At 40.1% G+C, this 144179-nt stretch overlaps 3 protein-coding genes across 10 annotated transcripts in view; 1 reads left to right on the top strand and 2 right to left on the bottom strand.

The window, feature by feature from the left end:
• Window positions 1-19738, top strand: part of TTC7A (tetratricopeptide repeat domain 7A) — a 169749-nt gene extending 150011 nt beyond the window's left edge. For 3 of the 6 annotated variants that reach the window (XM_031950434.1, XM_031950438.1, XM_031950437.1), the window contains one exon: window positions 19351-19738. In XM_031950434.1, the coding sequence (XP_031806294.1) occupies window positions 19351-19572 (222 nt within the window). In that variant the 3' untranslated portion in view covers window positions 19573-19738. Of the gene's footprint in view, window positions 2452-19350 lie in introns of those variants that run through there. The other 3 variants (XM_031950439.1, XM_031950440.1, XM_031950435.1) reach the window with 2 other exon arrangements.
• A 24613-nt stretch (window positions 19739-44351) lies between these two features.
• STPG4 (sperm-tail PG-rich repeat containing 4) lies at window positions 44352-90395 on the bottom strand. 3 transcript variants are annotated; one of them, XM_012540924.3, is made up of 8 exons: window positions 90308-90395; window positions 88663-88822; window positions 79603-79662; window positions 77491-77751; window positions 72191-72255; window positions 71898-71952; window positions 48498-48602; window positions 44352-44709 (listed from the first exon to the last, which is right to left on the bottom strand). In XM_012540924.3, the coding sequence occupies exons 2-8, from the start codon at window positions 88675-88677 to the stop codon at window positions 44593-44595; spliced, it is 678 nt and encodes a 225-aa protein (XP_012396378.1). In that variant the 5' UTR covers window positions 88678-88822; window positions 90308-90395; the 3' UTR covers window positions 44352-44592. The 3 variants fall into 3 exon arrangements, with proteins under 3 accessions (XP_012396378.1, XP_003759204.1, XP_031806302.1); XM_003759156.4 differs by lacking the exon at window positions 90308-90395 and adding an exon at window positions 90010-90209; XM_031950442.1 differs by lacking the exons at window positions 44352-44709; window positions 90308-90395 and adding exons at window positions 46546-46922; window positions 90010-90216.
• A 1567-nt stretch (window positions 90396-91962) lies between these two features.
• Window positions 91963-108925, bottom strand: CALM2 (calmodulin 2). Its single transcript, XM_031950443.1, has 6 exons — window positions 108753-108925; window positions 102620-102650; window positions 96943-97086; window positions 96734-96840; window positions 96408-96543; window positions 91963-94400 (listed from the first exon to the last, which is right to left on the bottom strand). The coding sequence occupies exons 1-6, from the start codon at window positions 108753-108755 to the stop codon at window positions 94372-94374; spliced, it is 450 nt and encodes a 149-aa protein (XP_031806303.1). The 5' UTR covers window positions 108756-108925; the 3' UTR covers window positions 91963-94371.
• Between the last annotated feature and the right edge of the window lie 35254 nt (window positions 108926-144179).

Genomic DNA, 144179 nt, shown 5'->3' on the forward strand with positions numbered 1-144179 from the left:
CCGGTCCAGTTGCTGACACCATCGATTCCGTCGTTTACCTTGAGATTGAATTCCTCGTTAGCTTAAGCCAAGTCTTGGTATTTCCTGGGGTCAGCAGACTTGGTAAACCCCTTTCCTAAATCTGAAACAAACTTCTTGCTTATGAAAAAACAGTCTGTGTCCTCTGCATAAGTAGATTCTTTATTCCCTCCTCTGACAACACTCCTTCCAGCTCCAGAGCTCGGAGGGAACAACAGGACCCCTCCTTTTCTCTGGGATCCCCATTGGTTAGCACAGCGCTGAGGCTGGGTCCGTAGTGCATTGGGTGATAGGTGGCTTGCATCATTAGAGTCTGTCAGAGACCCAAGATGAAGAGCAGCTGAGGGGACCCTGGAAGTTGGGAGTGGGGGCTGAGAGGCCAAGTGGTCCTTCCCCCAGGCCCCCCCATACCTGCAGAAACCTCGTCCCAGGGGCAGTGTGACTGCTACAGGCCCACAGAGGGACTTTGACCTGTGGAGCAGGGCCGCTTTACTTTTTCCACTTGTGACCCCTCTTTGCCTGAGACATTTTTACACGGCCTCGTGTCCAGAGGTGGGGGACGCCCACCCCGCTTTGCAGGGCTGGTGTGGAGAAGCTAACAGCTGAAAGCAGCACGCAGAGATGACTGCTTAGGAACCTGCAGTCTGGCGTGTTCAGAATTCTCCTCCCTTCCTTCCAGTCCCTGCCCAGATTGCCATGGAAACCTGACCAGGGAATGGAAACGAGAATTGGAGCCCCCCGCTTCTAGTCCCACGCTCTGCGAAGGCGTTACACGCTTTGTCTGGAGTCAGCCGGCGTGGCTGGTCGGAGGCCGTCAGGGGGCTCCTCGGGGCCCATGTGTGTCCTCCTTCTCCGTGGCGGCTCGGCTCCCTCCTCCCCACTTTCAGCTGGTAGCCTGTCTGAAAAATGCTTCTAGGGAGATTACCTAATTAGAGAAAGATGTAAGGCAGGTTCTGCCGCGCGGGGGCGGGGCAAGGACAGTGAGGAGCCTGTCACCTCGTCACCTCAGTTCTGGGGGGAAGAGCCCAGAGATATCCAACCATAAGGGCACCATTTCCCATCTACCCTTATTACTGTTTGTCGCTATTTTCAAGGAATTGAAGTTATTTTCAGGGACAAGTCTCCATGGTAACAGAACAGGCACCCGTCGCAGCTCCCTGCAGACAGCTTCTGGAGGGGCTCTCTCTGTGTCCGTGGGCACCGCGCTTATTTAATGGCACAGGCTCGGCCCTCCCAGCCCTGAGGGCAGCCCCCAGCAGCCACGCTCTCCCCTGCTACAACGCCCCTTCCCTTTCGCCCCTCACCAGCATCTCGGCAGGTGGAGCGGCAGGAGGCCCAAAGCGTGGCCTGGATCCAAGAAGGGCCTCGATGACCCTGTCCTGAGTGCTTCCTCCTCTGGGGCCGCTGGACAGCAAACTTGCGACCTTGCTGGGAGAGCTTTTCCCTGGGTGTGCCTCGGTCTGTAAAGTGGGAGGCAGTCCTGATCCTGCCTACCTTGAAAAGTGTAGTGTTCTGCAGAGCCATAGGAGCCGGGTCAGTCAGCGCGCACGTGTCAGGCGCCTGGCTGTACTGCAGCCGAGGAGCCCCTTCTGCCCTCAGATCTGGGGCACAGGCCCCAAGTAGCTCCTGGAAGGTCACCGTGTGCCAGGACCAGGGCGCAGAGGCGAGGCGGGAGAGCAGCCGAGAGGCCCGGGGATGAGGCGCCATGTCCCGCCGGTGAAAGGCTCACAGAGGGAAGCCGGGAAGAGGCCGGGCTCCTGACACTCCTGGGAGCATTTGGGGACTTTTGAGTGGGAGAGTGCTGTGGTCAGATCTCTCAGGACTGAAGAGTGGACGGGACTCGGAATTGGAGTTGCTGTGAGGCCCAAAGAGCCAGTGGGAGGAGGCTCTGGGGGTGGGCTGGAGGAGCAGGGATGGGGGTCTGGCTGGGCTGATGGCTTCCTGCATGGTGTGGAAGAAACGTGGCGAGAAGGCAAAAATAGACCAACTGCAGAAGGTGTGGGGCACCTGAGAGGGAGCCTGGCAGCCTGGGGAACCGGGCCCGGGGGGATGCCCCCACAAAGGAAGCAGGACCCCTAGAGGGACCCAACCATGGGTTCCCAGGGGCATCTCACTCACCTGCTGGCGGGGGGGCCGTACTTAGTCTGTATGTCTGGACCGTTGTGGCCTCCTGAGGGAGTGTATCTTGCCAAGGGCAGCCCGCTCGCGTGGCTTTGTACCCTCACGCCTTGATGCAGGGACTGGCCCAGGCTGGGCACTTCTCGAGTGTTGGCTGGCTGACCATTTGCTGGGAAAGGGGCCATCGAAACACAGCATTCAGAAAGCCTATCACGGAGCAGATGTCCCCTCCACAATGTACAGGCCTCACGAAGCCCATGGCCAGCGAGGGGTGCGGGGCCTGGAGCCAGGAGGACTCCTCTTCCAGCCTCAGACACTTCCTAGCCAGTCACCTCATCCTGTTTGCCTTGGTTTCCTCATCTGTAGAAGGGAATGGCAAACTGCTCCAGGACCTCTGCCAAGACAATCCCAAATGGAGTCAGGAAGGACTGCTTACGGACTTCTGGGAAGAAGGGTTTGTCTCTGTCTCTCTTTCCTTCCCTCTGCCCCCCAGCAGCCCATTGATTTAGGAGAGGATGTTTTCTCGATCCTCCCATCTCTTTGCCCTTGGAGGCCAAGCAGAAGAAGCCTTCTCTTTCCATGGGAGAGTGCTGCAGGTACCAACGTGTCCTTTCACCTAATTGCTTGCTCATCCTAAGAAAGAGAGATCACCTGGTCAAATCAGGTGCCCTGGGAGGGCCTGCTAGGTTTTTTAAGAGCCCCGAGTCCCTCCAGACTGGTAGCCCATAGATCCTATAGCTTGACGGGGTAAAAGGCACCATTTTTGACTTCCCTTTAATGGCAAAGGACGTATCTCCAGGACATCCCCAGGTTACTTTAGTAGGTGTTTAAGTGGCCTCCTCTGCTACTGGAGAGTGCTGGAGTCTTCTACGCATTTAGCTGTGGGACCCTGGACAAGTCATCTAACTTCTCTCCTCCATAGCTTAGTCAGTCTCTAAAATGGAAATAATTACAGCTTCCTCATTCTGAACTGTTGTGAAGATCAAAAGGGACTCTGTAGAGTGCTCTGCAAACCCCTAAGCATTGACTGAAAGCTCAGGAGCAATAGTAACAGCAACCACCCATTTTGAGTCTGACATCTAGGAATTAATCCCATACCCTTGTGAACTTAGGTACATCCTCAGTGTGTGCCCTCTTAGGAATTAATGCTGCAGGGCTATCCTCTGTTCTGTGAGGTAGGGGCCTCTTAAATGTAACCCTTGGAGAGGTCAGGCCTTCCCTTGCCTCACTTAACACCTTAGTGAAAAAGGCCTCTGCTCCTCTTCTCCATCTCCTTGAGGCTTATATATGTCTTTTCCCTTGTGGTCCCAGCACAGGCCCTCCCTCCACCCCCCTCCCATGGTCCCGGCACGGGCCCTCCCTCCGCCCCTCTTGTGCCCCGTGGCCGGCCTTGGTGAGACCCTCAGTGGCTAGGCCACGCTCCCTTTGTACAGTGAGTTTGTGGCCCTAAGAGCTCCTGCCGCCTGCCCTGGGGACATACTCAGCATGGGCTGCCTAGGACAAGGTCCGCTTCTGTCCGTGTTGTCTGCCGGAGCAGAAAGCTGTGTGATCCAGAGCAGGGTAAAGAGGCCGCTTTGTTATCCCCATGCTGGTGACAGACAGGCGGGAGAATAGCATTCCCCGTATTTGTGTTCTAGTCTGTGAGTCTCTGGGAAAGATGAACATGACCAGACGTAGCCTGAAGTGAGACATTTATGAAGGCCGCTGGCTTAGCTCCACAGTCTTCCTCCACCTTGGTCTGGCAGTTGGTGAACACTTGGAGAGGAAGTCATTCTTGGAGTCTTTGTCAGGCCGAGAGCTGCCTAGTGTGGGGGCAAGTGAGCTGGGGTCTTGGGGGCAAGGGCCATGGTGGCTTCCCAGAGAGAGCCGTATGATGTCGTTTAGAAAAGAATAAAAGCTCAGGATCAGCTTCCATCCCTTCCCAGCCTTGCTTGGGCCGGCGTCAGCCAGCCACCGGAGCCCAAATGCTTTTTTCTTTGCCCTCTAAGGGCTCTGCGGGAGTCCCTGTTTCGGCACCTGGATGCTTCTAATTCAGTTCTTTGGAGGAGTCCATGCTATGGAGAGGGAGAGGCTTTTTATGTTCAAGTGAAAATCATCAAGTTCAAATCAACTAATGGGACCTAGACTTGACATTCTCTGGTCACTGGGGTTCAGCCCTTTCATCTGGTCAGCCAGAAAAACCCACTGGCCCATCCAGCATCACTTGGAAATTAATTTCTCTAGCATGATGGAGGAGAAGGAGGCCATGAGCCAGTCGGCCCAGTATGAGCCCTACTCCTTAATATGTGTGTGCATGCACACGCACACACACACATACTCATACATACACAATTATTATTGTCAGATACAACTAGTTGGACTGAGGAACCTCACCTGAGCTTCATTGCCCAGGAAGGTAGGGTTCTCTTGAAACCCCAAAAGGATAACCACAAGCTGCAGCAGTAACAGAAGGGACCTATTACTAAGAGGAGGGAAGACTTGGATTCTGTGTGTCTGAGTTTGAAATATCACTTTGCCATTCACTACCAGTTAATGAAATTATGTCATGTTTGGACCTGTTTTCTTTTTTTTCTTTTTTTCTGTTCTTTTGGTTTTGTTTTATTGTTTCTTGATTTTCATAGAGTTATTACCTTCCATTTGTTCAATTCTAATTTTCAACAATTTTTTTTCCTCAGTGAACTTTTATATCTTTTTCCTATTTGACCAATTTTGCTTTTTATGGCATTCATATTAGCTTTTTGTGTTTCCTTTTGTACCACACTTAATTCTCTTCTCAATTTTTCCTCTATCTCTGTTAATTGGTTTTTAAAATCCCTTTTGAGCTTTTCCATGACCTGAGAACAATTCTTATATTTGTTGGAGACTTTGAATATAGAAGCTTTGACTTTGTTATCTTCTCCTGAGTGTGTATTTTGATTTCCTTATCACCATAGTAACTTTCTGTAGTCAGCATCTTTTTCTGTTGTTTGCTCATTTCCCCAGTCTGTTACTCAGCTTTTAAGTCAGACTCGTCTCCAGGGTGGAGGATGCACTGTCCCATGGTTCAGGGGATTTGTACCGCGGTTTTCAGAGATCCTTCTAGGGATCTGACCACAAGGGCTCTTTTGTGTGAGCTATAGGTCCTGGTACGCTAGTCCTTTCTCAGTGCTAATGAAGAGAAATCCTGTGGCGGAGACCTCCAGAAGCCGCCATGCCACTCACTGCTAGGGGCTCGGTCTTCTCATCTGTCCAGTGGCCTTGCCCCCAGCTCTGGCCCTCGTTTTTCCAGGACTCAGAATAGCCATGAAGGCTCCCAAGCCAGAAAGAATGAACCTTCCTTTCCCCAGAATTCCCTGGAGGCCACACTGCCCCCCAGGACCACTGCCACAAAGCTTGTCTCTTTCCAGAAAAGGCTTTTGGAGAGTCATCGCTAGAGAGGCTGCCATCTTGCCTGACACAGAAAACTTAGGCAGAAAGGGAAGGGGAGAGAGAGTTGGGCTCTGGAAGATTCTAGACGCAAGGAGGGGGCCTGCTGAGCCTTGTTTCCTGTTTCTGGAGAAAATTTAACAGACTTTAGAGACCTTCCTGAAAATGTTTCTTCTGTGCCCATTTATAAATCTCAGCCATCTCTAACAAACTGAGGTTTAGCGATGGCTGGGAAAGATTATAGAGAAAACTTAGTACCTCTTAATACTATATATTGATTATGGGTGATGATAGTGATAATAATTATATCTGTATAAATAGATACATCAATACACATATAACGTTTATGTGGGACTGGAGCTATGCTCATTGGTCTAAGGAACTCTGAGTGAAGAAGCCCCTCCTGGTGCAGGCTGGTGCCTGCTTTTAAGGTATTGCCCAAGGGCAGTGAAGGACTTAGCTCAATATATGGCTGAGGCAGGAGGAAAGCCAGGTTTTTCTGTCACCGGTGCCAGGAACCAGTAGGCTACATGGCCTCAGGTTTGCAAAGTACTTAACATCATCAAAACTTCAGTGCAAGCTTGGAAGGACTATTCCAGACATGATCATTTCCGTTTTGCAAATGGGGAGACTGACCTGCCTGAGTTAGTGATTTGCTCTTGGTCACACGGGCCTGTTCAATCCCCACGTCCTCCTCCCCATACCAGGAGCTGCTTCAAGAGTGTGGCTCTCACCCTCATGAGTATGATGGCTAGCTCTTCTCAGTTTCATGACCAAAAAGTGGCCATACAGCTGACCCCTGACTGTTGTGAGCCATCCCATGTCTGCGCACCTTCAGCCAGAATGGAAAATGGGTGACTTAGAGCGTCTCATCTCAAGTGCCGGGGACAAGGGCACTCGATGTGCTTTGTCAGGGTGGGAACTCCACACCCGCAGGGGAAGTATTGTGACCATGGTTTTCTTTTTGCTCTCATTCCCAGTAGGAAAAGCAATAGACCGTTCTTGAATCTATCCCATCTTCTTTTCCTGTCTTTCTCTTCTTCTCCCACCCTCTCTGCCTCCCATGGCCTTCAGGATAACCATTCCCTCCCAGTCAACCATGAAGATTGCCTTTTTAGATGAGAGATGTCCAGGCTTCCAATCCCCTTCTCCAGAACTGATCTTCCCCCTCACTCCCCCTCAACCCCCCCGAACAAAAACAGACAGACAAGATTATCCCGGGGAGATGCAAGTCTTTGAATTACTCAGGTTGTAATTTCCAGAGCGTTCCCAGCTCCCTTTTCTCTCCAGATCCCCTAGGGAGATTGGAAGGCTGCATCCTCCTCTGTTGAGGATTTGCTGATGAATTATTCCCACTCGTTTGCTCTGCCTCAGTTCCCAGCACGGAGCAGCCCATCCCTGCAGCAGGCTTGGTGGAGGATCACCATGGCCTCTGAGCCACTGGACTTTATAAGGGATTTGGGTGGACCTTGCACACTCAGCACAAACCTGCAGCTCCTGCTGCCCATCCCTGTGCAGTGAGCCCTGCAGCAGATCTGAGCACAGCCAGTTGGGCCGTGATGACTGGGACCAGCTCTAGCAGGAGAAAAGGAGCTGTGTCTCAGATGCGGGGGGGACATCCAGCTGAGTGACCAACAGCGTCCCCTCTCCGGGGCACACAGTGAGCCTGGGGCTGTTTGCATCAGCCTACTCAAGACCACCCTAAGAGGCTGATATGGCAAGGATCACCTCAAGGAGCCGCTGTCACTTTGTCAATGTGGGAAGTGCTCCTCCAGGGAGCTCTTGTGATCTCGCAAACAGCTGCAAAGGACTTCCTGACTCGAAGAACAAGGACCTCGCTCTTCCCACCATACCTGTGGGTGCCTGAGAGCCAAATCCAGTCAGGAAGTCCTGCTGCTCCCCCCGCTGGCCACCTCCCCCCCCCCCTGCTGACCACCCTCCCCACTGGCTACTCCTCCCCCCCCCTGCTGACCACCTTCCCCACTGGCCACTCCTCCCCCCTGCTGGCCACTCCCCTCCACTGACCATTTCCCTCCCTCCTACTGGCTGCCACCCCAATGACCCCTTCCCTCCCCTCTGCTGACCATCCTCCCCTGCTGGCCATTTCCCCCCCAACTGACCACCCCCCACCCCCTGCTGGCCACTCTTGATATCTAGATCAGTAGAGGTTTCCTCACTTGGGACCTCCTGTCCCAGGAAAGTCATGTGTCTGGGCCCCCTGTCCCCCAGTGCAGATGAGGAAGGTAAGACTCAGAAAAGCAGTTTGTCAGCAAATAGTAATTAAAGTAATTGGTAGAGCAGTGGATGTAGGGCTGGATCCAAATCTTGGATTTAGGTATTAAGTAGCTATGTGATCCTGGACAGGTCACTTGACCTTTGCCTCGGTTTCCCTGTTTATAAAATGGGGGTCACAATCGCATTTGCCTCCCAAATTTATGACAAAGTGAAATATCTGCAAGGCATTTTGCAAACCTCAAAATGCTCTATGAATGCACGCTGTACTTGGAGCGCCTGATATAATTCTGGCGCCATCTCTGTGACCATGAGCCCTTTGCTTCGCCTGCGAATCTCAGTTTCTTGATCTCCAAAATGGGCATCATGCCATCAGCCTGTTAGCCCTGGGCCTGGCATTGTAGACAGGTGCTTGGTGTTCAGTGATGTCGGTGTGCCTTGGAGAGTCCCAGGATATACAGAATATTTAGTAAATTCAGAAGATTGGCAGGGGAAGGCCCTGTGGAGCCAGGCTGGGACAGAAGCGAGGTCCCCTGGGAGCACAGTGAGGAAGGATCCGGCCTGGGGCTCAGACTCTGCTGCCCTGGGGGAGGGCCGGGCCCATGATGGGGAGGGGTCCAGGGAAGAGCGGCTATCCCTGCTCTCCCCACTGCTCCCCACCACAAGCAGCAGCCACCCTGGATAAAGAGCAGGGGCAGAGGAACCGAGCTGTGGCGTCGGCTCCCCCTCCCACAGAGGCCTCTGGGGCGGCAGGTGACCGAGATGCGGCGAGGAGAGCAGGAGATGGTTCTGGTTTCATTCAGCAAGCCTTGGTCAATGATGATGATGATGACGGCTCCTGTTTGTGAAGGCCTTGAGCCTTTGCAGAACCTTCCCCCACCACGACTTATGCCATTGTACAGATGAGAGACCACAGAAAGGGGCGCCGGCTCCTTGTGCCCAGGTGAGAGCTGTCCTGGAGGACAGGACGGGCCCAGAGACCCCAGGCAATGTCCCCAGAACAGAGTTCAATGACTGTGGGAGACAGGTGGAGGGACGCAAGGTGTGGTGGGAAGAACGCAAGGTCTGGAGAGGGCCAACCTGGGCCTGCCATGCTTCTGAGCCCCTCTTTGATGTGGGCCAAGGCTCCGGGCCTCCGCAGGGACAAAGCAAAGCAAGCACCTGAGTTAGGCGGGGTGCTGACAAACTGGGGAGCCTGCGGAGAAGCGTGTCCTGGATTGTTAAGGAGCTTCCAAACAGCTTTCCTAAGGCGCTCAAGAAGCTTCAAGGGTTCCCTTCCTTGTTTGGTATTTAATGTTCCTTGTGGTTTCGCCAAGAGGAGAGCTCAGGCCTGATCTGGGAGGGGATAGAGAGAATCCAGGACAATTAGAATTGTCTCAAAGTGCAAATGGGTGCTTCCCAGAGGCAAGGAGATGGATGACTCCCAGGGAAGTGTGTTCAGTGGGAGATCTCCCCCCCACTGAGTCTGATTGATTGAGTGATGGCCTGGGTCCCTTCTACCTTTGTCTTGCAGTTCTCCTCCCTGCTCACTTGGGGTTCTCTTGGCTGGCTTAGGCAGGCCCATGGCTATTCTCTTCTCCTTCCCCATCATGGGGTCTTTCTTTGGCCCTCTTGGCTGTTCTAGGCAACATGGAGTAGATGAAGTATGCTCAGTCCTGGGGGGCAGAGTGCAGCTATGGAGAGAACTGCCCAAGAGGTCAGACACAGGCTTGGAGATAAGAGAAGCCTTCCTAAACCTGAGCTACCCTCGAGGCCGATGGCCTCCTGGGATGCACTGGGTCGCTATTCAGGAGTCTTCCGATAGCATTGGGCAAGGCTCCGAGAGAGTTCCCCTACCTCCCCCAGTTTCTAGAGTCTGAGAGTCAGCAACAGCTTCAGGACCATTCCAGAGGATTCAGGCAACCTCAGGCTGATAAAAGAGGAAAACCCATTAATGGGGACACTAAAATATTTGGCTTTGAAATAGAACAAATGCTGAGTTTATGGTATTTAAAGCGATTAATTTTTAACCTCACTTTTTATCAACTCCTAATTTTTATGAGTCAGTATTGCAAGAGCTAACTAACTTGAGATTTTTGCTCAAATTGATCATTGAGATAGTTATATCTTTGTATTTTTTTTTTTAACCCTTGCAGTTATTTGGTAATAGGGATGGGGAAGGAGAAGGAACATTTCCAGCACTGACAGCTACATACATTTTAGGTTTCATTTGTGGTACATTAATTTTTAATTATAATAAATCACTCCTGACTAATCATATAAACAGCAAAAAATATTGATTTTATAGTCCCTTACCTGAATCATAAGCCAGGAGCTGAGTCTCTGCCTACTGGCCCTTCCCATGATTTCAAGGAGCCAAGTCCTTTCGTTGAACTTTCCCATGGGTGCAGCTCTCCCAGCTATCCTGGGTCAGAGAGCAGAGAAAGCCAGGAATAACATTTTGGCACTGGCAAAGGGGCTGGTTGGCTCCTGACACCCACCCCCTTCTCTTTCCTCTCACCACTTCCAGGGCTTTTTCTGTGTCCTTTCCTATGGGGCCTGAGTGGTCATCGTCTCACCGTGGTACAGAGAGGTGCCCTTGGGAGTCAAAGCCTGGCCCTCTCTCTCCCTGGTTGGGCAGTAGATGGCTGATCCTTCAGGTTCCTGGCAGTCTGTAATCCTAAGCCAGGGGGTCCGGGAGGGGGATGGTAGCTGGCAATGCTTCAGGGTACTGAGAACCCACCCAGTCAGCACCTGCACTCCCCCAGGGAGCTTTTAGAGGCTATGATGCTCTGTGAGGCAGAGACTTTGTGATGGGGATCCCAGGTGCTCCAGTGCTGGGGCAGAGGAGTTTTGTGGCGTTCACCAAGCCAGGGGAACTGGCCCCCTGGGTCTCCAGGTTGTTTCTCTGTCGAGCAACTCTCCCTTTCCCACCCCAAGCCCTCCCGCCTGTCCCCAGGTGCTCCTGTCCAGAACGGGGCCCATATGCTCCTCCTCTTGTCTAATTTTCATACGGGAGGCAGAAAGCCGAGGAGCCCTTCTGAAGTGCTGGCCGTGCTCAAGGTAAACGACGGTTCTGGTCTCCCCTGACTGCTGCCACCAGCCTCCCCCATCCCTGAATCACTACCTCCACCTGACTCGGAGCCGAACCTTCTCCATAGGCCACATAGGTGGCTGCCTGCCAAGTAGGTTTTCAGGGACATAGCGAGGCTTTCGTGTCCCCAAATACCTCTCCTCAGTCATTACCCTTTAATGGCAATGAAGGCGGGTTTTGTTCAGGAGGGCTTGCCATCAGCGCAGAAAGAAACAAGGAGGTTGGGGCAACGGAGAAATGTGGGAGGCTGCTGAAGACAGGTTTCCTTCACAGTTTTTCCAAGGGCCCACTCTGGGTCTCCCTGTTATTCATCTCCAACTCAAAGCCCTCTGGCATCTGCCCAGAGCAAATACCCTCGGAGCCCCTGCCCTCCCCGAGCCAAGTGGCCTTGGAAGCAAAGAGCAGACTGCAGGGCCTGCCTACCCAGCTTGCTCTCATGTGATGGTCTGGTTTTACTTAGCTCTTGGAGGGGCCCATTTCATGTAGACAGACGCAGGCTTAAATAGGAATTGGAAAGGTCTCTTTTGTTTTGGTTTGGTTTTATAGTTCAGAAAACTGGACCCAGAGAGGCTGGATTGTGCAGGTTGTGACAGCCAGGATTTGAATCCAGGTTCTCTGCCACCAAATCTGACGTGCATCCCACTATCCCAGAGAGAATCAGGATTGGGGAGAGACTCCACTTTGCTCCCTGTTAATGAGCCAATGACCCGGCCTCTCAGCTGGAGCCCAGCCTTTGGCTTTGCTGGAAGTGGCTTGGGAGGCCTTGTCTCAGCTGAGGAAAGCCGAAGCAGGCCCCGGCGGGGTCTGTACCGGGTCTGGGGAGAAGCGGTTGTCGGCTCCTCTCGGGCAGTCGCCAGTAGCTTGGCCAAACTTGTCCTGGCCGCTGCATGATTTTGCTTAGTGACTGTATGTCTGGGTCTTGGCTCCCTTGCTGGAGTAGAGGTGTCTCCCATGCAGAGATGGGGGAGAAGATGTTGCTGGGTTATGTGCTCAAGGGGCAGGAAGGACGGCCTGATGGAAGGCTACCCCAGCTGGCAGGCTCGGATCAGGAGGGGACCGGGCAGAGGAGACTTTTCTTGGTTACTCTGAGGCAGTGGTGGAGGCAGCTCTTGATGGAGCTCTGCCTGGTCCCTGGCTGGGGAGGGATTCCCACTCCCCCAGACTTCCTCTGGCAGTTTAAGGAGAAGCTGCTAACTCCACGGGAGACCCTCAAGAGCAAGGAGAACTTGGAACAAATGAAGGGCTGATTTTGTGATTTCACTGATGTCCCAGAGCAGGTCAGTCCCTTTACCAGCGCAGTTTGTCACCTGGGCCACAAGGTAGGGTCTTATTTCGTTGCTTAGACGCTGGGCGCCTCAGCGGTCTGTGCACAAGCCTGGCTCCGCTGCCCCCTGGTGCCATTTAGGAGCCAGAGCTCTTCGGTTCATACCAGCTCTGCTCCTCACCTGGGTAACTCTGGGTAACTTCATTGGGCCTCATCTGTCAAAGGGACAAGCTGGACCACAGGGTTCCCGGGGTCCCCTCCAGCACAGGAGTCCTGGAACAGACCAGGAAGTGGCCTCTGCCTGTGCTGACTCCGTGGCTTAGCTAACTCGGAGTCCCCAAACCGGGATGCAGCTTTGAAGCCTGCACCCAGTCCTGGCCTTGCCTCTTCCCAGAATGTCCTGGGGCACTTATTAACTGGTCTAGAAACATTTACTGATGGCTCAGGGGGCTGGGGGCAGTCAGAGCCCTTCTGGTGAAACACAGGCTCTAGCCACTCCTAAAGCCTGATGAGAGCCTCTGTGTGGTCCCGTGGACCCAGAGAAGAAGGGGGTCCCAGCTAAGAGGCCGGATGAAAAGGGAGGAGCTCTGTCCCGGGGAGCGGCTCTTCCTGGCTTAGTTGCTGATGCTCTTCGACAGGGAACAGCTAGCTGACAAAGTGGATGGAGCTGTTGGGCCCAGAGTCAGGAAGACTCCACTTCCCGAGTTCAAATCCACCCTGAGACCCTTCCTAGCTGTGTGACCCTGGCTGGGCAAGTCAGTTCTCTCTGTTTGCCTCGGCTTCCTCCTCTGTAGGATGAGCTGGAGAAGGAAATGGCAAATACCAGGAACACTCAAAAGAGGCTCATGACCCATCTGTAAAATGACTAAGCAATGAGCACTAACGCAGCACCTGCTTTGTGCCTGGCCCCGAGCGGAGCGCCTTTGGCGAGGCGAGCGCTGCTTTCTCCCCGTGCCACGTTGGAGAGGAGAGCAGGGAGCAGCTCAGCCGCTTGTTCGGCGTCACGGCAGCTAGGAAGCATCTTGAGGTCTCGGAACTCCGCTCTTCCTGGCTCATAGAGGGACAAAGGACTAATGACTAGGAAGCCCCTAGCAGGCGTTCCCTTAGCAAAGAGCTCCCAGGTGCTGCTGAAAGGCTCCGAGCTCCTTGGGAAGCGCTTTGACACGCTGCACGGCCTCCCATGCTGAACACTGGCTCTGGCCGGATCCCAGGGGGGGATTTCCAGGGAGGGCTCATTCGGTTCCTTCCCTCAAAAGTGGTGTTGGACTGTTGGGAACTGCCTACTTCCTGAGGCGTTGCGGGCAGAACTGGGACCCTTGTGTCTGTCCCGCTGTGAGGTGCTGAGCTGAGTGGGGCAGGCTCCCTTAAGGAGCCAGGGCCAGGGGCCGGAGCAGGGCCTGGTGGAGCTGAGTTAGGGGGCTTACCCCAGACCCTTTGCAGGTGGAAAGGATGAACATTTCTCCCACTTGGGCCACAGACGTGCTGGCTGCTTTCCCAACAGGACCCCCCTTGTGTAGCTGCGTGGCCCAGACTTCTCCCACCCTCCTCTGTCCCGAGGCAGGAGGCTTTCTGCCAGCTTCTAACCTTCTGCACATCCCCTTTTCCAGCTGGAGAGGGTGTTAGGGAATCTCAGGAATGTGCCTTGAACTCAGAAGAAAAAATTCCCAGAATAACTTTTATAAATAACCAGGAGGGTAGGGGACACAAGGAAGGCAGCCAAGCCCAGCCCCTGCGGGGCATTGTAAAGGGAGGGAAGTTAACCACCCGGGATTAACCCAAAGGAATGGAGTGGGTAAGATGTGTGGCAGGTATGGCGGAGCGGCCCCGTTGGGGGCTGTACCAGAGCCCCCAGGACAGAGGCCTTCGGCAGGGCTCAGGCCCACCTTCCCCTCAGCGATGGCCAGAGCCCGCACTTCGAGCCAGTGCATGAGTGAGGCAGTGGTCCCTGGGTCCTTAAGGACCAGACTTCATGACCAGGAGGCCCTGGCCACAAACATTCGTAAAGCGCCTCCTTCATCTAGGCACCCACATGAATACTGGGAAAACTGAAAATTCCTGCCCTCCAGGAACCCAACACCCCTGAGAGAGGCAGCATGGACACGGACAGGCAACCTTGGGGAAGGAGGAGGCTCTCACAGCGTGGCCGGGGACAGCCCGGACGCAGCGCTGGGTCTGTAACTAGTTGCTAGAGAGCACAGAGTGACAGGAAAGGGAGCTTGGGGCTGACTCATGGAAAAAGGGGACTGCGGTCGGGGTGGAAGCCAGAAGGAGCCACGCTGAGGAGCCCCACGAGGAGACGTGCAGTAATCTAGGCAGGAGGTGGCGCAGGCCCGAGAGCCAATCAGAACGAGATCTGGCCCCAGGGAGCTTGCAGGGTGAGGGAGAGTGGGGAATTGTGGCTGAGCCCACAGGGGCCTGCAGGCCCATCTGGAGGGCTGCTAGGCCTTGGTTCAGGAGCTTGGCTTGGGGAGGCAGACACCCAGTTGAGATCTCCAGCAGGCAGCCGACGTTTCCTAGACCTCTGAGTGGGTTCCAAGAGAGCAGAAAGATGCTAAGCCCCCGGCAGCCAATGAGGTTCCCGTGGCAGAGATTTGAGAGGCAGAAAGGGCACCAGGACAGAACCCCAGGGAAACCCCCAGGGTCACCGTTAGCCAGAGACTGAGCGAGGGCAGACAGGCCAGAGGAGTCCCAGACCGCCTGTGGTCTGCGAGCAAGGAGCTCCCCAAACCCCCTCCAAGACTTTGTGACCAGCTGGCCACCTCCTCCCCACCAGAAAGCTCCCAGATGCCCCCTCCCCCAGGAGTGAGTCGATGCTCAACATCACACAGGAAATGAGGGGCTAAGAAGGCTGGTGGGCCTGGATTCAAACTGCCTCAGAACTCTGTGACCCCGGGCAGGTCCCCAAACCTTGGGGTTCCTGATCTGTAAATGTGGGTTATGGCCAATAACATCTCACCCCAGTGTTGGGGCCGATCTCACTGTGAGATGTCAGTCAGCCATGCTTCGGAATACAGAGAGAAGGGCCCAGACTTCATTGAGCCATCTTTTTCCCCAACCTGACCTGAGCCAGGTGCTCCGAGGGATCCAGGACATGAGAGCATGGTATCTGCCCTCAAGAAATTTGAAAGATGAAACATAAAGGGATGAAATGTGCAGGATAAAAATCCTAAATGGCAAAAAAAAAACCCTGCACACAAACAACACAATGTTTGGTGGCTGCTCTAAGTGCTACAGAAAATCAAGGGAAAATAATTATTCAGCACTTACTGGTAAAGGAAAGCTCAAGGAGCATCTTTAGAGCTGGAGCAGTCAGCAATCAAGGGAGGCTTTCTGGAGTGGGGCGGTGTGGAGCTAAGCCTTGCAGGATTTAAGTGCATGGTAGACATCCATAGGGGATAGGAAAACAGTGCAGCTTTCCGGGCCACCCCTGCCCTGTCCTCTGGTCTCTTCTCCCCAGCCTCCTCTCTCTCTCCCTCCCCCACATCCCTGAAAGTACCAGAGTAGGACTGCCCAGAACCGCCACCTCAAGTGCTGGGGAAGGGCTTCCCTTTCCACAAGTGCAGATGCGCACACCCTCACACACATACCCCCAGACCACCACTTTCCCATACGGGAAACCCAGGTTGGCCGGGTCCTTGCCCCAGCTTATCACCAGAATAAGGGCCGAGGCTCTCCACACACTGTGCCCACAGACGGGGCCAGACAGCAGGCCCAGCCTCCCTCCCCAGCGGGGAAGAGATGAGGAAGAAGGAGAGGGCAGGGGCTGTGCCACAAAGGGCTGGTCAGAGGAGCCCCTTCTGGCCAGCGCAGTTCAGATCTGGGCTAGGCTGCGCTGGGTGGATTGGTTCCCCTTAAACATTCTCCCCTTCAGCTAAAGGCCGTCCCTCTGACCCTACCCAAGCCCGTCCTGAATTCCAGCCAAGATGGACAGGGAAAGGGTCACAGAGGAGGTGTCAGCCCGGGGAGAGGAGGGGAATGGGAGGAAACTGGTGTCTTCCCAGCAGCCCGGCCCATCTGTCAGGTGGTGTCAGGAGCAGGTGGCCCCAGCTCCGGTTACAAGGCCTCGGCTCCCTCAGGGGCCCCAGCCTGACCCCAGCAGCAGTATCTCCTTACAGCCTTGGGGGAGGGGGTGGGGATGACCTAATCCAGCGCCAGCCCCCAGGGACGGCCGAGGGAGGCCTTGCTCAGCAGAGACTTGATGAATTCTCGATGGAGAGCGGCAGGCCATCTGAGCCGTGGGCATGGTGGGCGCCTAGAGGTGGGACTTGGAGAAAGGGTGTTAGGGAGCCTTCCTTAGCTCAGCCTTCCTGCCACAGCGAAACCCTTTGGGGACTGGCCTGGGCACTGCTCTCTGGGGTGTCAGAAGCCCCGGGGCTCTCGGCAGTCTGTTCAGTCGAAATGGAACTAGCCATCTGGGAGCCTCGGCAAGGCTTTTAGACAGATTTTGAAAGGTGCCTTCAGGAGCCTTTCCAGGGACTGCCAAGAGCTCCATCCTTCACTCTCTGCTAATTGGCTGTGTTCATAAGATCTCGGAAGGCTTTATGAAATTATGCTTGTGTGTCTCCCTGACAGGTCTCCATAGCAACAGAGGAACCAAACTCCAGCTTTGGGAAATGGGGAGGGAGGGAAGAAGGGGGTGAAATGTTCCAGCTAAAAATGTACCCTGCCCATCAGTGGGCGGCCACCAGAAGAGCTTTCTCTCTGGGTGAACTGAAGGCAGCTTCCTTCCAGTGACTTATGTGCATGCAGGGACAGCATGCAAAGCTCGGAGGGAGAAGTGATCCCTTCGATGACAGGGCTCCTGAAAGATCTGGAGAAGCTGGAGTCTTTGTTCTCATGGGAGAAGGGGAAATTTAATGAATGGGCAGATAGTCAGGCACTGGTCTCCCTACGCTCTGCCCTAGTTTGAACCTATCCACAGGGAGGCTGTTGTTAGAAAGGAGGGGGTTCTGAGGGCTGTAGTTGACAAGGAAGGAGGGGGTGGAGGGCCTTGAAAGGAAGCCACCTGATGACTGGTTGAAGGAACAGAAGCTGTTTCCCCTGGAGAGGGGAGGCAGTGCCATTGTAGGATGGTGGAGAGGGTGTTGGCCTGGGGATCAGGAAAAGCAAGGTCATATCCCACCCTGACCTTGACCTTGGTAATCTCTTTGAGCCCTGGTTTCCTTGTGCAAAATGGAGAGACTATTTGTAGTTTCTGTTTTACAAGGTCATTATGAGGATCTAGTATGATTGTGCACTTTTATGTGGACAGACCTAAAATGTTTGTAATGATGGTAATGATGATGATAGACTGACACATATTGGAATGATTTTCACATGGGCTTGTTCTTCTTGGTCCCAGAGTAGGCAGAATAAGGACCATCACTGGGAGTGACCAACTTGGGGTTTTACATAAGGGACATTTATATAAAAATTAGAGCTACATAAGAGTGGAATAAAGTGGCCCAAAAAAGTGAGTCCTCCTCATTGGATACTTTTGGGCAAAATATGACTATTTATCAAGTATGTGCAAGTGATATAAGAAAGGATTCTTGGTCTAGTTCTTTTTGTACTCTAGGATTCTCTGTTTCTGTCTGGGAAGTCAATATGATCACAAGCAGCAAGCATAATTTAAGATGAAATCTAAGGTCTTTTCTAGATCATGCTTCATGGGTCTTTGTGACACAAAATTGAACCAAACCTACAGATGAAGTTAGGGTTTCTTAGCTTGCAACCTTCTCAGAATCATGTTTTTAAGTGCATAAAATATGTAGAATCACAGAAGAAACTGGTTATATTATCAATTTTTTTTTTTTAAAAAAGGTTCACTGGCCCCTTAGATTTGTAATGCCAGAATTTTGTGTGCTATAGAATTCAACAAATGTTTATCAAGCACTTACTCTATGCAAGTCACACTGTTAGGCCCTTCAGAGCAAGATAGTTCCTATTGTGCAGCAGCAAGGTGCTAGGTGCGGTGAATACAAGGACAAAGAATGAAAAATCCCTACTGAAGGAGTAAAGGGAGAGCAAAGTAGTACACATACCATCAAGTACAGAAATAACAGAGAAATACTAATAAAGACAAAGTTGTTAGGTACAAAGCAGTTTAGGGAGGAGAACACTAGCAATCCATGTGGAAATGGTGTTTGAACTGCTGCATCCTACAGGAACAGAGAGATTTTGTGAAGCAGAAGAGAGGGGGCCAGGAGCAGGCAATTAGGGGAAGGCCTGGGTACAGGAGCATCCCCAGGACAAGAATTTTAGCACCCTGCGGAAGACGGACTGAAGCAGAGGTCTAGCTGTGGGAATTGAATGGGGAGAAGAGATCAGAGACCACTAGATAGCAGGGAGTGAATGGGAAAGACTGAGCCATTTGGGCGGGAGGAGGAGGAAGAGGGTTGTTGACGTTTGGGACCCAGTGAATTGGTGCTGTCTCAAGGACACTCAAATAGTGAGGGCTCTTTGGGTCTGAGCCTTGAGCACAGCCCGCCATCACTTATTCGATTGACTGAGGGGTGTTGTGAGATCTCCCAGAACCCCCAGTTGACAGACTTGGAAGCTGATAAGGTCAGCAGGAGAGCAGAGCAGGAAGGCTAGGATGCAGCCTGGGACAGGGCTCAGGGGCACTCATGGGCGCCCATGCACGCCTGGGAAGGAGTGGTCAGTTGAGTAGAAGGGGACCAGGAAGGGGTGGGGGAGATCATTAGCAGTGCTAAATGTAACACATGGGTTAAGAAGGGTGAAAATGACCATTGGGCTGTGCAAGAGCAAACATCCCTGCCCTCAGGAAGCTTACATTGGGGCTTGGGAGTGTACATAGACAGTAATCAGTGTGAGAATACATGTTGGGAGTTTGACGAGGGAAAGGACACCAATGCTTGGGGAGATTACTAATGATTGCTCGCTTTTATGGAGGGCCTCAGGATTTAAGGGGTCTTCTCATTTGATCCTCACAATACCCTTGAGAAGTGGGTGCCTTTATCTCCCTGGGGAATGGGCAAGAGGATAAAGCTGGGGCCACCAGAGCTTCAGGGACTGGCAGGCCTCAGGGCTGGGGGCTTCAGTGGCCCACTTTGCACCTGAACCAAGCCTTGAAAGAAGGGGAGGCTTTTGGAAGGTGAAGTTGCAGGAAGAAGGCTTTCCAGGTGTGGGGAAGGACAGCTTACCAAAAGCCACTGAAAGCAGAAGTAGCTTGGGGTGTAGTTGGCTAGAAGGGAGCTTGTAAGCTGGGCCATCATGGTGCTGTGTGTTTGCTTTGCAGGGTCTCATGCTCAACAGACTGGGTCGACAGGACCTGGCCCAGAAGGTGCTGAGAGATGCCATCCAGATCCAGAGCACCAGTCACGAGGCCTGGAAGAGCCTTGGCGAAGTCCTGCAGGCCCAGGGCCACAATGAAGCCGCTGTGGACTGTTTCCTCACCGCCCTAGACCTGGAGGCCAGCAGTCCGGTGGTGCCCTTCACCGTCATCCCCCGGGAGCTCTAACAGACTCCCTGCTAGCGGTGCCCGGGTCAGGGCAGCGTGAGAGCCCGAGCCCTGGCTGCAGGGGCAAGGAGAACACAGCCTTAGGGAACGTCCCTCCCCCTGTGTCCCCTTGGCTGCAAGGGCTGCTTGCCCTTGCTAAGCTGGAAATATTTGCATCCAAAGCAGATTCCTTGCACCTTTGGACTCTGAGGGAAGAGTTTAGATTGAGGCTGCCATTGTGGGAGAGAAAGACTGGAGCTCCCAGTCTGTCTGGTTGAGGGAGAGGGCAAGGGGAGTCTGTATTCAGTGTGTGTGTGCTGGGTGGGGTGCGCTCTGTGTGACTGTACTGAGTGTGTGTCCATGGAGGAAAGCCCTAGGCGCCATCTTCCCCCTTTCCTCCCACCCCCAGGAATCCATTCCCAACAGCCATGGAGCCTTGATTTAACTCAGGAGCAAAAGTGGTCTTTAGTTCCAAAGCTTAACTTTCTCCCTTTTCTGGATTGGGAGAAGACCAAAGACACCCCCGAAAACCCCTTTGGTTGTAAGGGAAAGTGATTTCTATTTTCCCAGCCTGCAAGATCCCAGCCCTCCCTCCCCCCCAGCCCCTCATTTGCCCCAGCAGAGCAGGGTTTGGACCTTGCAGTCTGTGCAGGTCCATGTAGGTTGGGCACTCTGCCGGCAGCGAGCATCAGAAGTGTTCTCTTTTCTAAGTGCTGGGTTTAAGTTGTTTTGTCCTGTTCCCCGCCGTGTTCGTCTTGGGGTCCGAGAGGTGTTTACGCTCTCCTGCCATGCTCAGGGGCCAAGGTGGATGGTTTTTTTTCCCTTGATACCCTATGATGAAACTAGGCTCTCAGGTCTTTTTCAGGGCCAGGTCCCTGCCATGTTGCCTCTGCAATGAACCTCTGCCCTTCAGTGCAAACAGCAAGAGAATTAGACGTTGGAACCCTTCAGGTCTTGGAACTGCTCAGGGCACTTCTTCCTTCTGTCCCATTAAGATTAAGGTAGATGAAAGGGACAGTGTTCCATTTTTCCTCCCTCCCATTCCCAAGAGATATTCTTGGGGAATCTTCAGCTGCACAATCCTATTTTGGAAACTCGGTCTTAATACATGTCGCAGACGCACTTCGCCAAGGGCTCGACAGAAGTACCATCTGTCCGTCCGCTCAGATAGGATGGCTTCTCCCAAGAAAGCTTCCTCAGCCCCAATCGTTCCCTTGCCCCCTCCAGGCAGGGTTGTGGGGCCCACAGAGGAGGCCGGACCCCGGCCCAGATCCCACAGCAAGGGCTGGCCTTTATCAAGATAAGGATTGCATCAGGGCAGGTCAGGAAGTCAGGGTGAGAAGGGGTGAGCAGGGCTTTGGGCCTTTCCCCGACCTCACCCACCTGCAGTCTGGCCCTACACACCCCACTTCTCCCTGCCCCCAGGCCTGGGCTTACCCCTTCTCTCTTCCTTTGGAAGAAGACTTCTCCAAGCAGCCCAGGTCCCATCCTGGAGAGCCAGGCATTTTTCATGTAATCCCCTGCCCACGGCCCGTGTTGGTGTGGATAGAGCCATTCTGGGGTGCCACTCCCCCCCCACAAGAAGGGGTGCTCCCTAAGCCGCCTCCCCAGATTGCAGCTCCATGAGCTTTCTCTGGGGCGCTGTGCCTTAATGTCCGTAGAAGAGCCTCTCAGTTATCATGAGCCAGTTGTAAGGGAAGGTTAATGGAGGGGAGGGGGAAGACACTACCGGCCCCTTCCCAGCAAAGCCAGCCCAGGAGGGCTTCAGGCCCAGAGATCAGCCGGCTACCGCTGACCCAAGGCTGTCCTCCCCTTGAGCATCCCTGCTGACTGCGGGCCTCCCACACAGCCAGCAGGACCCACTGTTTTCCCGACTGAGAATTTCACAAAGTTCATTTCCTACAGGTACTAGATGTGGAGGAAGAGGGAATTTTTAAAATTTCTGAAATACAGTTCCTCTCCTTTTTAATGGAAACCACAGGGAGCCTCGAGCTTTTCCAGCCCATCCTTCCCCAGCTCCTCTCCTCCAAGCAACAGAAGCAGAAATGCCAGGGGCTGAGTCTGTCTAGGGGTACGGGCGATCTCTGAGCAATAAGCCCCGTCGGAGGCCTTGCCATTTCCTGCCCAGGACGTACTGGGACGCTCCACAGGCAAGAAGTCATGAATCTCCTGGCCTTTCCTGGCCCGGGGTAACGGGCCATGATGCTGACTTTCACATTGGCCTGGTCCAAAACTCCCCCCCCCCCCCCCCCCCCCATGCAGACATACTAGGTACGTGTCTACATATATGTGTGTGTATATATGAGATAGAGATCTATTTTTGTTCTTGAAATTGTTTAAAAAAAAAGGAAAAAACGTACTACTGATCCTGCTTGGGCTTTCCAAAGAGACGCTCATAATTGTATGACGCTATTAAAGAGACAAGCACCAAAGCCTTGTGCGTTTTCCTCTCTCTAATCGGGCAGGAGCCGGCGGCCTCTGCCCAGTCACTTCCGGGGGGGGGGGGGGGGTCACAGGTAGGGGAGAGGGGGGGGCGCAGAAAGCGGGTTTCAGAGGCGGGGAGGCCGGGCTCGCGTCCTGCTGCCGGCCTCCATTGGCTTCGCGCGGGATTCCAGGCCGGTCACCCTGCCCGTCTGAGCGGCCGCAGACGGCGCAGAGCTGGTTTGCGGGCGCTGTCTGCTGGGGCCTTCCCCGCCAGCGGCGCCGTGGGTGCAGCGAGGGCTTCTTTCCGAAGGCAAGTAACGAGCTCCTACTGAGGAGAGTAGGCAGCAGCGAGGGCGTTCGGGCCGAGGGGGCGGCGCCACGCAGCCCGCGGTGCTGAGTGTCCGAGGCGGGCTCTAGCTCGGGCCCTCCTGACTTGAAGGGGCCCTGTCCGCCGCGCCCCCAGCTGCCCATAAGCGCCTTTGAAAGGGCAGAGAGCCCAGCTTCTGACTCGGAATGCCGCCTTCCTCCCGCTCCGCCGCCGGCCTCTCAAGCGCTCCATGGGCGCTAGTGCGCTTGCAGTTTCCGAGGTGAAGCTGAAAGGGGCCCGGGAGTCCTCGTGGCTGCCGCGTCCTGGGCCCGCCCCCACCCCGGCCGGCTCGGGCTCCGGCCCCGAGTTAGGGCTCCTCGAGCCTGACTCCCGAGTCCTCCGGCACACCCCGCCCGAAGGCCTCCCGGTCACCCCGAGGGACGGGCCGGCCCAGCGCGGGGATGAGGCCCCCGCCCGAATGCGCCGGGGCCAGGGCCGCCTCACCCCCGGTGCCCGCTCCTCCTCGGCGCGGGGCCGGGAGGGACCGGGAAGCCCCTTCTTCCCCAGATTTGCCCGCTGCCCCCCTCCCTCGGGCGCTCTGTCTGTCTCCCCCCGGTCTCTGTGCCCCCCTCTCTGTCTCTCCCCGTCTCCCTCTGCTTCTGTTTGCATCTTCCTCATCTGACAGAGATGCGGAGTGCAGGTGAGGGGTGTTTCCTCCGAACCGTTACCGCTCCTGTGGTTTAATAAAGGCTCGGAACAAGATTGTGAGAGAGAGGGAAAGGACGCTTCCGAAGCCCCGCTGGGGCTCGGAAGAAGAGCGGGGGCAGAACCGCAGGAATGGAGGCTCAAGGGCCCCCTGGCCAGCTTAGAGCTCCCTCCTGCTCGTCTCCTGAGGCTGCGCCGGCAGGAAAGGGCACGGAAGCAAGAGGGGCTGGAGGCGGAAGCATTCGTTAGAAAGTCGTTTGCGATACTCCCCGCAAGGTCAGAACTGGGGTGGAAGAGTAGGGGGCAAAGGCAGGAAACGTCAAGGAGATAGCGTCGGCGCGCGATAGCGTCGGCGTGATGGGACTGGGCGAGCCCAAGATGACCCAGAGGTGTCAGACTTCAAACTGGAAGAATGACTCTCCGATTTCTGCGACCTCCAAGATGGACTACAGAGACCTGTTCGGTGTTCAAGGCCACTTACCGCCTGCCCCCACTCCTACTTTTCTTATGCCACCTTTCTTCGGTCCAATGATGCCAGCCTCCTTGGCTGCTCCTCAGACACCTCTCCTTTTTACCCCCCTCCTCAGGCATTTTCTCCAATTGCACCCTACGTGTGAATCGCTTTCCTTCCTCATCTCTTTCCATCCTCATTCTGACTCTTCTGATTTATCTTAAGTTCCAATTAAAATCCTATCTTCTACAAGAAAGCATTTCCATCCCTCAACTCTAGTGCCTTCCTTTTAATTACTTCCTGTTTACCTTGAATTTTTATACTTGTTTCCTTATAGTCTCTCCCACTGGATCGTAAGGAATTGTCTTTTGCCTTTTTTTGTGTCCCTGTTCCTTAGCATAATGTCTGACACATAAGACACACTTGGTAAACGCTTATTAACAATGAATTGCCCTCACCAAACAAGGGGAAACGGGAAGAAGGATGGATCTGGGGGAGAAAGAAGTTCTGTTTTAGATTTGTTGGGTTTCTGGTGCCTATGGAACATTCACTGCCAAGCACACAACAGGCAGCTATGTAGAACTGAGATGTAAGTTCTGAGAGTGGGGATTGTTTCCTTTTCCATGCTTGCATGCCCAGGCCAGCGCAGTGACTGGTACATAACAAGCATTTAAAAATAAATATTTGTTGATTGAGAGATATGAGAGCTCAAGACAGACCTAGGAATGCTCTACAAAGAGAAAGTTAGTGAACTGATAAGCCATGGAGAAAAAAGAGAAGGCCACCGAAAAAAGAATATTTGTCATATACCCAGAGGGAACGAGGCAGACATAGGTGAGGATCCCACAAAGGGTCTGGAGAAGTGACCAGGAGAACTGAGGAGGAGCGTTGTCAAAGAGGAGAAAATTAGCCAGAAGGACAGAGTGGTAAATAGAGGCAAAATCTGAGAAATGGCTCCTGGGTTTGTACCTCTGGGTCAAAAGCATTGCCCTCTAGAGCTGTCTTTTGAAAATAAAGTGAATCCCTCTGAAAAGGATGACAGTTCCATTCCCATCATCTTAGGGTGGGTAAATTTATCTGCTGGTGGGGAGAGGGGGAGGTGAGCTGAGACAATTAGCTCTTTCTCTATGATGCTTCTCGATGATCCCCAAGGATGGAAATGTCAGCTTCTTGTGGGCACCCCGTCCTCCTCCACCGATTTCTTTGTGCCCAATCTCTCCCATTTTTCTTGGGGTCAATGAGTCCAGAAAGGGAAAGGCAATTTGCCTGAGAAAAATCTTCAGATTCTCCTCTGAGAAAAGATTTTCAAATATCTGCTTGGTTTCTAAATAACCTTATCCTGGTAGGAACTCACAGCCACATGAATGTGAGGGGGAGTGGGCGTATTTATACCCAACTCAGTACAGTTTGTACTTGTTCCTATTTGTCAACTTGAATGCACTTGTTCTTGATAACACTGCAGGCTAATTAATTTTGTAATTCTCCCTCCAGTGTTCCTCTCTCCCTCTCTTTTTCTGTTCTTAAAGAAAAAAATGAAAATGACCTTCATCTCTCTTGCTTCTTCTGCTGGATGGTGACTGATCTCCCCAAGACTAGCCACAGGGTTCCATGGTTATGATGATGAGAAGAAATCACAGGGCTTCAGAGCAGATCTCATATCCCGGACCACATCATCCAGCCCTCCTTCCTCGTCCTTCCAGTTTCTTTCCTTCTGGTTCTCCCCTCCTTTCCCCTCCTTTTTTCTCCCTCCACTTCATTTCTTCTTCTTCTCTTCCTTCTCTCTTAGAGTTCTTGAATTTCAGAGACAGAAGGAATAGTAAGGACCTTTTAGTGCAATGGCCTCATTTCATACATGAGGAAACTACCTAATCTCTCCTCCTACCCAATCTATCTGAATGGTCCAGGTCATGTGCAATAGTTGTGTGTCCCCAGGGCTCTGTCAAACTCAGCAAGTCTCCTGCCTGCTGCATTGGACTTTAAAAATATATAAATTTAAATCATCTATATTGTATTTTTTATTTTAAAAAATTTTGTTTTTATTTATTTTGTTAAACTTTATTTTATTTCATTTTATGTAGTTTGTCAAACCTTACCCAATTACATTTTAATTTGGTTCTGCCATACTGGGGAGTTTTGCACAGTCCCAGTTTGACACCTCTGCTCTTCACTATTTCACTTGATTTCATCAGCTCCTGTGGATTCAATTATATTTTCTATAAAAACAATTCTCAGATCTACTTATCTGCCTTTACTCTTTCTGTTTTTACCATTTCCAGTTGCTTATTAAGTATCCCTAAATGGATATCCCATTGACATTTTAAGTTCAACATGTCCAAAATCAAATTAATTATCTTTACCCCCACATCCTATTCTCTTTCCGATTGCTACTATCCTCCCAGTCACCCAGGTTGGCAATCTAAGTCAGGGCTTCTTAAAATTTTTTCCACTCATGACCCCTATTCGTGGGAGAAACTTTCACACAACCCAGGTTTATAGGTATATAAAATAGCTGGGATTTGAAGCAGGGAAGCCAGTGAGAAGGGGCAGAGCGGCAGTTATGAAGGGCTTTGGATGCCAGACAGGTCATAGAGTTTGCTGAACAAGGGAGGGCTTTGGGGGGAATCCCTGGTGGCTGAATGGAGGATGTATTGGGGCAGGGAGAGCCCGGAGGCTGGCAGAGTCACCAGCATCTGATATAAAAATCCAGGCATGAGATAATGAGGACCAGCTCCAGAGGCCCCTGCGTGTGCACACACACATTTGCACAAATTTGCCTGTTCTCTCCCCCATTACACAGAGTTCCTTGAGAGCCGGAACTGTACCTAGCTTTTCTTTCTATCTGCAGTGCTTACCACAGAGAAGATGCTTAATAAGTGTTTGGCTTCTTTTTTTTAATTGACTAACTCACTTGCCCTTAGAGATAATTTCATCCTTCAAAAAACCAGATAAAGCACCAAGGGAAAGTTTATTCAGGATCTGATTCTCTCTCTCAGGTTGTTGGATGGAGGGGAGAATGATGGGGACGCCAGAGGGACAGAGAGAAGTGCCCTCTCCTTTTAAAATTTGTGAAACAGAATGAAAGAAAATCCCAGCAGACTGTGACATTTGGGAAAGCAAATTTCAATGGGCTCAGAGGAAAGATGTATGGGATCCCATGAAGTAAAATGCTTCGGAGGAAGTAAACCCTGTGGGAACAGGAGACCCTCCATAATAAAAGTCTGACAAAACAATTGTGATAATGATGGAAAATGGGATTTGTCAGGAGGTATGGATATAGATGACAGGGAACCAGCTTAGATTTTTTTTTTTAATTAAAGCTTTTCATTTTCAAAACATATGCATGGATACATTTGCAAAACCTTGTGTTTCAAATTTTTTCCCTCCCTTTCCCCTACCCCCTTTCCTAGATGGCAAGTAATCCAATATATGTTAAACTCGTAGCTTAGATTTTTTAAAGAGGATATACAGAGAATTAGAAGGTAATGAAAGAGAAATATAACAGCCTAGCACAGCCCTGTAAAATGCCATCAGGAATTTTAAGGCTCAGAATGAACTGAAACTAGCTAGGGAGCTCCCATCTCTCAGGGTTGTGAGAACCAAATGAAAAAATATTTGTAAATAGCTTAGCACAAAGAAACTGTAAACTGAGTGGATGCCCATCAATTGGAGAATGGTTGAATGTTATGGACTATTATTGTTCTGTAAGAAATGACCACCAGTAGGATGAAGGCCTGGAAAGACTTACATGAACTGATGCTGAGTGAAATGAGCAGAACCAGGAGATCATTGTACACAGCAACAACAAGATTATACAATGATCAATTCTGATGGATGTGGCTCTCTTCAACAATGAGGTGATTCAGGCCATTTCCAATGGTCATGTAATGGAGAGAGTCCTCTACATCCAGAAAGAGAACTGTGGGAATTGAGTATGGATCACAACATAGTATTTTAACTTTTTATTTTTTGCTTGCATTTTGTTTTCTTTCTCTTTTTTTTCCTTTTTGATCTGATTTTTCTTGTGCAGCAAAATAATTGTGGTAATATGTGTAGAAGAATTGCACATGTTTAACATATATTGGATTACTGCTGCCTAGGGGAGGAGGTGAGGGGAAGCTATGGTTGCATAGGCTTACCCAAAATGAACAAGTCATATGAGAGATTTTTGATAAATGATGATTCACTGAAGAATGAAAAGACAAACCATTCCAATATCTTTGCCATGAAAACCCCATAGACAGTATTAAAATGATAAAAGATATGACACTATAGTGTTTTTACTCTTTTTGTTGTTTGCTTGCACATTGTTTTCTTTTTCTTTTTTTTTCTTTTTGATCTGATTTTTCTTGTATAGCAAAATAATTGTGGAATATGTATAGAAGAATTGCACATGTTTAAGGTATATTGGATTGCTTGCCGTCTAGGAAAGGGAAAAAATTCAGAACACAAAATTTTGTAAGGGTGAATGTGGAAAATTATCCATGGTATATATTTTGAAAATAAAAAGCTTTAATTAAAAAAAAAACAACTAACACAGCACATAATAGTCACTTACTACACTTTTATTTCCTTTCTTTCAATATTGTTTGTGCTTTGTTGGGGACCATGATATCAGGGAGAGATTGTTGTAACATGTAAATGAATTGGATTTAAGTGATGAGAGGCTGTGCAAAGTCAACAGCCTCCTCTGGAACCATCTGGGTCCAATGGCCAGATATAAATCAGGATCACTGGTAATGGCCCTGGATGCAGTGGGAGATCTTGGCCTTTTTAAATTTAGATATTTAAGAGGTCTCAGTTTGGCTGAGGCAACTACCCACCCATTCAGTGATTAAGAATAAATGAGAAATGAGGCAAAGAATGGCTTTTTAAAAAAATCTAATCAAATAAATTTTTGAAAAAGGAATCAATCACCTAGGGAGGGAAAGATCCTCAGGGATCATAGGATCAGTTCATATCTCCACCAATAATTCATTAATGTACTTTTCCCATTTAACTATTCACCAAATGATAGGCATTTTATTATTTCTAATTATTTTCTTTATTTCTGCAGAAAATTTTTTTGACAAGTTAAGAGTACCCATTTCTGTCAATAACACTAGAAAATATAGGAATAAATAGATCTTTCCTTAATATAATAAATAGTATCTATCTAAATCCAAGAGTTAGCATTATCTATAATGGCTATAAATTAAAATCCTTTCTATTAAGACTAGGTATAAAGCAAAAATATCCATTATTACTATCACTCTTCATAATGCTAGAAATTCAAGCTACAGATATAAGAAAAGAAAAAGAAATTGAGGGAATAAGCATAGGCAAAGAGAAGACAAAATTATCACTTTTGGGCAGTTGATATGATGGCTTTCTTAAAGAACCCTAGAGTCAACAAAAAAGCTAATTGACACAATAACTTCAGTAAAAGGATGCAAGATATAACTATATGAAAATTGTTACATATGAATAGATATGTATATACATATAAATCATTAGCACTTCTGTATATTGTTAACAAAGTCCAATAGAAAGGAATAAAGAAAATTCATTTAAAATAATGACAGACTGATTCTTTTTGTACAGCAAAATAACGTTTTGGTCATGTATACTTATTGTGTATCTAATTTATATTTTAATATATTTAACATCTACTGGTCATCCTGCCATTTAGGGGAGGGGGTGGGGGGGTAAGAGGTGAAAAATTGGAACAAGAGGTTTGGCAATTGTTAATGCTGTAAAGTTACCCATGCATATAACCTGTAAATAAAAGGCTATTAAATAAATAAAAAAAAAAATAATGACAGAAAATGTAAAATACTTGAGAGTCTACTTGCCAAGACATATACTGTATATGTGGGAACTATATAAATAAAACTCTACTCAAATACGGATTTAAATATACAGAGAAATATCCATTGTTTGCGGATAGGTCAAGCCAATATAATAAAAATGACAATATTACCTAATTAATTTACATACTCAGTGACAGATTGGCTAGAATGACAGGGAAAGATAATGCACAATGTTGGAGGGGATGTGGGAAAACAGGGACACTAGTACATTGTTGGTAGAACTGTGAATACATCCAACCATTCTGGAGAGCAATTTGGAGCTATGCTCAAAAAGTTATCAAACTGTGCATACCCTTTGATCCAGCAGTGTTACTACTGGGATTATATCCCAAAGAGATTATAAAGAAGGGAAAGGGACCTGTATGTGCACGAATGTTTTTGGCAGCCCTTTTTGTAGTGGCTAAAAACTGGAAACTGAATGGATGTCCATCAGTTGGAGAATGGCTGAATAAATTGTGGTATATGAATATTATGGAATATTACTGTTCTGTAAGAAATGACCAACAGGATGATTTCAGAAAGGCCTGGAGAGACTTACACGAACTGATGCTGAGTGAAATGAGCAGGACCAGGAGATCATTATATACTTCAACAACAATACTATATGATGACCAGTTCTGATGGACCAGGCCATCCTCAGCAATGAGATCAACCAAATCATTTCCAAAGGAGCAGTAATGAACTGAACCAGCTACACCCAGAGAAAGAACTCTGGGAGATGACTAAAAAACCAATACATTGAATTCCCAATCCCTATATTTATGCCCACCTGCATTTTTGATTTCCTTCACAATCTAATTGTACAATATTTCAGAGTCTGATTCTATTTGTACAGCAAAATAACGTTTTGGTCATGTATATAAAAAAAAAAAAAAAAATACATACTCAGTGACATACCAGTCAAACTACTAAAGTATTTCTATAAAGTTAGAAAAATAAAAATCACCTTGAGAAACAAAGGTCAAGAATCTCGAAGAAAACGAAAAGGAGAGGATTCTAGGAAGTTGGTGGAACAGGTCAGAATACTTTCAGCTCTCCAAATTTCCTCCACAGAAAAAAACAGAATTTTGTCTCAGAAGGAATGTAGAACAGCAGGAAAAAGAAAAGTCAGGGTAAAGCAGTTTTCTCCTAAGGCAACCTAAGACCTCAGGAAAGACCTTACCTCTAGGGATATAGGTTCTTGAGGTGTAAAACCTCCAAGCCAACTCTGCAGAATCAATTAAAAAAAAAAAAACCTACAATTGGGATGGGGAGGAGGGAGCCTCCTTCATCTCAAGGACAATGAGGAGGGTCTGACTGCAGAGCAGGAGAAGAGGACCTTGCACGGCTGTGCTGACCAGATGTATCCCGGAGGGTCTGCCCAGGAGGACACACCTGGTGAGTACAGTAGCAGAGGGGCAGGGACCGGCTGAAGGTGGGCACTTGTAGGACAGCAGAGTTCCTGGTTTCAGTTCCAGGAAGAACAAGACAGCTGGAGTTTGCAGTCATCAGAGGAATCACAGATAATAAGTTTATACGGAGGAAAGCTGTGGTTTAGGATGGAGAAGAGAGTCCAGGATTGAGCCTGGGGGCGAACCTCAAAAAATAATAGTAAGAAAGACCTGATGCTTCAGGCATTGCTCCCTATATCTGAGGACTAGAACTTGATCAACCTAATAGTTGCTAAAAATGGAATAAAACAATAAATAAATGAGCAAGCAAAGGAGAAAGAATCCAACCATAGATAGCTACTATGGGAACTGAGAAGTTCTGAGCTCATATTCAGAGGAAGATAATAATGGAGCTTAAAAAAAAAAAAAAGCCATTCCTTTTTCAATGAGAAATATCAAATATCAAAAAAAAATTCCAAACACAAAAAGATTTCTTAGAATAACTTTAAAAATTAGAGAAAATGAGGAAAAGTTAGAAGAAAAAAGAGCAATCCAAGAAAATTATAAAAAGAGCCAATTTGAAATAGAGAACCAAAAACTTAAGGAAAAAATAATTCCTTGAAAAACTAGATTTGGTCAAAGGGAAAGCTAATGATGTTCTAAGATTCAAAGAAATAATAAAACAGAATCAAAAAATTGAAAAAATAGAAATCAATAGATTAAAAAAAATTTCATCAGAAAAACAACTGATGTGGAGAACAGATTGAAGAGAAATATCAGAGCAGTTAAACTGCCTGTAAGTTATGATTTTTAAAAATAACCTTGATACAGTATTATGAGAAATTATCAAGGAAAATTGCCCTGAAGTTCTAGAACAAGAAAACAAAGAAGAAATAGGGAAAAAATCTACTGATCACCACCTGAAAGAGATCCCATAAGGAAATGAATATAACCAAGCTTCAAAGCTCCCAGGTTAAGAAGAAAATATTGAAAGCAACAAGAAAAAAAAATTAATTATCTTGGAGCTACAATAAGAATTCTGCAAGACCTAGCAGCTACTATGGTGAAGGATTGTAGGTCTTGGAATACCATATTTTGGAGAGCTAAAGAATTGGGGTTATTTTATTTATTTATTATAGTACTATTATATTATGTATTTTATATGGTCTAAATTTTTATACAAATAAAGTTAGATCTAAATAATTGAAGTAATATGTATTGTTCATAAAGCAAATATAATGAAAAATGACAATTTAACCTAATTAATCTATTTGAATGCCATTCCAATTAAATTACTAAAAAATTATCTTACCAAGTTAGCAAAAATAATAACAAAGTTCATTTAGAAGAACAAAAGATCAGGAATTTCAAAGAAATTGGGGAAAAAAGATGTAAAGGAAAAAGATTCAATAGTGTTAGACTTTAAACCATATTAGAAGATATGAGCATTTTGGGAGTATAAAATGCATAATTTTGACTATTTTAATTAAAATTTTCTTGTATAAATAAAACCTATGCAGCCAACAATAAAAGAAATGTAGAAAATTGGGGAAAACTTTCATAAACAATCCCTCAGATAGACTGGGATTAGAATATTCTGTGGTGTAGGAAATAATGAGCAGGTAGAAAAATTTGGAAAGCCTTGGACTTATGAAAGAAGATGCTATTGAACTTCAGAGAAACAGATGACAAGTCAAAATAAGCATAGTGCAATTTTAGATATATGTGTATGACTGTATATGTGTGTGTGTGTGTATGTTTGCATCTATCAGCATATTTGCACTTAATTGTAGCCCTCTTTGGGTGCAGGAGTAGGAGGGGGAAAAATAAAGTAAAAAGGACCCAGCTGAGAACAAAAGAAAATCTACAAGGAAGCCAAAAAAAAATTTTTTGAAATGGAAATATATTGCTTTATAGTGAATCCTCTCTTTTGTTCTACTATATGTACATGGCAATATTTTTCTTTTTTATTATTTTATATTTAAATTTAAAATACATTGTTTTTTAAAAGGAAAATGATAAAGTAGGGAAGGAAAAGGATTGAGCAGTTGCTATGCAATCATTTAATAGCATCTGACTTTTTGGGCCATACTGTCTATGGGGTTTTCTTGGCAAAGATGCTAGAATGGTTTGCCATTTCCTTTTCCAATAGATGAAGGCAAACAGGTTAAATGACTTGTCCCACAGCTAATAAAAGTGTCTGAGATCCCATTTTAATTCAGGTCTTCCTAACTACAAGCCCAATGTTCTATCTACTAAGCTACCTAGCAGACACAAACTACTCCAAACTAGAGTGTGATCAGTGGAACAGATTTGTTACTCAGTCATTCAGACAGTCATGTCTGACTGTAGGTCCAGGAACATCTAAATTCATGTTTTTTGTTTCCATGATATTATCTTTCTCTGCCGCCATCAGTTTTCTTTTTGATTTCAATCTTCCTCAATATAAGGGTCTTTTCCAATGAGTCCTATCTTCTCCTTATTTATTTAAATAAGTATTTAAGCTTCAGCTTTAGTATTTGACCTTAGGGGGAATAGTTTGAATTAATTTCTTTAAGTATTGGGTGATTTGATCTCCATTCTGTCCAAAGAATCAAAGGATTCTCAAAAGTCTTCTCCAGCAGCACTGTTTGAAAGCATCAATTATCATATTCCATATTCCAGTTCTCACAGCCATGTATAGATGCTAGAAAAACTATAGCTTGGATTATACAGACCTTTTCAGCAAGATGATCTCTGCTTTTTAATTCACTGTCCAGATCTGCTATAGCTTTCCTTCCAAGGAGCAAGCATCTTTTAATTTCATGGCTGCGCTCACCATCTGCAGTGATCTGTGAGCCAAAGAATAAAAAGTCAAGGCTGCTTCCATTTCTCCTTCCTCTCTTTGTCAGGAAATAATGAGACCAGCTGACAAGATCTTAGCAGGTTTTATTTGTTTATGGTAAACCTCAAGCTGACTTTTACCCTTTCTTTTCTTTCAACCTCATCAAGAAGTTTCTTAATTCTTCAATTTCTGCCATCAGAGTTGGTATCATCTGCATATCTAAGATTGTTGATATTTTTCCTTAGAGACCTTAATTCCAGCTTTTAATTTGTCCAATCTGGCATTTTGTTACTCTGCATTTAAGTTAAATAAATAAGGCAGGAATATACACCTCTGTACTTCTTTTCCAGCCTTAAAAACCAATCAGTTGTTCCATGTTTGGTTCTAACTATTGCTTGTTGGTCCAAATACAGATTCCTCAAGAGACAAGTCAGATAACCTGGTACTTCCATCTTTTGGAGGATTTGCCACAGTCAAAGACTTCAGTGTAGTCAATGAAACAGAAGTAGATATTTTTCTGGAACTCTCTTGCATTCTCTAGTCCAGCAATGTCAATTTAGTCACCAGTTCCTCTATCTCTTCAAGAGCAAGTCTTCTGATAATTTTCAGTTCATGTAAGTGAAATCTAGCTTGCAGAATCTTAAGCATAACCTTACTGCTGTGTGAAATGAGTGCAATTGTTTAGTGATTTGAAGATTCTTTGCTTTTGCCCTTCTTTAGGTTTAGGTTGTAAACTGACCTATTCCAATCCAATACCACTACTGAGTTTTCCAAATTTGCTGACATATTGAATGCAACACTTTTTAACAGAGTCATTTTTAGGATTTTAAATAGCTAACTCTTCTTAATCTCTTCTACTTCTGTTAAGTCTTAACATTTTTGTCTTTTATCATGCCCATTTTTACATGAAATATCTCTAATATCAAATGCTTTTGCAATTGAGCTTTCTTTCAGTTTGGACCCAGCCACTTTATTAATCCTGGAGCATAGTTGTCCTCTGCTCTTTCCCACTAGTGTGATGGATAACTTCTGATCTGATCATCTTCTAATATCTTTTTTAAAAATAATTTTATTTTCAACTAAAGTTTTTTATTTTCAAAATATATGCATGGACAATTTTCAACATTCATCCTTGCAAAACCTTGTGTTCCAAATTTTTTCCCTCTCCTAGATGGCAAGCAATCCAATATATCTTAAATGTCTGCAATTCTTCTATACATATTTCCACAATTATCATGCTGCACAAGAAAAATCAGATCAAAAAGGAAAAAATTGAGAAAGAAAACAAAGTGCAAGCAAACAATAAGAAAAAGAGTGAAAACACTATAGTGTCATATCTTTTATTATTTTAATATTGTCCATGGGATTTTCATGGCAAAGATACTGGAATGGTTTGTCTTTTCATTCTCCAGTGGATCATCATTTATCAAAAATCTCTCATATGACTTGTTCATTTTGGGTAAGTCTATGCAACCATAGCTTATAGTTTCATTGATTTAAAAAGCTTCTCCACCATGACAAGGCAGCAATCCAGGGGAGAGTGGAACAGATTAAGCATTAAGTGGAACAGACAACAATAACAACAACAACAATAAACAGAATAGGCTGGTGTTTAATAAATCCAGAGATCCCAGAGTAAAAATGAATTATTTGACTAAAAATGTTTAGGAAACCAGTAATTAGTCTGGCAGAAAATAAGACTAGGCCAACATCTCCTACTATATAACAAAGTGAGCTCCAAATAAATATATAACTTATATAAGGTGATATTAAAAACATATTAGGAGAGCAAGAAAGAAATTACCTGTCAGATCTATGAATTAAAGAATTCATGACCAAATAAGATATAGAGAAGATCACAGAAGACAAATTAAAAACATTTTATATAAACAAAACCAGTGCAGCTCAAATTAGAAGAGAAGCAGTTAAATGGTGTGGGGGAGAGGGGGAATCTTTGGAGCAAATTTCTCCATTAAAACTATCATCTATTCATAAATTATTATTCATAACTATTCATAAATTAATATTCATCAAGTAATAGTCAAAGGCTATGACTCATGATTTTCAGACAAAATCCAAGTTATCAATATTCATATAAAAATGTTCTAAATCATTAATAACTAGAGATATGCAAGTTAAATCAGCTGTAAGGTTCTACTTCATTAATTGAAAAATTATTGACTATCTTGATATATATACACATATGTATATTGTGTGCATATTTATGTATATATGTATTATGATATACTGTTCAGCCTTTGACCTCCTTAATCCAATTCAATTCGGAATATTCTTAGAAGACTCAACCCTAACACAAGAATGTCTGCTATGGAGATTAAACCCTACCCAGGGCCAGAAAAACTACTTCTCGGGAATTAAGTTTTCTTCTTCCCCAAGGCTACACGCTTTCCTGAAGAGGTGCCAGCTAGCTTTCATTTCTCTTTCCCTGCCCTAATTCCCAGCGAAGTTCTTCCCTGTGATTCAGAAAGAAGCATTTTTCTGGGCTCCTGTTGTCAACATCCACCTAAAACTTTGTTTTTAGCTAATAAAATTCCCACATCCAAAAGTTTTCTTCTATCTCTCTACCTTTCCAAACTTTCTCCTTTCTTCTCTTATCATCTTCTTCCCTGCTTCCACCTCAAAATCTTAGATCGCTGGACCTCCCTCATTCTAGAACTCAAAGAGATGATATATAATGCTGTATCCCAGTGTTGCCCATTTAGATATCTAAATGTTTTCAGTTCTCTAGGTTGCTTTCCGGGAGACCCTGCCTTAGTGTAATAATCAACAGGCAGAGCAGAATGGCCCTTTTTGGGTTTCCTGATCAACAGAACCCTTGCTCAGCCCCCACTGTATACTCTTTAAAAAAATTTTTTTAAAATAATTTTAATGGTCTGTTTTGTTTTTACATCACCTAAATTTCTTCCTGTATCACTCCTCAAGAAAATCACAGTTCCTTTATACTACTCGTATAAGTAGTGAATACAAAAATCTACCTGGGAGTCAGGAAAATCTGCACTCAAGTATCTGATACTATTCATTAGACTGAAGGAGTAGGACTGTCTTTTCCCTCTTTCTTTATCCTCAGTGCTTAGCTCAATGCCTGGCACATAGTAGGTGCTTAATACACGTTTATTCACTACTTCATGCTGCTTTTTAAGTTATCTGCCTATATAAATTAATCTCAAATTTTCTGCTTGTGTTTTTAAAGTAATAATAGCTTTTTATTTTTCAAAATACATGCAAAGATAGTTTTCAGCATTCACCCTTGCAAAAACTTGTGTTCCAAATTTTTCTCTCTCCTTTCCCACCTCCCTTTCCCCCTAGACAGCAAGCAATCCAATGTAGGTTAAACATGTGCAATTTCTCTAAACATATTTCCATATCTATCATGCTGCGCAAGAAAAATCAGTTCAAAAGAAGAAAAATGAGAAAAAAAAAAAAAGCGACCAAACAACAACAAAGGTGAAAAAGCTATGTTGTACTCCCCCTTCAGTCCCCATAGCCCTCTCTCTGGATGCAGATGGCTCTATTGGAACTGGCCTGAATCTCCTCATTGTTGAAAAGAGCCCGGTCCATCAAAATTGATCATTGTATAGTCTTGTTGCTGCGTATAATGATCTCCTGGTTCTGCTCATTTCACTCAGCATCAGTTTGTGTCTCTCCAGATTGAAATCATCCTGCTGATCGTTTCGTACAGAACAATAATATTCCATAACATTCATATACTATAATTCAGCCATTCTCCAATTGATGGGCATCCCCTCAGTTTCCAGGTCCTTGCCACTACAAACAGGGCTGCCACAAACATTTTTGATTCTTGCGCATATTCCTTCCCACTCCCAGAACTTAGTGCCAGGCTGGATACATCATAATAGTAAGCGCTTTCTGGCTCCCTAATTTGCTGGCTCTTGTGTGTCCTGTGGAAACCCCTGGTGCTGCTAGGGTCTGTGATTGGTGACAGGTGTTCAGGGGTGGGGCCACAGACTTTGAACCCTGCATCTACATAATGTGCCTTCTTAGAGATAGTAAAGAAAGTGACCTCGGCACAGAGGAACATTGTTCTATATGAGTCACCAGAAGTGGGTTACAGGGAGTCTTCTAGATTGGTAATCACCTAGAGAGCTCACTGCCCTTGCCCTGAAAAGACTGTGGGTGGAGTTCTGAGACCTATCTGCATGCCCCAAGTACTACTACGACCTTTCCCAGGAAATTATATAAAGGCGGTACTTCTCTAGGTCTAATAAGTTCCTGAAAGGTAGGGGACATTTAAAATGTCTTTATCTTGGTATTCCCAGCACATAGTCCTTAAGAAATGATGAATGGATATGATTCATCTGTAGATTGCAATGTTGGAAATGTTTCTCTGCAGGGTCTTGTGCAGAGAGTGAGATAGGGAGAAAGGAAAGATTCCTCCACAAAACCACCACAGAATGCTAACCCTGGGCAAGACCACAAAAATTAACCTAGCGATGGTCTTAGCCTTCATCATGGACCCTTTGGAAGGTCTGGTGAAGTCTATGGACCTCTTCTCAGAATGATGGTTTTAAGTGCATGAAATAAAATACAGATAACAAAGGAAAATAACTGCACTGAAATGCAGTTCTCAAAATAGATTAAAATGAAAAAAAAATGTTCATAGGGTAAGAAATGCAGATTTTAATCCAGTTCTCTCATGGAAGAAGACAAATGCCTAGAGTTCTTTTTTTTTTTTTTTTTTTTTTGGAAGAATTATTTATTTATTAATATTGAAACAGAGTCCATCATAACACAGATGCCAGGATCACATTCATGATATTTTAAGAGATTGAGAGTAGGTGTTCTTTTTTTTTTTTTTTGGTTATTTTATTTTTTATTATTATTATTATTTTTTTATTTAATAGCCTTTTATTTACAGGATATATACATGGGTAACTTTACAGCGTTAACAATTGCCAAACTTCTTGTTCCAATTTTTCACCTCTTACCCCCCCACCCCCTCCCTTAGATGGCAGGATGACCAGTAGATGTTAATATATTAAAATATAACTTAGATACACAATAAGTATACATGACCAAAACGTTATTTTGCTGTACAAAAAGAATCAGACTCTGAAATATTGTACAATTAGCTTGTGAAGGAAATAAAAAATGCAGGTGGGCATAAATATAGGGATTGGGAATTCAATGTAATGGCTTTTAGTCATCTCCCAGAGTTCTTTTTCTGGGCATAGCTGGTTCAGTTCATTACTGCTCCATTGGAAATGATTTGGTTGATCTCGTTGCTGAGGATGGCCTGGTCCATCAGAACTGGTCATCATATAGTATTGTTGTTGAAGTATATAAAGATCTCCTGGTCCTGCTCATTTCACTCAGTATCAGTTCGTGTAAGTCTCTCCAGGCCTTTGTGAAATCATCCTGTTGGTAAATGCCTAGAGTTCTAACAAACTGTACAAGAAATTAGGTTTAGAGACAGAATTCAAGTCTTTTGATCCTAGGCCAATGTTCTTTGCAACCTATTTGACCATATTGTCTCTGATGTGGTCCCTGTGATGGTGGAGCTAACAATTTAGTTGAAGAGAGAAAATTAACATCATTTTTCAAATTACCTCTTATGATCTAGCAGAATCTTAAGAGGGTAAATAGTGATTTTTGGAGTAGCAAGACCTATGAAAAACAAACAAAATGCCAGAAAGTTAATTGAAAGATCTGAAACTAGAAGTGAGAAGCTTATATTGGAACTGGCCTGAATCTCCTTATTGCTGAAAAGAGCCATGTCCATCAAAATTGATCATTGTATAGTCTTGTTGCTGCGTATAATGATCTCTTGATTCTGCTCATTTCACTCAGCATCAGTTCATGTAAGTCTCTCCAGACTGAAATCATCCTGCTGATCGTTTCTTATAGAACAATAATATTCCATAACATTCATATGCTATAATTCAGCCATTCTCCAACTGATGGGCATCCACTCAGTTTCTAGTTCCTTGCTACTACAAACAGGGCTGCCACAAACATGTTTGATTGTCAAATTTTAATTGTGGTCCTTTCATTTATTTTTTTTAAATCATCTCCAATTATGCATTAAAAAGAACTTTTAAACTTTTTTTTTTAAATTTTGAGTCCTAAATTCTTTATCTCTCTCCCTCTCTACTCCATGAGATGGCAAACAAGTTGATATTTCCTTTACTGAGCTATTGGCTTGTTTTTCATGATTTTCTTGCATCATTCTCATTTCTCTTCCCAGTTTTTCTTCTACCACTTTTACTTGATTTTCCAAAATCCTTTTTAAACTTTTCCATGATTTAAGGCAAATTCATATTTTTCTTGGAGCCTTTGGATGTAGGAGCTTTGAAGAAAATAATACCTTTAAAAATGGACTAGACCAAATAGCAAAAGAAGCACAAAAGCTAATGAGAAGAATGCTTTAAAAAGCAGAATTGGCCAAAATGGGGGTGTGGGGAGTGGGAAGTCCACTGAAGAAAACAACTCCTTTAAAAGTATAATTGGACAAATGGAAAAGAAGGTACAAAAGCTCACTGCAGAAAATAATTCCTTAAAAATTAGATTTGAGCAAATGGAATGATTTTATGAGAAATCAGGAAACAATAAAACAAAATTAAAAGAATAAAACAATGTGAAATCTCATTAGAAAAACAACCAATATGGAAAATGGATCCAGGAGAGATAATTTAAAATTTAGACTACTTAAAAGCCATGATCAAAAAAAGAGTCCATACATCATATTTCAAGAAATTGTCAGGAGAAACTATCCTGATACTCTGGAAACAGAAGGTAAAATAGATATTGAAAGAATCCATTGATTACCTCTGAAAGAGATCCCCAAATGAAAACTCCCTGGAATATTATAGCCAAATTCCAGAGCTCCTAGGTCAAGAAGAAAATATTGCAAGCAGGCAGAAAAAAGCAATTCAAGTATTATGGAAATATAGTCAAGACAATATTAAGATTTGGCTGCTTCTACATCAGAAGATTGGAGGGCTTGGAATATGATATTCTGGAAGATAAAGGAATTGGGATTGCAATTAAGAATCACCTACCCAGTAACATTGAGTATAATACTTCAGAAGGGAAATAGATATTCAATGAAATAAAAGATTTCCAGACATTCTTTATGAAAAGACCAGAGCTGAATAGAAAATTTGACTTTCAAATACAAGATTCTAGGGAAACATACAAAAGTAAATAGGAAAGAGAAATCATAAGGAACTTAATAAGGTTAAACTGTTTACATTTCTACATGGGAAGATAAGACTTAGAACTCATGAATCTCATTATTAGGGCAGTTGAAAGAAGTATATATGAACAGAGGCCACAGGTTTTAGTTGAATGTAAAGGAATGCTGTCTTTAAAAAATAAAATTAAGGAAATAGAGAAAAATGTACTGGGAGAATGGGAAGGGGAAAAGTAGAATGGAGTAAATAATCGCACATAAAAGTGGCAAGAAAAAGTTTTTACATTAGAGGGGAAAGGGGGAAGGTAAGGAGGAATGAGTAAACCTTGCTCTCATCTGAACTGGCTCAAAGAGGGACTACCATAGACAGTCAATTGGGTGTATAAATCTGTCTTACCCTACAGGAAAGTTAGGATGGGAAGAGGATAGTGGGGTGGTAATAGAGACAAAGCAGATTGGGGGGAGAGGCATTCAGAAGGAAAACACTTTTTTTTTTTTATTATAATAACTTTTTATTGAAAGAATTCATGCCAGGGTAATTTTTTACAACATTATCCTTTGTACTCACTTCTGTTCCGATTTTTCTCCTCTCTCCCTCCACCCCCCTTCCCTAGATGGCAAGCAGTCCTATATATGTTGAATATGTCACAGTATATCCTAGATACAATATATGTGTGCAGAACCAAACAGTTCTCTTGTTGCACAGGAAGAATTGGATTCAGAAGCTAAAAATAATCCGGGAAGAAAAACAAAAATGCAAACAGTTTCCATTCATTTCCCAGTGTTCTTTCTTTGGGTGTAGCTGCTTCTGTCCATCACTGATCAATTGAAACTGAATTAAGTCTCTTTGTCGAAGAAATCCACTCCCATCAGAATACATCTTCATACAGTATTGTTGTTGAGGTATATAATGATCTCCTGGTTCGTCTCATTTCCCTCAGCATCAGTTCATGTAAGTCTCTCCAAGCCTCTCTGTATTCATCCTGCTGGTCATTTCTTACAGAACAATAATAAGGAAAACACTTTTGATGAGGAACAAAGAGAGGGAGAATGGAACAAAGGTGAAATACAGTTAGTAAGAGTAATTATGAAAAAAATTTGAAGCAATATAGAGAACTGAGTAAAATTTATAAAAAATAAGAGCCAAAAAATGAAAAGAATATAAAGAAAATATATATACCATTTCCCTTCCTTGCAGACACAAAGTAATAAAGGAATGAACTATCGCAAAACTGTCAAATTTGATTTATGTTTTGATTTTACTGAACTTCTTTGTCTCTTTTTTTGAATCTTTGTTACAAGAGAGGACTGACTGGATGGGGGACAGAGAAAAGATATATCCAGAAATAAAAGTGATATCAAAAGCAATAGCCTATTTTTCTTGTATTGATGTAGAAATGATTTCTAAATGCAATATTATCATGCCAGTTATACAAAAACATCACCCATATTTGATGCAAGGTGGAACAAGTGATTGCCAATCCTGAAATATTTTTTCCTGATCACTCAAAATGATTGTTTTAGGCTATTAATAGTCTTTTGCAAAAAAAAAAAAAAAAAATGCTTGTATGCTCCTGGGCCTGGTGTTTTCTGTGGGGGGGAGGTGGGGGGGGGGGAATGAAATTTTAATGCATTCAGAGTAAGAGGTAGGTGACTCTTTTCCTTCTAGCTTTCTTTCATTGTCCCTACTTTCAACACTTGTCCTATAAGAACCTTATAATCCTAGAGCAGAGAGTATAATTTTTTTCTTTTAATGTTAATATTATTTTATTTTCCCCCCAATACATGTAAAGATAGTTTTCAACATTTATTTTTGTAAGACTTTGAGTCCCAAATTTTCTTCTCTTCCCTCCCTTCCCCAAGATGGCAAGCAATCTGATATAGGTTAAATATGAGTAATACTTTTAAACATATTTCCATATTTAATCATGCTGTGCAAAATCAGATCAAAAGGGAAAAAAACACAAGAAAGCAAAACAAACAAACAAAATAAAGGTGAAAATACCATACTTCAATCCACAATCAGTCTCCATGGTTCCCTCTTTGGATGTGAATAGCACTTTTCATCTCAAGTCTATTGAAATTGCTTGAATCACTGCATTGTTGAGAAGAGTCAAATTTTTCCTTTTTCTTTAAACTGAATTTGGGCATTTCTTTGAAAATGCTATAAAATGTTTCTCATTAGATTAGCTATTAAAGTTCATAAAATACTTTCTACCAAGCTTATTTAGAACTAGATGAGTGTCATTTTAGAATGAGATGATGGCTATCTTAACAGCAATAACAACAATTAAAATAACAATAATAGCTAGCATTTGTATAGTGCCTACTATGTACCAGGCACTGTATTGAGTGCTTTACAAATATCTCAGATTTGGTTTTTACAACAACCCTGCTTGGCAGGAGTTATTATTTCCATTCTATAATTAAGGAAATTGAGGTAAAGACAGATTAAAGTGATTTGCCCAGAGTCATCCAGCCAGTAAGTGTCTGAAGTTGGCTTTGTTTGAAATTAGTTCTTTTTGACTCCAGGCCAGGGAAGAAATAAAACATTGAGGGGGCATTTAAATTGAAAGTCTTCTGGAAATAAGACCAGCAGGATTTATATTCCTTCCCCTAGTCTTCTGTAGTTGAGTCGGCTTACCTTGCCAATCAACCTTATTTCTTGTTATTTCCCAGGAAGCACCCTTGGATCCCAGCAGAACACCTTTCTCACCTCTACAAATATCATGTTCATCCTCACTATTGGATCTTGATTCATAGTCTCCTCCTGCCTGGAATGCTTTTCCCACCTACTCTTATCCACATGGCACCTCTAGGACTCAGCTCTAGTGTTTGCCAAGAAAATCCCAAATGGAGTCATGGAATCAGACGCAAAATGAACAATAACTACTCTTACCTTGTCCCCTGTCCCTTCCCCTTCCTCTCTCCAGTACTCCTGTTGTACTTCCTATCAGCACTATTCACTGGAGCACGCTGCTCTCTTTTAAATAGTATTTCAGATCTAATGAGATAAAGCATTTTGTGGCCTATTATTACTATTTGACCCTTTCTGGAGTATACATCTATGGATCCTAACCCTGCTACTCTTGCAGGTTAGGTTAATTTTTCCTTAAAAGGGATGGAGGCCTTTTCTGAGACTTGATTGGTTCATGTGATTAATGCCTAAATCTCAGAAGCAGTGATGAGAAACTACTTTCAGAAACTTGGCGGGCAGATCCCGGTGGATAATGGAGGCAAGAGAGCTTCCCTTAGAAGGAGGCAAGAGGGCTTCCCTTCACTTAGAGGTATCTCCAGCACATATGCTTGTTGAAGATCCTTCTCCTGCTAAGGCTAAATAAATTTCATTTTGTTTCAGTATCAATCGTAAACTACTAGGGGACCAGCCCGACTCATCCCCAAGCCAGACCAGTATTCTATGTCTCTAATTGAGAACATAAACCAATCTCTCCCCCTCCCCAATTCACCCTGCACCTCGGGCACTGCCAAACATATAGGAAATAGGCAAAGAATAGATGATTACTGAGTTGAATTGGTGTGGTTTAGTAGGACTGTTGCATTTCTAGATCCAAGCTTAACATGGCCTTAACTTTATTTTCAAATCAGGGCAGACTACTCAACGACAGCTCTATAGAGTCTGTGAGTACAGATTTTAAAAAATCCGAATGTAACAAATAATATAACAGAGTCTTGATGGTAAGTGGGTCCCTTTACAATTTATTTCTCAATAGTATAAGAGATGATCCTAAAAGTATTTTATCACCAGCATACATCTCTATAAAAAGGCATTGGACTACATTATATAGTAGTACTTGTGGTATAATAGTTTTCCCCTATCCTAGCACCTATGCTGACCCTAAAACAATTTACAAGCTCTTTCTTTTTCATGTAATTCTTACTTAAACTCAACCAGTTGTCAGAGAATAAACCAATTTACTCAAAAACCAATTGTATTGTTGAAGAAAAGGCTGTGTTCTCGTCCCATCTTGGCAATACTCCGTGGCTGCCTGAGTATCTGTTCGGTATACTTGTATGCTCCTGGGCCTGGTGTTTTCTGGGGGGGAAAAAAGGCTGGTTTTCTATACAAAGATAATGAAGGCTAACTTACCTTGAAGTGACACAGCAGCAGTTGAGTTACCAGCTTTTAAAGTCTATACATGAGATCATCTTCAACAAACCCCCTCCCGAGAGAAAATGTGTCAACAAATACCCTGGAGCGACAAAGCATAGTTTAACAGACACGGTTGCAGGCTGTTTCTGACCCCTAATCTAGCCGTTTCACTTGGGAGCAGAGCCCTGCGCTATGAGATGAGGACATCACCCTTCCGTTGCTAATCTATTTTACACATCGCTCTTGGAGAGAGAGAGAGAGAGACAGAGACAGAGAGAGAGACACAGAGAAAGAGAGACAGAGAGACAGAGACACAGAGACAGAGAGCGACACAGAGAGACACAGAGAAAGAGAGACAGAGAGACAGAGACAAGAGAGAGACAGAGACACAGAGACAGAGACAGAGAGAGACAGAGAGACAGAGACAAGAGAGACACAGAGAGACAGAGACAGAGAGACAGACAGAGAGAGAGAGACAGAGAGAGACACAGAGAGAGACAGAGAGACAGAGACAAGAGAGAGACAGAGACACAGAGACAGAGAGAGACAGAGACACAGAGACAGAGACACACAGAGAGAAAGAGACAGAGAGACAGACAGAGACAAAAGAGAGACACAGAGAGAGACAGAGACACAGAGAGAGACAGAGACAGAGAGAGACAGAGACAGAGAGAGACAGAGACAGAGAGACAGACACAGAGAGAGACAGAGACAGAGAGAGAGAGAGAGAGAGACAGGGGAAAAGAGAGAGGGACACAGGGACCCCGAAACAAAGACTCACAGAGAGAGCCCTTGCAGAGGTGCCCCGAGAGGCTTGGTGACTTGCCCAGCAGTGACGGAGCTCTCTCCCAACCGGCGCCCGCCGTGTGCATGGCCTGAGCTCCTGCCCTCCCGCCGCCGGCTGCTAGACCGCGTCCCAGGCCCGATAGCCCCTGCTCCTGCCGTCCCTCCCGCCTGATTCTCCCTTTCCAGGTCCTCCTTCCCACTCGCCTTCTCGGCGGGCGAGCTTGTGCTTGGCCGTCCCTGGCCCGAGCGCTCCCCTGGGCTCCTGAGGAGCGCGCCTCCCAGAAGCCTCGGCGGCCTGGGCCCAGCGCGGGGGGCTGAGCGTCTCGGAGGCTCTGCAGGGCTGGCCGGGCGGGGAGAGGAGCCCCGAAGGCCGCCCCCCCTCCCCCCGCTCGCAGCTCCGCGCCGGCTTTGCCTCTCCCTCCATCCCAGCGCCCAGCCGGGCGCCGGGCACCTTGGGAGTCCCTGACACACACTTGCCGGTCCCCGCTCCTCCCCGCTCCTCCCCGCTCCTCCCCGCTCCTCCCCGCTCCTCCCCGCGGGCCTGCAGCCCCGGCCTGGGTTCTTTCACGAAGAATTTGAGCCCGGGGTTTCCGGGGCGGCCCTGCGGCCGGAGGGGGAGAGGCCTGGGCCCGCAGTCGGACGGACCCTTCTTCACGAGCTGGGATCTGGCCGTGTGACTCTGGGCCGGTCTCTCCCCCCGTCCGCCTCAGTTTCCCCGTCTGCGAAATGAGTTGGAGAAGGGATGGGCAAAGCGGTGTCTTTGCCAGGAGGACCCAGATGGCCTCCAACAGAGTCGAATGGGAGGGGACAGTGAAGACCTTGGCGCGGGGCCCTTTGGTTTTCTCAGAAGAAAGACTGGAAGCTAGGAGGTCGCTGGGTGCTGCAGCGGCAGCGCCCCAGCCCTGAAGTCAGGAGGAGCCGAGGTCCAATCGGGCCTCAGACACTTAACCCTCCCTGGCTGCGTGACTGGGCAAGTCACTTACCCCCAACTGCCTCAGCAAACAGAAAAAGGGTAGAATTTAATTCAGAATTCAGAAACATGCAAGACACTGTCTTGTCATGGGGAAAATGTAGGTGCCAGTCCCACAGACCTGCAAGATAAGATCCGCCCCCAAAATGCCTCCCGTCCTCCTACATGCGGATGCATATTTGTGAAATAATTGTGATTACTCAGCGCAGTGCCGGCATACAGCAGGTGCCTAATAGTAAACACTTGTCCCCTCCTCTTCTCTCTGGCAAATGGCAGATTCTCCAAAAGGCACAGAAGGGCCATTAGAAGTGAAAAGTTGTAGACGCTTTTAAAATTGGGCAGAGGGTAGAAGGAAATGACTTTTCTCTTGAATTAACGAGTGCTTTAATATAGCTGAGGCCTAAGTGGAGAAAGAAAACAATTGAGGTCAAAAGACCTAAGTGTTAGCACTAGCTTTGCCATAACTATGGGACTCTCTGGGTCTTTGGGCTTTATTCTTCTTTTAAAATTAAAGCTTTTTGATTTTCAAAAGACATACATGGATGATTTTTCAATTTTAACCCTTGCAAAACCTCATGTTCCAATTTCCCTCCGTTTTTCTCCACCCCTTCCCCAGATAGCAAGTAATCTCATATATATTAAACATGGTAACAATATGTTAAATCCAGTGTATACATACATATTTATACAATTATCTTGCTGCACAAGAAAAAATCAAAAAGGGAAGAATGAGAAAGAAGACAAAATGCAAGCAAACAACAACAAAAAATGAAAATGCTATGTTGTGATCCACACTCAGTTCCCACTGTCCTCTCTCTGGGTGTAGATGGCTCTCTTCATCACAAGATCATTGGGACTGGCCTGGATCATCTCATTGTTGGAAAGAGCCACATTGGACTTAATTCTTGTCCAACTAGATGGTCTGAAACTCTAACGTTCCTTCCCACCCTAAGATTCTGTGTTCTAAATGTATATAAGAAAAATCTATTTCCAAACCCCAAAAAATGAGATCGTGGATTCTAAAGTATTTACAAAGTTTAAGAGAGTCAACCCATATCAGCTAATCAATTGTAAAGTAATAAATGTTTGTTGAGCTAAATCAAATCCAAGGTAAAAATCAAACTGGAATTGGTAGGAAATGCAAAACATTAGTTTTTTTTTTCTTTGTTGGGGTTTGGGGAGGCAACAGGGTAAGTGACTTGTCCAGATTCACACAGCTAGTAAGAGTTTGAGGCAGCATTTGAACTCTGGTCCTCCTGACTCTATTCACTGTGCCGCTTAGCTGCCCTGAACCTTTTGACATTTCCAGTAGAAATAATTGAGGGAATATGGAAATGCAGTGAGCTTGCATTCAGGGCTGTTCCTAAATCTGTGTTACTTAATGGCAATCCTAACCCCAATCCAACCTTGCTTTCTCTCTGCTCCTCCAGTTTTAGCCTCTGCACTGACCATCACAGCCCTGGAAAGCATTCCTCTCTCACATCTGAATCATTTTTCCTTTTTCTTTAAGACGCAGCTCAGGTACCATCTACACGAAGCCTTTCCTGATTCCTCCCAACTGCTGGCGTCCTCTGGCCCAAACTGCCCAAACTATCACATTATTTGTATTTATTTGTGTTTGCTAATTTCATATTTATGCTATATATATATATATATATATATATATATATATATATATATTAGGGACATTTGTTTCCCATTAGAATGTAAGTTCATTGAAAATAAAGATGATTTTATTCTTTGTACTTCCACCTTTAGCACCTGGCATGGGGCCTGACACACAGTAGGGATATAAGAAATATTTCCCGTTAATTGATTATTCGATTAGAAGTCATTTAGTCCCACACCCTCAGTAAACCCCTAGGGCAGGGCTAATTGCTGCTCTTTGAACCTCTCAAACAGTATTGGCTGCTAAAGCTGCCCCTCTGGGAGAGCCTTGTCTTTCCTAACTAATCTCTAGTTCTAGAATACTCACTGAACGAATTGGCTGGAATCTAGGCACTTTTGACTGGAAACAGGATGTAATAGGATTTATCTTTGACGATTTTGCCTCATAATAAGCCGGGCCTGGGCCTTCTTTCTAAAGGAAAAATGAATTTTTCATTATAATGAATACTGAGAATTTTTCAATCTTCTTCCTGGATAATTAGGTTGTATGTAACACATTAAATTAAAGTAGACATATCTCCTTCTAAAATTTTATTTTGATACTTTTTCACACATGGCACACTATCAAACTTGAGGAAAGAATTGTCGAGAATTAAAGAAGAAAATATTCACCATGTCACTGGGAGTTAGTTTAGCTTTGAGCATGGATATCTGTATCCTTGAGATGATAAAGCCGGGTCATGTGTACATACCATCAGTGTGTGTGCAACCAACACACAAGCCAACTGCAAACCTCTGCCTTCCGATAAGCGTGCACACCCACCTGCAGAGAACTGAACTCTGAATCATGTTAATAGATTTTTATTTCCCCAAATACATGCAATGATAATTTTCAGCATTCACCCTTGCAAAATCTTGTGTTCCAATTTTTCTTCCTCCCTTTCCCCCCACCCACTCCCCTAGACAGCAAGTAACCCACTATAGGTTAAACATATGCAATTCTTCTAAACATATTTCAGTATTCGTTACACTACAAAGAAAAAAAATCAGATTAAAAGGGGGGAAAAACACAAGAAAGAAAAAACAAACAAGCAAACAAGGAGAAAAAAAAAAAAGGTGAAAATACTATGTTGTGATCTACACTGGGTCTCCATAGTTTTCTCTCTGACTGCAGTTGGCTCTCTCCAACATGAGTCTATTGGAATTGCCTTGAATCACTTTATTATTGAAAATAACCATGTCCATCACAATTGCTCATCACATAATCTTATTGTTACGGTGTACAAGATTCTCCTGGTTCTGCTCATTTCACTTAGCATCAGTTCATGTAAGTCTTTCCAGGCTTTTCTGAAATCATTTCTTATAGAACAATAATATTCCATGACATTCATATCCCATAACTTATTCAGCCATTCCCCAACTGATTCATTTTCCAGTTCCTTACCACTACAAAAAAGAGCTGTTAGAAACAATTTTGCATACATGGGGCCTTTTCCCTTTTTTATGATCTCTTTGGGATACAGGCCCAGTAGCGACATTGATGGATCCAAGAGTAATATGGTTCATTCTTATAAACTCCCTCAGAAGTTCAAAGGATTATGGAGTAAGAGCTGGTAGAGACGTAAGAAATCATCAAACTCCACCACCACCACCAAATTTCATAAATGAGGAAACTGAGGCTGAGAAAAATTAAGTGACTTACCTGGACTAAGTCAATTCCTACCTCTTAAATTTTGTTCCTAAACAAATCAACTACTTAGAGGAGTAGGTAAGTCTCCTTTCAAGTCACTTAAAAACAAAGCCAGCAAACAAACAAAAAATGACAATTAACCTCAAGAATAAAGAAAAGAAAGTTCTATGCCCATCCTTCAAGGCCTGTCTTGTCTCATTTATTAAGTTTTTTCTGCTCATTAATGCCAATCAAGTCATCTTTCCTTTTCTGAACTCATTGTACACTCATTCATAGCCTTATTATTTCTTACTAGTTACTTTTCTATGTGTGAATACCCTCTTCAGTAGATGTGAATTCACAGTATGCTCTTCACTTTCTTCCCCCTCCTTGCGGATGGTAACTGTTGTTTTATGTCATTTTTTTATTTCTTAAATAGGGTCTCCATATTTCTTGACAGACTGAAAGTAAAAAATAAGCAGCAACTGGCTCAAACTGACCATTCCTGAATCTAGAGTTGTCAATTCACCACTCTATTCAAGAATAACTATCACAACATCCCCCAAAGTGACTGTCAACCTCAACTTGATTTCCACTGAGTTGTCTTTAAGAAGTGATTACCAAGTAATCAGACTAGAAAAACAATTTATTCAATGCAATTGACTGGCACCAGTCAGGGACCAAAATCACACCATGGAGACAAGTACCAACCGTAAAATGTCCCCTTACTTTCCCAAATATATATATCCATAATAAAATATATTATTACAGCCACAAATAGATATGACTGTAGGTTAAACTCTTTAGGTCTTTTTATACTCCATGGGAAAATGATGGAATTATGTTATGACCCAGATTTTATGCTTTTGATTTTGTGCTTTGTGTGAAGCACTTTGGAAACACATTAACTCTTTGGGCGCAAAGGGGCACCATTTAATCATCTAGAATAAAAAGCTCATAAAAATGGCCATATTGGGTCAGTTTGATGGTCCATACAGCCCAAGAGTTTACTTATGGCATTGGCATCAAGAGGCAATTTCCTAATATTTCCCATTGGGAAGATATCATCCATGAATTTATCTAATCTTTTAAGGAATTTATATTTTTAAGCCTGTACCACTTATACTTGAAGTCTAGGGGAAAAAATATAAAACTAGGTAAAACTGGGCAAGGATAATTATTTATCACCTTTGTGTGGTATGAGCACAATAATGTTTTTAATCAAATTTTTCTTAATTAACACACATCTCTCTGTCTCTCTGTCTGTCTGTCTGTCTGTCTCTTTCTGTCCCTCTCTCCCTCCCTCTCTCCTCCCACAAGAGAACACAGTGATATAGGAGGAGAGCAGAAACCTGCAATCCTAATAAAGCACAACGAATGTTTGTGGCAGCCCTTTTTGTAGTGGCTAGAAACTGGAAACTGAATGGATGTCCATCAGTTGGAGAATGGCTGAATAAATTGTGGTATATGAATATTATGGAATATTACTGTTCTGTAAGAAATGACCAACAGGATGATTTCAGAAAGGCCTGGAGAGACTTACACGAATTGATGCTGAGTGAAATGAGCAGGACCAGGAGATCATTATATACTTCAACAACAATACTAGATGATGACCAGTTCTGATGGATCAGGCCATCCTCAGCAACGAGATCAACCAAATCATTTCCAATGGAGCAGTAATGAACTGAACTAGCTACGCCCAGAAAAAGAACTCTGGGAGATGACTAAAAACCATTACATTGAATTCCCAATCCCTATATTTATGCCCACCTGCATTTCTGATTTCCTTCACAAGCTAATTGTACAATATTTCAGAGTCTGATTCTTTTTGTACAGCAAAATAACGGTTTGGTCATGTATACTTATTGTGTATCTAAGTTATATTTTAATATATTTAACATCTACTGGTCATCCTGCCATCTAGGGGAGGGGGTGGGGGGGGTAAGAGGTGAAAAATTGGAACAAGAGGTTTGGCAATTGTTAATGCTGTAAAGTTACCCATGTATATATCCTGTAAATAAAAGGCTATTAAATAAAAATTAAAAAAATTAAAAAAAAAATCCTAATAAAGCACAAATCCATAGTCAAGGAAAATTCCCACACTGGCCATGTATGTGTACTGTATCTCTCTCATTTGTGTAGATTTCTACTTGCCCTGTGATAATGTGAGATCTCTCTTGTATTCCTCCTCTTTTCTCCCTTAGTGTATTTTTTTCTTCCCTCCTTTTTTTTTCTTGGTTAATATCATCAAAACAAAATAAAAATCATTCCCAGATTCTCCATTTCATTTGACTAATTCCATGACCCCAATGACATTAAGGTTTTTAGAGGATGCTTGAACTACAACCACCTTTTCCATTAAAAGCAAAAACTCCAGCTTTATAAAGTCTTTTCTTATTATTTGCACTTACTATTTTATGCTTCTCTTTATTCTGACATTTCAAAAATTTCTAGTCAATTCATTTCTGAAAGACAGTCTTTTCATCAGGAATGCTTAGAAATCCTTCCTTTCATCAAAGGTCCATTTTCTCCTATAGGATTATATTCAGTTTTCTGATTAAGTTATTCTTGGTTATGAGCTGATTTCTTTTGACTTTTAGACTAGAGTATACCATATTCTTCACTTCTTTAACATAGAAGTTGCTAAATCTTATATAATCCTAACTGTGGTTGTTTGGTATTTGAACTATTTCTTTCTAGTGCCTGCAGTATTTTTTTTTTCTTTAACCTAAATGCTTTGTATTTTGGCTATAATATTCCTGAGAGTTTTCATATTGGGGTTTCTTTCAGGAAGTGATCAATGAATTCTTTATAGTTTTACTTTGCCCTTTTATTCTAAAAGATCTGGGAAGTTTTAATTTCGTGATTTCTTTGAAATTTGATATATATTTTTTAAAATTTATCATGGCTTTTAGGTAGTTCAGTGATTGTTAAATTACCTCTCCCTGATGTTTTCCAAGTCAGTTTTTTATATGAGACATTATATTTTCTGCTATCTTTTGATTTTGTTTTGATATTTATTATCTCATAGTTATCAATTTCTGTTTAGACCATTTTAATTTTCAAGCATTTTGTTAATTGGACAAAGTTTTATACTTTTGTGCTAAGCTGTTAATTCTCTTTCCAAATCTCCCCTCTAATTCTTTTTTCTATTATACTCATTTCATTTATATAATTTTTTTCTCTTTTTCAAACTCTTAGATCATTTTTTCTAAGAATATTAATTTTTACAGCAAACTGTTTTTTCTTTGAGTCTTTGTATCTTTTCTGAGTTTGTGTCTTGGGCATCTCTGGCCATATATGAGCTCTTTACCTTTTTTTGTTTGTTTAGTTTTTGTTTCAATGATCTGCTCTAGGTAGCCATGACATTACTGGCCTAGCTGAGAGCTCTGGGGGACTGAGTCTGTGAGCTTTTCTTTCTGGAAAGAGTCCCCAGCCTCTAACTGTCTTGGAAACTTGAGGCTCTGGATACTATGTCCTTGGGAGAGTCTTGGTGTCCTCAAGGTGTCCCCACCTGCTGATCTAATTCAGAGTTCTTAACTCAGTCCTTGTCTCTGATTCTCCTCAACACCACTTTTGTCCCTTGCCCCATGCTACTGTTTCCCAGTTCCTGCCCTGATCATTCAAAAAAAAATGTAAGTAGAATTAATGATCTTCAACAGAAAAAAAATGATCCATTGTAGTTTGCTCTTCAATTTCCCAATCACTTCTCAATCTAGCATTCCTCTTAAATCATTATTGTAATAGCTGTCAGAAGAGCCGGGCTATTCCTTCCTCAAATTCCACCATCCCACCATATGACCACAATAATTTAATACTCTTTGGCTAGATTAATCAATATATCAAATGAATCATGCTAAATGTTTTAGCATTGCTTAGCATAATATATTCTGTGTGTTTATTTCTTACTGTATAAAGTAGATCGTCTTTTTATGGGTCTTAAATCTACTTCCTTCAAACTTTAAAGTGTGTTTCCCTAGTTCTAGTATTATGGGATTAGTTAAAGTTATTTATGGTTGTCTCCTTTTTGTATACAGATTTCAATCACACTCTCTTTTGGCTTTTGTCCTTCCAAATGGAAGATTATTTTCTTCTCATACAGAAGCCTTCCCACATCCTTGAGAATTCCATTTATCCTTTTCTAGAGCATCATCATTTCCCATTATATCTTCTTGTGCCCTAGGAGCTAGAACTTCAACGATTACAAATTACACCACAGAAGCCAAAAGGAATACACAGAACTTCCCAATATGTCTCACATCCACCCAAGGCTGAGCAGAATTGACCATTTTTATATCTAATTTCTGAAGAACAGCTATTTTACCCAATTTGCCTAAGGCCATAGTTGAATTCAGTCAAAGAGCTAGGCAGGAAGTCTGAAATTTGTGACTGGGACCCTGGTGGTATATTATCTGTTGCACCATTCCTGTTCTCCATTAGAGCTCCAGTGACATGTTGCCAATGTAAACTGTGCCCATCAATAGCTGGATGATGCTAAGTAATGATGCTTCCCTTATTTACCGTTATTTGTCACTGTGGTATAATGAGTGCTGCCATTCTCAATTATATCACCTACGAATGGAGCTGGTTATTAGCAGCAGGGCACAAGTCTAGTAATCAAGGAATGAGAAGGCCTCATAATTTTATAACCTGTGCCAGAAAGAAAGAAACACTGTTCCCAAACTGACAGACGGGTGGAACAGAGACCATCAACAAGGTGAAGTTGTTGGTACTGCCTTAGCTCATTGCTCATCTTGGAGAAATATGAGCTACTGTAATAGCTCAAATGGGGTGGGGAGATTAATAGATATGTCAAAGTAGCTGCTGCTAAGTGTTTTACCATTGATTCAACTCCAATGACAATATACAGATCAATCTGTAGAGTGGCAAAGAAATATTGTAGCCTACATCCTTTCACTTCCAGCACTAATGAAGCATTTATCAAACCCGTACTTTCAGATATCAGGATCCTTATGAGGCCCATTAACATATTCAGGCTTTTGAGTCTCTCCATTTAATGTTCCATTATTTCATCAGCATGGGCTCACTTGTTTTATCCAAATTAAAAGTCATGTAACAAAAGTTATTTTGCAGTAACTATTATACATCCCAAGTTTGTCTCTTGGTGTTTGTCCTTCATTTTCAGAGAACCAAGGGTGATGTCTTGACTTAAGCTGAGAGTTGCCCAAAGTCCTCAGCCTTGTGCTCTCTTCCAGTGGGGAGGCTAAAGTGAGGAGGACTGTAATGCAGAGGATGAGCCAAACCCTCAAGTACCTGCTTCAGCCCCCTTCCTGGCCTTTGGAACAAACTGTTCTCATTGGCCCGTTCCACTGGGATAAAGTCTCCACATGTTGGAGTCAAGATCTCCCGAATTCACCAACAGGTCACTCACTGACCTGTTACCTTTAACTCGCTAGCCCATCTGTGAAATGATTTTCCACGGTAACTGTTCATCGTACGGTTTATTGGAGCCACAGGTGAGAGGACAAACAAAGGTGGATAAACAACCCTGAAAAGGGCTTGACAAGCCGCCCATCTAATGAGGTTAGTCTTCCTTGACACCCCAAATATTTCCCTTAAAAAGGACCATTTCTAAATCTGGATAGAAACCTGAGATAACATGTAGCCAAAGGAAGGGAAGGTAAAACACGCCAACCTGTAAATGAATAAATATATTCATAGAAAAGCTTTTTTTGGTAGTTAAAACCTAGGACAAAGAAGTGGCTATTCATTCATTCATTGTGGAATACATGTACACACTGGCCAATGAATGCAATACGCTGCACAAAACAATTAACATGAGGAATTCAAAGACCTATGGGAAGATTTTGATGCAGAGTTAAGCAGATCCAACTGAACAATATATACAATTACTATAATCGGAGGCAGGGTGACATGGGAACTTTGGGGTTTGCACTCAAGTCTCCCACTTTCTACTTGTGTGATACTGAGCAAATTCCCTAACCTTCCTAGGCTTTCGCCTCCTATGTGAAAAGGAGAGGGTTGGTTTAGATCACCCTGCTAGTCCCTTTCAGCTTTGTATCTATAACCAAAAGAGCACAAAACCAAAACAAAACTATTAAATTATAGTGAGAAGAGACAATGAAACACACATCTCTTCTTCATGGAGAGAAGTAGGAGGTAAGTGCAGCCTGTGCTAGCAAAGGCAGTTGCCATTTGGGTTAGATTTGCTGATCTCTTGTTCTTTGATACAGTGGAAGCTTAAGGTGATGAGGATGATGGGCTGGAGAGGCAGAGTAGTTCCCCCTCACACATTTTAATAGTATTTTATTTTTCCAAATACATGCAAAGATAATTTTCAGCATTCACCTTTGCAAAACCTCATATTCCAAAATTTCCTTCCTTCTTCCTCCCTTCCCCAAGATAGCAAGCAATCTAAGTTAAGCAAGTGCAATTCTTCTAAACATATTTCCATATTCATCTTGCTGAGCAAGAAAAATCAGGTCAAAAGGGAAAAAATGAGAAAAAAACAAGCAAACAACAACAACAACAACAATAAAGTTGAAAATACTATGTTTTTATCCATATTCAGTCTCCATAGTTTCTCTCTCTGGATGTGGATGGAACTTTCCATTGCAAGACTATTAGAATTGGAGAGGCAGAATATTTCCAGAAACAACTATGATATAAATACAAAAGGCTTGAAGGACCACTGAAGGCCCTAGAGAAGAGGTAGTTAAATATATTTCCTTATAGACCAGAAGGGTCTATAAGACTACCAGGTAGATAAAAGTTTGAGTATCAGGTATTTCTACTTGTTTTTCTGTCGCAAGGGAGGATTTACTATGGAGTGGAGTAGAAAAGGATTCTATCTAAAATAGGAAATAAGACAAACAGGCTTAAGTGACTTGCCAGGATCACATAGCTAGTAAGTGCCCAGGGTCACATTTGAACTCAGGACTTTGTTGTGCAATGATCACTGAGCTGCCCTGGGCTCTAGTCATCACCAACTGCTTACTGGATGTCCTGTGGCTATCTCAAACTCAACACGTCCTAAACAGAATTCATTATCCTTTGTAGCACAGTGCCTGCACGTAGGAAACACCTAATACTTGTTTATTGATTTCTTCCCAAGCCCATCCCTCTTTTCCTAGCGTCCCAGTTTCTATCCATCCATTATTCTTCCAGTTCCTCAAGTTGACAAGTCAACTGACTCATCCTCAACTCATCCTCCCCATCCAATCAGTTTCCAGACTTTCAGCTCTTAAATTTATCCTCCTCTCCACTCACACAACCACCACCTACACTATCTCAAATTGCCTCCTAAATGAGTCCCTTCTCTCAATCCTTTCATGTCTCTATAATTCCCCCCTAGTATTAGATGGATATTCCTAAAGAACAAGTCTTTCCATGTCTTTCCCTGCTCAATAAATTCTAGTGGTTTCCTCCTACTTCTAAGATAAAAGACAAAGGCTTCTATCTATTTGGCAATATTTGTCATATATGTATATATAACTCTATTAGACCTTCCCAAAGATAGGTTCTAGCCTGCTTTTCCAAACTTATTATGTATTACTCCCCTTTTATCCTATTCTCTATTCTAGACCAACTGATCTACTGCTATTCCTTACAAATAGCATTCTACCTCCCATTGTTTTTGTGCCCTCCTCCCATCCCTGGAATGCATTCTGTCCTCACTGACATCTTTTAGAATTCTTAATACCCTTAAGATTTAAGTATCTATGGGATGCTTTTCTTGATCCTTCTCCTGAAATTACCTTGAATTTAATATGTATATATTTTGTATTTATTTATATGTGCATATGGCATTCTTTCTCTCCACACCAATAGATTATGTTTGCTTGAAGGCAGGGCCCATTTCTTTTTTACCCCCAGTATTTATCATAGTACCTGGAACTTAATGGGTGTTTAATAAATTGCTTGTTGAATGAATAATTGATTGATTAGCAGAAAATGCTATTCAGGATGGCTCAGAAAATGTTGCTTAGATAAGGTTGTTAATATTAGTGTGTTTTTGGAAAGGCTAGCTTCTTAGAAACACAAATGTCACCTCTTGTAAAGTAACAAGTGACTTACTTTTTTCCAGATAGGAAGAAACTCATCTGACTAATATCAGGTATCATCAATTCCCAGACTATCATGTTTGTATAATATGGAATTCTTCTTTATCAACCTCCATTGTCTGAACCCCCACCCTCTGGACTTCTTTAAATAACCTTTGAGATATTGATTAGTATATCTTTGAGATAGGTTTGGGACCTCTCTGTCAGGTATTCCATCTGGCTCCTCCTTGACCCTTCCCTCTGAGCTTTCAAATTCTTCCCTAGTGGTAAGAAACCTCCAAGGCTATTTTTCCCTTATAAAAGATCTGCTCATGAAGATCTTTGCTAAATTCTTTCCAGGACTAAGCCTACTATGAGATACTCTCTTTGTCTCTCCCTCATAATGCTTTCCCTTTAATGGCACCTTTTACATATATATATATATATATATATATATATATGTATATGTATATATATATGTGTGTGTGTGTGTGTGTATACACATAAACTCTGATTAGTCTGTTAAACTCCTCTATAGATCTAATCTGCCAGTCAATGGCATATTCCTTTAAGGAGTCTTCCAAATTCCTTTTCTTGATAACTCTATTGCTCTCCCAGCTCTATTTTCTACTATATTTATTGCTCCTCTGGTGCTTATTTTACCTCTTATTTTGTCTGTAACCTCTTCTCCTCAATAAGCCTACCTTTTGGCAAAGAGAAGAGTCATTGTGAATTTGTCACATGTTTATTTTGAACTAGAAATTGCTACCCTGACTTCATCAACAAGTACCTTTCCAAAGTCACAGAATCCTAGATATGAAAGATATGGTCTTCTTCAAAAGACCATTTATTGCACTCTCTGTCATCAGGCAAGATCATACCAAAACTAAACTAACTAGATAAGGATGTTCTCAAATTTCAAGATTTCAAGAATCAGTAGCTAATCGGGGATAATATTAATTCACTATGCTGCTTTATGGGTAAAGAACTAGACAGGGATTTCAAGGAGGAAGAGGCAAGAGAAAAAGAATAGAGGAGATTAGGAAGGGAAGATTTAGTAGGCTCACTAGGAATAATGGAATAGTGAGAATGAAGTCTATTGCAGGCATTTAACCTTGAATACCGGTGACTAATTTTTACATAAACAAGTTCTATTATCAGCCTCTGAGAAGAGCAGAAGGAATGATGATGAGGTGAAGATTCCTGTAAAGGCACTTTTGAAATGAGTGGGAATGGGGGGAGGTCAGATCCAATACCTTTCTCCTGTATCTACCACAAAGATGCAATCTCTGATATTCTATTCTGAATCAGAGAGTAGTTTAAGGCTCATTTTTAATAAGGTTCTGATGAAACAGAACAACTCCTCTTCCTCAAGTCTGACTTATGAATTTCAGCAGGGATAGGGTCTAGTTCTTTCATACCAACAGGAAGCTTAATCATTTTATTGGAAATCCAAGCCTTGTCCCCAGAATTTCCTCTCTCCAAAAGACAGAAAGGGAAGAGATGAGTCCAGGATCACCTCAAAACTTTATATCTAACTAAGGAATATGGAGTATTATCTGTGCATAGGATCTTGCTAAAATTCAGAACCTTACAAAATTCCCCCTCCTATCTCCTTACCTGAATGACATCCTGGCTCCTTAGCTGGGCTTTTGTAAAAGCCACATCCTGACTTCTTTACCTGATCCCCACCTGGAAAAAGACTACATCTTGACTTCTTATTGACAACCTTGCTCTCCCACATAAGCTGTTATCCTACTGACTGAGAACTCAAAATTTCACTATGTAAGCTCTCCCCCCAGTTTTCCTTTACTTTCTTAAAGACTAGTCTGTCAGTTTTATGGTAAAGTTTTTTTTTATTTTTTTATTTTTTTATGACTACAAAAGAATCTCCTTGAATTCTTTCAAACAGACTATGAACTATGATTCTGGGACACTTCAATTTTACCATAGTCCCTAATGAGCTTTTCCCTAACATCATTATAAACATTGGATACCAAGTGACATGCCAGTTCTTGGTTATAAATTTGTCCCCAAAGAGTTACATAATAGATTCCAAGATCCAATCTATAAAGTACATCATCTCAGAATTTAAAAGGAAATATGGGAGACAGCTGTATTTTGTCTGTTTGAAAGGTGCCTGTGTGTTTTACTCACTAAACTAATTGACCCATGCTGATGCCATTTGGTACAGAAACAAAGAGAAAACCAAATTATCATTGAGTTCTGAAGTTCTCTTTATTATGATCAAGTCCAAGAGTTAGAATTCTCTTCCATTTTATACTCCTTCTGACATGAAAAGTCCCAGAGGGTTAGAGACTGCTGGTCCCAATAAAATTCTATTATAATAAAATACATTCACTCGAATACTATCGATATGTATTTATTGTATTAGTGTAGCCTATAAGGCTACGTATGCTAGGCTTCTGGAAATATAAACTGCTCTTCACTGTCCTCAAAAAGCTTAGGATCTCTTTAGGGGACCAGCCAAAACTGAATAACAAAACCAGATTAGTAGCAATTCAAGGTATTGTTTTCCTGCCTTTGTCATTGCATTAGTGCCTTGCTTGTTGAATTGAATTTCTTTAGCTAATTAGCATGGAGGTTCACCTCTATGGATTTGAACTTGAAATTAATTTGAAAGAAATATGGATTTACAGGGGAAGGTATTTTAGCTAAGGGGACTATTGGAGCAATTGCAAAGAGATAGGATTGGTTTGGAGGCTAATGAACAGATCAAGTCTTGATGGAGTAGGAAGTGTGGCAAAGTATATGTGTGGTAAATTAGTTGGAAAGAAAGATTGGGCTTAGACTACAGAATCTTATTTAAGACTATCCTGTTCGAAAAATAAAACTATATCTGTTACCAAAAAGTGGAAAAAAAATAAAATTCAGTGTAACAAAAAGATATCCTAGTCTTTCATTAGTCCCCTTAATTTTGGGGAGGTGCAGCTAATCAGTAATTCAAGTGAAAAAGACCTTGGGGGGCAAGGGTGCTGATGGTGATGGACTTCAATTTTAAAATGAGTTTACAGATGCTCTTAAAAACTTTTTTGGGGGGATTTCTGAACCCTCCTAAGATATCTTGGAAGGTTAACTGGCTAGATTTCTTTCTTGAGGACATTACCTTAAATCAAAATCACTCAGATGCTCATTAATTGACCAACAATAGGTCCTGGCACAAGTCCCATTTTGCTGTAGTTTGAGTCCTGACTCTAATGAAAGTGAATAACAATCTTTTCCATTTTGGCTAGAAACTCTGAGGGGTCTTCCCCTCCCAAATTTATTTAGAATGTTTTTTGTTTTTTTGTTTTTTTTTGTCTAGGTGAAAGAGGGCCATTCTTGGCTACCTAGCCTTAATCACTGAATGACTGCAACCTCAGCCAAACTGAGACCTTAGCTTAAAAAGCCCAAGGTCTCCCATTGCATCTAGGACCACCTCTAGTTCTCCTGATCTATATCTGGCCACTGGACCCAGATGGCTCTGGAGGGGAAAGTGAGGCAGGGGACCTTGCCCAGCCCTCTCTCACTTAAGTCCAGTTCACTTTCAAGTCACCTCCCTGATGTTATCAGGACAAATAATAACACAACAGTGTGAAATAATGTTATATTCTATCCTAACCCCAGGGAATATTGCCTAATTAGGGCAATCACCCCAACTGCTTTTTATTGGCAATATGGCAATCACCCTCCTGGGGGTAAAAAAGAATAAGATCTGAATTGGAATACAACTCACTAGATAGAACCAGAACCAGAAATCCTTAGGGCACAAAAATCCAAGGGGCTAATGGGAAACTTTCAGGCCAGAAAATTATTATGAGATTAGGAGATACAAAGATTGCTAGTGAATTGACTGCCTAACTCAATCTGCTTCTTGAATTTTCAGCCTTTTTTCTCATGGTGTTTTGAAACAAATTGTGTCTCCTTCCCCTAAAACAGAGGCCCTGGCTTGGTAAGCTGAGGTTCCTCCTGTCCCTTCTCGTCTTGGAGGAGCTATGGATAAATGGGCACTATTTTACAGGCATCCACTCGACCTGGAGGCTGGAAATCCAGATCTGGATTGTGCCCACTGCTGGCAGATTAGCTCTAATCTGTTGCAACTAATGATCTGCAAGGTCCCAAACTTGACTTTTCTTGATTGTACAGCTGCCTACACATGGCATCTAGAAGCAGAGGTGAGAATGAAAGTCAAACATGTTAAAAATAATGCCCAGAGGAACTGGCATTAAGTGAGATGCCAGGTGAGTCAAAGGTCCTTAAAAGTCAGAGTGGATGACGTTAGGAAATGGCACCCCGCCTAAATGTTGCCTATAATTTGACTACAAGAGGATCCTCTGTATCATTCTTTTTAACATGTGCCCATTTCCCAGAAAAGTACATGTAGGACCGGGTACACAAAGAATAGGGAAGCCTATGGCGGGATGGGGGCATTAGTCTCCATGAAAATGAAAATCCAGAAATATTAAGAAAACAAAGTTCTCAAGGTTATCAAATGAATTTTACCTTTCATGTCCACTAGTGAATCTTTTTTGACAGACCATTAAGAAGTGCCATCAGGAATGAAAAAATAATGATAAGTTGGAAAAGCCCCCAAAAGAGCTTAAAAACTATTACTCAGTAGAGAGGATCTTCCATTGCAATATGGTGCCCAATTTATGTACATCCACACAGACCCCCTTTCAGTCTATTATGTAGCTCTAGCATTTCTGTCTATTAAATAACAAGTTCTGGTTTAGGCAGAATGATGGCTGACCAGTTTTGAAATGGAATTTGGTGCTTGAGTTTGGCTAGAGAGCTAAGGTTAGTATATTTTCAAATATTTTAATGGAAATTAGTATTGTCTTTTATCAATTAGGAATTCTTGATCTGGAGTACATAATTTTCATGATTTTTTATTATACCTGGTTTGCTTTGTTTTTTCTATCTAGCTATAAAATTTTGCAAAATTAAGAGCATTATTTTGGGAAGGGATCCATATTTTATACCTGACCCAAAAAAAAAGGCTTGAAATACACAAAAAGTAGAAAATGTCTGATGAAATATCTTGAAGTTCATGATTTTTTCATGTATTTGTTTAGCTAGGTTGCTAAATACTAACTCTTCTAGATCTCTTGTGAACACGGTTTATTGTCAAAAGCTTTGGCGATTCTATATAATAAAAATAAAAAACAAAAAACAAAAACAAACAAACAAACAAAAAGAGTTAAGGTTAGGAAGACCTGAATTTACATCCAGCTTCAGACACTTATAGTCCGTCTTCATTATTTGCATTATTTAGAGATTCCTGTTATAATTTATTCATGGCCAAACTAGGTGCTGCCCTGGCCAACAGAATCTGCTTTGTAGCAGTCAGTAAGCGCTCCTCTGTATAGAACTAAATTATCTGATTTGACCAGTTCACAGGACCCTTCAGGTAACAAAACTCACTTCAAACCTTAAAAAAAAAAAATCAAATTTCATATGTTAAACAATTATCTTTTTTTGTAGTCTATTTAGTGCCATGTTTTTGCATTTTTGTGCTTTTTAGTTGGTGATCTCATTGTTTAAAATGGCCTCCAAGTGTCATACTGAAATGCTGTGTAACAGTTCCTCAGTCCAAGGAGGTTTTACAGAGAAAAAACACATTAAATAAACTCCATTCAGTTGTGAGTTATAATGCTGTTGGCTATGATTTCTCTGCTAAGGAATCAACAATATGGTACATTTAAAAAAAGGGAAAGGAAATTCATCAATTTATGCATGAGGCTGCTCCAGGCAAATTGCCTTAATCCACTAGAGAAGGAAGTGACAAATCACTTTGCCAAGAAAATCCAATATTGACAGTATTGATACAGTACAGCCATGGTCATGAAGAGTCAGACACTATCTGGCTATCCAACTACACAGAGCTAATCATAGAAGGTTATAGCAGGAAGGGATTCTAAGATGGTTGAAAGTCTTTTCAACTTCATTTTATCATTAGGGAAAATTGAAGCTAGGAAGGTTAACTGACTTGCTTAAACTCACACAGAAAGCTAATGTTAGAACCCATGCTTAAAAAAACAAATAAATAAAAACACAAATTTATGACTCCTAGTCCAATGCCCTTTCTTTCTCTCTATCATATTTCTCTCTTATTTTTGACAAATAGATGATTGCTTGGGATTACCTCTACCCCCTGGGGAATATATCTGTCAGAAAGCAAAACTTTTGAAGCTACATTCTTTATGTATGGTAACAAAGTTACTGAAACCAACTTTCTTTTTAAAAAATCTTAAAAAATAAAAATCCATACTCAATCCTCTTTCTGGTTTTAAAGATCTCAGGACTGGGAGATTCAGTAATTGATAATTAAATCTAATCAGACTTCAAGCTGTATGCACCAAGACGCATGAGGCTGTATTAATAACACGATGTTTGCATATGCTCCTGTCAAAAATACAATTAGGAATTTAAAGCTATAACTTTTTTCACATAATTACCATCTGGTTATTTCCTGTCTTGGCATTAACTGTCAGAATGGTTTTTATAATTTGATTGCAGCCATACACATCTTTAAAATGTCACTAATATATTTCTGACCTCCCCAAGACCTTTGGTATTTTTAAGCATTTCTAATTGCCTACGATTGGACTTTAAAGAATCATCTGTTGGCAACGAGTCCCACATCCTCTACTGTTCTTCTACAAGACCTGAGTTTGCTAAGTTTCTCATAGGACATACCAACTTTAATGATAAGATTGTGTCCACTTTAAAAGAGATTTTTCTTTTGGGGCTTATTATAGATATTGAGCATGTGTGTGTGCACACAATACACATACATGTGTATTTGTATATTTATATATATGAATATATATACATTTCTGTGTATATACTCATATATAGACATATGAAAAAATTTTCATATTTATGAGAATTTTAGAATTATCTATCTTATATTGATATGAAAATTTTAGAATGGCCTACTTTTACATGCATAGTTGCATTTTTATAAATATATGTATATACAAGCACATAAAGGCAGCTCTTCCAGATCTATCCACTGAAATTCTCCTTTTACTTGCTGAATTGTCCATTCTGGATGCTCAAATGTATTTCATTTAGAATAATCAAATTGGAATGGTCCTCAGAAGGTCAAATAATTCATATCCATTTACTCCAAATATTGCCAACTTTCAGTTATTCACTTTAGTAGAGCCTTAATATGGTTTATTCTGAATGGCAAATAATCCAAAAATTGTTTCATTTGGCTTTGTAATATGTTATGGGATATTTTGGGCCTGAGATTTGCGGGCCTAATCATATTTTGTTTTCACTGATATTAAAATTAATTTGCATTCCCTGGGCATTTTGGGGGGAGGGGTACTATAACATGAAGGTGGCTGAGATGGTCTGGCTGAGAAGGAAAAAACCTTAGTGCAAGGGAAGGGATGGGGAGATAGGGAAGCCACAGAGCTCTCTATCTATCACCACCTTCTCCTGTACAGAGTTCCTGCATCATCTCCCCTGAGCCAGGTGTATCTCTTACAGTTTCCTTCAGATCCGAGTCCTGTGATTCCCTAAGCAGCAATGGCTACTTCTGCAAGATCTCAAAAGGACTGCCTCTTTTTTTGACGGTGATGGGAGCCCCAAAGCCTTCTATGACCTACCACGATTTAAGGAACCTTCACCAAGAGCACTGCCATGTTCTGACACGCAGGGAGGGAAAATATCCATGTTTCTATTTAAACTGATCAAGTGAATCCATTTTGACAGCTTTCTTTTTGTAGAACTTTTTTTTTTTTCCTTTTAACATTTTGTTAATGGATAAGTTAATTCAATAAATATCTTTTTAGTGCTTACTATATGTTACTGTGCTTGGTGCTACATATGTAAACACACACACACAGACACGTTTCTTCCCTTAAATAGTTTATATCTACTGGGCTTACTTATATTATCTGTCTTTTACATTATTAATTTAAATTCACAGAGGACATTGCAGGACTCATATTCAGTTTCTAAACAATTATACTATAAATGTTATCAAGTAGTAAATCAAATAAAACCCATTTGTAGTAATTGACAAACTTTTTTTTTTCTGTTCTGACCTCATTATTAGTTTTTCATAAAAAAACACACAAGTATTGTGAAACATTGACTAAAGTAGTTTTTAATCCTCAGATTTTGCTCCCCTCCCCATCAAGAGTGTCATACATTTATTATCTTGCTCTTAATAAAGAACTGAAAAAAAAAGTCATGACAAATATGTTCTGCAAAAGTGATGAATAAAATCTCTTAAGTTCCTTCATATACAACTAAATTCTAATCCCAGAATGAACAAGAGCAACCAACAAAAGATGGCAGAACGATTTTTCATCTGTCACATTCACATGTCACATTCATGAGCCTCCTAAGGTACACAAAGGTTATATCTATTCCTCCTCCCACCTCTTCTGGGCCCCTCCCCTACCCCTTGCCTTGCCCCACAAAGTCCCACAAAGAAAGGAAGATAATATAATGAAGGCAAACAAGAGAATTGATCCATTTGTTCATTTAAGGGCTATGGAAAGTTTCTCTCTATGGAAAAACCACTGACAACTGTGTTCTTTCAATTAACTTCATAATATACTTATTAGATAATTTATTAGATTAATATTTACACATTTTATCTCATTTGGCCTTCACAACAATCTTTGTAGGTAAAGAGCATCCACATTTCTCTCTCTGTCTTATGTCAAGTTAATTAATAATTAGAAGAGTTAAATGATTTATTTAAGATTATTCGGCTATTGTCAGTGTTAAAATTTTAACTTGGACCTTTTGACAAGTCCAGGACGCTTATATACTATCATCCTGCCTCACAGGAATAGTGAGACATGAGTTCTATGCCCAAATGGCTCATTATTTTGTAAGAGAGAGAAGGCATGTATGTATTATGAGCGTCCATGAGAAAGGTACTATAAAGGCTGCCTTATCAATTCACACAGCACAAGCCAGGTACCCTCAGAACCCATGATTGCCCTCGTAGCAGCCATGATGCTTATGAGGAAAAAAAAACAAGTTCTGAAAGGCTAAATTTACACACCCCCAAATTAGGAGAAACATTGTTTCTAGCTTATCAGCTTATTTCCTCAAACTTTGGCTTCATAAATTCCTACTTTGGATATCCATGACAGCAACAAACAGCAAAATAGAGATGAGAATAGGGACTGGACTGCCAGTTTCATTCATATGAAAGGAAACTCCTAGATGGCCGTTAGGTAACACAGTGGATAGAGGGTGTCTGGAGACAGGAAGACCTGAGATCGTGTCTGGCCTTAGACACTTAACTAGATGTGTGACCCTGGGCAAGGCGTTTAACCCTGTGTGCCTCAGTTTCCTTCTCTGTAAAATGAGCTTGAGAAATCAGTACAGTATCTTTGCCAGGAAAATCTATTTATTTATTTATTTTTAATTTTTTTTGGAATTTTATTTTAATTGTATTTATCCTGCTGAGTACCCAGTAAGCCTAAGAACTACTATTAACCCCACTTTATCCTGCTAATGCAAATCCATGCAATTGAGGACATCATTAGTTTTTGATACTTATCTATACATGTTTCCCTGCTTTCTTCTCTCTCTCTCTCTCTCTCTCTCTCTCTCTCTCTCTTTTAATTTAATAGCCTTTTATTTACAGGTTATATGTATGGGTAACTTTACAGCATTGACAATTGCCAAACCTCTTGTTCCAATTTTTCCCCTCCTTCCCCTCATCCCCTCCCCCAGATGGCAGGATGACCCAGTAGATGTTAAATATATTAAAATATAAATTAGATACACAATAAGTATACATGACCAAACCATTATTTTGCTGTACAAAAAGAATCAGACTCTGAAATATTGTACAATTAGCCTGTGAAGGAAATCAAAAATGCAGGTGGGCATAAATATAGGGATTGGGAATTCAATGTAATGGTTTTTAGTCATCTCCCAGAGTTCTTTCTCTGGGCGTAGCTGGTTCAGTTCATTACTGCTCCATTGGAAATGATTTGGCTGATCTCATTGCTGAGGATGGCCAGGCCCATCAGAATTGATCATCATATAGTATTGTTGTTGAAATATATAATGATCTCTTGGCCCTGCTCATTTCACTCAGCATCAGTTCGTGTAAGTCTCTCCAGGCCTTTCTGAAATTATCCTGTTGGTCATTTCTTACAGAACAGTAATATTCCATAATTTTCATATACCACAATTTATTCAGCCATTCTCCAACTGATGGGCATCCACTCAGTTTCCAGTTTCTAGCCACTACAAAAAGGGCTGCCACAAACATTCGTGCACATACAGGTCCCTTTCCCTTCTTTATGATCTCTTTGGGATATAAGCCCAGTAGTAACACTGCTGGATCAAAGGGTATGCACAGTTTGATAACTTTTTGAGCATAGTTCCAAACTACTCTCCAGAATGGTTGGATGTATTCACAATTCCACCAACAATGTATTAGTGTTCCTGTTTTCCAACATCTCCTCCAACATTCTGCATTATCTTTCCCTGTCATTCTAGCCAATCTGACAGGTGTGTAGTGGTATCTTAGAGTTGTCTTAATTTGCATTTCTCTGATTAATAAAATGACTTGGAGCATCTTTTCATATGACTAGAAATAGTTTCAATTTCTTCATCTGAGAATTGTCTGTTCATATCCTTTGACCATTTATCAAGTGGAGAATTTGCCAGGAAAATCTCAAGGGAGATCACAACTTGACAAGAATTCTGCATGAGGAAACTCCTGTAACAACTCCTCCTCCTCCTCCTCCTCCTCTTCTTCATCTTTCTCCTTTCTTCTCCTTCTTCTTTCTTCTTCTTTTCCTTCTTTCTCCTCCTCCTCTTCTTCTTTCTCTTTTTTTCCTCCTCCTCTTCATCTTCCTTCCTCCTCTTCCTCTTTCTTCTTCTTTCTTCTCCTCCTCCTCCTCCTCCTTATAAACTTAAAAGTTTTAGAAATCTGCCACTGCATTGAGAAGATAAGACACTTGCCTATGGTCACCTAGATAGTAAGCATTAAAGGCAGGGTTTCAACCCCAGGGAATGAGAGACTAGCAACCAACAACTGAAGCATCAGTTCTATCTAACAAAATCTTGTTGCACATTTGTGAACTAAATACTTCAGAAATTATATTATAATATGATATAAATATAATATAGTATAGTATATATGCAAAATACCTTAGAAACTATATTATATTATTACATACACACACACACATATATATTATATGTTTACAAACTAATATAAAAAATGAATTTATCATCCCCAGGTCCCCTACACAAAGGAGAGCCTAGAAGATTTTCAAATTCAGGGCTAACATCTATTTCATATTCAGGGAATACCCTTCAAGAATGAGCCTAAAACAGCCTATTGCAACTTCCTGCCATTTCTTCAAATGAGCAGTTATGGATATTTTCCCCCTACATGCATGGATGACAGAGTGAGAAGTGATTGGGGACTGGGTTTTGAATATCTTTCCCCCTGGTGTATAAAGAAGGATAAAAGTAATATTTATGCTTCAGCAAATCCTATCGGGCAATTGATGAATACTTGGAGATCTCTGTGGAGATAGAATAGCAAGTGTGTCTCTATTTAGATGTCAACCTGTCCACGTCCACACAAGGTTATAAATTGTGCAGTTTAAATGACCAGATTGCGGTGGGAATGCAACATAGTAAATGCCAATTGGATATCATATTTAGGACTAATTGGATGAAAAGAACTGGAAAACTAGAGAAAAGCCTGTCCCATTTAAAAAAGAAAAACAATTATGTGCTTATGGATTTTTAAAGTTCTTTTGTCCATAAGTACACAAACACAATTGAATTGTGCCTTCAAAGTAACTTTGGGATCCTATTCAACTCCCATTCTGTTTCTGAAAAACAATAACAACATACAATTTATATATTGTTTTTCAGTTTACAAATTGCTTTTAACAAATGAAATCAACTCAACAACATTTATGAAACACATTATGTAATATACTGTGTCAGGTGATGGGGAATATGAAATTTAAAAGCAATATAGCCTCTGTCCCTAAGGAGCTTACCACCTAATCGAGGTGGGGCAAACAAGTGTGTGACAAGGTAGAATGTAATGAAGACAAAGGAGAGGAGTCAGAAAAGGGATTCTCTGGAAATTTGAGAGAGAGAACTCCCAGCTGGGAAGAGCAAGGGAGGGTGTCATGTAGCAGGGAGCATCCCAGCTGAGCCTGAAGACAAGATGAGGATTTCAGTTCTGGGAGGGGTGAGAAGGTCCAGAAGCATCCAAAATGCAAAGCCAGGTCGGGGATGGCTAGCCTCCCCTGGGCTTCCTGGGGTTTCTCCCCGATGGTCATGGCCGACCAGGGGAGACGGAAAGACAGAGAAAACTCTTTCTTTCCAAGAGCATGATTTCCTCTCAAGTTGGCTGCTTCTCCACTCTCAGAACTGGTCCTCTGAGAGAGGTCTCCTGACTTGATTTAAAATTGCTTTTTTAAAAGACCAACAGAGATGTAGGCAGTCAGTGGTTATGGTTGTTGTTTTTTGTCACGTCCATCTCATTGTGACCCATATGGGCTTTCTTGGCAAAGATTCTGGAGTAGATTTCCATTTCCTTCTCCAGCAGATTTTACAGATGAGGAAACTGAGGCAAACAGGATTAAGTGAATGACTCACCCAGAATCCCACTCTAGTAAGTGTCTGAGGCCAGATCTGAATTCAGGAAGATGAATCTTTCCCATTCCGGACCTAATATTTTATCCACTGGATATATATAATTTGTGTATATAGTTATAGATAAAGACATATAGACATATATAATTGTGTATATAGATAGATATGAAAATCTAACTATCTGTTCTCACTATATCTATAATTTCTTCTCAAAGATTCCCAGGAGTGGTTCTGTGATGGTTTATTCAATTTCTTTCAGTGCCTATGATAAAGCTCATCCTAGGAGATCTGGTATTATTTAAAACAATCATATTTTTTCTCTTTACCTGACTTGGAATTCAAATCCTTTTTATCACATCTGCTCTGTCCTTTACCTGTATATTCTAATATATTATACATATTCAGATAAATATAGCACTTCTCCCACAAATAAAAAAAAGTCAATAGCTTTATTAATTTTATAATCTCCTATTCTCATTGCTTTATTTGAAATATTAATATTATTTTTATTTATTATTAAAATAATAGTTTTTATTTATCTTTATTCAACTTTATCAGAACCTGTCTATTTTAGCCACACTTTACTAACATAAGTAGAAATTTTAAGAGACAGAAAAAGTGCTGTTAAAGTCCTGAAAATAAAGAAATCAGGCATTCTTTACTTATTTCCTGAATAATCTTTGCTACTTAACCTCCTAATTTATTACAAATAATTCAAGATTTATCGAAATCTTCAATTTATTTTCAGCATTAAATCAAAGAACAGCATCCACTTGCTATCTGCTTCATTCGCAAAGTATTTTTCTTTAAATAGCACTGAGCTGGAAATGAGGAAACCAGACTCTACTCCCCAGCTCTGCCACTCACTATCTGTGGGCCTTTTTGGCAGAGTGCTTACCCTCAAGGGGACTCAAGTGTCTTCAAATATAAAATGAAGGTGTTGGATTATATTTAAGATCTCTTCCAGCTCTAACATCCTATGATAATGCTTAAAAGGATCAGCTGTGTATTAAAAACCATTCTTTTTTTTAAATAGCTTTTTATTGACAGAACATATGCATGGGTAATTTTTCAACACTGACCCCTTGCAAAACCTTCTGTTCCAATTTTTCCCCTCCTTCCCCCCACCTCTTTCCCCAGATGGCAGGCAGTCCCATACACGTTAAACATGTTAAAGTATATGTTAAATACAAGATATATATATGCATATTATACAGTTATCTTGTTGCACAAGAAAAATCGGATTTAGAAAGAAGGTAAAAATAACCTGGGAAGAAAAACAAAAATGCAAGCAAACAACAACAGAAAGAGTGCAAATGCTATGTTGTGGTCTACACTCATATCCCAGTGTTCTTTCACTGGATGTAGCTGAAAACCATTCTTTTTAAAACAAGAATGAATAGTTATAAAAAAAAATAATAGTAATTGTACTTACTGGAATAAAATAATATGTTGGAAACCTTTGGACTGCAGAACGGAATACACAGTGCCTGTATTTTTAAAAATGCAATATGTCATTTTACAAAGCTACTTTTCTTTTAGCCAACAATTTCATTTCTCTCTCTTGAGAAATATTAAAATTCCTTCATATTATTATAATAAAGGTTGAAGAAATATTATGGTTGTTAGAAATGAAAATTTAAAACTATTATTATTGTTCTTATGGAGTTTTTAGAGGTTAATTATATATATGAGATAATTAACTTGATGATAATAAATAATGGTTACCTGGAAAGGAACTTGGGAACTGGTGCTGAAACAATATCATATTGTCCTGGTGCAATATCAATTTTCTACAAAACATAAACATAGATTAACAATATTCTAATAATAATAACATAATTATAGTAGATTAAATTTTATAATATATAATAACATTCACACAAGTCTTAAAATTCTTTTTGTCATTTATAATCTTTTATCTCAAGATTATAATTCTTCTACAATTAATTTTCCATTTCAGCCATTTAAGAAAGTTGTGCTTAATTTTTTTCAAACTGCATTTTCAAAGATATCTAAACTACTGTTTCATGTCATTAATTATTCATATTTTTATCAGTTTAGGAATACCCTTCAATTCACATCAAAAGTCTCTACAGAATAGAAGAAAAGTCTCTAGATTGAAGGCTGAGAAAAGTTAAGTTATTTGACTGTTGCCATTTGCTAGAGGAGGGAGCTAAATCAGATTCTTCCTGGTTCAAAGCTCAGAAGTCTATCCCATATACTGTTTCTTTTTTATGGTTGTTCAATTAGAGTTTATCACATTTTATGAAATAATTGTGTCCCTGAGATCATAAAAGGGACATACATATATATCAAATTATTAGAAAATGAATACTTTAGGCATACTAAAGAGGCTATTATTAAAGAAATTCTATAGTAGGATTTCTTCTAAAGTTCAAAATTATCCTCTAAAGTGTTTTTTTCCCTCTTCTAAATCAGATTTTCAAATATGTGGGCCATATCTTCAGATATATGAGCATTGTCCATATATATGATTGACATTACATAGCTACTCTTTATAAAGTGATAATACATTTCTGACCCCAGATGTAGATTTTGCAGGAGCAATATGATCAAAGTAAATATAAATTAATTCAAAATTTTATTTTTAAAATTTTAATTTAATTTTAAAATTTCCTGGCTTAACATTTTCTTGATAATACAAACTCTAAAGAAACATTAGTTTGGGGTATAATTTAGAGCCAACCACTGATCTCTAAAGATAAAACCAGTGTTTATTCACATAGTCAGCAATTAAGTAAGACTTTTTAAATGAAGAATCATCAAAATGTCCTGATATATGGGCGAGGATTTTAGGAAACACTGCTAAAATTGATTAAAAAAAAAAAAAGATTGGAGCTCATTAAGAGCATCCAATACCTCTCCTCTTTTATTTGGCATTGGCTGCAAAAATGGTTTCTTTTCCTTCTTTTTCCATGGTTTGTTGAGTAGTCCAAAGTCTTATGATAGAGACCATTTCCCTATGCTTCATGGTTGCATTTTCAGTATATGCAGTCACACGATTAACTTCCTGCTTTGGTGTGGGATTTTCCATGATTTTCCACTTCTCCTGTAGAATTCTTCTTATCACAATTGTGCTTCCATAGTCCAATGATGATGAGGAATTGGGCAGTGTAAACCATGGAAACACTCCATCTCAGCTAATTAATGTTTCTAATCAGGTTTTACAGGCAGATACCCAGAGGTCTTGCCATAACTGGGAACCATAAATAAAGCATAGCAGAATTAGTTATTAACCTAGATAATTAATGAAGTAATGTTAATTGTGTTCACAGACCTCAGGGTCAATCATCACTTCTAAAATCACGTGGGGTTTATATGAATTCAGAAGAAGCCTTGTTGAAGAGGTGCTTTGGAATAATGTTTACCCAACAAATATTTATCTATTCAGCATCTACTTATTTAGGAAATGTACTGTGCTACATGCTGACAGAGATAAGACTTTATGTCTCTTTCTTCAAGAAGTTCATAATCTAGTAATCAAATAATTAATCCACAAGTATTTTTTATTTTAAAACAATTTTTAACATTTTTTAAATTTTATTTTTTAAATTAAAATTTTTTTTATTAAACCTTTTATTTTTCAAAACTTATGTGTGGATAATCTTCAACATTAGTCCTTGCAAAACTTTGAATCCACGAGTATTTATTTAATAAGATGCCTGCTAGGTGCCAGGTACTATGCTAGGGATATAAATAGGAAGAATCCTTAGCAGCAAGAATGATTACAGACGTGTCCCACTGGGTTTTACATTATGACATGTCAAATATTTTGTGTTTGTCTTTTGCTTTACTTGCTGTAAGGGAAATAAGATAAACATAAAAAGATGCAGAACAGAATGGCAACCTAGGGCTCAGGGAGGAGCTGAGAGAAGGGAGAAGTGGGTGGAAGACAGCAGGGAACAAGGAGGGATCCACAGAAAGTTAAGAAGCCATTCCAGAACTCAACCCTGGCTGGAGCTGGAAGTATCACCCACAGAGAAGTCTGTGTGACTCAAAGAGCTGAGTGCAGATCATTGAGGCATAAAATTAAATAAGAAATATTCATTCAGCAAATGGAAGTGTCTTAATGGTCTGATGACAATACCTAGAAGTTTTATTTAACATTAAGTGGTGAGATATGGAGAGGTCTAAGCCATGGCCCCATAGTTCAAGTGCCATTAAAGTAGGCCATTACTGAAGTGATTGCACACCAAGAAAAATTGTCTACACTACAGAGGAAACGTACTAAGCTTACAGAAGGAGAGAAGAATTTGTAGGAAGCAATACAGACTCAAATAATAAAAGGAGAATGAGTGGCTGAATGTTGCCCCTACCACATCACATTTATGAACTTACAAGGCAAAGAGAAAAGTCAGTTCTTCACAACCCTGAATTTCCATTAGTACACTCAATGTGACCTTGTGATGCTTTTTTTTTTTCTTTTTTTGACTCTAAGTCACCCATGCTGGAAGTGCTGCAGGCCGTCCCATGCTGCTAATGAGTGTGGAAGTTTGACTTTCTATGTTTCCGACTTGACCTAGTTTGTTTTTCCTTAGAAAGCTCCCAGGTCCAGGACTCATCATTTTGGTACTGGACACCCCATCACTATTGTCTATTAGAAATCCAAATCAAGTGATCCACCAGCCTTGGCTACCCAGGAGCAAGTATTATAGATTGTGCTACTTTGCTTGAAATGATGCTATTTCATATATTCTGTTTGTCATTTGCTTTTCTCCAATTTGTGTTAATAAAAAACCATACGCTCCCTGATCTAGATTCTCCAGTAACTACATAGGATGAAATCTGTTTAGAATGTGAAATCCTTGAGGGCCTCTTTGTGAATCTCACCACTTAGCACAGTTCCTGGCCCAAAGTAGGTGCTTAATAAATGTTTATTGATTGATCTGAGATTTAATTGGTCATGCTTATGAAAACTTCCTAAGTTATTATGAACCTGACTTTTTCAATTATGGATGGTTACTTTAACTCATTATTTCGTTTGAGTTCTGCTAACAAAGCCAAAATTGTTGATGCTATGTATGGAAAAAGAGACTGAGTTGAGTATCTAAAAGTTCTACCCCATGATATAGTACTTCAATATTTTAAGGCTCTGTGATTTTATCAATATGGTTATTCTTCCACCCAACACATATCTAATACATATCACCTAATACAAATCCCTTTAGGGTTTTTATATAGAAGTAGTGAAGCCATGATTAAAAAACTAAAAAAGAGTCCTGGTAGCTAACCCTTTGGTAAGGAGCCTCTAGGTATAGCTAAGAGGGTTCTCAGATCATAGAACTTGGACCTGCCAAAGGCTTCAGAGCACCAAATACAAGGCCCTGGGTGGGTGGGTGGGGGGAATACAGACCATAGATAAAGAACTTTTCTAAGTAAGTCTGCAGCCCTTGGGGATTTATGTATGGTTTGGTAGATTCAATTTTTATGTGAGTTTCATAAAACTGCTCTAGAGAACTCAGAGTCATCTTCAAAATCAAAATAAAACCTCAAACTATGGCTTTGGTGAAGGTCATTGATGGATCTATTGAGGAATGGCTTGAGTGTTAGATTTGGAATTAAAAAAAACTTAAGTTGAAATCCTACCTTAGATACTATCTTATGTGACCTTGGACCGCTTATTGTACCTCCTTTTAACCTCAGTTTAATCTTCCATAAGATGGCCATAATAAGAGTATCTATCTCATTGGGCTGTTGTAAGGATTAAATGAAATAAAGTAAGAAAAATGATTTGCAAATCTTTGAGCACCGCGAAAATTGTATGTCTATATACAGTGCATGTACACATATATGTATACGTATGTGTATATACTGTCAATACTGTTATGCATGTGTGTATATATACATATGTACATGTGTGTGTGTATATATAAATATAAATATAGGATGCTATTATATCATTCAAATATAGCTTTTAAAAAATCAGGAAAACACATAGTTATTTTACCTGATAAATTTTGACAAATGCTTTCTGAAAAATAAATTGAAACTGGATGCAGCTATTTGGTCTAGGGGAAAGACCACTGGTTCTACAGTCAGGGCATCAAGCAGGTGCTCAGAATTATGAATTAAGTCATTTGGGATGAGACCTTGACCTTCCTGAGATAATATTTATAAAGTGCTTCTCACACTGCCTGGTACATGGGAAGGGCTTAATACAGGTTTATTCCTTTTGTCTTTGCTTGTCAAGCCAGGCCTTCTTCCAGATTATATAGCCTATCTAGATAATTCTTTAAAAAGAAAGGAATAATAAGGGTGTTGTTAAAATCAGATTGATTAATACCAATAGAAATAATTTGGCATATAAAAGTAATTGTTTAAAAGGGTAATATTTTTCTTGTGTAGCAAGATAACTGTATAAATATGTATACATATATTGGATTTAACATATATTTTAACATATTTAACATGTATTAACAGATACCTGCTATCTAGGGGAGGAGGTGGAGGGAAGGAGGGGAAAAGTTGGAACAGAAGGTTTTGCAAGGGTCAATGTGGAAAAAGTACTCATGCACATGTTTTGGAAATAAAAAGCTATAATAAAAAAAATAAGAGGGTAAGTGTCTAAATTGTACTGAAGAGATTAAAGGGCCAGAAAGCCCTTTATATTATACAGAGATAAGAGAGTCTGGATCCTCCCATGATCAAAGTGGTTAGCAGGCTTCCCAGGGGAACCCCCCTAAGGGGAGATCATGACTGTACTTACAATAGATACTTCACTGCTTGACTTCTTTTGTAAAATTCCTTAATTATATTTTTATTCATGCCTTTTGTCCTTAATCACTAATTAATTCGCATTAATACTTTTGTCAATGCCTCTTTCACTTCTGAACATAGACCTCCCCACTTCTTTCCTCAGACAGTCACCCTGATAACAAAATTTGAAGCAGAAAAAATCAAAAGCTTGCTCTCTAAGGAACGTGATTTCCATGGAGACTGGCGAGGGCTCTGCCAGGGTCACCCGGAGACTCGCCCCCAGAGACGACGCAGGGATGGACCTTTACCTTATCTTTCAGACACAGGGTGGTGGGGCTTTGCCTTGGGGTGTCTTTGAATGAGTAAGAAGCCATTTGCTTGTTGACCAGCTGCACAAAGTCAGGAGGCATGTACTTGGGTGTGTCGGGCAGTGATGTGTCCCTTGTCAGCTCCACCAAAGACATTTTGCTCCGACCTTCATTTTTAAAATTGTAGGTAATGTTCACCGGGTTTAACTGGGATTCTTCAAGAAAGTCTCGCACTGTGTAGGTGCCTGGTATGGGAGTTTCCTGTTGAAAAGCAATGTGGATTCTGAGATCATTTTGTAGTTGCTTGTTATCTTTCTCATGAATGCTTTCATGGAATACTGTGATCTCACCCCAAAACTCTTGCTACAACTAGACTCTGAGGTAGCTGGCCCCTGGTAATTTTATTTCTGAAATGCTTGTAAAAAAGTTTTAGCAGGTCCAGTACTCCACCAAACCCCATTGTGACCGACAGGCTGGAAAGGGACTGGACATCCCCTCCATCCTGCCACCAGAAGGGCTAAGGACCTTCTGAATTTCCTCCCTCACGTGGGGGGAGATCGTCTACTTCACCCTGGGGATTGGGGGAGAGCTCTAAAATCATGGAGGGCTATTTTCAAGAGTCAGCTCCAAACGGACCTTCCGTACGGGGCCCTACCTGGTTCCCCTAGCTGGAAATGCTTTCCCCTTTCAGACTGGCTTCCATTTACTTTTTATACATCTTGTATGAGCCTCATTATTTACATTTTGTTTTCCCCTCCTTAAGGACCAGAACTGGTTTTGCTTTTATTTGTATTCTCAGCACTTTGCACAGCCCCTGGCTTATAGTAAACACTCAAGAAATGCTTATTGACTAATTCTACTTACTCCATAAGACAAATCCGCAAGATTCTCCATCTGCTCAGACTCAAATGTGTTACCCCTCCCTCCCCTTTCCACCTCTTTCTCAGGGATTATTAAAAACAACATTATTATTGCTGCATTATCTAGTAGAAGCTGGGGCTAGTTTTAGAGCAGAGAAGACCTACATTCAAAGCTCACCTCTAACCCTTACTAACTGTGATCATGGAGGAGGCACTTAAATTCACTAAGCCCCAAGTTGTGACCTATAGTCAACAAAATTACAGGTCCTTGATGTACTGAGATCTGATCCTGTAAAAAATGGCTAAAATAATCTGAAAAAATTATAAAGCTCAAACAAAAAGATACGAACAAAAAGGGCAAAATACTCTCTTATTAAAGACAACTTTCCTCTAGTTTGGGTTATATCATAGTCTGGAAGCATCATCTCAATATGTGGTAAAGCTAGTCTTTCCAAATTTGTTTTGCATTTGGAAGCCAGCGCTAAAATTAAGTTATCAAAATTCTCTTTCATGAAGTAAAGAAACTTACTAGTGGCCAATTCTTTGTTATTTTCCTTAGATATGGTTCTTCTAATCCTGCTGTTGTTGGAAACTTATCTTTTTAAAAATATATATACTTGCACAAATTAATGACAATATACAGCCCTAGTCTCTGTAATCTCTTTAGGCTTTGACCCCTAAAATCGTGTTGTCATCTCTCAAGGTCTTTCCCCATTTCCCTTCCTTCCTAACCCCCATGTCATACCTAAATGTGGGTGCCTCACTATAACCCATCCCTTCACCCTAGGTCCCCATCAAATCAGTCTGTTTTTATGTTCAGCACCTATAGGACATTACCACCAAGTTTCCAAACTTTCTGGGTTTTCCTCTGAATTTTGGGGAAGGAAAAGACTAAATAATGTCATCAAGGGATTTGTAGGAAGGAAATAGCAATGAAGGTAGCATGGAGGGTGTTCTGACTGAAATGGGAACTCTTTCACTACGTTTCTGGGATCCCAGGGTCTGCCATCTTCCTAGCCACCTGGTATCCCCAGGATACCAGTACCAGGATAACATTTTTGGATATAACAATGATTCCTAGAATCCTGCTGATTTGATTTACTTTTCAGAATTTTATGTGAAAATTAAATTTGTATTTCTAATTCCTATGGCTTTACTGAAATGAGTTTATAATATGATATAGATAATTCCTTCTTTCATGCAGTTTAATATAAAAAGAAAGAATAATAAAGAAAAATAGAAATATACATACTTTTAGTGTTGTTCGCCACCATGATTCTCTCTGATCTAGGGGTTCTTTTATTCTTACTTTCTAGTAATAAAAACAGATTAGTTACATATATGAATATGTAGATATGTATTTGAGTGATTACCTCAAATTATCTATAATTTATAAAATGTATTTAAACAGATTATTATTTTCATGAAAACAATAATCTTCCCAAAAGTACTTTTAATCTTTATACCAAAATCAACATTACATAAAAATTTTTTCCTTCAAAGAAGTATTTACTTACACTTTGCTCTGTATCTTAATTTTTCTTTTTGTTTTAAAATTTCCATTGGTAAAATGTTGGTAATTTACCTTGCCATTCTTTCTATGGCAAGGGCTGGATGGAAGGAAATCTTAACCATGAGGATGCTTTGGATTCTTAAGAAGAAAGCAGTTGTATAAACACAAGGTGGTATTATAATTATATTTATAGCTAAGAAATCATGGTATGAGCTAATAACAGCATATTAATCAACAACTTTACTAAGCATCTAGCATGTGCTAGATACTGCTACAAGATATAAAGGAGCTTACTACACAGTCAGGTAGACATAGGGCAAAATAGATATGAAGCAATATGGGGAGATCAGAAAAGGTTTCATGTAGAAGGTGACATTGGAACTGAGTCTTGAAGGGAGCTGGGGATTTTTAGACATGGAAGCCAGGAAAAAGTGAATTTAAAGTACAGGGAAGAAAGTCCCAGAGAAGGGATATGAGATGACATATATGATGAATACTAAGAAAACCAGTTTCGATCGACCCTAGCATATGTAAAGGATAGTAAAGTAAACAAAGCTGCAAAAAGTGGAGGCTAAACATTTATATTTGGCCTTTTATTTGATCTTATATTTCATCCTTAATGTAACAGGGAGTCACTGAGGTTTATTAAGTAGGGAATGACATGAACATACCTAGAGTTTAGGAGAATCTCTTTGGCAGCTATGTAGAGGATGGATTAGTGTGGGGACAGAGAGACTAATTACTGCAAAATCTATCAAGAGGTGATGGGATGACAAATACGGAAACAAGTTTAAAGTGATTGTACATGTATAACCTATATCAGATTGCTTACTGTCTTAGAGACGGGGGAAATTAAGAGAGGGAGGAAAGGAGGGGAAAAAAAATTTGGAATTCAAAATCTTAGAATAATGAATGTTAAAAACTACATTTACATGTAATTGAAAAAATAGAATAGTATTGTGGAAAAAAATAAATTTTAAAATTCATTTTAATTTAAATTTAAAAATTTTTAAATAAATTTTAAAAATTAAAAAAGAGTATTACTCAAATAGTAGTACTTAAATTAGAGAAAGGAATCCAAGTAAAAATATCTAGACATAAGTGATGGCATCTCATAAATGATTGGATATGAGGGGGGAGTGAGGATGAGTAATCAAGAATGACCAAGTTTGACAGGCTGGACAGGGAAGGAAGAATAGTATTGTTTTTGACAGAAACAGGGAAGGTAAGTAGGAGGATGAAGTTTTGGGGGAAAGACAATGAGTTTTGTTTTTTGTCTCAAGTCTGGGATATATATATATATATATGTCATCAATTTAGAGGTTACAATTAAACCCATAAGACCTGATGAGTTTACTGAGAGAGAGCATAGAGAATGAGAAGAGGTCCAGAATGGAGCCTTGAGATCAGGGGATGTGTTATAAAATGAGCTAACAAAGGAGATTGAGAAGGAATATTTATACAGACAGGAAGGGGGCCAAAAGAGAGAAGTATGAAAACCCAGAGAAGAGAAGAGTTTTCAGGAGGAGAGGGTGATCAACAGTGTTAAATGTTGCAGGAAAGTCATAGAGAATTAGGATTGGGAAAAGATTATCAGGTTTACGTAAAATTAAGAGATCACTGGCAAACAGAGCCAACATGTTGGAGGAGCAGAAAGTAATATTGTGAGCTCCCTACAAATTCTTCCTAACTAGAAACCAAATAGTGATGGAGAAATCTAAGAGAAAGACACAGTTAAGTCATTTTTCTAACTCTGATCATTACTGGGAGACAGAGAAGTCTGTAGATACTGGGGACATCTGGCCAAGCACCCTTGCACCCAGGGAAGGCCATGTCCCAGTAGAAGAGGATGTCCTAGACCCATACCAGATCTCATTTCCTAACCACTGGTGTCCCCCAGAGTCTGTCCTGCATCTTCTTCTTTCCCTTCCTCTATATTACTTCATCTGGGGAATCTCATCAGCTCCCATGCATTCAATTAATTACCATCTCTATGCTGATGATTCTCAAGTTTACCCATTCTGCCCCACCCTATATTCTGACCTCCAATCTAGCATCTCCAAAAACTAGATATCCAGTAGACATCTTAAAACTCCACAAATACAAAATAAAGCCATCTTTCCTTCCATACTCTTACCACCATCACCTTCCCTATTACTGTAGAAGGTAACAGCATCCTCCAGTTCTGCAGGATCACAGTCCAGTTATCCTCCCCAGTTCCTGACTCCCTCTCACTTCCCACCAATCTGTTCCCAAGTCTCACAATTTCCATCATCTCTTGGATGCACCCCCTTTGACCCTGCCAGCACCCTCGTGCAGGCCTTTATCATCTCATACGTAGACTATTGCAATGGCTTACTGGTAGGTCCACTTGTTTCCACTTATTCAGCTGCTTTTTCTAAAATGCAATTCTGAACATGTCACCCTTCTACTAGATGAACTCCATTGGGTCTCCATCAACTCCACGACCAAATATGCCATCCTGCTTGGCAAAGTCCTCACAATCTAGCGCCTTCCTACCTTTCCAAATTTCCCAATATACTCCCTGAGACACGCCCTTCAACCCAGTGATGCTGGCCTTTTGGCTGTAGAACCAAGAGGTGAACCGCACTGCTGGTGCATTTTCTCTGGCTGTTCCTTCATGAATGAAATGCTCTTCCCTTCTCATCTCTGCCTGCTGGCTTCCTTGATTCCCTTCAAGTCCTACTAAAACCCTGCTTTCTAAAGGAAGCCTTTCCCAGCCTGTTATTCTAATGCCTTTCCTCTTAATTATCTGCTATTTATCCTTGACTATACATATTGGCTTCCTTGTGATCATCCCCATTGGATGTGAGATCCTTAAAGGCAGAGGTTGTCTTGTGTCTCTTTTTGTACCCCCAGTGCTTAGCACAATGCCTGACACATAGTAGGGTAGGCACTTAATATTCACTGAAAATAAACAACAAAGAAAATTGAATCTCATTATTAAAAAAAATTTTTTTCATAGTGATGAAGATGTTTAAGATACAAACACAGAAGACCAAAACATCTAAAAGTAAACCAAATGAAAAACCATGGTTTGGCCAACTTAATTAGAATTCTAAGTAGAGTGCTAAAAACCAAAAAACACAAAACACCTAAAAATCTTTTTTTATCAATAAATACTAAAGGAAAAAACTGGAAAATAAATCTATAGAAGAAAAAATGAAAAGGGAATTTTATAGCATGGCACAAGACACAAAACATTGCTAAAACAACAAAATTTCTGAAAATTAGAATGGACAAAATTGAAGCTAATTAATCAATGAAATAATAAGAAATAATAAAACAAAGTCAAAAGGCTACAAATATAGAAGAAAATGTAAGGTGTTTCATATTTAAAACTTATCTGTACAACAGATTTGAGAGAAAAAAATGCAATAATCATTGGACTATCTAAAAATCACCAGCAAAAAAAGTGCTAAAGTATTATATTTCAATAAATCTTAAAAGAGAACTGCCTTGATCTCTTAGAAACAGAATAATGTGGAAAGATAAAGAATCCTTGGTCACCTCCTAAAAGAAACCCCAAATTGAAAATTTCTAAGAACAGTGTACCCAAAATCAGAAGCTTCCAGGTCAAAGATAAAAATGCTGCTAATAGCCAAAAAGACAGAATTCAAAAACCAAGGTTCCAGCCAAGATCACACGTGATTTAGTAACCACAACTATAAAGGATCAGTGAGCTTGGAATATAATATTCTAGAAGGCCAAAGATATGAGCTGAGCTTAGACTTCCAAGCACGCCTGATTAACAAGGCCAGAGCTATATACTATATATTATATCTGAAGTTTAACTGGAAGAGTCAAGAGAAACATAAAAAAAGTAACCAATGATAATGTTATGAATGATAAATTAAATAAGTATAAATGGTTTGAACTCTTTTGTTGTTATTGTTGGAGGGCAGCTGGAGTTAAGTGACTTGCCTAGGGCTACACAGGTAGTAAGTATTTGAAGTTGCATTTGAACACAGGTCCTACTGACTTCAGGGCTTGTGCTCTATCCAATGATTTGAATTCAAATGTGGAGAAATGATGCACGTGGCTCCTCTGAACCTATCAGTTATCAGAGAACACAAGGGAAGCCTAAGCAGACAAGGTCTAAGAAAGGTTCTGTTATTTTTTGATGATTTTAAGAGAAGAAAAAGAGAAGAAAAGGAATATATAAGGGGGGAAGAGAAAGGAAGGTTAGAGAAAATTATCTCACACAATCAGGATGCACAAGTAGACACCTATACACACAGGGAGGAAGATGTGGGAAGGAGCAGCTAAAATTTGAACCTCATTCTCATCTGAACTGGTCGAGAGAAAAATATACACATGTACACAGAGTTGGGTATAGAAATGCATTTCATTAACAGAGAAATAGAAAGTGAAGGAGGAGGTAGTGGATGGGAGAATAGATTAAGGGAAGGATGAGTCCTGAGCATAACAAATTCTAATTAAAGAGGCACAAATAATATTTATAGCTTGTTCTGAGATGACATAAGGATGGAAATCTAAGTGAGTGCCCATCAGTTGATGAAGGGCTAAACAGCTTGTGGTACATAAATGTGAGGGAATATTATTGATCTGTAAGAAATGATGAAGAGGATAGTTTCAGAGAACTTAGAAAGGCTTGCATGAACATGTGCAGAGCAAAGTGAACAGAATGAGAACAATTTATACAATGACAATAAGGTAAAGAGAAACATCTTTGAAAGAATTAGAGGCTCTGATCAGCATAATTAATGATCAGTCATGAACATTTTGTCCACCTCCTGATAGATCAGATGAAGGATTCAGAGTGCAGAATAAGATAAAATTGTTTTTTTTAAACATGGCTATTGTGGAAATTAGGGCAGTTAGGCGGCACAGTGGACAGATCACTGAGCTTGGAATCAGTAAGATTCATCTTCCTAAGTTCAAGTCTGGACTCAGACACTTATTAGCTATGTGACCCTGGGCAAGTCACTTCATCCAGTTTGCCTCAGTTTCCTCATCTGTAAAATGAGCTGGAAAAGGAAATTACCAACCACTCTAGGATCTTTGCCAAGAAAACCCTAAATGGGGTCACAAAGAGAGAAGTGACTGAAAATGACTGAAAAACATCTATTTTATCCATCTATCTATGGCAGCTGATGCCTCTGGATAAAGGGAGGGTTAGTCATGTAACCTCTGGAAAAAAAAAAAAAAAGGATCCACTGAATTCACTGGAGAAGGAAATGGCAAACCACTCCAATATCTTTGCCAAAAAAACTTCCAAAAATAGGGTCAAAAAGGGTGAGACATAACTGAAATGGTGGTTGACTATAATAATATGAACATTTGTTTTGCTTTAACATTAAAATATATTTTTAAAATAGATTTTTTTTTTTTTATTCTCATATGTCTGTGGATGTGGATGTGTGTGGGTGGGTGCGGGGAACACAGGTTGGGTAGGAGAAATAGATATCTGCTTGTTGAAAAAAAATTTTTTTTTTTTTTTAAAGAGTGCTCATAGGTAAATTTGGAGAATAGTTTGCATTAAATAATGAAGTCTAAAGCCAGACTACAAAAAAGAATGATGAATGAATGAAGGAAGTGCAGACAGAGATAGCTACATAATTTGTAGGTTCTGGGGGGAAAATATGATAAAAGGAAAAACTGACTGGATCAGGAAAGTCAGGCCACTCATATTCTGGTGCTGGCTGGCTTCTGAAAATAACAAACTTTATAATCAGCCATGCCTTCTGTGAGCGTAAACTTCCTTGTCTATAAAATGGGAACATTACCTATCCTGAAAGTCAGTATGAAGCTTATATAACAAAATGTGCCCAAATATATTGTCTTGCAAACTATAAAGAGCCATACATATGAAAGGCATCATTGTTAATTTTCCTCATTTTATTAAACAGAATTTAAGAGTTTTGTTTAAGAATTTGATACAAGATTCCTTAATTGTTTATTTAGTACCTCACATTTTTCCTTACTCATCCTTTCATTCTGACTTTTCCTTCCCTATTTTTAAGCTTATCATTCTTTTTGCTTTCATCCAAATGAATGTAAGCAAGAAACATTTCTTTCTCACTGCCAGCTTATGGGGATTTCGTTATGGAGGCTAGGAAAAGACATCATCAGTAGAAGATCCCTAATAATAGACAGAAAAGAGAAGAAAGAATTCAGTTTGGCTTCCTGACCCTCAGTTCTCATCAAATAAAGGAATTGATTAGATGTCTTTCAAGTCCCTTCTAGCTTCGTGAGCCATGATCCCTTGAGAACAGAAGAAATGGAATGAAAACTAATCATCTACACATACCCTTTATTCCCTGATGTTTCCTATTCCCCCTCCATCATTTTTTCTGTATATACTAAGAACAGCATGATAATAGCAGATACAGGTTCAAATTTTGACTTGAAGACACAGCAGTTATGTGGTGTTGAGCAAATCACTTAATATCCCTGATACTTGGGAGAGAGAGAGAGAGAGAGAGAGAGAGAGAGAGAAAGAGAGAGAGAGATTTATAGATACACATCTATAATATATAATATACAGATAGACACACATGTATCTGTATCTATCTCTATGGGAGAGCTCAGGTGAGTAAAGTAACATTAAATGTTTTCTAATTCAAGTTTTGTCATTGCTATAGCTACTCTTTGCATGTTCCTTGTCATTATTTTTAGATATGTGGCCAATGATAGAGTAAGAAATTACAAAGAGAAGTAGAGGTAAGGGTGAAGTTGGAGGATAAGATAATTTTTTTTTTAATTGAAAGAATTCACCAAGAATTCACTTCTTTAAATTGTGGGCACATTTCCCTGACAAACTTAATCTGTCCAGTTTCTGAATTAAGAAAATAGAATTACGAGTGAGATCTCAAATATATCTCACTCAACATAGGTTTGGGTTTGGGTTTCTTTCTTTCTTTTTTGCCTTTTTGTGAATTATACCAACAGTGATATATCATAACTGTATCAATCGCGTTACAATTGAAATATTAATAAGTTCTAGTGTTGTGTGGGTGCGTGTGGGGGTGAGAGAAAGAAGATATATCAAACCACAGAATATCAAAATAATTATCATGATAACCATGTAGTTACTATACAACACATACAAATATAAGATACAAATCTACTATACAGTAGATTTGTATATTCTTAGAGGGTAGTTTTATTGTGCTGGGACTCCTATTGTGGTGCTAGTTCAGAATATGGTACTTTTCATCATTTGCCATCTTACAGGTTTTTATTCCAACAACAAATTACTAGGATGTAAACACCCTGTTATGAGTTCACAGTTCACATTTTGACAATGTGTTAGGGCTTAGAAAGTGTTTTCCTCCGGGATTATATTGTGAAGTAGTTAATTTATATATTATTCTCTCCATTTTGTGGATGAAGAGGTTGAGTTTCAGTAAGGTTAAGCTATTTTCCCAAGAAGGATCAGAGTCAGTACTCACTTAGATGTGAGACCTCCAAGTCAATGACTCTTTTCCTTAAACTACAGTACTATGGAATTGTGAATCTCCCACACTTGGGAACTCCAATGAGTACTTAAATACATTAGTGAGTTAGAGCATTTGCTTATGCTAAATTAGATAATTGTTGTCCCTATCAACTCTAATGAATTAACACTTTGTAAGGATTTCAACATGGAATAATATCACTTTGGATTTATAAAGTTCTTCTGTCCATAGAACCCCAAAGTGCTGTCATATAAAGTATCTTTCTATCCTATACCTAAGTAAACGAAGAAAGATCCAGTTCTATTTATCTTAATACCCCATGTCTGATTATCAAATTTCTAAGAATATTAAAAAATACATATAAAATAACCAAATGGTCATTATGCTACAACATGATTTTACCTTTTGGGAGATCATTTTTTATGAATATGTATACCAAGATAATAAAAGAAAAACATTATAATTGAGAATGGACAATAGTTCCAACTTAGTACAGGTGATTTCTATTGAGTAAAATATTCTGAATAATTGACTTTCTAGTAAGATCCTGAAAATCTGAAGTCTAAAATTGATGATTTGTTTGAGTCAATGAATAGATTCCTTCAACAGTATCTTCACTTTTTGGGTCACCAATTCTTATATGTAAAAGGACTTTTATGGTACCTTACTTATTTACTATTTATGTTTATTATACAAAAAAACTTTCAAATTATTACCCATTATAATTTTTAACACCTCATTTTTCTATCAGAGTGGGTTTTATGATCAATTCTTTTTAAAAATATATATATATATATATATATATATATATATATATAAATTCTAAAATATTTTAGTTAAAATGCTTCTTTCAAACAAGAAAACTCCATGAAGACAGAAGTCAAACTCCCTAGCCCACAGACCTTTATCTATCACATGATTAGATGTCAGGCCATCAGGAGGTCTGTGAACTTGGGTTGGGAAAAACTTCTAACCGTTTTTTCTTCAGTTATGAACAAAGGCAGCAAACCATTATCCCGAGAGAGTACATATATTTCACCAAATTACCAATGGAGTCCATGACATCCAAAAAACAAAGTCTGTGAGATTTGAGCTTTTAACATATATAGTAATGTAATTATTTTAGAAAACTTTTATAGGTCACAATACACTTTGTGTCTCAATTATTTTTTTTCTTTCTTATTTTTGGTCTTATGATTTTCAGGGTCCCCTTCGCGCGCTGACTATGATAGGGACATCTAGCCACGTACTCTTTATGATAACCCAAAATAAAACATTTCAGGGTTAAGGATGAACAAACCACTCAAGAAAAACTATTTGCTGATGAAGTTTAAAAAAAAAAAAAAAGCAATACCCGCGTAGAAGGCATTTTAGCACTTGAATTTTGGATGCAACAGTGGCAGCTTCTTTTGACGTCGGGAAGCAGCCTTTTCTTCTTTTGGCCTAATTTACTTTAAGTTGAATTTCATTTAGAAATTGGGTAGGGAAAACCAGGAAAGCTCATCTTTTAGGATCTACGAATAAACAAGAAGATGAAGGTCAAAGTAAATTAGTAGCAACACAATATGTCAAGTTTCTCTTGCTGCACTGTCTGTAAAACTACTTTATGTTTAAAAAAAATTTTAAATGCTTATACATATACATATTTAAATATAAAAATGTTTCTCACTATATCTTAAACTATTAACATTTTAAAATATATAATCTTTTTTCCTACATGATTAATTTTGCTCTAAAAAACCCCAGACAATTGCTCTAACACAAGCCATGTGTTTTTGCAATATTTGGCTATAGTTCTCTTTGTAAATCGAAAGGTTACGTGCATATGCTGGAAAAAGCACCTTTCAGGTGTTTATTAGGCTAAGCTGTTGAAATGGAGAGAATTTTCACCTCTCGATCAGTTCTCAAACAGCTCTGAATCAGCTTCAACACATAAACAGAGCTAAATCACTCGATTTTCTAATACAACAGCAGAAGTAATAGAAAAATGCAAAATTGATTGTTGCTGTAAGATGCACAGTGCGCCCTGGCTGCAAAGCAAACCTCATCTATCTCACGATTTGATCACGGGGTGCACTGATACGTGATTGATACGTGACCGTGCGTTGAGGTCCCCCCAAAAAAGCGCGAGCACGGGACAAAGCCCTTGTAGCCGCCTTCCCGGCTCTCACTCCCAGGCCCCTTTCCCACAGCTTCGGAGCGCGCCGATGCAAGACCCTTCCTTGTAGCCCCCACCCCCACCTTCTTCCGAGACCCTGCAAGGGTCGCCCCCCCCCCACACACACAGGAAACGAGGACTAGCCCCCCCTCCCAAGCCCGCACGCACGGACCCGCTTCTTACAGGCCGGCCCCGCTTTTCCTTTGCCCCCCCCCCGCCCCCCCCCGCGGCGCTACAGAAGCTCCCTCTGGCCGTGCTCCGTGAGGCGCTTACACCAGGGAGAGACGCCCGGCCGCCGCGGGGCGGGGCGAGGGGACGAGGGACGGCGCCGGGGCAGGTCCTGGCTGGGACCCCTGCTTCGGCCCCTGGTCCCCGGAGGCCGGGGCTGCTTTCCCTCGGGAGAATGGCGGGGGGAGGGGGGGAGTCCTGGCTCCGCAGCGGCCCGGGAGGGGACCAGGAACCATTTTCGGTAACGGTTTGTGCCGGCGCGGACGGAGGGGGAGGATGGGGGCGGGGAGCCCGATCCGGGGCCGGCCGCCTCACCGAGCTGCGGGTGGGAATCCCGGAGACCGGCTCCGGGGAACAGCTACCTGCCCCCATGACAGCCTCTGCTCAGGGCTTCCAGTTGCTAGGCAACAGATGTCCGCCCCCTCTCCTCCCAAGGGCTGCACGCGGGGGCGGGGATGGCGAGGAGACCGAGAGACAGCCGCAGCCCCCCGAGACACCCCTCCTACGAAACAGGGAGACCAGAGGAGGCCGTGGGGGGGGGGGGTCAGAACTAGCTATAGGCGGATGGATGCATCCGGGCGCGCAGCACCGGAGGGAGAAAACCCCAACCCACCGGGTTTCCTATCAGGTGTGAGCTCCCCCCGCCTGGCGTTCCACTGGAACCTTCTCACGCGATAATGCCGGGCAAGGCTGGCCTTGGGAGTCCCGGGTTCTAGTCCCCGGCGGCGCTTCCGCAGCCCCTCAAAGTCCGCGCGTGCCCCCCTCCCTGGGCCTTCACTCCTCTGAAACCGCCACCCGCGTCCCCTTTCAGAGCAGTCTCCGGCCCCGCGCGGAACCTCCCGTTGCTCGTGCTCCCTCACTTCGGTCCCAGGCCCGGCCCCCGGGGGAGGGCTAGGGCCTTCTCAGCAGTTTTTCTGCTTGGGAAGATCCCAGGGGTCTCACCTACAGAGTCTCACTTTGCTCGCAACAAATCTATGAGGTAGAGGACTTTAAGTGTGACTGTTATTTAACAGAAAACAGAAGGGTCAGAACCTGGAGGCAAACTCCACAACCAGCGCTAATAGTGCTAGATTTTCCCCTTTAAATAGGCACAAGGGTTTCAAGTGAAGGTGAATGGAAGAGGTAGGGAATAAAGGTGGAATTCAGACATGGATTCGAACCTAAGAGTACCCATCATGCTGCTTCTATAGGAGGGAATAACTCTACTTTAGATGTTTCTAATTTAGGCCCAATAAAGGCAGCAGTAGATGGATCTATGCTTCCGGGGTGCTTACCACTAAAACAATGGCAGCAAAGGTGAAGAAAAAGTCCCCCAATGACACGCTTTGTATATAGACACCAAGCATTTTCTACATGAAAAGACACTAGTGAAGGAAAAGGCAAAAGGGGGAGACAAACTTTCTAACACTGGCTGTGTGACCTTGGGCAAAAAACCCCACAAAATGTAACGAATATTCCATTAAAATGCATCCTTCCTACTTTAACCTATCTTAATGATCACACTTCATCTTAATGGATTCCAAGTTCAACTCTGCCATTTTCATTACGACACATAGCAGGTGACTGATGCCTTGACAATTGTTGGGGTTTTTTCCCCCCATACCTTTCTCTCTCCCCTCTTCCCATTATCTTTGAAGTACCTGATAGCACCACTGCGTGCTATGTGCATGTGCAATACTCTTATTAAACGTGTTTGCCAAAATGCCATGGGGTTTTTCCTTCACCAAACTGCTGTGGGTCTAATCACTAATTCTATTCCGTGGTCACAACCTCTGGGAACTCATGGGGCATCATAAAACTGCCCCTGAAACCCCGAAGAGATGTTGCCTCTTCTTCCTCGGGTCAATCTGTAAGTCACTTCTCTGTGCCTCAGGGAGTGTTCTGAATCCTACCATTTACTCTCCAACTAAATCCCTTTGTGCCCGGTTTCTGGCAGCCAGTGACTGGGACTGTCTTTTGTTTCTTCTTGGCATTTTGTTGCATTACATCAAGGATATTTGATTTTATTAGTGTTAGTACTCCCTCAGCCAAATGTAAACCCAAATTCCATTACGACTTAAGTGTTCTTTTGAAAATGATGGAAGAAAAATCCATTGCTCTGAGGCCAGGCCAACCAACCTAGTGATAGACCTTTAAATTGAATTAGGTTGGCCCTGGCAAAGTGTTCACCAGACCCACGTTTAAGCCTTTACCAAGCCTTCAAGCTCGATTAAGATCTACGAAAGTTTGTATTTTGTTGGTATAACCAAGAATCCAGCCATCACACGATGAGGTACCAGAGGACTTTAATGGAGGCATTACCCATACCAGGTACTTAGTTCTTAACATTAAGTGTAGGGATTGGACCTAATTTCATGCTTCCTTTTAGCTAGAACAAGTTACACAGTTTTATTCGGCACACACCAAAGTTAATAGTAAAAGGACTGACTTGGGAGAAGGGCTATTCCAAAATTGAAATAAATATCGGTTGAATACAAACACAAGGATAAATGGCACACAAAACAGTGGAGGTTGTTCAATACTGACAATAAAGAATGTTTCAAATTAAGCAGAAAGTGGGTCTTTAAGTACATTGTCATGAACAATCAATTATACACTTTAAATCTGGAAAATCAGGGAAAATAAAGAGGACAGTCTGGTGGACAGTCTAGGTAAAACTAAAAGATCTGAACCCTTATTTTAATCCAATGTTTTCCTATTACAGACAAGCAGGACAAATTCAAAGAATTAACATTTATTTTATACTTTTAAAAAAAAGCAAGCTTAACATCACTCAGTTTTTCTGCTCTAGCTTTGTTATGTGGAAATGTTTTTCTGTTTTTCATATGTAGCATTTTCCCTTTTTCCTCTCCCATCTTCTATTCTACATTACATTCAACTGTGGTCTAGGAACCTCTGGTTTAGAAATATGGTAGAAGCACAATTAAGTTTCATAAAACAGAAGATACTAAGTCCACATATTACAACAAATTTCTATTACTTCATAATTCTGATTCTAAACCAATAACAGAATTAAAGTGCTTTAAGTTATATAAAGTGCTTTTTGTATTAATATTGCATTTTGATGTTTCAAAGTATGCTCATTGGTCATTTAAATACTTCCTTTTAGAAAAACAATTCTTTTAAGATGTCATTCGATTTTACTTTTGTACTATGAAACGGGGAAACAAACAAGTGGGACAAATGCTTCACCCCTGGGAAGTTTCTATTTAAAATTTCTTCAAGGCCTATGAAGTAATGACCCTTTAGCACAAAAATGTATCCATTATTAGATTTGTGAGCTCCTTGAACTGAAGGCAGGGACTAACTAAACCTTCTGTCCCTTCACCCCATTTCCTTCCCAGTCTTTTTTATATTATAGCACAGTGCCTGGCACAGAGTAGGCACTTAAATGCTGACTGAAATTTGACTGAATTTCAAAAGTATAATCAATTTCCATTACCTACCTTAATAAAATAGTTTTTATATTTATCTACTAACCTAAGACAAGTTCTTTGATTAAGACAATGATTTTCTTTACTTTTGCACACAATAAGCACTTAATACTGTGTATAACTTTAGGAAACTGTAAAGCATCAATTCTGGAACCAGGAGATGCCAAGATGTCCTTTGCTCTCCTGAAATTAAATCACAGGGGACAAAGATATTTTTAATTTTTTTGCCCCAAAGGGCTCAGGTCACAAGCAAGTTATCAAGAATTGATCATTTCTACACTTAAAGGGCTAAATTTTCTAAAGATAAAATCTTGCAAACGATTAAATCTAACTCAAGAAAACTTAACTTGTCAAATTTGAAGACGGTTTTCTACTACATACTATTCATGACATATAAGCTTTATTCAACACGAAAGAGAGGATATAAGTCAAAAGTAATATTCTTAAAAGGGATTAAAATAATAGCACGAATCCAAGGAAATAATCTCCAAATTTTTTACATTAATAAATTAACCTTGACTTGCCTTATTCCCCAACATTCTTAATTCTGAAGATAAAAAGTATTTACATAATTTAAATAACTCAAAGATACAAAGAAACAATGGATAAATTGTAATTATTTTTTTTATTGGAAAACAAATATACAACTTGGAATGGATTTGAGGCAAATTGTGCCATAAGCAGATTTTTTTTTTAAATAAGTGGCTAAACAAAGTTTAAAAAGCAAGTAACAATAGAAGAAAATGTTTTCTGGTACAGGACCAGCAGTACAAAAAAATAGTGTACGAGTACCTGGATAATACACCCGTTTTGCAATAGTGCAACTTTAAGTACATATTGTTGACTGTCCATAGTCCACGCAGAGTTACAACTCCACACTTCAACAACAACATGCTGACAGCTCCTAAAGAAAACTACTTCTTTTAAAAAAAAAGAAAGGCATAACCCAGATGTTCCCTCATTTGACCAACTCCATCTAAGTTTAGATGTGCAGAAGGGCTTAGATATATCCAGAGTAAGCCACATGCAACATATTTTACTTGATCAATTTTCCAAAATAAAGTTTCAGGACAATGACAGTAGATAAGGGGAAGAAAAACATGGAGGAATGAAGTCCTAATTACTACACATGCATATTCTTTTTGACAGTAGGGGGGAAAACCTTTTACAGATAAGTTACAAACAAAGAAAAGGCAAATAAACAATTTTGTACAAGAAATTTAACACATTCTGTACAATGTCTTCACTTTGCTGTCATCATTTGTACAAACTCTGTAAAGAAAAAACACATATAAGTTGCATACTTGACATCAGCTTAAAAAAGCTATAACTTCTATATCCTTTTGTTATCAATAATTTACATTATCCTCTTATTTTTTCCACAAATATTCGCTGATATACTACTTCCCCCTTTTTAGATTTGTAAGTAAAATAAAAACAATTAAAGAAAATTATTATTTTCTTCATAGAATCAGCTTTAAATACACCAGTTTTAATTAGCTGAGTCTTCTTAGGTTTAGGTTCTTAATGTATTACTTGGAGATAAAACAGTTATTCCACTGGAGGCTCAAGGAACTAGTTTGTTATATATTTTAAGACTTATTTCATAGAGAGCACATCTTTCAAGTTTCAAATAGCCTTGAAATTTAATCCAATATTTTCAAAGATCATAGGATGCTCTTATGATCGATAAATCCAATAAGGAATAATAGAAAAAACTCAAGTAGGAACAGCTACACTCCAAACTCAGGTCCAAATAAAGAACCCTAAGTAGTAACAAGATAAAGCCAAAAATGAATCAGGACCAGAAAGAACTATTCAACACAATTTTGTGTTTTTACACATTAACACAGAATTGAAGCCCCCAAAAGTGAAATTATTAAAGAAAGATACCTATTTGTTTCCAATAGTGTTGTAGTTTGGTTTGGAATCAAGACTAGGGATTTGAATCCTGGCTCTGTGACCTTGAGGTTATGAACCAGTTTCTTACAAACTGAAGGATTGTTTTAACTCTTAATTTGAACTTTTATATCCTAGAACACTGAGAACTAATGGGCATGATGATTTAATCACTATGCTGATTAGATAGGCAAGTACCATATTCATTTTCCAAAAATGGAAAAAGAAAAGGTAAGTATCTTGACTAGCATCACCAACAGCTAGAAGAAACGGGATAGGTTTACCAAAAACAGGCCAAGTTTTAAAGAAAAAAAAAAATCCCACTATTCTTGTTTATCCTTATATACTCTAGATAGTCTATTCTTCTATCTCTGCATTTTGTATGTGGTCTGTCCAGAGTTCCATAAAGGCCTTTCCAGATTTCACTGCATGTCCTGTATATATAGTAATGATATTGCAGTATTCTATTACATTAATGTATTACAATCTGACTCTATCCTCCATTGCTGAGCATCTCAACATAAATAGCCACACTAAGCAAATCTGATTGTTTGCTTGTATCAATGCACTGTTTTAGACCACTAATATTCCCCTCTCCTTGGCCCCATCACAAATATAAAAGCTCATTTATTGTTTTTTCCAAGATTACCAAGACTAGCACATATCAGAAGAATGCATGTTATTATATACTAATAACTTGCTGATATCAAAATATAGCAAAATCTCTTAATGGGTTAGTCAAATGACTGAATACAAAATAGTAATTAGTGGGTAGAGATTTTTATAGAGAATATTTTAATGGCAAGTTCGTTCGAGTGTGCTGGAGACCTGTCCTTGTCCTGATCTGATTCAGCATTTTTATAAGTTAGGACTTGAAGGTATGGATGACACATAGTAGAATGGGGCTATCTCAAAAGATATACTCAACAGTGAAGGTTCATAGCATTGGTCCAAGCTCATTTGTTTGTTCTTTAGTTAACTATATGGAAAATTTAGCCAGCATCTTCATTAATTTCATTCTTTTTCTTTTTTTGGCTGAGGCAACTGGGGTTCGGTGACTTGCCCAGGGTCACACACCTAGGAAGTGTTAATTGTCTGACGCCAGATTTGAACTCGGGTCTTCCTGAGTTTGGGGCTGGTGCTCTATCCACCATTCATTCTTAATCTGTCTTGAAAAGTCTAATTTTTATAAGCTTTCTCTCCAAGTAGGTAAGCTTACAAAGCAGATTATTACTTCACCCTTCTTCTGTCTTCTTTCCCTACACCTTGACACCTTAATTTCCAATTGTTCAATTCACTTTTAAGTTTTTTCAAAAGCAAATAATACCTCTATTCTAGCTTAAAATAAAAGCCATTAAAGTGACAGAAATAAAAGATTACCTTCATAGTTTACTTGACCATCACCATCAATATCTGCTTCCCTGATCATTTCATCAACCTCTTCGTCTGTTAACTTTTCTCCAAGGTTTGTCATCACATGGCGAAGTTCTGCTGCACTAATATAACCATTGCCATCCTAAGACAGAAATTTAGTAGAACCTTTAAATAGTGACAAAGGCAAATGCAAGGAAGAATCTTTAGTAATTTTTGAGTTTATGTGCTCTTGCCACATTTTCTCCTCCCCTTGTAAAAGGAGTTCCTGAAAGTATAAAAAAGGTGTTGAATGTTCATGCTCAAGATACTAGGAATGAAGGCTATTTGTGTACCTTGTCAAACACACGGAATGCTTCTCTAATTTCTTCTTCACTGTCTGTGTCTTTCATTTTCCTTGCCATCATAGTCAGAAATTCTGGAAAGTCAATTGTGCCATTACCTGGAAAGAGTTAAAGATTAAAATTTTTGAGCTCAAAAGTTTCATGACTAGAAATGTTATTTGTTCCCTCTTCCCCTGGCAGTACAAAATGTTAGATCTTACCATCAGCATCTACTTCATTAATCATATCCTGTAATTCAGCTTCTGTGGGGTTCTGCCCAAGTGACCTCATTACAGTTCCCAATTCCTTTGTTGTTATAGTACCATCTCCATCCTTGTCAAATAGTGAAAAGGCTTCTTTGAATTCTGTTTAAAAAACAGATTATAATTCAAGTTTTGGTTATCCCAATAAATAAAAACTATTAGATTCTACTTTGGTTTTCACTAAAATAAGTACATGTTTATATGTTATGTACACACACCCATATACATGTACAAATATACACACACCTCTCACAATTCCCAAATCTCTTAAGACAACAGTCAAACTAGAAAAGTATTCATTTAGCTTTTGATGACTAAAAAGACTATAAAAAGATCACCTAGTTTCATTCAAAGTTCAACTTAAAACTACTCTAAAGTCCACCCAGAAGTTAATGACTTTCATTTTAATCCCCTTCCAAATTACCATGTATCCATTTTGGGTATGTGTATATGTGTTCCCCAAAACGGAATGTTAGTTGGGTTCAAGTTTTGTCTGTATTTCTATCATTTGGAATTTAATAAATGCTCAACTGCTTAGCTACTTGCTCTAAGAAACTTATTCTTAAAGGCAAGTTAACTTATAATGTTGAATTCTAAATTGGGAGTTTAGCATCACTTTCATCTTATTCCCCCCCCCCCCCTTCAATAACCTCCTTGAGAACAGGAGGTTCTTTGCCAACCCTTTATAATGTTGCCTCTCCTGACTTGAAATCTTCAAATTAGTAAAATTAGTTAAGTAGATTTCATTTTCTATTGGGATTAGAAGAAACTATAAAAATATAGTCACGTGCCTAGGTAAGTACCATAATAAATTAAGGAGACTAAAAACCTCAAGAGAATTTTTTGGTTAGTTCTAAAGATGACAGAACACAGAATGTTTTTATTAGGCAAAGATTTCAAGACATATTAATTGATATTTAGTATCTTGCTAACAGGACTGAGTAATTTGAAGACCAGTTCATGATTTGGGGCATTATGGCCTCTGGTTCCAGAATTATTTTACCAAAAGAACTCTTGTCAAATTTATAACTCTAGCCAAAGTCACAATTTAAGTTCATGGATTAAAACTGAGCGCTACTGAATAATTTTAGCTACATAGCATGAGTAGTAATCAGCCTCAATAGCTTTATGTGCATTTCTGTGCAGGTTTGTAAAGAGCTCCTTATAACACTTAATTTTCCTGCTTCCAACCTGCCTAATATTTTCTTAATGGACTCATATCATCCAAAGGACTAGAATTAATAATTTAGATCCCTAAGTATTATAACAAAATGAAATAGGTTGTTATTTTATTGGAAGGCCTCAAGAAAAGGACAAAGAAAGTAAGATGGGGGAGGAAGGCAACATCTTCTGACAAGTGCCTCTGTGTTACACTAATGGCAAAAGGTTTGCCTACTCCTGATAGCACAGTATTGCAGAAATGGGTATGTGGTCACAGAACTATCTCTAACTAGTTATTTATCATAGGCAAGGAAATGTCACAGATTCTATGTGTATACAACTTGTCAGACAAACCAGTCACTGCTTCCAACAGATCCTATGTTTTCAGAAGGCTAACTTCATAATATGTGAAAAGCCACAGAGTAAGCTACAGTAGTATTTCACTTTTAATTAGGTCTAGTTTTTGTATTTGAGTAGAAAAGTAACACAAAATCTATTAAAATGTAGCGATTTCAAAAATACAATTTTCTTCCCATGAGTAGAAATATTTTGATTTTTTCCAAATTATTTAAGGTAAGGAAGAATAATATTAATTTTTATTTCCTTTTGATTTTAAGGGGAAAAAATTTAATGTTTTCCTAAGACCTACAGTACTACTTGGGGCTAAACAGTTTGAACTCATGCTTTTATCTGTTTTGAAGAGTACTATCCACCAGTACACTGCTACAGCTATTTGAAAATAAAAGCTTTTTTTTCTTGGGGGGCATGGGAATATGGACTTCAGGAATACAAAAAGTTGGTGGGTAACAAAAATACTTAACAGCAACCATACAATAATGAACTGTCAATAAACTAATGCTATTCATATTTGGAGATATCTAACAAAGACTCCAAAGAAAACAAAAGCAAATAGTGGCAAGTCAAGCCATTATATAACATTATGGCTTACTTAATGCCAAAAGGGAAATAAAAGAGGAGGAGGAGAGAATATGTACAAGTGACTAAATTTAGAATAGGACTTCAGGAATCATCTCTAAAACCACTCAATAAGATAAAGAAACCTTATCTAGTTCAAATACCTACAGCTCATCTACATTCCTGAACTGATAACTACAGTTAAACAGTATACAAGTAGGTAATCCTAACTACAACTCCCAGGAAAGGTTTGGAACATGAAACCAAGAGTCAGTTTTCATTCACACTGCTATAGAATACCAAGTATCCTCAGCAACATAATAGCTATCTTCTACGGTAATTGATATTAAAAACAAGATCAAATCTGTCCTAGACAGGTTAAGTTGAAACTTTATATGAAAATTCACATTTCTATTTAAAACAAATTTTACTTTAAAAACACTTTATGTAGCCATACTTAATTTTAATCCGTTGTCCCTACCTCATCAAATTACCAATAATTTAATAAATTTGTGAACCCTGAAAATATGATAGCTATAGAATATGGTCAAAAGCACTCAAGGCTTTTATTGTTGTTTATAAAACATCTAAATGCTTATTAAGCAACTTTTAACATAGGAGGGAGTCTTTAAAAAGAACTCCCCTGAAGGTCAAGTAACTTACTTCACTTTATACTTCCACTATATTTCAACTATGTAGATATTAAACTACATTTTTTTTATTATAGACTAATTTCAAAGAAGCCACATGGTACAATAGACAATACCGCACTTGGAATCAGAAAATGACTTGGATTTAAATCCTCCTACTTTAGTTACTGTGTAATGTTGGGCAAAATATATTAGTTTTCTTTGTGTAAAGTGGTGAATATATAACATCTCTCAGGAATATTTTCATAGTTTCCCTCCTGTATGCCTTGTGAGACTTTAAAAAGCTCTAGATGTTCAAAACCATAAAAAATAATTTGAAATGGCACTGCATCAAATAATTCAACAAACTTTGCTTTAGTTTTTACTCTGTAGTTCATAATCTACAGAAACCCAAATTCTACTCTGTAAAGTTCACCATGACTGGCACTTTGATAGATGCTTTATTTACCCATCAGGGCACTGGCATATTGCTGAAAAACGGCTATCCAAGCAGGATTAACATTTATTAGCAATAGCCATTTACCAAAAGATGTACCAAAGTCAAGGAAGATTTCAGAAAAGACATCTATATGGCTAACATGAGAAGCAGCTTTTGATAAGGCAGCATGGCCAAAGGCATAGAAATAGGAACAAGCTATAATATCTTTTAAGGCAATAAAGAAAACTTATTTGAGTAGAACAAAACATGTATACAAGTATAAAAAGACATTAGCAAAGACAAGTACAAAGAATAGATTCAGATTAAAGAGGACCTTGCAAATCAGAGAAATTTGCACTTGATACATCAGGCAATAATAGCAAATCTCATTGCCCTTCAAAAAAGCCTTTGATACCTTCATGAATTCTTCTAATGAAATAGAACATCATCCAATTTAATCTCCTACCAGCAGGCTTAAATTTTTAGCTTGATTAGATCCATGAGTCCCAAGAGAATAATAATTATCTAAAGTTAGTTAATTCTGTACTTGAAAACTTGACCCAAGTATTTGGAAGCTTAGGACATGATTGAATATCTTAAAAGACTTAAGAAATGACATAAAATAGCAGCACTTACGCCCAGTGAAAGAACTCTGGGAGATGACTAAGAACCATTTACATTCAATTCCCAATCTTTTTGCCCACCTGCATTTTGGATTTCCTTCACAGGCTAATTGTACAATATTTCAGAGTCTGATTCTTTAATAAGTTTGGTCATGTATACTTATTGTGTATCTAATTTATATTTAATATATTTAACATCTACTGGTCATCCTGCCATCTGGGGGAGGGGTGGGGGGAAGGAGGGGAAAAATTGGAACAAGAGGTTTGGCAATTGTCAATGCTGTAAAGTTACCCATATATATAACCTGTAAATAAAATAAAATAAAATAGCACTTTAAAAAACACTTGAACATTTGCTGCATACAACCCTGTGAAATATCATCCCCATTTTTAATAAATGAAGAATCTGAGCTCAGAACTATTTGCCCAAGATCACAGCTATCAAGCAAACAGTAAGTCAAGACTCAAATTCATATATTCTGACTTCCCTAATTTGTCACTCTTTCCACTACACCACAATAACCCCACCCTGCTGTTTATATCAGTCAAAAACTTCATGCAAGGTCAGCAAGCTAAACGGTACATGTTAAACTTATGCTCCAGCACCATCATGGATCAGATTTTAGGCCAGAGGGGATCTGAGAAGTATCAAAATAGGATAACAATTAGCCTTATAACCAATATTATTTTGGAAGATTTACCCTATTCTGATATGCCAAAAATCTAAGTAGCATTTTTGACCCATTAAATTTCTTTAAATTTTTCTGGTGTCTTGGTAATGGTCCCCTCTGCCACAACTTGATGTGAAGTTTAATTTCCTGAACAAATTTAAGAAGTTTCGTTTCAGAATCATAAGGCTTTTTTTTTTTATGATACTAGACTACAGAGATCTGTGAAATGTGTTTTTAAACTAAGATGTGGGAACTTATTTAAGTTTGCTTCTAATGATTTTAAACAAAATGACATTAATTTTCATTATAGCTAATATATGTAATATGTAAATTGCTTAACAATGCATTTTACTCTTGTTTCAAATAATTAGTAATGCTTAGTTGACTGCACAAGTCAGATGATCCAATCAGACTCATTTAAACTGATAATTTTTCAAAAGGAGCAAGCAACTTCTATCTGCCTGGCCTTCCTCCTTGGCAGCAAGAGATAATTACACATTGTAATAGAATTGTTACCTATTCCACATAATAGAATATGGCTAAACTGTCCAGAACTTAAGATATTCTATATAGCCAGGAGAGAGTGGCTATATAGTCAAAAAGCATCACCAGACTTTAACTTTTGCTCAAACTTCAAATGACTTAAGTGCAACCTCTCTCCCTCTCCCCAACATACACCCCTCTTTCATAAGGCTTATCTTCTCATTCTCTAAAACAAGTCTATAGGATCATATATCTAGGCTACCATGGACCTCAAAAGGCCATCTGGTCCAACTTTTCTCATTTTACACTGAAGGTGTGACACAGCACTACATGTTTACTCCAATTCTTCAAAAACCTGTTATTTTGTTAAGGGAGTAACTAAAGCCAATGCAGATTACAACCTATTATGACTAACTCCTACCCCCCCCCCCCCCCCAATCTATCACCACACTTCTCATGTGGTATCTAGGCTTTCCAAGCTACATTTTTCTTCTTGATAAACTTTCACTAGACCTATATTTGAAGCTACTATGCGGCAAGAGGATAAGATTTTATTTTCAATAAAATATTTTCATTACCTTTCTACAAGTGATAAACCAAAAATCCCTCTAAAAACCCAAAAACCCATGCAATGTTTTTATCTGAGGATTCAACTTATACCACTGACCAAAACATTCTAGTTAGGTATGATAATCATCAAGGTATTAGGCTCACCTGCAATCTGCTCTTCTGTCAGCTGATCAGCCTGCAAAGACAGATTTAAAAGTGTGAGATGAAATCTTTCTACAAGTGCTCAGAAAATAAGAAATCCAACATTTTAAAATACATGGGCTGCCTGCAGCACACTAAGAAGGCCAAAATAACTTACATTAGAGATAAGTCAATTATTTGACTTACATAATCACTAAATTTAAAATATTCACACATTATAGTTCACTTTGGAAGTCTTGCCAAACATTAAAATAGCTAGTGGGTACAATGGATAGGGTGCTGAATCTGTCATCTTAAAAAGTTCAAATCTGGTCTCAAAACAATGGCCACATGACTCTGGCAAAGTCAACTTCATTCTACTTAAAGTAGCTCATCTGTAAAATGGGAGTATTATAGCCCCTACTACTTCCCTAGGTTGTTTTAAGGACACAATGAAGTTTTTGCAATTAAGCACTGCATAACTGATAAGAAATATTCAGGAATGTTTTTATGGTAGAAGAGTTACTATGAAAAATAAAGGCTATTTTAATTTTCCTTGTTTTAGGCAATGAGAAAGTTATTGCTGCCTTGCTCCAAAGCAGTGAGACTGCAAAGGTGGGTGACCCCATTTTGTTTCTCACCAAAAAAGGGGCAAAAATTAGAACTAAAAGGCTTAAGTTCATGAATCAGATATTTTAAATTATTCCACAATAATGCTTGCCGTGCACATTTTCTCTAAGAGGATGTAACCTATTAGCCACATGATTTCTTCTAGTCAAGGCCAGAGTTAGAGAAGTCAAAATAACTCAATAAGTGCTTACTTCAGGATCTACTAATAAATCCAACAAATACTAAGGTTCTTACACGCCTGGACTTTTAAAGTAAAAAGTGTTCAATTTTACTACAAGTCAATGAAAACCATACTTAACTGTTAACTCTGAGTCGGTCAAATCTGTGTTTCATTTAGTTTTCTCATTTCTCTATTAAGCATTCCATTTACTTATTTTCTACTGGCTTAAGTATCTGGGAAAGCCCTCTCCCTACCCCGAGATTCCATTTTCAAAAATCTTTCTTTTGTAATAATCACTGACTAGCTACAGCAATATTTTTTTTTTGAAATGCAAAAATCTATGGTAAGGACAATTATCTTAAAGTGACTAAATAGATCTCTCTTTTTCTAGCTGTCAGGAACTAAGGGCTAAGAAATAAGTGGAGGGAAGGGAATCAGAAGAGAGGGCAAGAGCAGCACAAGCTTACTAACTTATATAGGCCAAGGTTTGCTGTGAATTCATTTTTGTACCTTAAAAACACTACATATTTTGGTTATTTGCAGAAATGTATTATTTCCAGAAGTGTCTATTAAGAAAAAATAAAGTTTCTGGATTTTCTCACAACTTCTGATACCTAGGTTCGTTTCTCAAAATTAAAGACTTCTGAACATAGAGCTATTAAATTTTATTTTCTTGTGCATTACCCCAAGAGTTCAGCAGCTATAGATGAAAACAAAGCTTTATTAAAACTTCAGACTACCCATAATATTTCCCTGTTGGGGGCTTTTCTATTAATAGAAAAAGAAGCCAATACTAAGATGGGCATATTATTTAAGCACTTACTCTATTGTTAAATACTCTTACTACATAAAATCTATGGATAAAGGGACAAAAAGAAAAAAACAGCCCCTGTATTCACAAGTAGTTTATATTCTACTGGGAGAAAAATGGTGCATTTAAGTTATGTATATGTAAAACAGATAAAAAGTAATACAAGGTTACAAGGGAAATAATTTACATAAAGCATTTTTTACAATTTTTTTCCTATCACACCCACACCTACTTACAGTCTGATGAAACCTAGGAATCTTTCCACAGAATATTTTTTAAAAACACCCAAAACACAGGAATATAAAGAAAAACAAAGGCTAATGAAAACATGTCTTTTTCCATTCAAGGACTTCCAAAAATCTGTCCATGAACCTTAGGTTAAGAACTCCTGATACTGTAAATCTCTTTTAAAGCATAAGGTACAGTAAATTAAGTCTCCTGAAAACAAAAAACTATTTCTTCTATTTCTTGTTAAGTTCAGACCAAGGCTTAAAAAATAAGCTTTGCATCTTACTCCAAAAGTTAGGAAGCAGGTGAGTATTAAATATTGTCATAAAGCACATAAAACATCTAGTCTCAAGAAGCAACTGCACAGATCATGCTGTTGTTAGGGAAATTTTAGATGAGTAAAAACCATATTCATTTCAGGAACTCACTCACAACAGAACCTAGAATAAAAGCAAGTATGGTGGAGAAAACCCCTAAGGAAAACTAGACCCCAAAACTACCTATGAAGGAAGAATGGTGCTGTTCAGTTCTGCAACCACTTGCATTCAAATGATTAACTGGAAGCAGGAAGAACAACGCACCATCTCTATAGTTGCTAGGCACCAGGTCTATGTAGTACTTAGGGGGGTTTGTAGAGAATGGGTTTTAACTGGAAAATGTCTGTAAATTGATATTTTCTATTGGCTTAAGTTCTTTTGGCTACATTGAATTTTTTTTAAAAAGTGACCAGGGATTGAGGAAATTAAATTAGATTAAAATAAATTAAAGTATACCAAAATAGTTAATTTTTACATTAAAAGCTAATAAAAATAGCTGGAAAGTACCATAAATAATCTAGCCTAACTAGCCCCATGCCTCCAGGTAGAAAAATGCTTAAATATACTTAAGGCCAATTAAAAGGAGATCACAGCAGATCTCTAGGGATGGTGGATATTAGAGACAAGAACAATTAAGAGTACAGTATTTCTCAAAAGTTTGTTCCCAAACCTCCAATCATTCAGTTTTAACAAGATTTAATAATTTTTGTTTAGGAAGTTGGAAACAATACAAAAAATGATCATAAAAGCACTATATTATATCCAACTTCTAAATTTCTAAAACACTTCTGAGGAAAAAATAAAAGCTCATTTTAAGCTTAGAAAATATATTCAAACTTATCTTACTCTACTGCTAACCCAATGAATTTAATCTTATTTTTAGTACTCACTAATTAAAAAAAAATCATCTTAACTTAGTGGGCTTTTTTTGGTGGTTCTTAAATTCAAGCTCATTAATGTGTGTTTATCACAGAAAGTAAGAAGAGGTCACAAGAGAGATGACTAGTTCTTACTCCCTGAGCACCTTAACTATTGGTTAACTATTGGTACAATTTACTTCCTACTACTCTTGCTCCTCTAGAGACTGAGATGCAAAACATTAATGTTGATTAAAGTGTTTATACATATACATATATAGAGAGAGAGTATATTTCTCAAGTTTGCCTAAGAGCCTAGTGATGTAGTGTCAGACTTTCTATAACTTGAAGATCTAGACCACTTTTGAATCCAACACTCCACCATTGAACTTCTTAAATGGCCAAACATGAATGTTCCCTGTGGCCTATCAAAAAACAGAAGGAAAAATTATTACCTTACAGACCAACCAAAGTGTGTTATTTGAAAAATCATCCTCAATTCAGAATTGGACTACTGGCATACCTCTAAATCCACTCCTGTCCAAAAATCTGTTTAAGGGTATTTTGTCTATCCATCTCATTAACTACTTACTGGTTTCGGAAAGGGGAAATTTATGTTTAAAAAGAACAATCTAGTATCTTTACCAGCAGTCCCCATAGTCAGGATTTAGTCTGTTACTGACCACAATTTCTCTTTATAGAAGAGAAATTCTATGGTCAGTCAGCTCAGTGGCTCAGGGAAAAAGCCTTTAAGGGAAAGTACTCCCCCATCAGCAGTCTTGTGTTATTGCTCCTGTTCAAAATGGAACTAGCTGAATGTCTAGTTAGTTCACTAGCACTAATTAAAGATGACCCCTCTGCAGGTTAACAGTATAGTCAAATTACTTACTTCATATAGAGTTACAGGTGTGAAATAAACTATCATAGCTATTACATGTGTGGGGGGTCTTTCTGGGGGAGAAGGGAAAGTCTAGATGGGAAAACCTTGGGAGCATGCCAGTTTCAACTGTTAGGAGGTATCAATAACCGAATGAAAGCAAATAACCTGTACAATTCATTTTTCACGCATCCATGTATTTCTTTTTAGACCAAGGGGGCATGTTTATTTCAACCATCTCTGTCAAATACACTCTTCCCCAACCCCTCAAGACCCTTCAAGGCCCACACTAGTCAAATAATTACACTGCATTATGCTAGAAATAAATTATCTTCATTCAAAGGTCTCTTTATTACAAGTTTAACTCGTCTGAGACTTAAAAAAAAAAAAAAAGTCTGAAGTTCCTCATTGGAGATAGCCAAATATAGCGAAATGTCCAAATTTACTGTTGTCAGTTAAGGCCCTGGGGGGAAGGGGATAAGAAACGTGGGGAGAAAAGCAGAGCTTTTTAAGGCCTAAGCCCAATATAACCATAAAAAACGGACACAGATACACAGGTGTAAATAAATACAAATGTAATCCAGTATTTATTTCCTCTTAATCAGGGTTAGTACGTTGCCTCCCTCCGAGTCCTTAACGATCCACGGGCAATTTCAGGCCCCACGAGCTGAGGAGGAGAGAGGCAGCGAGCCTCGCACAGCCCGCAATACGGTAGCACTTGGCATTTGGGCCCTGCACCTGTTCTTCTGCCCGCTTACCTACCACTGGAAAAGTACAAGTTACCCAGGAGAAATTGCCCTGCCCGAACGCAACCTAAAACACCCCGGCGCGGTTCGGGCCTTCAGGCCGACCCGAGCCGTCCGACCCCCCACGCCCTTCGGAGTCCGGGCCGAGGTTTCAGTTGGCAGGGACTCCCGTTTAAGATGTCACCTTGCCTCCCGGGCACACCCATCACAATAAGCCACTTGGCAGAAGGCGGCACCAAAGCACTATTGCAGATCACTGACCTCATTTTTATGAGAGAGAAATCACAAGACCCAAGTCTCAGGTGTAAAAAGAGCCCTCAGAAATGTTGCTCCGCACATCACAGTACGAGCACTTTTGGGTCCCGTCCCCCCCCCCCCCCCCCCCCCCGCCCGTCACAAGTGGATCGTGCTGCGGCTGCGCGGGCACACCACAAGGGTCCGGGATTTCTCCTGATACCACCGAATGCTAAAATCTCATGTAAAAGACCAGTAGAATAACGAGTTTCTTTTTCTAAAGCATCCTCTCCAAAGGTACACGCGCCGGCCTGACGGCAGCTAATGCCGCGGTCCCCGTGCTGGGTTCCAGGGGCTCACAAGCTCGCTTTCCCCCCTCCCCCGCCCTTGGGAAGGGGCGTCCAGCTCCTCCAAAGAGGAGAAAATGCCTGGCGCGGGAGGGGGAGGGGAACGGAAACCCCGCCGGGATGGGGTGGAACCGCTGGGATTCGGCTCCGCTTCCCTCCGCCCGCCCGCCCGCCCGCAGAGGGGGATGGGCCGCTGCGGAGGTCGGCCCCCTCCCCCGCCCATCCCATCCGGGGCTGGTCTCTTCCCAGCAGCCGGTGCGAAGCGCGGACAAGTCCGCAGTCCCGCAGGTGCCAGCGCAGCACTGGAGGCGCCGGGGCCTCGGCCTCCCGCGCAGCCCCCTCTCCCGTTTTTCCCCGCCTTCCGCGAGCCCCACAATCTCCAGTGGTTAAAAAATTACGGAAATCTAAAAAAAAAAAAAGAAAAAAAAAGCGTCCACCCCAGGGAAGGGGGAGTTCCGCGTGCCTCTCCAGGCGCGTGGCGGGATAAAAAAGGACAAAGCCGCTTCCGGGCGCCGGCACCAACTGTCCGTTTTAATTTTGAATCCTCGGCTTTTCGAGAGGCCCTCGAGGAAGCCACTTCCCGCCCCTCCCTCCTCCTCCCCCGCCCGGCCCGATTCCTTCATCCTCTCGCCTCGGCTCCCGCAAACCCCCCACTCCCCCACCCCCGTCGACTTCCCTTCATGGCAACTGAACCCCTAAAGGGACGACTCCCCCAGCTGGGGTTCCTCCCCAGCGACCTCTAACCCTCCCGGGGATACCTCCCTGAAGAAGGTGGGGGCGGGGAGGGGACACCTGCGACACAACCGTTGCCGGGCCCCCTCGGTCCCCGCAAAGCCGATCCCCGGAAAAGGGCCTCTCCTTGTAAGGGTAAGGAGAGGACTCTCTGGCGTCCTGGCTTCGGCTTCTTCCCCGGAGGGTCCTGGTCCGCGCTGCCAAGAAGACGCACTTACCATGCTGTTAGCGTTACTAGCGCCCGAGTTCCTATCAAACAACCTCCACACTCGGTGGCTGCGCTCGGACTAATTCTCCTCTGCCGCCCCCAGCGCCTCATAAACACCTCCCTCCGTCTGAATCCATCCGCCCCATGCCAGATAACGGAACGTTGCGAACGAGCCTGAGTCAACCCCCTCCCCCCCAGGGCGGTCTCGAGACCCTTTGGTCCCTAGCCATTGGGCCAACGGGTACAACGGTGACAGATAAAGGGTTGAGGGGGGTGACCTAAACATGTGCTAAGCCTCTGGAGGCGGTTAGAAGAAGAGGGGAGCGTCGCCTCAGAGGCGCTATTTTGCGGCGCGGAGGAACACCGAGGTAGAATGAAAAGAAGTGCTGACGCGCCCGGAAGGCCTCTGATTGGCCAGTTTGTACCTGCAATGCGTCACTCGGAAATGCACCCGCCGGGCTGGGGCCCGGCGCTGCTGCCGTTGCCGTTGCCTCACGGGCCGGGCTAGCTTGGCCGCGGCTCGAGGGTGGAGGGTGCGCTGCACGCCAGAGCGTTTCTCAGGGAACCCCCCCCCTACACACACGCACCCCGCCCCTGACACACACACCCTTCCGCTTACAGTACTCCTGAGTGTGAAAGCAGGCGGGCGAGGTGGGGGGCCCAAACCCCGAGGCTGCCTGAGACGCCCTCCCCCTCCCAGCCGGGCCCGGCGCCCATGGCGGCCGCCTCCCCCAGTCACCTTCACCCGCCCAAGGAGACCTTCCCGGAGCGCCGCGGGCGGGCCCGAGAACCGTGGCCGAGCCCCGGGGGGGTTTCCCCTTCCCTTTCGCCCCGCCGAGCCTCGGGCCGGACAGGCCCAGAGATCCTCCCTGGGGGCGCCCCGGGACCCTAAATAACATTTTCCACACGAGAGCAGAAAATAAAAAATAGGCCCGGTCCCTTTGCGGGCCCCTCGGAGGAGATCACTAACTGATCCACCTCGAGAGAAATCACCTCCCAAGGAGCGCTGAAGGATTCTGCAGAGGTGCCGGCGGAGCCAGAGGCGGCATCACTGATCAATGCCTTTTTTTCTCTTCACGCGCCTGCATCATTAAAAAACGATGCCCCGTCTGACACCGATAACCTCAGCCCAGAACCCCGAAGTGCATATGGAGCTGTGCTCCTTCCTAGCCAGCAAACGGCACATGCATCCTGAATCCGAGGGAGAGCCGCTCCGGGCGGGCCACACCGGCCGCCCCCGGCCGGAGCCGGCTCCGGGCTCTCCCGCAGGCCGGAGCCGGCTCCGGGCTCTCCCGCAGGGACCACTCCTCATGGGCTCGCAAGCTCGCCTCTCCTGGTAGCTTAGAAATCCTCGCCGGCCCCCTGAAACCGGGAAATAGCGTCATCTTTGGCTCCAGCGCTCCCCTTCCCAGCTGGAGAGGGGCATTCTCGGCCTCACAAAGATGATCTTGTGTCCCATTCAGAACCATGAGACCACATGGGCTTCCCCTGCAGACAGCTCTGCAGCCCTTGGCCTTTGACCCTTGGAAAAAGAAAAGATGTTGTTTGGTTTTTATCTTCCCTCAATCTTTGCACCAAAAATATCCTGCCCTTTTTTTTCCCCTCTACCTCAGAATTCTCTACAAACAGCGCTGTTTATGAGTGAGGTTAAATGCTTAAATCATCGTTTTTCACTAGAAAACCTACTGGAAAGGAAAGCGTCTACAATACATTTCGCCTCGTGCATGACTCTAGTCTAGAACGATTTAACTGAAGAAGGGCCTTTTTAATGGGCAGATATTTGAAGCCGGGTGTTTTCCCTTTTTCTCTCTCAAGTTACAGACACAGTGGGGATCATGGGGAAGGGGAGAACTGGACATGACAGCTGGCTTCTGTTTGTGGGTGGTAATGGAGCGCTGGATGGGGGTGTTCAAGTTCCTCACCAGACTTAGAGCTAGAAGAAATGGTAGAGGTCATCTAGTGTGACCATTCGATATACAAAGAAAGGGAGGCTTAATTTGACCCTGAGAACGTCGGTGTCTCCGACTTCGTCTCTTCATTTGTCAAATGGAGATAATAATAGCGCCTACCTCACAGAGTTTTTATGAAGATTAAATGAGATAATGTAGTAAAGTCCTTTGCAAAACTTAAAGCTCTACATCAATGCAAACTATTATTGAATTTAATTGAATCTTTTGTTAAATTATGGAAAGCCATTTCCTGCAGAAGCTTGCTGTCTTCTCCAAGAAGACAAAGAAAAAAGGAAATACTTACTTTTAAGGCCATTATGGTTTATGTGTATTTGAGAATTTTCCAAGGCATTTTATTTATAGAACATTTGACTTCCAAAACATTGCGTATAGTACAGTTTGCCTCTCAGCAGCTAACTATATGGAAAAGGGAGCCTGGCCAATGACTAGCGAATTAGGCCTTCTTTCCCTTTTCAATCATATTTCTTAGTCCCACTGTATCTCTGCAGTAGAGCGTAAGCTCTTTGAGGGAAGGAACTCTCTTGTTTCATCCTTGTATCCTACGGGTCACACATAAAAAATTTTTGATAAATGCTTGTTGGATTGAATCTGAGGGGTGGTTGTCTTTCTATTTCCACCACAACCACCTTAATTTGATCTATGTATGACTTTACTGACAACTAACTCTCTTCCTTAGTTTACCAGTTAAAGAAAAATGAAGCCATGTGCAAATTTGTACAAATATTTGAAAGAATAAGTTTTAAACTTTCCTTTTGGGACTAAATGATATCAACATGTCACTGAAGAAATCACAGCGGTTGGAAATCCAGTCCCTTCTCCTAAGTGGACTTAAGTCATATAGCGTCCCCTCTTAAATGGGGTTGACAGCTTTCCTACCTATTCTTTTATGACATCGTAGAGGGCTATACTCTCATGCAGGAGCAGTAACAGTTCCCTCCTGTATTTTCCTTTGCATATATGTTTGTCTGCTGTGCCAATCTTCAATTCAAAAATATGAAAGGCCCACTCTATACAAGTAGCACATGTGGCGGGATGGGGGGAGCCAAACAGTCCAGGATGGTTGGTAGAACTAGTAAATGTCAATTCATTTTTCCGCCTGTGTAACCCTACACATAGGAGGCTCCTACTCTTTCATTCATTGGACATTAAAAAGTGCTGTTGTGAACAGAACACAGCTTAGGTGCTGACAATGGAAAGTTTAGGTTAAATATTCTCTAGAGGCACCAATGGTTCATGGTTAGAATGCTTTAGTGGGTTACCAAAGTGGTTTCCTTATCTGTAAAATGGAGTACATAATCTGCCCCACCTGCCCCCCAGGACTGTAAGGAAAGTGCTTTGCAAACCTTAAAGTACTAAACAAATGCAAATTATTAAGAACATGTGATTCCATATAGTCATTTAACTTCTTGCCCAACTCTTTTTCCAGTTACATATACTCTTTATATATATTTATTTATTTACATATATATTTACATATATATATATATATAATAGCTTTTTATTTACAAGATATATGCATGGGTATTTTTTCAGCAAAACCTTTTGTTCCAACTTTTCCCCTCCTTCCCCCAGATGGCGGGTTGACCAATAATTCTACATATGCTCTTAATAATGGTTTTTTAATAGCTTAGAAAACATTTTGAAAAAACTATTAGCCGAATACAAATCAGAATGTCACCACCATTTACACAGATATCGTATTTATCTATTTAGATTTTAAGTCCTAGTAGACAAAAGGTATAGTCATTTCATAAGGTGACTTATGTAATGTACTTAAAAAGTACTTGGTTACATTATTAATATGACCTATTTAGCAAATTTTAAGATTTGTTAATAGGTGAAAGTATATGGCAAAAGAAGACAATCATTATTATTTTTTTTTCCCACTTAAAGAAATCTGAAAATGTTTGGAGTTACAATGTTTGATCTGAAGGGTTGGAGATCATTAATCCAAGTCATTCCCATAAAGAAACTGAGAGGTGAAGTTATTGGCCAGATGTCACACAGCTAGGACTAGAACTCAGGTCCAGTTCTTAGCTGATTCTAAACCCAGTTCTATGTTAATTAGGCACTTAATTGGATAAGAGATTTATCTTCATCTTCCTGTTTTTCACATTATGCAGCGATTATGGTTTTGATATGACTTTGTTGTCTGAGGGACCATTGGCCTTAATACCAATGTGAAGCGATTGATTGAGGTAGTTATTCATAGAGTTCAAATAAAAATTCTGTTTACTTCAACCACCTGGATATTTCATGAAAAATAATTATTTTGGGATTTTAAAAATTCCAATAATTGCAGAAATTCTCTCTTTAGACGTACTATCAGAAATTGATTCTTGAGCCATGAGGGATAATGTGTTTATGAAATTCTTTTATCTTACTACTTCCTAAAATCTCTAGCTCTGGTTGCCATCTCAAGTTCCCTAAGCCATAGATATTTTTAAATGCTGTCCATTGTTCATTTGAAGACTTATCATAAATGCAAGCTGCAGTCTATGCTCTACCACCACTTTATTATTTGGATTACATAAGAACATTGGCTTTTTGTTATCAGGTATATTTCAGTTGGGTCTGACTCTTTGGAACTCTATTTGGGGTTTTCTCAGCAAAGATACTGGAGTAGTTTTCCACTGTCAATCTCCATCTCCTAGATTTATTTTTGTGATACTTTCTCCTGGTTCTCTTCCCTGTCTGACTGCTCCTTCTTAGTCTCCTTTGCTGGACTTTTATCTACATTCTACTAATTGGGTAGCCCCAAGGCTTTGTCCTGATCCCTCTTCTACTGCCTTCTGTCTCTCTTGGTGGTTGAATTAATAATTTGAGTTAATCATCTCTATGCAGAAGATTCCCAGATCTATGTATTTAGTCCTAACCTCTCCATTACCAATTGCTTTTTAAATATCTCTGTAAGCATCTTTATACTCACTATGTCCAAAACAGCATTATCTTTCCCCTAAAACCCCTTCCCTCTTCAAGACTTTCCTGTTACTGTCAAGGGCCCTTCTATCCTACCAATTACCTAGGCTCTCAATCTCTGAACCATCCTTAACTCTTCTTCTGTAATCCAATTTTATCTGGACTATTGGAGCAGTCTTCCAGTCAAATCTCTTCCCTCTTCAAACCATTTTCACTTCAGCTCCCAAGGTGACTTTCCTAAAATGCAAGTCTAATCATGTCACCCTCCTATTCAGTAAAATCCAGTGACTGTCTATTATCTAAAGATACTGCTTCCTTTCCTACTTTAAGCCCACTTTCCCAGTTATTTTCCATTTTAATCCCCTTCACTTATTCTATGATATAGCTATACCAGCCTACTTCCTATTGCTTGTATGCTTGAAATACTCTTCTTACCTCTTTCCTGGGCTTCCTTCAAGACTCAACATAGATGCTTTCTCTAAGAGATCTTTGGTGTTCTTCCCCTCATCTTACCAACACTTACACTGCCTTTTCTCTAAGAGTACCTTCCATTAATACTGAATGTATTTTGTGTATGTACTTAGTTATTTTCATATTGTCTCTATTAGAAGAAAAACAAGAATTATTTATGTATTTGTGTTTCTTTGTTTTTCCATCACTTAGGACAGTGTACTTAGTTATTTTCATATTGTCTCTATTAGAAGAAAAACAAGAATTATTTATGTATTTGTGTTTCTTTGTTTTTCCATCACTTAGGACAGTGACATGCACATAAATTCTTAATAAATGCTTATTGATTGACTGACAGATACAAATAACTATTTATATGTTCTTCCTTTTCTTAAATCTTTGGTATAGATTAGGGGATAATAGCATAACTACCAATGAGATTGATAATCTTTGCCAATCATGGTGATACATTTGTATGATTTATATGATAAAAGGATAGAACTAAAGTTTAAACAAAGAACCCCAGAGGATCCTTCCTTTCTGCATTTCCCAAAGCCATATCTCTCTTGGGGAAAAAACCCAACACAACAACAGCTGTACCTTTCTCTCAGACATTTTAAATATTTCTGGGTTTTGTTTTGTTTTTATATTCTGAAAAATGATAAATGCTTAAACCATTTTAAAAATCATTCTGTTTGTTGTACTCTTATAATTTATAAACTCTTCAGTGGCTTCCAAAGAAGCTTTTCTTCTAAACAGTCTTCCCTCAGGTACTTTGTTCTTCCTGCTTGATCTTCTATAAAACAGACTGGTTATTTGTGAAATTAAACAGCTCTTGAGGAAAAGTATGTGGTTAAAAAGCTCCTTCTCGGGATTCCTGCAGTTTCAGCATTATAAATTATTGTCATTTCTTCACTAGGTTGCTCTTACTGTTTTAAATTTTTATAAGCCCACTGTCGTCTTTCTACAGGGGGTTGGGAGGAGGAGTGGCCAACATTTCAATGGTGTTAAAGAAATGAATCTCAGGAAATTTGAATATGTCTAAAATTGGAAAGCTCTGTTTGCCATTTTAGAATTAAGGGGATGCATAAATGGATTCAGGATAAGAATATGACATAAACTCACAAGTGGAAGAACTTTAATTTGAACTGCTGCTGTGAAAACCCCTAATACGTGTCCACTACCACTGGCCATATAAACCCGGCTGCTATCTTTTAGGACTTCCTGCTATCCATCCTTCTCTAGGAAACAGAGATTGGGAGAGGCCCTTTGATGCTTAGTGTTGAGGCTAGAAGAATTAGGGAGACAGATGGACATAAGAGGGATGGTTATATCCATAGGGACAGAAATTTCTTAACACCTCCACCCCCAACACACACACACACACACACACACACACAGACACACACACGTGCCCCAGAATTCTCTTTGTGCTTTAATGGGGGCCTGGCCAGTTGAGCTCCTTCCTCAGAGACTGCTTAGCATGCTCAGCCTGCTGCCAGCCCATATGGGAGCTGCTCCCAGAAAGGCTCCATGATATGTGATGGAAGGGCTCAGCTCCCTGATCTGGCGCAGGCAGGCAGACCGTCTATAACTAACTGGCTCTCCTTAGACCCTGGATCTATACATGGTGGAAAGACAGTCTGTTGATTGGCTGTAGCTGGAACTGGGGTGCATTCCAACGGCAGCCAAGCCAGTCTTTTACTTCCCATTTCCTGCCTCTGTGTTCAAATGAGGAAGCAAGGAGTGCTCTAAACCCTCAATAGGGAAACGGACTTGGGGCCTTATCTTTTTATTTTCCACCAGAACTGCAGCCATGTAGCCTATGGACACACGAGAGTGCTATTGTTTGTGTCTCTTGTATTGGAGATGCTGGTGAACTTCAAAAGGGAACTGGAGTCCTTGCCGGCCGAGGCAACGAGGAGCAACGTAGTTAGCCCAGGATAAGTGGAAGCCAGCCCACGCGAAGCTTCGATGATTTATTGTTGAATTCTGCCGGGGAACTTGGTAGTGCCAATTCTTTGTGGCTACTGCTTTAAGTCTGAGCCCATTCTCCCCAGGAACTGAAGCAGGGAGAGTTTATTCCCAGGGGCTGGGGGGAAGTCTTTTCCCACTTCCCCTTAATGCTAGTGCCTTTCCTCCTTTGTCCACAGTTGTTTTCATATTCTATCTCTCCTTTAAAAAAAGGACTTGATTTAAAGAAAGACTTTAAAAGCCCTTTAAAAAGGACTTTTGATTTGATTTGGACTTGGATTTGAAAAGGACTTTTCAAGGACTATCTTGAAAGCAGGACTGTTATTTCCCTTTCTTTGTATCCCCAGCACTTAGCGTAGTGCCTGGCACACAGTAAGCTCTTAATAAATGCTTATTGACTTGATTTCTGTTTTTTCTATCCTTTCTCAAAATAATCTGTTGTAAAAACTAATTGATATTAGTTGATAAAATGAAACTGGGATAGTACATAGATGGTTAACATGAGAAGGGGGACGAAGCTGCTAATATTGCAGAGGGGTACTCATAGCCCTAGAAATAAGAGGTGGAAATGTAGCTGACTTCACTCTTGAGAGTAACTCCAAAATCTTGCTACCCATAAATACATAAAGCATCATTATTTTTACTGAATTCATCTAAATTTAATGTTAATTGTTCATTTTTAGCTTTTTAGATTTGGATTTGTTGGGTAACATTTTTCATCTACATATATATTTTAAAAAATAATTGAGCAGATAATTTTGCTAATAAAGAATTCTTTTTCTTAGGAGTAGCTTCTGAATAGCTATCTAGCAACATGGGCATAGTTGGAAGGAATATTTGAAGTCACGTAGTCCAGCTTGGTCAAACTCAAAAAGAAAGGAGATTGCTAAACCTGCCCTTAAGAATCAATCCCAGTAGGCCACAGATTGATTTGAAAATCACATATTTACATTATCTATGTTCTGTTGTATTTCTACTTATTTTGTAAATATCTCCCTTCTACATTTTAATTAGGGTTGGTTATAGTGAGGAGTGTTGCTGATCATGTGTCCTTCTGGCCCTGTGTGTAACACCTCTGATCTAGTTCAACTCCATTTTACAGATGAGGAAATTGAGGTTCAGAGAGTTTCAAAGATTTTATCAGAGTCACATGAACAGGAAGGTTCCCACCATTATCAGACCTTCTACCTACTGGTTCTCATCACATTAGTCATTCTACCCCTAGGAAAAACTATTTTTTCCTTGATAAAATATATATTCTTTTACCATCTAGAATACCTTTGTACTCTTCTCTACAAAATCACTGAAATTTAGAAAACTGGAAGAATACTAGCTTATATAGCACATCAGGTTTTACAGAATGCTTTATGTATATTATTAATTTTGATCCTTGTAATAACCTGATAAAGTAGGTCTATTAATAATATAATACAGGGGGGAAGATAGGTGGTGCAGTATCCACCAGCCCTGAAGTCAGGAGGACCTGGGTTCAAATCTGATTTTAGACACTTAATACTTCCTAGCTGCGTGACCCTGGGCAAGTCACTTAACCCCAATTGCTTCAGCAAAAAATAAAGAATAATAATAATAATAAAATACAAACAAGGTAACAGAAACAGATTATTAAGTAATCTGCTGTTAATCACATGTCTAAAAACTAGCTAAGGTGTCTTTTGACCCCAAAGGCAAGCACTCTCTTCCCTGTACCATTCAAATCTCAAGAAGTCAGGCTGCTGATCTCTCATTTTGCAGAAACACAGACTCAAAGGGGTGAGTGGAAACCTCTGGGAGCCCAGCTGATTAGTAGCAGAGGCAGGCGCAGAAACCAGGTATCTGGCTCCCTTCCCCCAAGCCTCCCCTGTTTAGAATCCACTTACCCACGAAGCAGCTCCATCCATCCTTCATCCTGCCCACCTCTCCATCACTAGCGCTTCTGGGTAAATTTGGGCAGCTAGGGATGCTCGGATGGTGTTTGTATATTTCTGCATATGATTATGTGTCTATTTGTGCTTCAACCACTCAGCGGTGACTTACTAGACATTCACTATGTCCCCATTCCTTTTCTGGGCTCTGTGAAGCATAAAAATAGGTCTCAGTTAAGCCTTTGGGGTAACCAAGGTCCTCACGGACCAAACACCGACCACAAAGCCAGAGACTGTAACAACTTATTAGGAAAACCCACAGGGGCCCTGGTGGTGCGAGGAACAGAGCACTAGGCCAGAAGGAAGGGAAACCTGAGGAGACCTGAGCTCAGCTCTCACCTCAGACACTTACCAGCTGCGTGACATCAGCTCATCAAGGAACTTAGCCTTTGTCTGCCTGCCTCAGTTTCCTCAGCTATAAAACTAGGATCACTGTAGCATCATCTACCTGCCAGGTAACTTTCAAGGATCAAATGAGGTAATATTTGTAAAGCATTTGGCACAGTACCTGGCATATGTAGTAAGTGCTATGAAAATTATAGCTATTATTAATATAATGGTCATAAAATATGCTAATCATACAGAAATCAGATTGTTTAGAACAGTCAAGGTGAGGTATATTTGTGCATCATCTTCCCAAATAATTCTTTGGAGACTCTACCAAAAGGATCTATATATACATCTTCCAAAATATCCCTGACTAAATATTTTCTCATGAATTCCTGGGATTTACTATACTTGTAATTTGGAAGAATAGGGAGGTGGAAGCTTATTGGCTTTTTTGGTTTGGGTTTGTGTATATTTATACATGTGTGTATATATATAGATAGATATAAATACATTCTGTACAAACACATACATACACATATTTATCTGCATCTTTGTTAGGTAATCTTGATAGAGAAGATGATGAAGACAACTCAAGGAGGCTGATGCCATTCTTCATCAGGATTTGATTTGCAATTATTGGGATATTCTAGATTGACATTTTTTTTAATTTCAATTTTTAATTTTTTAAAAAATTTTACTTGCAGAGGCTATTAGGGTTAGGTGACTTGCCCAGGGTCAGCTAAGAAGTGTTAAGAGTCTGAGGTCACATTTGAACTCAGATCCTCCTGACTTGAGGACTGGTGCTCTATCCACCTAGCTGCCCTTCTAGATTGACATTTATTACTAAAAGTATTACACATGTGTGAGAAAATAGCCAAACTCTTTTTTTTCTAACAGACTTTGGAATAATTCTGTCCTTGTATAATCATAAAATCAAATTTATCCAGTTTTTTTGTGTGATTCTTATTAGAGCCAAAGTACATTGATCATATAGTTTTAGAGGTAAAAGAATCTCAGAAGTCATCTAGTCTAATTCTTTCTTTCACTTCATAAACGAGGAAACCAAGGCTCCAAAAAACGAAATAATTTATCCAAAGTCACATAGGTAGTAGGGACTTATTGCACTGACTACAGTAATTATTTTCTGGAATTCACATGTCAGTGTCAAGATCATGATAGGATAGTTTTCATTGCTTGGTTATGTCTCCATCTTTGAATACCATAGAGTTTAGTAGATAGAACAATAGGTTTCTTAAAGCAGTGAAATCTTTACTGGGAACAACTAACCTTCTAAATTAGTTAATGTGCAATCCTGCCTACACAGAGCTGAATTAGCTGATCTCTTGTAATTAGGTTCATTTTAAAAATTCATTTAATACTTAGATACAAAAAGACAAAAAAAGGAACATTTCCATATATATTCCATGTATAGAATCATGAATTTACATTTCATTAGTATTACTTAAAAAACAACTATGTAACAAAAACTACACATCATTTTCAAATGCTTTCTATGCTTCCTTCTGTTTTCTTTTATTATCTGCTGTGCATTATATATAATTTTCTCTTTTTCTCTATCCCATCCTAGAGATAGCAACCATTAGGTAGAAGTATGTACATATATACACATATATGTATATAAGTGTATATATATATATATATATATATATATATATACACATACACACATATATAGAAGTATTTATCAGTTTTTTCTCTGGAGGCAGATAGTATTTTAAGATCAACTGATATCTTTAGCTTTCTTCACACCCTAAGATTCTAAGATACTTGATTCTGAATTTTGTTTTTTTACTGAGTCAATTGGGATTAAGTGACTTGCCCAATGTCACACAGCTAGGAAGCATTAAATATCTGAGGTCAGATTTGAACTCAGGTCTTCCTGACTTCAAGTCAAGCACTCTAACCACTGTGTCATCTAGCTGCCTGGATTCTAAGATATTTGAGGTAAATAATAATTCTTTTTTTTTTTTTGGTCTTTTTACATCTGCAGGATATTACTGCAGTAGATACTGGGCTATAGAAGTCCAGGTTCTTTTGTAAAAAAGATTAAAATTGAATCAGTCTCTATGATATGATAGGTATTTGGACAACTCTCAATATATAGGCCTCTAGTAGTATATTTGTATACAGGGGCCAATTTTAGATAATTTTCTAAATTGAAAATATAAAACATGAAGGTTTTAAAAATAGTACATTGAAGAGGAAACTAAGACATCTCTTGATGAGGGTGAAAAAAGAAACTGTAAAAGATGACTTGAAGCTTAATTTAAAAAAAAAAAAAAAACTAAGATCTCAGCATCTGGTGGTATCACTTCTTGGAAAATAAAGGGAGAAGAAATGGAAGCAATGTCAGATTTTATATTCTTGAGTTTAATTGCAGACAGCAACTGCAGCCATGAAATTAAAAGATGCTCGCTCCTTGGAAGGAAAGTTGTGGCAAATCTGGACAGCATACTAAAAAGCAGAGACATGACCTTGCTGGCAAAGGTCCGTATAAATCAAAACTGTGGTTTTTCCATTAGCAATGTATAGCAGTGAGAGTGGGGCTATAAGAAAAGCTGAGCACTGCAGAATTGACACTTTTGAATTATGGTGCTGGAGAAGACTTTTGAGAGTCACTTGGACAGCAAGGAGATCAAATCTGTCAATACTGAGAGGAATTAATTCAGGCTATATTCACTGAAAGGCCAAATACTCAAGCCAAAGCCTTAAATACTTAGGCCACATAATGAGAAAGTGGGACTGATTGGAAAAAAACCCTGATGTAAAAGACTGAAGGAAAAAGAAAAGAGGATGGAAGAGGATGAGAAAGATACTATGATGTGAAGAACAAACATAAACTTGGACAAACGTTGAAAAATAATAGAGGATAGAAGGATGTATGCAATAGTCCATGGGATCACAAAGAGTCAGACATGACTAAAAGACTGAATAACAACAAATTTCTCATGTGTGCAATGACCTAATAATATAGAGATTCCTTACCATGTAAATATTAGTGTAAATTATGATTTCCATTTATGTCTCTCTCAATATCTCTCAATAATCTGTACTGAAACAGCAGACATTTTAAGATTTAAAAGGGAAACAGAATTCTCATTTTAAGAATAATAGGCACTCTGACATGCTTTATAATCCACATGAACATCAGACCCTAAGAGGTTATGCATTTACTTTCGGCATTTATTAAAGAAAAAGAAAAAATTGATGAGGGAACAAATCAAATATTGCACATAATAGAAGCCAAGGCCAACAGCACAACCTTCTAGCATTAATAGAATGTTTGCTTATCCCTGCAGGGTAAAAGTAGGTTTTCTTTAGGAAAACAAATTAAGTAATATTTCTATAGAAAGCAATTCAAAGCTTGTTCTGAAATTGTATGCATAATCTTTATTGAAATTTGCTTATATTGAAAATGAAGACTTTTTAACATAAATACATCTGAAAATGATGATAAATTAGTTTCAAATATAGAACCAGTATGTTATTAATGTTTTTGTGCAATAATTCAGGCATAAATGTCAATCCTGCTTTACCAATTTCCTAATTCCATTCCAATGATGCCATATTTATTTTACAAAAGCAATTCATATTACCAAATAATGGCAGGAAAAATAAATGTAACTGGTTCTAATTTTTCAGTTTCCAGAGAGACGTTATTTAGTATAATATGGGAGGTGTTTACCATTAGAAGAATATTATTTTGAGATAAATTCTAGTCACATATTGTTTTTCTCTAAAATATCAACATTGTAGAAATTGACTTTATGCAAGTATTAAAGATAGCAACTTTAAAAGATAACAAAGAATTCCTAGGATCTAAGTCTAGGTGTGTGTTAACTACTGAGCTCTATCTGAATTTCACTGAACAACAATGAATACAATTCCCTTTTCATTTCAAAATCACTTTCCATATCAACTAATCAGCAGATGAAAGTGAAGTGGGGGAGGAATGAATTTCCTTCCGGCTGGACATCTCACTTTTAATACAGTCATCACAAGACCAGACACAAATCAGATCAGGTAGCAGCAGGTTCTGCTCAGAGAAGGCAAAAGAAAAGCCCCGTGTCCCTTATACAGAGGGATTGATGCCCATATGAGATCACCCGGCTCTCACTAATCCCCTGTCGTTTGTCTAGATGCAGATTTTCTCTGGCAAATTAAAGCCAAACATCTTATTTCTCACTGAAGAGTGGACTGAACTCAACAAGCCCTTTTTCAGTCCTTTGGCTATAAAAGCTGCAAAAGAGTCACAGAAAAACGTGATTTCTTGCAACTGCAAGTCATAAAAGTGGGCAAAGAGATTAGAGTACCCCTGGCTTGGTACAAGCATTACTCCCTTAATTTCAGTTCCTTTGACCTGATTTTCCACGTTTAGGGAGGGTGAGACCTTATTTCCTGTTCATGTTCAACACCCATGTGGACTCATGACTCGGGTCATTCAGAGGATTGGCTCTGGTCTTCAAATGAGGGATGCAGAGCAATTGTAACACTCCATCCTTCTCAGGAGGTCCTATGGGAAGTCCTAGGTGAGCCTTCCCATGCGGAGTGAGCCTCCAGGACAGTCGAGGGAGACGACTGGTAAAAAAGGGAAGGGTCTGCAAATGTCCACTCTTGGGTCACACCTTACCTTGTAAAAGTACTTGGCTCATCAGGGTGGGTAGGCAGGGTTCCTTCAAGTACTGTCCTTGGTAACTTTTCCCATTTACAATAGAGGAAAACCTGCCCCCAAGAATAAAATCATGGAAGACTCGTCCTTTGCCTTTACATCGTCCTATTTACTGTTAGGACATATTAGGCAATGGGTGAGAAATATCAGTGTCATTGATTTTGAGCTATCAGTCTTCTCTTCTTTAACATTAGTTCAGTTAAATGTACAAATATAATGTTGTATGTTTCTCATTTTACAAGTTTCCAGTTACCTTTGTTGCCTATTAGTCTAGAAATGTGTGAGTTATGTTAAAGTCTGAAGGAACTTCAGACATCTAGTCCAAACCATACCTGATTAGGAATCACTTCTACAAAATCTCCAACCAGTGGTCATCCAAAGGTCCCTTGGAGATCTTTTAGAACAGGTGATGCATTGCCTCTCTAGACTATTTACTTATTTCCTTTTTGGATAATATAAATTTTTTTTCCCCTTACATTACATTTCCTTACATTCCTTATATTTTTCCTTACATTTCCTTACAATAAAGTCTATTTCTGAGCAATTTCTACCTACTGCTTCTAGTTCTGCCTTTCAGACTCAGGAAGAAAAAGTCTCATTTTTCTTTAATATCACAGATTTTCAGACACTTGAAAATGGCCATCCCAGACCTGATATGTCTTGTCTTCTGACTAAACATCCTCAGTTCCTTTAATTGATCCTCCTACAGCCTTATTTACAACATCCTGGTGTCCCTGAACAGCCTTATTTACAACATCCTGGTGTTCCTGTTCTGGAGTCCAGCTTGTCAGTGCTTCACTTGCAATATAATCATTTCTGAGGATAAGTGAATACAAGGGGATTGGGAGGCATGGATGTTGCTTAGCTGTAGGATTTCAGTGTTTGGGGATTTATTTGTTTGCTTCAAAAATCATTAAATTTCTATCACCGTTATACCAAAGAACAGCATTTCCCACTTTTCCCAAACCATGACAATTAAAAAATACATCTCATGGAGTGAATGGAGCATTTTGAGGACCATCTGGGAATGTTTGCTCCTTAAAAAAACAAACAAACAAACAAACAAATAACAATTTAAAGTCTTGACAAGCTAACCTTACTAGTTTGAGAGACATATCCATGAAACTTTTGAGATATATTTTGAATTACCATGATATATAATTTTATGTTATATGTCTTAACTATGACTATATGTCATAACCAAAACTCAATTGGATGAACAGACTAGATTTGGCCATAATCTATTGTTTAATCAAACTCACAGGGTCATAACCAACAGGAGTGCATCAAGGAGAACATCTGATATTAGGATATTCAGATGACATTACTAATTGTTTCTGTGATTCTATGTAATATGTAATAATACATCCCATAAACTCACATTTATATAGTGCTTGAAGATTTATTAAGCACCTTTTCCACAAATAATCCTATTAGGTAGATAGCACTGGTATTAATTATCTTCATTTTAGAAATGAGAAATCTAGGCTCTAAGAATTCAAGTAACCTGTTCATGATCAAAGTAATACTAGATGAGAGTCTGGTTGCTATTCTGGGTATTCTTTCTATTCTAGGGGGTAAGACCCAGGGAAGAACTGGGGTATCATGGGGGAAAAGCCTAGTCTCAAAGGAACTGGAGAGCATTAGACAGGGAACCTATCATGGGTTTAGTATAATACATGTATTCAAGTACTAGAGTTCAAAAGAACAAGGTCCAAATGGAACCTTCAGAAAGGCTCCCTTTGAACTAGATAAGAGTGTGGAGCTTCCTAGAGATGATACCAAGAGACAGGATGGACCCCAGATTCTGAAGCCCGGTTGAATATAGATGTAAGGGGTCATTACACAATATGTGCAAACCCTATCATATGATTGCCATTCATATCAGCTTGTGAGTTCACATAGATTCTCTGAATTTGGATCTAAATTCTGAATCTCTTGGCAAACATTTGAAGATTTATGAATTTCTAAAACTACCAATTAAGTCATTCTTCACAAGAAAATATGTATTTGGTTTTTTCCTTTCATTGGTAGATCACACTGACATTTGACTTTGTTCCATCACTTCTTGTAATATGAATTTGGTTCTCTTCACTTTCGCTTCCTTTGGTAAACTTTGTACTATCTTTGCAGGCTGAGAAGTTTCTTTTTTTGGCAAGGCTAATTTCGTGATACCATCTTTGGGAAGTTATAGCTCTGATTACATGATTCTCCTATTGTTTCTCCTTTGCGCATGGAGTTTTGAAATAGGTGCTGAACTTGAAGTCAGAAGATCTGGACTCACATTCTACCTCTTAGTTGTATGTTTTTCAGCAAGTAAATATTATTGCTCTGAACCTCAGTTTTTTGTTGTTGTTTGTTTTTAAACTATAAAATGGATCCTTGAGTATTTATATTACCAGTTCCCTGGATTGTGATAAATGTGCCATTGTGTATAGTGTGCTCTCCAAACTATCAAATTTAATATAAATGAAAGCTTTTATGATTGTCCAAATTTCTGTCTCACTCTAACCTAATATGTTTCTTTTGTTCTAAGTAGGTCAATCTCTTCACTATTATGCTCAATTTCAATCCTAGGCCTTTATTCTCCTCTCACTTGAAATACCCTCATTTCCTTATCTAAATTCTGTTTATCAAGATTTACATGAATTGATGCTGAGTGAAGTGAGCAAAACATTGTAAACAGTAACTGCAATATTGTAGGATGATCAATAAAATGATCCAATCCCAAAAAACTCATGATGAAGAATGCTATCCATTTCCAGAGAAAAATCTGATCCCATTTGAATACAAACTAAACCAAATTACTTTGATCTTTCTTTTTTTTCTCCTTTTCTTCCTTCCTTCCTTCCCTCCCTTTTTCCTGTCTTTCTTCCTTCCTTCCTTATTTTCTTTCTTTCTTTCTTCCTTCCTTCTTTTATTTCTTCCTTCCTTCTTTTCTTTCTTCCTTCCTTCTTTTCTTTCTTTCTTTCTTTCTTTCTTTCTTTCTTTCTTTCTTTCTTTCTTTCTTTCTTTCTTTCTTTCTTTCCTTCCTTCCTTCCTTCCTTCCTTCCTTCCTTCCTTCCTTCCTTTCTTCCTTTCTTCCTTCCTTCCCTCCCTCCCTACTTCCTTCCTTCCCTCCCTCTCTACTTCCTTCCTTCCTTCTTTCCTTCCTTCCTTCCTTCCTTCCTTCCTTCCTTCCTTCCTTCCTTCTTCCTTCCTTTCTTCCTTCCTTTCTTCCCTCCCTCCCTCCTTTCTTCCTTCCTTTCTTCCTTTCTTCTTTTCTTCCTTCCTTCCTTCCTTCCTTCCTTCCTTCCTTCCTTCCTTCCTTCCTTCCTTCCTTCCTTCCTCCTTTCTTCCTTCCTTCCTTCCCTCCTTTCTTCCTTCCTTCCTTTTTTTTCCACAAGTAATATGAAAATATGTTTTACATGATTACATATGTATAACCTGTATCAGATTATTTACCATCTCAGGGAAGGAGAAAAAGAGAGGGAGAAAGAGTATTTGGAACTCAAAATCTTAAAAAAAAAATGCTAAAATTGTTTTTACATGTAATTTAGGAAAAAGAAAATATTATAACAATTTCTTTTATCCTTCCAAGTTCAGCTCAAGTTCCATACCTCTCTGAGGAATTCAGTGCTCATTGATCCCCTTCTCCCTCAAACTCTTTTTGGATATATTGTGAGTTCTACATAATGTTAGGATTTATACGGTCTCTTGTTATTTTATGAGTGTTTTGTATTCAAGAACTGGAGGACAAGGACATTATCTTATATTTCTATATCAGTCTTTATCGTCTATATCAGTCTATATCAGCTCTTGCTGAGCACAAAATATTTATTGAATACCCAGAAGATTAAGTGATTAAGGTAGTGTCTTTTCCACTTTCTGCAAAGTTTAATACCTTCTTGAAAAATTGGAAACTTTTAAAAATGAAAATTCTATGGGAGAATTTTCTTAGGAAATCATAGAATTTAGAGTTAGAAAAGCCCTTGAAGATCTTCAGAATTTCAAGATCCCCAGAAAACATCAGAATTTGTTCATTGCAAAATCAATAGTTGCCAGTTTCCCAGGAATTATTTAGGGTAAGTGGTACATTTCCTTCAAAGAGATTTAAAAAAAAAGTGCTGACAGATGGCAACTCCTTAGCAGTCTATGGGTACTTACTCTCTCACCATTGCCTTTTGTGTGTTCCTTTGCAGACCAGAGTCTCATGAACAATAATCCCAATAAGTTTATCCTCATAAATATGTTTCTCCTCCTACAAACGTGGAAAGCTTAGCTGAAATGAAGCTGCAACACTTGGTGGGGTTTGAGCTACCACTGTCAATGACATATTCCTTGGGGAATGAATATAAAACTATATTGATCAATTCAGGGTTCACTACAGCCAACCCCATAGTGTAACCTCCAAGCTTTGCAGGGTTTCCTAGGGAGTAATTACATCTTTGTCAATAATGGCCTTCTCCAGTCCGAAGAAGATCTGATCCCAGCTCTTTCACTTACTGTTGGCCCCTTCCTGTAACTCTGGGCAAATCACTTAACTCTGAGCATCAGTTTCTTTATCTGTGAAATGGAGATAATGTCAGTTGTAAAACATTATACAAAGGTAATATATTGTCACCATATGTCCCTGGGATGCTTGAGGGTTGAGGGCACCAAGGAGGGAGGTTACCCTATTAGCCAATGAAGCAGTTATTTATTCAGACACTTCCTAGCTATGTGATCTTGGGCAACTCATTTACTCTTATTCCCTCAGTTTCCTCATCTGTAAAATAGGCTAGAGTAGGAAATGGCAAACCACTCCAGTTTCTTTGTTAAGAAACCCTCAAATACTGAACCATTCAACTGTAGCAAAATCCAGCAACATAGCTGTCTAGGACAATTCAATTGAGGTGGGGTACCTGAGAACACTACTTTGTTGGGAATGGGGTGGGGTACAGGGGGATACTGGTTCCCCTAGATAGTTCCTGGGGAAACCTTGAAGCTGTTGCTATAGAAAATATCAGCCCTAGAGGTCCAGTCACAGTGAGGGGGACTAGCATCTGGCAACATCTTATTTTAATGAATCATTCTTGCTTACCATGTTCTCTGCTGGGTTATTCTTACACTGCAGAAGGAGCACAAGTCCCAGCACCCTGAGACAAATCTCTAGCGTCCTCCTCTTAGTTATGCTCTATATTTGAAGCTTAACGATGAGGATCCTCTTACATGAAACCCCATTAAGAGGTAATTTGGTGGAGTGGTATAAGTGCTAGCTTTGATGTTCAGAGACCTGGATGTGCATCATGGCTCTGACTGTGTGACTGTGTGCAAGTAGCAACATTTCCCTGAATCTTACTTTTCTTACCTATAAAATGGATGAAAAGGTACTCTATTTGATTTGCAGATTGTTGTACGGAAAGTAATTTATGCAATCTTGAGGTATTATATAAATGACAGCTATTATTGCTATTGTATGGATTTTTTTGGAGAACGACAATTTTGCATTATGCTTTTTCATAGTGTTTTTTTTTTAAATAGATTGTTTTAGTCAAAGGTTATGTAAGATTTAAGTAAGCCATTTCACCTCAAAAATATTAATAACCAGCAAGGAGACAACAAAATGGCAGAACATGGAACACATTTATTAGTTTCTCTGTAACGATATCATTAGTGATATCAAAACATTTAGACTCACTACTCCATATGTTATAAAAAGAGTAGAGAGGTTTCTTAGGAAGAAAGAATAGAGAAAGTAGATGGATCAGAAAGAGTAATTGTAGAAAAAGCATGGTACCTTGAAGAGAGCCCTGAATTTGGAGTTAGGAGATCCTAGTACAAATCTTCTCTTTGCCACTTACTACTCATGTGAACTTGGGAAAATCACTTAATTTGTGATTTTGTGTAAAATGTGTAAATTGTGTAAAATGAGAGGGTTGGGTTCAGTTATTTCTAAGATCCCTTCCAGCCCTAAATCTATGACCATAATGACTTTTTAAAAGTCCATGCTATCTGGTAAATAAGAAAAGGTTAAAAAAAAAAATGGGGTTAATCAATATTGGAGCAGACAAGCACACTGTGGTGACATTGTTAGTGGAGCTGTGAAGTACTCTAACTGGTTCTGGATTTTAATCTGGAATGATGCAGGAAAAGTGACTAAACCTAAGAGTGGGTAACCTTAAAATTTCTCCTCCTCCAAAAAGGAATTGCTCATGCATATTTTTAAATAATATAAAATTATTTATTTAATGGAATGGTAGTGATGAGGGCAGCTAGATGTCATAGTGGAAAGAATGTCAGGCCTGAAATCAGGAAGATTTGAGTTCAAATCAGCCTCAGAAACTCATTGTGTGAGACCCTGGGCAAGTCACTCAACCCCATTTCCTTCAGTTTCTTCATTTGAAGAAGGATATGGCAAAGCACTCCAGTATTTTTGTCAAGAAAACCCCAAATTGAGTTACAAAGAGTCAAACAGAACTGAATCTACTTAACAGCAACAATGATAGCAATAATTTTCTTCTGTGATTTCTTTGATTACTAATATTGAGAGACATAAAACTAGGGATGTGTGCATACCAAAGATGTTCATCTCATCATAGAGAATGTCCTGAACATTATCCAAATAAGAGAAATACTCCTCATGGACTGTGAAATCTTCCAGATATTTCTGTTTATTGATAACAGTATTCTGATTGCATTAAGCCAGAGAACACACAATATCCACAAAATAATCCATGATTATTCAAGAAATTAACAGCAATCTACCTAAGAAAAATCAAGTGGATGAAAAATTCCTGTTTTTCAAACAGGGGGATATAACTCAGTTTTTAAGTATAGTATATCTGGGTAAGAGTCTCCTCATTACTGGAAAAAATGATTACTTAATATGCCTGGGTGAAATTAATTAGGAAGCTTGAGAGAGAAGAAACTTTCTTTTACTTCTCACTTTGAAAGAGGGCAAGAGGAAGAAGAGAGACCTTGAGAAGCAGAAGACAAGTCCAGGAGCAGTCACCTTGACGTGTCCCTGATTTCCATCTTGCCTCACTAATACCCCAGGGAATTTCCTACTGAGGCTGGTAATCTTTGCCTTTCTCAGTTGATCTGAGATATTTCACTTTCCATGGTCACTCTCTGTATTGTCTGATATATTCCAATGTAATCTCTGATCTCTGTTTGCTGTCTGCTTGGCAAATGAATTTTTAAGCTATTTGCAATTTGCACTGATATGAGGTAGCTAGGTGGACCAATGGATAGAGTTCTGGACCTGGAGTATAGAAGACCTGAAATCAAATTTGTATTTGCTATGTGACCTTAAGCAAGTCACTTAATCCTGGAGAAGGAAATGGTAAACCACTCCAGTATTTTTGCCAGGAACACTTTTGGGAATGGCCCATATCTAACCTTTATCAGATTGCTTGCTGTCTTGGGAAGGAGGCAGCATAAAAGGGAGGGAGAAAAATTTGAAAGTCAAAGTCTTACAAAAATGAATGATGAAAAGTATCTTTACATGCATTTGGGAAAATAAAATACCATGAAAAATTTAAAATTAAAAATTAAAAAAAATTAAAATTAAATAAAAAAAGAAAGCCCTTTGGACAATATGGTCCACAGGATCATGAAGTGTCACAGAATAACAAATTTGCAACCATCTTTTGTATAATATCTGATAGCAAGAAGAAGTGAAGCCTTTTGGATACAAAGATGGCATATGAATAAAAGTATTTATGCCTAAATCAACTATATTTAGGGGACAGATAAATATAGTTCTAATATGAGGAAAGCAGAAAAGTCACTTTCCTGATCCCAACCTCCTGTTCTTTTCCAAGCAGGAACCAGTCCACCTTAGAGAAGGAAGGGCAAGATTCTAGAGATATCTTTTACACCTGACTTCAAGCCCGCGGGTAGACAAGCTTGTACAAATATACATAGTCTAAATGGGCACCACACATACCCTTCAGGTATAAAGCTGAATGGCCAGTTTATTGATTTAGTATACCAGTCGCTTTCTCTTGCATTGCAGAGAGACAATGAGGTAAGGCTTTGGGTATAAAAAGCTTCCTTAGTTGATCCTCTCAGGAAGTGAGGGATTGATTCTAAAGTGAAGGGCAGTGGAAAAGGGTCTGGGAGAACAGTCTGTATTGTATGATGCAAAAAGGCAGAAGGAAGGTCTCTCCTCCTCTGGGATCTTAGCTGCAGAATCTTGAAGGCCCAAGTGATGATACAGAACATATTTCATTGTCATCCAGTGAGCAAATTGTTAAATTACTGCTTAGTAAGGATGCTCCTAGAGGAAGAGGAAGGCTCCTAGAAAGTTGTCTAGCCTTCTGTGGGCCACCTATCTGTGGAAAAAAGGAGGGACAAGAATTCCAAAGACTGAATGAAGTATAGAAGGTTTATAACCTGTATCAATGAAGATGCTCATGTCAATCAGATCATGATCCTGGAAGCGTCTAAGGGTAATTTAGTCAATGTGCCATAGAGATTAACAGCAATCTACATAAGAACAATCAAGTGGATGAAAAATTCCTGTTTTTCAAACAAGGGGATATAACTCAGTTTTCAAGTATAGTATATCTGGGTAAGATTCTCCTCATTATCGGAAAAAATGATTACTCATTGTGCCTGTGTGAAATTAATTAGGAAGCTTGGGAGAGAAGAAACTTTCTTCTACTTCTGACTTTGAAATTGGGCAAGACAAAGAGGAGAGACCTTGAGAAACAGCAGACAAGTCCAGGAGCAGTCACCTTGACATGTCCCTGATTTCCATCTTGCCTCACTAATACCCTGGGGTATTACTTTCTTAGTTTACCTTCCCAGAGCTTGGGATTTGTATTGTCTCTCAAGAGAATGTCAGAAATGCTTAAAAGAAGTTTTGTTCAACAATCAGGTGTATGTTGGTAAAAAAAAAATAATTATTATGACTCTCTGGTTTTGACTTGAAGGCACACATCATTTCCTTCTTTGGAATTTATTGAATTAACTTGAATTTATGACTACAAATATTTATCTCAAAAATTCTTTAAAAAGTCAGCAGATCCAAGGCTGAAGTAAGTAGAGTGTAATGTTACTTAACTTTTAACACAAGCAAATCCTCTAAATCTTGATCCAGTGAATGAGGTGACCATTGGCTTGTGGTTACAACTGGATAACTGAGCCGTGCCCAGGCTGTGTCTGCTAATTTTTTGAATGATTGGTATCTGGAGTGAGGAACTGGGACTTTTAGCTGACTTTGACTTTTTTCCTTATTTTAAAATGTCCTCTGTTTTCATTGTCTGAAATGTGTTCCTGTCTGGCACCTAGTTGCTAGGGTTAATGTCTAGGAGCAGTTAATTAGTTTGGGAGTTCAGCATTCTGATCCTCTGTTCTGTGAGTGTTTTGGAGCCAGAATAGATGCTTAAAAGATATAACAGAAGAACCATGTTGGGAATGGATGTTATTTACTCTGAGATTTTGCGTTATTTTGCATTTTGGAATGCTGAAGGGTCCTAGAAATGAGGTGGATTTTTTTTTTTTTTTTCATTTCTCAGTTTGCTCATACCTCTGTCCTACCTCTAAATCTTACCCCTGAGTAGAATTTTAGGGATTACAATACTAGTGCTTTTAGGCTGTCTTACTGGTGGGCTTTCCCCTTCAATCTTGGCTATGGTGTCTTGTCTTTGGGAGCAAACTATTTGTGCTTTTCATATATTTTCATATTTCAAGTGCAATGAACCTCAGTTTTGTTTCTTCTTCTTTCATGTTTTCTATGTGTCAGAGACAGTTTTCAGTTCATATTACCTTTGGGAACATGAATCCTGCTTGGGTGAATAGATGTGACAAACAGGAAGCTTGCACAAAAATTGCCAAAAAGTAAGAGAGCTCAGGATTTGATTCCTGCAAGTATAGGAGACAAGGGGAATTTTGTACATGTGTGGCAACTGATATGATCACATGCTGCATTATAATTTTCTCAGGAGAAACTCTAGATCGGGTATAAGATAATCTCTCTCATGCACATGTGCTCCATATATACACACATTTAAAATACATATATAAGTATATGTCTATATGCTTGTACAAACACATAAGTATATCCATTTATATTTGTATGTATACATATATGCGTACACACATAGATGTACACACATATTTTCCTATATGTACACACATACGTCTTTTGAGCAAGACACGGAGACAGACTCAAGATTGATCTTTGTATAGACCTAGAGCTATGGTTTGGAGCCTCAGATTACACAAGTAATAGTTATACACAAAGTACAAGCTGGTCTCTCTGCTATAGGAGAAGGCAAAAGAACTACAGGAATGCTTCTTTCTTGACTAGATTATCAGGGGAAGTGAAGGATTCCTGAAAGAATGTAAGAAGTACTTTAAAAAGAAGAAAAAATCTGAAGCACCAAAGTGGATTCCTGTGGGTATCAGAAGATTCTCATGTGGCAGAGAGAAAGAATGGAGGCTCCCTGAAGCTTTGGAGCTGTGTGATAGACAGAGAAGACATCCAGGAATGGGCAGAGGAAAAAGAAATGAGTAGTGGGTATCTCCCTGCTGAAGGAATAGAGTCAATCATGAGTTGATCCTACATAAATAACAGAAAAATCGACTATCTTTACAATTCACATTCTTAGGACACGAAAGGGAAATCCTTGAGACTTGTAAAGCCCCAAACTAACTACCCATTTTTAATAATTAATTTTTAACCTGACCTGTGATTTCACTGATTGTAAGCAGATCCTAGGAGAAACATCTTCTACCAGGGCAGACAAGCACCTTCTCTGAGAAGTATTGTCTTGGGGAGTTCTCTGGGGACACAAGGAGATTAAATGATTTGCTCAGGGACACACAGATAGTTATTGTTCAGAGTCACGATTTGAACCTAGGACTTTCTGACTGACTTGAAGGCTAGTACTATCCACTACATAACATTGTATCTCAGTGACTATGTGAAGACTAAAAAATACCATGACAAGGAAACTAGAAAGTGTTGCTAGGGATTATAAAGTCCTGAAGACCTTAGAATATCTTAGATTCAGAGAAGAGAGAGACCTAACTAATCTCTCATTTTACAGAGAGTGGAACGAAAATAATTGATTTACCCCAAAATCACACGGGCAATAAATAGAAGAATTGGGATTCAAATACTTTCCATTATATACTAGTATCCCCACCTAGACAGTGACATTTCTTGTGCTGTGTTTAAGCAAACAACTTACAAAATAATGGAATTGGGTTTTGTGATGCAAGGTAAAGAGAATATTTTATTAATGTGTACTGTCTGGCTGTTTCATTTCTGGTGAATTTGAGAAATGATTCATTATCCTAGAAACCAATATGAAATTACACTAGAAAAGTTATTAAATATATTCTTTAACCCAGAGGTCTCATCTACTGGGACTATATATCCCAATTATATTATTGACATCAAGGTGGAAAAAGTACAAAAATAGTCATAGCAGCATGATTTATAACAAAAAGCTGAAACAAAATATATGCTGGAAAATGGCTGAACAAATTCTGTTATAGCAATACAATGGACTATTGCTACTCTAAGTATAATCAAGACCTCTCTTAAATATGGGTCCCCTGAAATTATTTCAAATTCAAAGCATTCTTTAGTCAATATCTATTCAATAGTTTAAAAGTGTTGACTGATGTTTGTCTTTTACCAGATCAATCATAGAATATATTGATTTAAAGCATTTAATAAAACAGCACAGCAAGATAAATAATAAGGGAAATATTTCCCCATTCATATACAGGGTTTTATACTTTTTCCCTCTTTTCCACTCCCACTCCCACTCCACTCCCTTCCCCTGCTGAAATCCCTAGGAAGGAACAGGAATATTCTTGTCTGGAACAAACAAAATCTGGACACATATTTGAGATAGAACATACAGACTGGGAAGATTCATTGTTAAGGCAGTGAATAGTCACCCTTGCAGTACTGTTCTCCAGTTGGAATTTTTCTTAGCCTCATACAATCTCTGCTCCATGGGACTATTCTCTCTCCTATACTGTTGCTTATTGGTGTTCTTCTATGCTATTTTCTGCTATCACCTGCTAGTGCTCTATTGAGCTATTCTTTATTTTCATTGGCTGATTTTTTCACCAAATTGCTGCTTCCACGCAACCTCTTCTTCAAAGAAGCCTTAGGTCCTTTAGACCATATTTTCAAGGTCTATTTTAGTTCTTTTGTGAGTCAGATCAATCCACCCAGCCAGCAAAAGCCCTCGGCTGAAATGAATTAATTCTCTTTTGAGCCATTCTTTCTTTTTTGTAGACTTCTCTCCCATAATTCATTCTGCTATTTTGAGTTGGAGCTAGTACATTGCCTTCAACTCCAATTGTGTCCTTAGTTATTAGACTGGGTCCATGCAAATCATTCTAAGAAATGTGCTTAGCAAGAGTTAAAGCATCAAAACTGCTTCTCCATAAAAGAAAGGTTTGATTTAAAGAATTCAGAGAAATCAGACACATAAGGAAATATATAAAATGATACTCAAATTGAAGAAAGTAGATAAAAATAATATACACAGATAATTCCACACTGTAATAACAAAGTCAACATGGAAAAGCAATGAAATGGTGGTTAAAAATCACAAATAATATTAGTACCAATGTTAGTATCATAGTAAAAGGATAAATGCCTCTTTTTTGTTAATATCTTTAATCTGTCTCCTCCTTTTCTCTTAAGGAACATATTTTGTAAAAGGATTTATTTCTGTATTTTTGGGGAAATACTTTGTATCAAAAAAATGAATCTATATATATTTTAAAATATGTACAATTTATTAAAGAACATTTTCTAATTTTGAACTCAAACCTACTATATTCACATGGGAACTGACACAAACTGCTTAACAAACCAGAATGTTTAAAGCTAGTAGGGGAAGAGTAGAGACAGATGGCCCGTATCTACTAGCCCAAGGAGGAATTTGTCCTTTTAGTTCAGTCAATGAAAGGGGAATTAAGAGTTGGACTGTCAGGGGATGTAGCATCAGGGCTAGAGGAGAGTTTCAGTCTTTCATAGATCCTTATGTGGAGAGCTAAAAACAAGTCTTGAATGTCTAAATTGATTATTCCAAAGCCAGAGGGTCTTATGTCAATCTGAGGCTACAGGTAGAAAAGGGAATTACAAGGTCAAGGTCAGCTATGAAAATCTGGTTGGGGGATTTTTTGCTTGAAAAGAAAGAATGAAAATAGGAGAAGGGCAAGAAATAATGAGGGTTTTCAGGGGAGAAGGATTGACTGTCCTGGAGGCAAAGAAAAGGAACCCAAAGAAGGAAGAGAACTTAGAGTCCATCTTAGCAACATCTTGAGTCTGTCCCTTCTTTTGAATTCATGCTGTCACATTTTTAGTTTGAACCATAAGGACGACCATCAGGCCTGAATTGTTATAATAGTTTTCCAATCGATTTACAGATACCAGACTTTTTTTTTTTTTTTATTCCAACCAGACTTCTTTATATTTCAACAAAAGATTGTGTGACTCTGACAAGTCATTTAACTTCTCAGTCTCAGTTTCTTCATCTATAAAATGGGATAATAATGTCATCTATCTCCAAGGTGGTTGTGAAACTCAAATGACATAATATTTATAAAGCACTTTATCAACTTTAAAGTGCCATATGTTAGATATTATTTGAGCAATGTTCTCACTTCTGCTTAAAAATCTTCAGTGGCTTCCTACTGACAATCATAAAATTCAAATACCTCCACTAAGTACTTAGAACTTCACACTATCCCACCTTTCCTCATATTACTCTTCATCAGGTAGGTTGCTCTCTATATCTGGAATGCCTTTTCTATTCTTGTTGAATTCCTGTCCATCCTTTAAAGTTCAGTTCAAATGCCAGCTCCCTAGGTCTTCCTGTGCCTTATAGAATACTTTATTTTGTAAAATTCTAAATTATTAAGTTATATTATAGTATCTGTGCCACAGTCTTATACCTTTCTACACCATAAACTACAGAAGGGGAGGATTCAAGACTTTTCTAAATTTTGTAAGTTTTCCGATGCCTAACACAATACTCTGCACATAATACAAATCCAATGAGGAAAAAGTATCTTGTCCTGGAGCTAAGGGGAGGACACTGCTAGGACCATTCACACTGAGACCTGAGAATTAGGGAAAATGGATTTCAAAAGTCCAAGGAATTGATAACCCTGTTAAACTAAATCCACCAACTTGAGGGAAATAAGCTTTAAAAGATGGCGTAGGAGAGGAAAGGTCTGTCAAGTTGAGAGTAAAGGCATGGAGAGATAAGAGTAGATTTGAGAAGCAGACAGCTGGTCAAGAAGATTGGTAACTTGAGAAGAGGATTTGAATTTCTGGATCACTTGAATTATGGACTCTTGATCAGAGATATAGCACACCTAACAAAATCCAGTTAAATTTTATTTGCTTGGACTTTTCTGGATCTAATAAGAGGTTTTAAAACTGAAGAGAGAAACGGGGGGGAGGAGATAAGAAGAAAACTGTCCACATATATCTGTCACACTTACAGGAAATAATATCTAAGAAAAAAGACAACAATAAAACCTACAGCCTCAAGAGTCTGACAGGAAAGTACTGAGTGTAGGCAATAAACTTGTAGATCAAACTGAAAGAAAATAAATCTTAGATATCACAGAAACATACTATGGTATCCCTTATGTGGTGATGGTGGGATAAACAAAAGGAACAGAATAGACAGAAGAAATCTGGATGCCACTGTATATTAAGGTGAAGAAACCCATGAATTGGAGAGGAGGACAACATTGAGGGAGACTAGAGACTAGTTGTGAAAACCAGTTGGACTGGTTCAGCCCCAGCCCCCTCAAGTGGCTAACATGCCAAGGCTAATAAACCCAGAGAATGGACATTAATCTTCTGTCCCTCTTCCACCATTTGCTGGACTGGCACAATCAGAGTTCAGACATCTACTTTCTTGCTCTTCATTCCTCATTCTTTATTAGGTAATTCAGAAAATGAGCTTTATTTGTCCTGTACATAGCAGAGCAGCCTCCCAATGCTATCACGTTGGCTCTTCCCCACCCACAAGATACAGGTTTGAGTGCTCAGGGGCTCTGGAGCTTCTCTGGAGAGTGGGTACCACCACTGCTACTCTCTCTCAATTAATAAATATGTATTAAGTGTCTACTTTGTCCCAGGTACCTCTGCTAAGTTCTGAGGATATAAAAAGAGGCCAAAGACAGTTGGAACCCTGCAGGATCTTCTAATCAAACATGGAAGAAGATGTGCAAATATTTAAAAAAGAAAGCTGTGTACAGGATGAATGGGAAACAATTAACAGATGAAGCCACTGGATTTAAGAGAGGTTAGGGAAATCTTCCTGTAGAAAATGGGATTTCAGTTGGCACTGGGAGCTCACTAGTCAGAGTGGAGGAAGGAGAGTGTTCCAAACATGGGGGATAGCCAAAGAAAATGCCCAGAGCAGAGCCATGGAGTTTCACTGGATTGAAGAGCAAATGTCAGGGACTGAGATGCAAGAATGGACGTCAGTGCTCTGAATTCTCCTGAACTACAGAGTCACATTCAAGGTTGTAGAAGTGAACTACAAATCATCTGAACAACAGGAGGAAACCAGTGAAAAGTTGGGAGCAGTTCTCAAAATTGGCACAGAGGCAGGTGGCAGTGAAGAACTTTCACCACCTGGCCACGCCCGGTTCTCTTTCTGCCAGAAGCAGGGTTATCTGATGAATTCTTCATTTGAATTAATGACAACTTCATTCTTGAAGAGGTAGAGGAAACAATAAAGGGAGTTACTATTTTGGATTTGATTCTGACTAGCAAAAAAAACTTGTTTTCCAAGCAGTTTATCTCTGTATTAACTTTGTATTGCCTAGAACAGGGTCGGATTCTAATATAAGCTTATTGATTGATTATAACATGGACACTGGGAGAGTGTCCACTCCAAGTTAGCATTTGTGATAGAGAAAAGGAAAGGGGCAGATAAAGGTGCAGTGGGAGGAGCACTGGAGTTAGGAAGGCATTGGGGTCATAACTCCAACTTAGTATTTGTAATACTATGCTAAAATTCTAATTTTGTTTCTGTTTTTTTCCTAAAATAAGCTGGTAGGGAAATATAACAAAAAAAAAATCGATTTTCAAGGAATTGAAAGGAGGAGCTGTTCTCAATAAGGTCAAGTTACTAGGATTAGACAAAATATGTCCCAAAGTATTGAAAGATCTGACAAATGTGATTGGTGAACTTCTAATCAATAATTTTTGAAAGATGAGAATATAAACTTAATAACTATTCCCCAAGAGATAAATAATCAAAGGATATAAACACACAGTTCTCAAAAGAAGAATAACAAAGTATTTACAATCACATGAAATCCAAATAAGACAAGTCTGGATCAAAACAACACTGAGGTTTTACCTGTTCATAATCTGCATTCTGACAAAAATGACCAAAAAGTGACAGCAGTCAATGTTGATGGGGGTTGCGGAAGGATAATTACATTATTGGCGGAATTGTGAAATTTTGAAAAGCAATTTAAATTATGAAAATAAAGTAACTAAATCAGAGACTCTATCACTGGGTTTATGATCCTAAAGAAACTTAAGAGGAAGCAATACTCCATATACTAAAAATATTTATAGCAGCATTTTTATAATAGCAAAGAAATAGAAACAAAGTAAATTATCATTAGTTGGAGAATAACTAAACAGATTCTGATATATGAATATAATCGAACATTACTATGTTATAAATAATGATGTATGTGATGAAAACAAACATGGAAAAATCTGTGAACTGATGCAGAGTGAAATAAGCAGAACCAAGAAAACAATATTTACAGTAACTATAATAATATAAATGGAAAGAATGATAGACACACATGCACAAATCAAAAATAAGTATAAACAAATTATAAAGATCAAGAAAGACTTGAATAAACAGATATGAGAAAATATCCCCAATCTATCCCTTTGTGAAGATGGGAATCTCCTAAGTAATACACATTGCAAATGTTTTCAGAATTTTTTCAATGTAACAATCAATTGTGCTGATTTTTTTTCTTCTCTAAAAAATTATTATTTGCTATGCGTGATGGCTTTTGGGGTAGGGGTATTTCTTGAATTAACTATGATGATGTAAGAAACAGAAAATAGGAAGAAAAACTCATTTTAAAAGGGGATAGAGAACTCTGCTGCCCACTGCCTTGGTCAGGTCAGACCACATCTAGAGTTTGTGTGGTATGTGTCAGGAAAGTCATTAACAAGAGAGAGATAGAAACAGAGACAAAGAGAGATTCAAAGAAAGAAAGAGAGAGAGAGAGAGAGAGAGAGAGAGAGAGAGAGAGCAAGACAGAGAGAGAGAGTGAGACAGAGAGAAGTCAGAGAATGGTGAGGAGGATAGTAAGAATTAAAGATTATACCATAGGAGGATGTTTAGCTTCAAGAAGACTTGGAGAAGGACAGAAATTAGGATGTGATTGTCATGTTTGAGTGTATTTGAAAGGCTGTCATGTGGAAGAGGAACTAAGTTCACTCTGTTTCCCCTGGAAAAAATATTTCCCCAGAAATAATAGTTAGAAGTTTTGGAGCAGCAAGTTTTGGCTTGATGTAAAGAAAAACCTTCTAGACAATGAAAGTTAGTCCAAAAGTAGAATGGTCTGTTTGAGGGAAGAAGACATTTCCTTTCATTCTAACATTTCCAACGGATTTTGAATGATTTTTTGTCACTGATGTTTCAGAGGGAATTCCTGTCCAGGTAAATTTGTTCTAGATGACCTCCCCCCACCCCAGATCCTTTAGAACTTTCCATAAAATGAGGAATTATAATATTATTAAATGATGATAAATTTGGGGTCATTTTCCCTATGAATTGATCCATCTTCCTGTTAATGAGGTACTGAATTGAACTGCAAATATAACTCTATATTCAGTTAATATTTCCTCTGACTTCACAGAAGGTAGTAATTAATTTTCCTTTGGGGTTTTTCTCTCTCTTTCTTAGTTTTGGAGCTAATAATAAGATCAAGGACACTTGAATTTGAAAACAAAATATAAAATTATTCTCCATATTTTAGAAGATGGGAAAGATGCCTCTTCTGAAGAGGCAGACTAAATCTGGCTTTTCCTTCTTAGTAGTCTTTCTCTATCTCTTTCCTGCAGAATTACTTTTCCCTTTATAACTGAAAAATCAAAGGATGTGGTACCCTAAAAAGAGTATATCTCCTCAGAAATAGGACGTAGCCTGGGTTCCCATCCTGCCTCCTTACTAGCTGTTACAAGTGACCAAGTTGCTTCATCTCTCTGGGTATCAGTTTCCTTTTCTGCAAAATGAGAACATTGGATTAGATGATTTCTGAGATCCTTTCCAACTCTAAAATTCTATGATGTTTGGAGGCTTCATAGATTGGATATAATTCTTCAGACCTAAAGAAATTGTTTCTTTTGTGGTGAGAACAAAGCCTTTTTCTGCCAGAATGGAAGAAAATGTTCCCAGATCAGAAGTTTGGCTGGACCCTTCTTAAAGCCTAAAATCCATTTTCTGAAATTGTGTTCTTTTCTCTTCAGAGGCCCAGTCAATTCCAGTGCTCCATTAGCTCTATGAAATGAGAAAGCTTTTTTAGAATAGCCTTGAGAAGAAAAAAAAAAAAAAGCATAGAGGGACAGCTAAGAAAGATGTCTGTACTAATTACAGAGAATGTCAAATTTTCTCCCCTTCTACTTTCTTATGATCTTTTTGTTATTAAGTGAAAAGACTACTTTGCCAGTCAGTCTTTAAGGACCTATTATGTCCACAAAGAGAGACTACTGTGTAGTAGGGGATGGAGAGTTAGACTTTACATCAGAAAACCTGTGTTTAAACCCTCCCTCTAATCCCACTTCCAGCAATTGATCAATTATGTAATTTTAGACAAAGCACACTCAACTTCCTAAATTAATCTATCAAAACATAGATGGTAACTCCCAAGCAAATGACATCACATGTTATGTCACTATTAGTTACTCATTTTCTTATTTCCCTATAACTAGTTTTCTATAGTTCTGAAAACCAATGATTTCATGTTATTAAGATACTGGGAGCTGGTTGTTTTTTTGTTTGTTTTTAAGAAAAGGAGATCATATTTTTAAAAGGAAAGGATACCTGTTTACCCTAAGTCAGGAGTGGATCAATTAGAAGCCAGAAGACAAGATAGTATTTCTTTAGAACTTCAAATGTGGTCCTTGATAAAAGTATAAACCAAAAAAAATTCTATTATAATTAATACTATTATGAAAAGTAATATTATTTTACAAGAAATAATATGACAATGGCAGGATATGAGGGTACTTTTTAGCTAAGAGTTGCACGACGGAGCTACTTGAAGCTCAAAAGCTAATTCATTTGCCCAGGGTCACATAGCTAGGAATAGAGAAAAACATTTTAAATAAAGGATATGTTGCAATTTTGAAAAAAAAGTATTGTGTCTTCTTGTTTATCATTTTGGTGAACTCTTGATACTATCCTAAATCAGATTCATCACCTTTACCCAAAGGAATTGGAAGAGTGGGTAGATAGGCAAGATTGGGGGTAGTGAATGGAGAATATAAGATAATAATGATGATTAAGTTTAGATTGTGTTGACACACAACCTATGGTGAAAAAAGAAAAAGAAAAGAAAAGTAAAAATCAGTCAAATAAACAACTTGAATGTTTTTAAAATAACTAAGTCACAATCTCAAAGTTAAAATAAACTAGTCATCTACCCCAACCTGTGCTGAAGCAGGCACATCTTTTATTATATTCCCAATAAACATCTAGCAACCACTTGAAGACCTCCAATGTTAGAAAACAATCTCTTCCAAGGCAACTCACTTCTGTACAGATCTAATTGTTAGGAAAGAGTAGTCATAGTAGTAGACAGAGAGGTAGCCAAGGAGTCAGAAAGATGAAGGTTTAGGTCCAGCCTGTGACACACACTGGGTTGGCTCTGTCCAAATAATTTAAACCAAGACAATACTCTAAGATTGGTAAATTACTAATCTGCTTTAATAGAAAAAATTCCTCTCACCAATAAAGACACTGATCTGTCAAAAAGGAAATTCTAAGAAATTTTTTAAATAAAAGCATCTTTATTCCTTCTTTTCTTGTCCAAAAAAAGGTCAAATTATATCTGTGAACCTAAGTGAAAGTGAGGAAAGGGTTAAAAGTGAGCAACTTTATTTTCTTAAGATTTAACTAGTGAAGAAGAATTAAAATATATCCACTTTTCATGTTTGAACCCATCAAAGCTTGTGAATAAAGTCTATATAACTTTGATCCATAGCCAGTGAGTGATGATAAGTCTATTGGTTATATTAACAAAACATCGCACCTCTCAGCCAGATTTGCCAGGCTATAAAATTGCCAGGAAAGCACAATTTTTCTTAAAGTAATGGCCCATGACCTGTCTCCATGACCAGAGACAGGGTTTCCACAACTCTTCGAAAAGTGCAACCCAGAGAGCCCATGAAATGAGCCTGTAGAACCCACTGGTGTGACTATGAAGGGAAAGACAATGTAGAGGAAGAGAAAAGTGACCAGGATCCACAGACACTCCCGAGTTATGGCTCCTCTGGTATGGCAACAAAAAGTTTCCAAATTGGGAAAAAAAACATCAAAGGTAACATGCGAATCATAACAAATTCATGGAGGAACAAAAAGGTGGGACAGGAAATATAGGTGCAGAAAAGTGAGACTGTGGAATTTCTCAAAAGGGATTTCAGTGATCTTGGTGAAGACTTGGTCACTCATAGCAGGAAGATGAGGTAGATCTAGGATTAATATCCTTTTCTATAGTGATTCATGAGGAGACTTTTCCAATGAATGTCTACTTAAAAATTTATCCTAGGAGAAAAGGGTCAGGTAAAGAAGCCTGTTGCTTTGACTATAAGGGATTATATGAAGTTGATAAAAGAAATGAGAGGATAATGGATCAGAGCAAAATAAAAACACGATAAAAAGCCAGCTTGCCTGAAAACCAAGGAGGGAATATGTGTTTCTGAAACTAAATTATATATATCGTAATTCAGGGAAAGTAAATAGATAAGAGTCTATTAAATTTAACCCATATTTATTAAGTGTCTTCCATAGTCTCAGTCTTGTGGGACACACCAGAAAAGTATAATCTCATCTTGCATATAAATATCTAGCCCCTTATGTTTTTTTCAAGGTCATTTCATCACATTCACTCCCCACAACAAGCTTGTATAATGCAACAGGTATCTTCACCCTTACTTTACC

This window comes from Sarcophilus harrisii, chromosome 2, assembly GCF_902635505.1.
Source record: "Sarcophilus harrisii chromosome 2, mSarHar1.11, whole genome shotgun sequence".
In the NCBI taxonomy this organism is placed as follows: Eukaryota; Metazoa; Chordata; class Mammalia; order Dasyuromorphia; family Dasyuridae; genus Sarcophilus; species Sarcophilus harrisii.

Coding starts and splice junctions, on each gene's coding strand:
- CALM2 (XM_031950443.1), bottom strand. Junction 96,544..96,733: donor CATTCCGTGTGTTTGACAAG/GTACACAAATAG, acceptor TTTCTGTCTTAG/GATGGCAATGGTTATATTAG. Junction 94,401..96,407: donor TGGTCAAGTAAACTATGAAG/GTAATCTTTTAT, acceptor TTTTCTTTACAG/AGTTTGTACAAATGATGACA.
- STPG4 (XM_012540924.3), bottom strand. Junction 72,256..77,490: donor CCCTGTGTCTGAAAGATAAG/GTAAAGGTCCAT, acceptor TATGTTTTGTAG/AAAATTGATATTGCACCAGG. Junction 48,603..71,897: donor CAACATATTATTTTATTCCA/GTAAGTACAATT, acceptor TTTTTCCTTTAG/AAAGAAGGCCCAGGCCCGGC.